A 109,126-nucleotide genomic window follows, 5' to 3' on the forward strand; every position below is an offset into this window, starting at 1 on the left:
CAACATGTTTGAATAAACCCTTTGTAAAAAAAACATGTTTGAATACCCTTTATAAAATTACATGTTAGCAAACAGAAAAAAAAAAGGATGGGTTTAGCTGTTTCACTGGTTGACAAAAAAAAAATTAAAGCAAAAACTTTCACTGTTGTCGTTGCTGATTTGCATGTGCGAGAGAGGGAGAGAGAGAGAGCATTGGGCCAGACAGAAAATACAAGTCCCCCGAGAGATGCGCGCTACAAAAGGAGAGATGGGACATTTATAGACGGACCCCATCTTTTGTCAGAACTCTATTCACATCATCATCAATTCAAAATCATTTATTATAATAAAAAGTTATTTGGAAACCATTATTTATAAAAATAGACAAATTAACGAATGGGAATCCAAGACTCTTTTGGTGGGATCGTTTTTTTCCGCACTAGTAAACTGTGCCTTGGGCTAGACTTCGATGGAAGCTCATGCTCTTGCTTGGTTTATAAATGGAGTTGACATCGTCTGTGTCTAATATATAATATGTATGTTATGTTATATGTTCATGAGGAATGTAAACAGTTCAAGAAATGATGGTCTTGGGTTTTCTCGTTTAATACATTTCCTCTTTTTTTTTTTAACTCTTGGCTCTACCCCTCCTCTTTGGTTTCTTCTTGCAATGCTCAAATGTGATGTTTTGTTCCATTCGTGCTTCATCTCAAATGCTATTTATCATAAAATATCAGCATACTGCAGGCTAAAGCATTATATTTTGAGAAATCATACGTAAACCATCTTAACTTTATAAGCTAGTTTATAGGTTACATATACCGGGTTCAAATATATGTTCAAATACAATAGTTAGGTAGCGTCCTACAGATTTTGGTGATAGAACATCTGCAGTATAAATATACTAGTTTTGTGTAAACTAGACATACTTAAAATGAAGTTGTTGAAAAAGTATCAAATATATCGAAGCAGTTTGGTAATGCAGATAGTTTAACATTTTTTTTCTTTTAAAAACTTCTCTCTTATATGGTTCAAACAAGCAAATTTTGTATTTTATAAATATTATTACAGTAGGACTAAAATAGAACTAAATAGAGGCCACAAATGACATGATATGGTAGACGAGTATTATTACTGAACGATGTAACAAAATGAAAAAAAAACAAGAGAAACTATTAATGGGTTGTTTTTTTTTATTGATGGGTCGTTACCACTAAACAATGGCATGATTGTTAATCTTGTGAAATGGCAGGTCAGAGAAATGATATTTTAAATGCGATTCCGCAAGTTTTTTAAAAGCTAGTTTATAAGTTACACAGGCTTTGAATGTTTTACTTCTCCCCGCAGCGCACTGCAGTTAACAATAACAATTTTTTTTACATCTACCATATATCTACACGTTTTTATAACTTTTGTCTCCAGCGCTCAATCCGCTGTTACCATTCGAAGCCATATATTGGGCTTACCAAATATATGTTCATATATGATAATTTGGTAGCATCCTACAGATTTTGGTGATAGAACATCTACAGTATAATTTTATTACTTTTGTGTTAACTAGACGACATACTTAGGCTTCAGATGTTTTAGTCTGTTTCGCATCGCACCGCAGTTAACAGTAACAAAAAACTTTTATATATACTATATATCTATATGTTTTTATAACTGTTAGAACCGCACCGCAATTGTACCGTCTATCCCACACCGCTTAATCCACAGTTACCATTTGGAGGTTTAAAATGAAGTTGTTAAAAAATTATCAAGAATATTGAAGCAGTTTAACATTTTTCTCTTTTAACAACTTCTCCCTTGTATGGTTCAAACAAAAAAATTTCTTATTTTATAAACATTACAGTAGGACTAAAATAGAACTGAACGATGTAACAAATGAAAAAAATAGAGAAACTATAGATGTGTTTTTTTTTTCATGCTGATAGGTTGTTACCACTGAACAATGACCATGATTGGTAACTTTGTCGAATGGCAGAATAGTGATTTAAAAATGATTCCGTAAGATTTTTGCCAATCAACAAAAGTTATGGAATGGAGAAAAAAATGCAAAAATACAAAGAAAAAAATTATTAAGTAAAAAAATGTGTTTTACTAGATTATTTACAAAATCAACACTTTCAGATTACAAAATTATATGATAATATCATTTTAAAATTGATATGTTGTAAAAAAACTATATTATGATTTGTTTTATAATATTATAAGATGTCAATCTATTATTAAAAATGTATTGAAAAATAAGCTAAATATTTATAATAAAAAGTAAAGTATTTTTAGCAAGTTTTAGTTATTTTCACATTTTGTAATAATTAGTTTAACTTTAGTGTTTTCTTTTACTTATAATAAAGTAAATATCATACAAACTATTTTAATTAATATATTATCATTCCGTAATTTTTAAAAAAATCCGCAGTTTAATTTTTTTTTTTTCATAGCCTAACTATTTTTTTCCACGATTGAACGATTAAGCAATGTTTACTAATCAAATGAAATAATCAAGGTGGACAAGCGATGCATGGCTACCACTTACGACATACTATATGAAAGACCATTAGTTTATAAAACAGAAAAGATGGATCAACTATAAACCGACATGAAAACAAAGCCATGATGCTGTTTGTCTTGTGATGCAATATTTGAATAAACAATCTCGTGGAAACATGTAATTCACATATTTTAGTTATCTTTTATTAGTCCATAATTTCGATCCATCCAGCTGCTAAGCATTTTATTTATTGATGTGAAAGAGAAGCTAAACCTACCTTTTACTTTGCATTTACTTAAAGTCCACCTTCTTTTTCTTATAGTACTAAAAACACCTATATTGCAATTAGGTTCTCGACATAAAATTTAAAGACTAAAATTTATTATTTTATATAATTTGATCATATAATTAAAATTAATACTAGAAAAGAAAGTATACCATTTCAAAAACATGTTTTTAAAACTTTTGATGAAATTTTCATAATTTCTCGTCTTTTATATTATTCCATATTTTTAATATTTGTTAGAATCTTTCAAAATGAATGTTTTAAGCATTCAAATAGAATTAGGGAGTTACCATATTCGATTCAATAGATTAAATTTATATATTATGATTCAAAACAAATGACAAAATATGCTATTATTTTTAGCGTCTTAAAATTTTAAAAACTTTGAAACACATATATGAAAGTTAAAATATGCTAAAATATGAAAGTTAAAACTTTGAAACACATATATGAAAGTTAAAACACTTTGAAAAACATATATGAAACACATATACTTTGAAACAAAATATGCTATTATTGTTCCTTGTTAGTTACATATTAGCTAAAGCAAAAACAATATGAAAGTTAAAATATAGTAAGATATGTAGATTTATATATTCACTAATAAAAATTAATATGAATAAATTTTCATAAAGGCGTATACAAGAATTTAGGTCAAATGTCTTTTCGCTTTTATTGTTATTTTCAAACAGTAAATGTTGTTTTGCCTTTCACCAACTCAATGATTTTTTCTGAGAATTTCAGATGCATATTTTGTTAATTTTGTGTTTGATACGAGAAATATATTTAAAACATAACATTTTATATACCACGCATAGTTGAAGTTGTTGTAGATATTCAAACAGTTTATGCAAAATGTATGAAAAAAATATGTATCCAAAATTCGAATGTCATTAACAAAATATATTTTCTACCAAAAATGAATAGAAGTATTTTTATGATATTTTCCCCATATCCTCGTATAACAAAATTATTACTACATCTATTTAGAAACAGTACTTCATTGTTCTAATAAAATTATTTTTGCTACAAAATGTTATTTTCTGTTGTCTAAAATTTTACATTTTCCAAAGCATAGATGTATAGAAAATTATTCTCCGATAATAACGATTTAGGGTATGAGAATAGTACGAGAACGCACGGTTATAATGATTTTTTTATTAATGCATAAGACCTATAATAATTACTACTAATTAGAGAATGTTTTGGCTTATTGATTAAACATTAATTAATATTTCCTGAAAAGCTCACCCAATCAGCTATATTTTTGAGTTTGGCCGACAGAACGGACAAGGACGTAGTCCTTTTAAGAGCAATTCATCTAACGGTCAAAAATATTGTTGTGTTTTAAGTATAGAATGGTTATAAATTAATAATGAAGATTGACGTAAAAATGGAGAAAAAGGGTAGGAACAAAAACCTCATGTTTGATTACTTCTATAAGTAGTAATCAAGACCAACGAGACAACACAAGACATGAGTGTAAATTATAGAATGGGGTTAGATTTAAGGAGACGAAAAAGAAGAAGGGTCAATTATTAAGTGACGACAGAGATACTAACAAACTGGGATTTGAAAGTTACCATACGAAGAAAAGAAAAGAGCTTTTAGAGACTGCCTCCTCTTCGCAGACCCCTCATCACTTCCACTTAGTCTAGTCCCAAGGACTGTCCTTTACTGTTGCTCTCTTATTTTATTTATTTCATTAACTATTCTTTTTATCTGTTTATATTATTACCATATAAATATTTGTGTCCATCTTCTTGTATGCAGAGACTCAGTGGCCCACTTCCTATCCTACCCTATTGAACTAGTATTAGTAAAAAATTTACTTAGAGAAAACTGCTCACGTAAAGAAAACAACAAAATGCAAAATCATTTGATATTTTATCGAGTTAATCTGGAAAATAGTCAGGTAGAATGATTTACTAAAAAACGAGAAATTCATGAGTTTTTTTTTTGAAACTAAGAAATTCATGAGTTGTTATAATGAAATAACAATAACGTACTGGCGAAGAACTGATATGAAATTATCGTCATTCAACTACATTGTTTTGGTCTAGTAATTTCCATTGGACGAAAAGGCGTCTTGTTGGTCTAGGGCGGGCATCGTTTTCTTTCTAGTACAAAATTGCTAGTGTCCGTCATATGGCCAGGTGATGTAAGTTTCTAACTCTCACGTCTGGTGAACCGAGCTAACATGTCACCGCTGGACACCCTTGGTTAATCGAAAAAAATTATCGTCATTTTATTTACTTTTAATTATATTTCCATAGTTCCATTTAATAATTTTTACAAATAATTATACCATAATCAACCGTTAACACACTATTATGACACTTTATAGTTTATATGTTCTTCACCATTTAAAAACTTGTCATTTATTAGTTGACAAATAATTTTACTAAATTTAACACGCTATCATTTTCTCCTTATGTCTTTTGTATAATATATAAATTTTTATTCTACATAAAAGATCATTAATGACTATACCAATATAATCGAAAGACTCAGTCTGCCTTCGTTTCAAGGAGATTGATTCCAGATAATATTCTTATAGTTTATGAAATGTTTTATGGACTCAGAAAAAATAATTACTGCAAAGACAAAGTTTTTAGCTATCAAAATGGATATGAACAAGGTTTACAATCGGGATAGAATAACTCTTTATACAAAAATTGTTGCTGAAGATGGGTTTCTCCTCTAAATGGGTATCTTTGATGATGGCGTGTATCTCCTCTCTTAAGTACAAAGTACTCATAAATGAAAAACCAAAATGACATATGATTAAGACAAGGTAATCCTTTAACACCCAATTTGTTTATTGTATGTAAGTAAGCACTAATTGCAAGCATCCAGAAGTAATAAGAAGAAAAACATTTAACAGGCTTGAAGATAGCCAGAGGAAGTTGAGTGCTCTCTCACTTATTATTTTCAGCGATAGTCTTATTTTTTTTGCAAAGCAAATAGTCAAGATTACGAGGTTATTTTGAGGATTCTTAAGGATTATGAAAGCATATCAAGACAACAAATTAGTTTTATGAAATCTTCCATCCAATTTGGGTATAAGGTCCCAGAAGCCATACAAGTAGAAGTTCAACAGTTACTGTGGACCACTACCATCGGGGGAATGAAAAACTATTTAGGAATACTGGAAAGTCTTGGTGGCTCTAAGACACATTTTTTTCATACGAGAGGTGGCAAAAAAATTAATTATAAAATCATTGGTGTAGATCTTAAAAATCACATTAGGTATTTGGTAGTTTATTTATAAAGATTATGGAAGAAATAATTTGGACAACGATGTCTTCAGAACACAACAATATAATCAGATTCCGGTTGACAAAAAGTGGACTTTATTAATAAAGATTGATTGAAATACAAAGGTTACAATGTAAGTAATAAAAATATAAGAGCTAAGAAAAAAATATTGAGAGTCAGAGGTTGAGGTTGAGGTCGTGTGTGTATCGTGTATCCAGGGTTTAGAATCTCTGTTCTCTCTTGATCTTCTCCTTTTTAATAGTCGCTCCTCTCTCCGCCTGTTGCCGTGATATCCAAATTGGTTTGTTATTGGTTCAAAGATCTTAGGCTTTGTTGGTTAGGATCGGAGAATATTCCCAAGAGACCGATTTATTTGTCTTTGTGCGGGCTTTCGACCTTGCAGCTTTGTTGTAAGCTCGGGGTCATGTCCCGATCGACATTGATGAAGTCAGCCTTGACTCTCTTATAAGGTTTCCCATGCTTTGTCAAGATATAAGCCCAACAATAATGATTTGTAAACACTAGTTCTAGCTGCTGTTTTCTATAATCGAAAGTGAATAGTTTGCCATCCTCCTTTACTAGGGTTTAGAAGTTTTTTTATCGATTATCATAGGATCTGGCTGGTTTTTTCGCTACCACCTACAAACGCATCTTTTGGAGTTTGTAGTTCTTGTTGGCGTTTTGAAGCAACGACAAAAACTCTATAAGCTGTTTTAAACCTTTTAAAATCAAAAATTGGTTCCCGCTAGCTTTTACGGTTGCAGATGGATAAATTAATTTAAAATATTTTAACTATTTAATTTAAATTTTAAAAATAAAATATTAAAAATAAAAAAAAATATAAAATTTTAATTTTTAATTTAAATTCACTAAAAATATCATAATTTATTTTGTAAGAACTTTAAACGAAAAATTATTCACTATAATTTTTAAACATTAATATATATACATATATAAAATATATACATACATAAACGAAAAAAAATATTTTTTTAAAAAGTTCTAATATAAATCTTCAAAATAACTTATTAACATTATAACCTTCATTTAAACTACAAGATAAATAAATAACGTAATATTGTTATTAATTATAATAATTATTGATAATTATTATAATTGTTGTATTTAATTAATTATTATTATAATTGTTATATTCAATTAATAATTGTTATACTATATCATAATAGTATGTTTTTGACATTTTTATTATGTTAGAATAGATTACTATTGGTAATTTATTATTAAACCGTTATAATATATTATAATCAATCAGTCACAAATATTTTGCAAACGCACAAATTTCTAACGGCTATACAAATCATACAAATCGCTTATTAATGTTAGAATCACAACGATCCACGTCCGTAAAATCTTGCAACCGCAACCGATGTGTGTCAACCGGTCAGACTATAGTCGAAATCTAGGTTAGATCTTTCTATATCCTAAAATCTAAAAGTTTATGCAGGAGAAGAAGACCCTTGTCCTGCTCAAAGAAAAGAGACTTGCTTCCTGGATTAATTATACACTTTCCCCTTTTTCTTCCGAATTCTTGTTTGGACTCGTGCTCTTTGCTCGACCGAAATCGTACCTTCACAGCAAATTTTCGGGTGGTGAAAGATCAGGACGTCACTTCTTAAAAGTTATCCGGAGCACCCCGGCCTGGACCATTCGGGGATCCAGCAGGAAATGCTTCATTTCGAAAGCGTAAGACGCTGGAAGAGACCAGGATCTCTTATATTGCTTGGCACGGAGCCTTGTAATCTAGAATCTTGTTAAACATGAAATAGATACATTGAAAATCCTCCTCCGTACCATATTTAGAATCCAGACTTTGTACAACCTCATAACTATTAAACGTGAAGGGCCCAAGTTTTGCGAACACTTTCCGTATAATCTTGCTCCCCTTTATTCCTGAGACTCTGAAAACCCAACATATATGTCTGGCACGCATTGTGCATATTCCTGAGACCTTTAACGTTTGTGATGGACCTGTACAAACAGAGATAGTAAGATTAAGTCAATGTGATTATGTGAAAACTGTACATGACACAATTTAAAACTTTGCATGCTTTGTCTCATAAGATTTCCTTTGTTTTTAGGATGACTCCAAACCATACGGTACCAGATAGAAGACCAGATTATAGTAACCTACTAACCTTATAAACTCTTAATAACCTTACAATCCACCAAGCCCAGTAACTAGATAGAGCTAAGTATAACATCCCTTATCGTCAACAAGATATCGGAAAACCATTTACGAGAACCCTTGTATCCGTTACTTTTGAAAGCATAAGAAAACCTGAGAAAATGCAATAACCATGTAGTAACAGGTGGTACCAAGTTGTTATGTAACCTCAAAACTACAAGATATAGATTGACCTGTTAAGTAGTAAACCCTTTCACCGTGAGGGTCAGACAACTAGCCGCATCTGATTCAGGTTAGGAGCTCTCTACTTCCCACGAAAATTAAAAATAACCTCACCTAAATAGTATATGCTATGAAACCACTTAGAAATGATTCAAGGTTAGAATATTTGTAATAGCATGTGCAACACTCCATATCCTCAATACCAATGACCAGAAAGAATATAGAGACAAATGACTGAAGATAAAACCTCAACATGAATTCATTATTCAGGGACCTTGCAAAGGAACAATGCAATTTGATAAACAAAGAAAAGCCAATGAACTTTATTCCTAACTAGGTTTTATCTTATTTATGAAATTAAAAAAAGACTATTAAGCCACTTCCACTTCTCTATTCCTGACTAGGTTTTTATCTTGGAAGTAGCCTTCTTTGGAGGTAATGGTCCTTTTTCACCATTCTTGTTTGGCTGCTTGGACATGAGTTTTTCCACCAGTCACTTTTTTCTTGTATTTGCCACCAATGAGAATAGTTCCCACCATTCAAATTTTCTTCCTAGTCACCTGGTCCTCCTATGCTTCCTGGTTTGTGTTAATACCATCCAGCTGATCATCCTCCATATCAAAACCTCTTCTGCATCCCCAATCTGATTGAGCAGGAAGCCGAAGCATTCTTTTGCCACCAAAATATAACCTTTTGAAAATCTTGGAATACTGAAAAACCAATTTTCATTACAACGGTCTCCCAAGTAAGAGAAACTCTGATCTTACTAAATTATTCTAAAGATACAAAAAAAAAATCACATAACACACATTTTACTTTCAAACGAAACTTTGATCGTGCCCGTATGGGAAAACTCCTTACACGTTAAGCTAAGTCGGACAAATCACAATAAAATCAAGGAATCTGGAAATTTTTGTCAGAAACAAAAAGAATAATTTAAATATCTAAAGACAAGAGAGGACTCCTGTTAGCATTGTTACCTCTTGCGGATATCCAGCAAGGTAGCTTTCTGCCTTTTGCGTAAGCCCAAATAAGATATACAGCATATTCCTCCATTTACAAGGATTGAACAAATTTGTATATTAATCGAACTTTTTCTTTGATTACAAAAAAATAACAATTAAAAATACTTGTAACGCAAACTTGTGAGTAAAGATAATGAGATGAAAAAGAAAGCCCATGAAAAAAAAAACTCTAAATGGAAAAAAAAAAAGATAGGAGGTTAAGATTTTGTGATTTAAGAATCGATGAGAAAAGAACTGAAGCTCATGTTATTTACTCAGTTTGTTGTTCGGAATCGATGTGACCAAAGATATCTGGACAGTCTTCCCATGATCCGCTCTCGCGGGCTTCCCAGTACCCTCCTTTGTATCGGTAAGCCTCGCTTCCTTCCTCTTTCGTGAACCACTTCGGCTTCCATCCTCTCTCCTGCATCTTCCTAGCCTGTGACACACACCCAGATGTGAGTTTTGATGTGATTATAAAAACTGAATGAAATACGGACAAAATAGTGCAACCGTATGAACATCATTTTAAAAGTTAAGACTACAAGTATATACAAAACCCAGATTTTAATTATTATCTTAAAAATATAAGATGGGCATATTTTATACGAATTAACAAAATAGTATATATTATTATAAATTAACAGATAGTCCATAACGAAACTTGACTGTAAAATATAGAACTTAAATATGAAAATGGTGTATCTTATTATTATATTTTTAAAGAACTAGCCTTTAAAAATAAACTTGAAACATTCTAGCCTTTCTTCTTAATCCTCCAAAACATACTAATTCAAATTAACGAAGAAATTAATTTTGTTTTTATTACTTTCCTTGTATTCAAAACCGAACTGAAAACCAAACCGCACTTGTTATATTTGGTATCGGTAGTGAGAGACTTGTATTACCTGACGTTGTCGCTGTTCGAGCCGCAACTTCTCTTCGTTGGCCATTTCAAACTCTCCATTCTCCAGATACCTCTGGTCCGGTCGCAGCCTTGAATCTGTTGGTGGCAGCTTCTCCTACATCCATATCTCATTCATGGTCTCAATGTCTCACTACAAGAAACAATTTATGAAAATAACAAACATAATCATCTGCGCCATTCACCTTAAGCCCAGGCGTAAGCTCATTCAGCGTCATTGCAAAACGTGTCAGATTATACTTTGTTGGGTTTCCAGGAGGCTTGCTCCGTTTCCACAGAAGTTGAGCTCCTGACATATCTTCGCTCAATTTCCCTTTCCCAGAACAATCACCAGTGACATAGTGCATGCTCTCATCCCATTTCCCAAACATCGTTGCCACTGTCTTCCCACTCTTATCTTGAACTATACCATGAACCTGTGAAAATGAACAACCGAATGCTCACTCCTAAACATACCACGTGAATTCATCCATCAAATGGTAACATGTTGAAAGTAGGTAGGTACCTGGTGAGGATTCCGGTCTATGATGGACTGTTCTTTGAATTTAAGTTTACAAGAGTATTCAGCACTGCCCTCAATACGCATTGTACCGTAGTGATCACAGTACAGTTTGCCAAGTATAAGATTGTATATTGATGTAGTTACCTAAAAGTTCAAATCGTTATATTAATGAACAAAGAACATATTAAAATGGATATTTGATTGGTACCTTACTCCACTGAAGGATTTCTCCATCATCAAATTGCAAAGTCAATACACCAACAGGATCAAGCTGAATTGACCGACCCCAAAATTTACTCTTCAGATTGCTGTCTGCCCAGAACTTCCATCCCGTGCCATCGCAATGGCATGCCACAACCATAGGGTGGTGACTGACCTGAAACCAAAACAAATAAGAGGTCTGAATAGCAGTAGCTAATGAGTAATTACAAGTTGTGAACTGAAACCTTTTCGGAGAAAAATCGAAGGCCTTTGTCTGGATAGTCTGCCTCGTATGTTTCACCTAGCAATGGGTTAAATGGTTTGCAGATTCTTCCTTCGGTTGATGCGTACCCAGATACAGCAAAAGCAGCTACGTTAAGAATCCTCATGAGGCTATTTCCCTGTGTAAAGTTTTCACGTAATGAGCAATATTCAAGAAGCTACCCATAAGGGTCTTTAAATGGTACAAAGCTTTTACCCTTTTGCCCCATTCAAATGCTCGGTCAAGAAGGTATGAATATTCCAAATCCTCAAAACACTTTTGTAGAGAAGATAGTGGCTCGTTGAAGTAAACAGGTAGACAAACTTTTGTAAGATCCTTGCCAATATTGTCTTTGATCATTGACCAAAGGCTCACACTTTTCTCCTTTTCAACCGGCTCAGGTAAGCTTTTCCTCCTTTTAACGTGTGGATAGTCGCATCCAATAGACTTGATGGAAGGATCGATATCATCTTCTGATGACCCAACGCCATCACCATCAGAAGAAAACGACGATGTACGAAAGTCAGAACCGCTACTTTTGAAAGAACTTGAAGAGAGGAAGTCACGTGTATCAAAAAAGGTGTTGTCTTCCTCATCAGTTTCTGCATCACCTCGTTCATGATCATCATCAGATTCAGTGGCAGTCCCTTCTGAGGTAAATCGAACCAAGTCAATTGCAAACTCGAATAAAAAAAATACAAAAGCTAAAAGAATAGTGAACTCGCCGACTAACCACTGCACTTCTCATGTCTTAAATCAATGGAACCTCCATTTACAGCCTGCCTTTGACTCTCATCTACAAGTGTGTTTTCCAGATCAACCTTTTCTGTCTATAGAATCATACAGGAAGAGCAATTTCTTAGCAGCGTTGAGTAGCACAAAACACAACTAAAACAATCAATCTAAACTCTGGTTGATCATACCTCTAATTGCCTAAGGGTGTCAATGAGAAGCCACTGCTTCTGCTTGAGAAGCACCAACTGGCTCTGAAGTGCAGAGAACTCAGACCTCATAATCTGCTCACAGTCCTGAATAGCTAACTCACTAACTCCTTCATCAATCAACCGTTGCCGAAGCTTCTCCGTCGACATGGCCAAATTGTTGGTAGGAGCCATCAACTCACTGTTGGACATCCTCGGAAACATATCTTTAACAGCTTGCAGCGCCTCAACCCAAGCTGCTCGGTCCTCTCGCGTATCTGCTCGCAAGTGGAGCCTCTTGGTGCCAGTGAATATGGAAAACCTCTTATCATCTGATCTACTCTCCCGCACCGACGAAACCTGCACACACATCAGACATCAAAACCTTCAATTATTCAACTCCTAGATTGTATCAATTTATTACGAGGAATCAATCGAACCTTGAGATGGACTTCTCCGAAAGGCTTGCGATGGAGATGGCTGGCACCATGCTTGTTGTGGTGGTGGTGGCTAGAGATCATACGAGCAGACTCCTCTCCGATAACTTTTGATCCCTTTTCGGATTCAGGACTGAGGAAGATCTTATCAGGTCCATGGATTTTATAATACGAAAGAACACCATCCTGCAACACGAACCACCTTGATCTCCATCCCCTCCCGTAATTCACCCACTTATGCAATATCCCCGCGATTCCATTCCCAACGATATCGTTAATCTTCACATCAACGGGGGGAGGTTGACTCTGGTGGTTGAAGGAGAGACTATGGAGGGGATGGCGGTTGGATTGATGACGGTGATGGTTATAACTCTGGGAATGGGAAGCAGATCGAGTCATGATCGGTTCGGATCGAGTCACACCGGGTTGCTCCGGTAAAGGCATCGGGAGAGAGTGATCGGAGACGGTAGAGACGCAACAGAAGGAAAGCATGTGGATTACGATCGATGCGCGGCGGACGGCGGCGGAGAGAGGGGGAGGAAATGAAGAAATAACGGTTGGTGAAGGGAGCGGATTAAAAAAGGAAGGGGGAAGAATCGAGAGGTGGTTGTTGGAAATGGGTCAGAGAATAAGCGGAAAGTTCGGTAGCACAAGGAAGAAGAAAGAAAGAGTCACCGAAGAAGAGGAGGAGGTGATGCTTTTTTTTCCTTCTTTCTTTGTTTTAATTTAATCTACTAATTTTGTTTTATTCCAGTGACTTGCGAGGAAATTCGGAGAGGGGGACTTGCATTTTCTTTTATTTTTTACTTTGATATATTTTATTGGAATTAGAATGGAGTAAGACAAAAACCAAAAAAGAAAAAAACAAATATACCAAAAAGAAAGAAAGAAAGATCTTGTTTTTCTATTTGAAAGAGAAGGAATGGTAAATGATTTCGGACCAGCTCTATCATACTCGAGAATATGCTCAAGTGAAAACATTGTAATTTAATTGATTCTTAAATATGATATAACGAAATATTACATACGATTTTACCGCCGATAATTCTATCTGTCTTATTAAGATTCACGTTTAACTGTTGAGCCGCCCTATAGTTTGTAATAGCATAATTTGGAGTTAAAATAAAAATATGATACGGTGAATGTGACGTATAAGGGTGGACACTTTATCTGATATCCGAAGCTGCAGCCGATCCAAAAAAATCAAACCGAAATCCGAACCGAAGTAGCAAAATATCCGAACAGGTGTAAAATTAGGAGAGATTGAATATCCGAACCCGAATGGATATCCGAAGATAATCGAACATATGTATAATTAACCATATATTTTTAGTTTACATCTCTTATTTTATATAAAATATTTATATTTATACTACACATACTTGAGTTTATATGATATACATAGAATTACGGAGAATATGATTTGCTACTCACTTAAATTTTTTTGCAGACATAAAAAGTATAATTTTTAGTGTATATGGTCTAGGTTTCAAGATAAAAATATAATACACGATATATTATGTTGTATGATTTTTTAGTAGTATGATTTGATATATTAATAATCACGCAAAACGTGATATTCAGTTTTGATATTGTTCCCAAAAAAATACACTTACTATATTTTTAAATCACTGAAAGTCTGAAATTCTCTCATTATTTCTATTATATCGCCTTTGTAAAAGAGAATATGCCAAATATATACCATAACTGATCATTAATTTAAATATCACCTATTATGGTAGGTAATATATTATATTTGAACTAAATACTATAAACATGGTAATACCAATATATTTAGGAATATTTTTATGATGCTTAGGTTAGCCAGTCAAATATTTACATACATATACAACTTATTCTCACCTAGAACCCAATTGTGAAACTCTCTCCTATACGCAACAATGTCGATTGTTCCAATAAATATTCCAAACTATGTTCCGGTGAACATGCTAGAACCACCCAATGAAACTAAAAAAAAATTGTGTAAATATTATTTATAGTATTTACTCTGTGAAGTGATTTCGCTTATTTATCATCTTCTCCATAATTTTATGATAAACCATTAGTACAATTAATTTATATCATAAAAATGTATTTTAGTATATATTTAATAATACTTAAGATAATTAATTAATGAACAGATCATCAACTCATTATATCTCAAAAACTCGGGATGTTCAGAGAATCAATAGTTCAACTGTCAGAAAGAAAAAAAAAAGAGATTTTTGTGACTTTGTGCCTGTGACTTTCTGAGCACCGGCGCTGAAATTTCTTTTCTAATAGTCTTTTCTTCTTTGTTCTCCAGCATTAATACTTAAGATAATTAATTAATGAGCAGATCATCAACTCATTATATCTCAAAAACTCGGAGTGTTCAAAGAATCAGTAGTTCGACCGCTAAAGAGAAAAAATGAGATTTTTGTGACCTTGCGCCGGTGGTTTTCTGAGCACCGATGCTGAGATTTCTTTTCTAATAATCTTTTCTTCTTTATTCTGCAGTATTAATACTTAAGATAATTAATTAATGAATCAACTCATTGTATCTCAAAACTTGGGGTGTTCAGCGAATCAGTAGGTCAACCGTCAGAGAAAAAAAATGGAGATTTTTGTGACCTTGTGCCGGTGGCTTTCTGAGACCAGCGCTGGGATTCCTTTTATAATAGTCTTTTCTTCTTTGTTTTCCAGTCTTATGGCTTTATTTTCGATCTTTTCCCTAAGTTTTCGGAGATATTTTCGTTTGCCGTCAGCTTTTGTAATCTGAGTTATGCTCGTTTTGCTATGTTTTATTGTTGTAATGGTTATCGCAGATTGTTCGACGAGTTCAAGAGTAAACTTTTTGGAAGGAATATCCTCCTAAACAACTTTAATCAAAGAAAAATATCTATCTTTATCTAGAGAACTTTTCTCGTGTAGGCAACACAAGTGACTGCAGCCCGTTGTGATCCGGGAAACCACTTCGATTGTCAACAAGCGTGAAACAGGATCAATTTGATATCAATGTATTGTCATCATCCAACCAATCTTTGGTCTGGTTTTCATCATTGATTTCTCTTGTAATCGTAATTGCCAGATCACATTTTCTGTCAAGTTAGATTGTTTTCTCAAAAGCTTGTTTAGACTTTCTTGATGCATGTACCATATCAGCTGTTATGTTATTCTGTTTGATAGACAATATTGAATAAAAGAAGTCTTAGACGAAAAAGTTAATTAATTAACGAACGGATATTGAAAAATTCTACCAATATATATATATATACTATTATTTAAAATATTTTTTGAGTATATATATTTATCATCGTATTTGGGGTTATTAACTAAATAAATAAATTAACAATAGATATTAATGAATTTTACTGATAATATCATAATTAGGTTTATCTTATATTTAGTTTATAATTTTAATTGTTAATATTATAGTCATGTTTTATCATTATCATAGTTGAGATTATTAATTAATAAATATATACTAACAATATATATTAACAAATTCTACTGATAATATCATAATTAGATTTATCTTATATTTAGTTTATGATTTTAGTGGTTAATATTATAGCCATGTTTTATGATTCTTATCGGAAATATTGATCCAAATTCACATTATTACAACATTAATATTAATTAGGTTTATACTATATTTAACAGGTTCTCTGATTCTTATTAGAAATATTGATTTAAAAACAGATTATTTCAATATTAAATTTAATATTAAAGTTAAAGCATCATTGAAATATGTGTCGTAGACTAGAAATTGAATACTTATGCTAAATATTATATATATATATATAATCATATTCTTAAATTAATTAATTTATATTTATACATGACGAACATCAATTAGAACATCCCAATTAGAGAATCCCAAACAAACAAATTGATTCAATTAGACCACCCCAATTAGAGAACCCTAGTCATATTTATTTACACTATTTGTAAGTTGAAAAATACATTTTTATTATATAGTTTTGAAGATATCCACCCTCTGCTACATCCTCACTTTGTAATGAAGATGTTTTATAGCAATCTTATTTGAAAAAATATTGGATTGGTGTTTTGAATTTTAAAATGCCTAACAATATATAATATATTTGATTTTATTATTTTTAGGATATTTCATGAGGACTTTAGACGAGTTTCTCTCATAGTTTAAGATATTCGTTAATTACGTATGATTAATAAAAGGGGTTTTTGCCAAAACTAACCCACAACTTGATTTTAATTCCAAACCTATACCCAAACTTGAATCAAATGCAAAACTAACCTAAAAGCCTAGTGAAATTACAGCTCAGCCCCTTGTGACCAAACAAAAAAACAGAAGCCATTTTTACGAATATAGCCCCAGTAAATCGTCTGAGTCGTCTGAGATGTTGGAAGTCGTCTGGACGACTGAAGTGTAAGTCGTCTGGACGACTGAAGTGTAAGTCGTCTGGACGACTGAAGTGTAAGTCGTCTGGTACCAGTTTATTTTAAAAATAATTTATAAATCTTGTAAAAAAATATTTAGATGCGTAAAAAATAAAAATCAAGTAATTATAAACAGTTTTAACTGATATAAATTAAGATATGATAAAATTGATTTGTTTTGAAGATATATGAGTGGAAGTAGTGAATCATGAAATACTTTGGTTTAGGAGTTTGGCAAACATATGTTGTAGTATTGTATGTATTGTTAGGGTTAGATTTTGGAAAACTAAAATGTTTTTTTCAAAAATTAGTTTTCACCTATATGTGTTTATTTCTGTGTATAGTAAACACTTTTCAAGTTTGATTTGGTTTTATGAAGTGTTTAATTAGATAATTAAGTTTAGGGGTTATGTTTAGGGTGTGGACGACTTATATTTCAGTCGTCTGTTAAATAATTTACCCGGACGACGTATATTTCAGTCGTCCAGACGACTTACAAGTAAGTCGTCTGGAAAGTCTTCTATTTTAGTTTCCCGCTAAAAATATTTAATTTCCCGCTAAAAATATTAAACTCTTCTGGACGACTTACATGTAAGTCGTCTGTTTTAATTTCTTCACCAGACGACTGAAATGTAAGTCGTCCAGGAAGTCGTCTGAGTCAAAAATATTTAATCTAATTGGATTTTTTGTCTCCCTATATAAAGAAAAATTTACACATTCTCTCTCCTCCTCTCAAATGGCTGCAACAAAAATGTAATGTTCATCATTCTAAAACTCTCCAACCTCTCTCTAATCTCTTTGACTTGAAAACACCAAACTTTATATGAATTTTTCAGTTTTGTCTCATGTATTTCTTACTAATCTATCTCTTTTGCAGGTTTTTAATCAAATGGTACTCATCTTCCACTAATTTAGAGGTAGATCTATTAATTTTAGATATGTATTTTTGTGTGTTCTATAAATGTAGATTTATCTAATCTTCCACTCATTTTCTCTATTTTTAAGTCATTTGAACGTTTTTGAATATGCAGGTTTTTCAGATCTGGATTTGATGTGCAGGTTTTTCAGATCTGGAAGACTTCTGGGACGACTTACCTGTTAGTCGTCTGGAAGTCGTCTGGAAGTCATCTGGAAGTCTTCTGACAAAGTCGTCTGGACTTCCAGGAAGTCGTCTGGACTTCCTGGAAGTCGTCTGGACTTCCAGGAAGTCGTCTGGACTTCCAGGAAGTCGTCTGGACTTCCAGGAAGTCGTCTGGACTTCTAGGAAGTCGTCTGGATTTTTCTGAGCGTTTTGGTAAGTTCTTATGTCTGATTTTTCTTCATTTGGTAACTTCTTGTTGTATAAAGTTCTTACTTTTTTCCCAAACTAAAACTCTCCAAACCCACTCTAATCTCTTTGACTTGAAAACACCAAACTTTATATGAATTTTTCAATTTTGTCTCATGTCTTTGTTACTAATCTATTTTTTTTTTGCAGGTTTTTAATTATTTGGTACTCATCTTCCACTAATTTAAAGGTAGATCTATTATTTTTAGATATGTATTTTTGTGTGTTCTGTAAAGGTAGATTTATATAATCTTCCACTCATTTTTTTCTGTTTTTAAGCCATTTGAACGTTTTTGAATATGCAGGTTTTTCAGATCTGGATTTAATATGCAGGTTTTTCAGATCTGGAAAACTTCTGGGACGACTTACTTGTTAGTCGTCTGGAAGTCATCTGGAAGTCGTCTGGAAGTCGTCTGGACTTCCTAAAAGTCGTCTGGACTTCCTGTAAAGTCGTCTGGACTTCCTGTAAAGTCGTCTGGAAGTCGTCTGAACTTCCTAAAAGTCTTCTGGCAAAGTCGTCTGAACTTCCTGGAAGTCGTCTGGACTTCTTAGAAGTCGTCTGAACTTCTTAAAAGTTGTCTGGTCTTGTCTACTCAAGTGGAATCCAAGCTTGTTTTTGTAGATGAATGATCTATAATAGTTTTGTTTGTGATCTGTTTTATGAATTGCATGTATACTCTTTTAGTTCTGAATTTTTTGTAAAATCAGTAATAATGTTTTCCAAGATGTATTAAATGTGCTAACAATGTGTTTACACATTTACAAATCAATGAAATAATAGACTTCAGTAGCCTTTTTCTTATCTTTGGATCTCTCATATGCAATAATAAACTCCAATGGCCTTTTTCTCATCTTAATAAACAAGAATGTTGGTAAGAGATGGAAACAAACAATAGTAACTAGTCAAAGCATATCATATTTTTTATAAGTTTGCATTGAAAAACTTAGTCAAATTTAGTAAAACTAAGGGAGAGAACATATTTTGTAAATATGAGTTTTACATATCTTGAAGTTACTTATCACTCTTAAAAATACAAGTTATTCATAAACTAACGTAGAAGACTTAAAAACTAGTGGAGAAGACGCGGACGACTTCAATCTAAGTTGTCTAGACGACTAAACTATATGTCGTCTGGTCAACGCAGAGGTTATTTTTGCAATTGACTTTGAAATCTGTTATTTCGGACGACTGAAAGTTAAGTCGTCTACTATTGTTTGGTTAAAAAAAAACTCCAAAAAAGCTAGACGACTTACATTTCAGTCGTCAGAGGTTAGTTTTGCATTTGACTGGATTATTTCAGAAGTTTGACTTTTTGGACGACTTACGTTTCAGTCGTCTAGTGAAAATTAAAATAATAATATTTTTTTAAAAGTAGACGACTTAAAGTTAAGTCGTCATAGGTTAGTTTTGCAATTGAAAAAAAAACTTCAAGATTTAATTATATACAGACGACTTATAATTCAGTCGTCCACGAGACGACTGAAATGTAAGTCGTCCAGGATTTACGAGGTTTGACCAGAATCTCGGAAAAAAATCCTGGACGACTTACAATTAAGTCGTCTGGTGGACGACTGAATTATAAGTCGTCTGTGTATAATTAAATCTTGAAGTTTTTTTTTTCAATTGCAAGACTAACCTATGACTACTTAATTGTAAGTCGTTTACTTTAAAAAAAATATTATTATTTTAATTTTCGCCAGACGACTGAAATGTAAGTCGTCTGGGGAAGTCAAACTTCTGAAATTATCCAGTCAAATACAAAATTAACCTATGACGACTGAAATGTAAGTCGTCTAGGTTCTTTGGAATTTTTTTTGAATCCAAACAATAGTAGACGACTTAACTTTCAGTCGTCTCAGGTTACAGATTTTAAAGTCAATTGCAAAAATAACCTCTGCGTTGACCAGACGACTTCCAGGTAAGTCGTCTACAGCCAGACGACTGAAAGGTAAGTCGTCTACAGCCAGACGACTTCCCAAGTAAGTCGTCTGACGAACAGATCTGGAAAAAAACTCGATGTCATACCTTAAATTAGTGAGATAAGTTCCTTAGCATACATAAGGCTTCTCCAAGCACACAGAATCACAAACGGAAGTCACCCACCCATAATCGTTAGCTTCTATGACTCTATGAACCATAAAAATTTTAGAATCAAAATCTTGAGTTTTTTTAGCTCATTGTGGAGAGAAAGTGAGAGATATGTTGTGTTTAGGTCACAAGAATGGAAAAAGAAGAAGGGTAAATCGATTTTAGGAGCATTAAGAGCTTCAAATTGGTTGTTCATGGTGGTTGTGGTATTGATGACAATGGCAATCTTGTAATTACTTGAAGATGATGAGGGTGAGAGAGTAAAAATGTCATTTTCGAAAAAAAAAATAAAAAAAAAATGGATGGCATTTTCGTAAATTATATGAACTTGTGGGGTGAATAGGGCAAAACCAATTTTCAAAAAAAAAGGAGGTTAGTTTTGTGTTTGACTTTAAGTTATAGGTCAATTTTGCAAAAATCCCTTTATTTTTCTCCATATTTATTTTATATAATCAAGTGATGTTTTAGCAGAAAAATGAATCAAAAGGTGATGATGTAAAATTTTGGCTTTGAAGTTACTAAGATGTGTCTTTAAAAAAAAGTTACTAAGATGTGTTCTTTTAAACCTTAAAAATATATATAATCACTTGAGTGTTTAATCAATTATTTGATTTATAAAATAGTTTTAAAATGATTAATAAATAGTTTGCTTTATTAAAAATGTGACCTAATATTTTACATTATTTGAACACAAGATTAATTATTGTTTTATTTGAAAACAGAGATATATTGTAGTATAATATTTTCCTATCTTTGAAAACAAACATGGATTTCCCTTTATTATTATTAGCTGGTTGAATATAGCCGATAAAAAACACATAGTGGTGGTTGATATAAAGCATAGATGAAGAAGCTGCATATTCCTTTATTTGGAAAAATTAATCATCTAACTCGGGAAGTACTTGGTAGTAGAAATGGCCTCCAGTTCGACTTGAACCATCAGTGTATCATCCACAAGAAAACCCTTTGATGAATCTCTGAGATCATCAAAAGAGACGAACTCACTGAAACCCCATCCAAACGATGTTATTCCGTACCAATTCTCCACTGTCAGGAAAAAAATGGAAGATCACAGGAGAGCACTCATTAACCGTTTGTAAAATGTTTTCATTGCGAAGAATATTATAGTATGTGCTTACGTTCCATCTGGATGTTGCCGAGTTTTAGTTGGTTTAGAACTTGAAACTTGGCTAGAACGTAAACCGCCTCATAGGCTCCGGTTCTCTGGTTCGCAAGAAGGTGAAAAAACAATGACACCGCTTTTCCACTTCCGCTGCCACTACCACTTGAATTTATTCCTAATTGCCTGGTCATCATGTGGAACACATTTTGGTAACTCTATAACAAGAAGCTTTTTTTTGTCACCAGTATGCATTAAGTATGCCAGGTTTGAATCCAAATGGTGACAAGAATAAAGTTACTATGTTAAATCATGAAACAAAACGTTTTATATTTTGAATTAATGTGGACCCACCATTTTCTTCCTGCGAAGGAGATGACATCTGAATAAGTATATCGGGTCAGCGTGGAGAATCCCCTAATTGTCCAGGTGAATCTGTCTGAACGCTTACTAAAAGATAAAAGTTCTGATTTCTCAAAAGGCTTAGGAACGGTTACATCTACACCAAACTCGGAGTGGTCTCCATCATAAAGGTAACCGTTTTTTAGGTCTTTGAAGGTATCAAGAGGGAGAACCTGAGAGAATCCCCACATCGTGTTGAAGGCATTGAATCGGAATACATCCGTATCTACAGTTTAACACAACATATAAAGATTAACCACATTATCAAAACTTTACACATAGCAGCATCTTTCTTGTTTTTCCCATTTTTGATTGAAAATGGGTTTGTTGGGAAGGATTATTTTAAAAAAAAGTTTAGCAAAGAAAACCTTGGATGGTGAAGTACTTCCTCTGGTTCCTGTTGAAGATGTAAAACCTGAGATCCGCATAAACCTCTTGATGTGCAGAAGCGTCGAGGCTCGACTTGTCAATGGCTACATAAAGGGAAAGGTAGCCTGAACCACCATCCTTGTTGTTCCCGTTGGGGTACACACGAAGAGTCCTATATACATAGTATGATGATACAATCAAATGAAATGTTTCGTATACATAAATATTTGATAAAGGTGAATAAATGATCAAATTATGAAAACTTACCAGTTGTATCCACCAGCCGAAAAAGGACGAGTTTCATAATATTCTGTTGAATTAAGGACTCTGTGGAAAGCCTCCATCTTCAAAGAGTAAGTCGATGGAGGACGTTCTCTCAGACCCTTCAGTGTGTTTGAAGAAGAGAGTTTATAATCACGCGATGAGATCTCTTGATGTTTTTGTAAGTAATGCATTTCTTCTTCCACGTTTGGGTTTGGTTCTGCACTTCCTCATCTGCTTAAAAAAACAGAGCATCTTGGTAAGACAAAACAAGACTGAAGATTTGCATCCAAATCTCTTATATACTAAAGTTCAAATCGTCTAGCTACTCAAATACAGACAGACAAGTGGAAAATGTTTTTCAGAAAAAAATAAAATTTAATTAATTGTTGACATAGTGGTTAAAAATCTGAGCCAATTACAAAGTTAATCAATTAAAAAAAAGTTATTCAACTGTAAAAAATAATTGCCCCTTTTTTATTGAACAACAAAATACAACTGCCCCTTACCACACAGAACTCCACGATTACTTTCACGGCACAAAAAAAGGTCTCTTCTATAGTTCTATATATAATCGATATTACTTTGTAGAAGAGATTACGTGTGTTTCACTTCATTTGGCCTTTGATCCATTTTGTTTTTATGTCATTCTTATTGTAGTGCCTACTTTTGTAAAAGATGTCCCTTTTGGGAAAAGAATGAACGAATAAAATATATATATTTTAAAAGTATTATAAAATTTTAGATATAATATCCACAATTTGTGGCTTTATGTAAAATGCAAATTAACACTCTTCAGCATTTTTTGAGAATAGTAGGAGATGGTGTTTACATTTTTAACCAAAAAATGTAGTTTTCATACATATTAATATTAAGGAATTCAAAAAAATTGTTTGCCTGTACGTAGTACTACTACGGGCCCAAACACTAGTATAGTATATAAAAGACATAGATACTTGAATATTATTGAGAGGACATATATACGCTGCGGATTTGTGTTGAAGTCATTGGTGATTTGTTGTATTACAGACTGGGAAGACGCATATGTGATGAAGAGACAAAGCAAGAGAGAGATAGTGTTTCTGTAGTGACACTTCATCTTTTTTTCCTCAGTGGAGTGAAGAGTGAAGAGTGAAGAGTGAAGAGAATAGTGAGATGCATTTATAAGCCTACATGGATGCTTTATGATTGCTGTCTATGGATGAGAACTCGGCACGATAATGTTAATATATGTTTGCAATGGAAAATCAAAATTTGTAATATTCTTTTTGGGATGATTACTAACGTGGTTTCATTTAGCACCATTGGCAAATTTGAACCCATCTAAAGGTCGAGGTTGTAGTTAGCACTGTGCTGTATCTTTGTCGTTTTACTGTTAGTTAGGTGAGCTATAAATAACAATAATAAATCGGTCAATATCGACTACTCTTGGCCAGTAGATCAATATTTTGTTTTAACTATAAATTTTTTTTTTTTTTTTTTTTTTTTAACCTCTTTTATTCCAATTATTAAAAAAAAACAAGAAAGAGCTACAACTTTACACCTATAAGGCGCCCACAAACCGGGATAAAACTTTCAAAACCTTAACTATACAAAGAAAGAAAAAGAACTGCTGAACTACCTCGACTCTTCTTCACTTTTTCACCGCTTCAACTCTCCACCAAACTTCAAAATTCAACAATACCTCACCTTCTTCTTCTTCTACTTCTTCTTTCTTCCCCTGCTAGAAAACGTTAAACCAAGTACCTAATAATGTAGTATCAGTCCTCCTAGAGTTGCTAGCTCTTGACAAGGGATCCAAACGGGCTTGTATGATTTGCTTCATCTCAAGAATCACGGCTTGGGCTGGTCGGAAAGCTTGATTATGAATTCGAACATTTCTCTCCTTCCAAATACTATACAAGGCTGCCTGGAACACAAGCTTTGCGATCAGCTTCACAAACTCATCAGGCGAAGGGTTTCTAAGCCATCTAAGTCCATCTTCAAACAAAGCAGGAGGGTAGAGATTCAATCTTGAGCAAAAAAATGTCCACACCTCGGTACTATAAGGGCAATCAAAGAAGAGGTGTTGCCTCGTCTCATCCGCCGCATTGCATAAAATGCAAGTTGCCGGCACTTGCAGGCCCCAACTCCGCATTCTATCTCTCGTTCCCAGCCTGTTGCGAGCAATCACCCAAGTAATAAAAGCATGTTTCGGAATCCTCCCTTGAAACCAAACTTGGCGGTGCCAAAAAACTGTTTCCCCCTGTGGGTGCAAAGCTTCCCAAGTAAACGCAGTAGAGAAGGTACAAGAAGCTACTCTGTTCCCTGGTTTCCAGAGATAAATGTCTTCCGCTTCTGAATTAAGTATAGGGGCAGCTTCAGGTAAACACTCCCGTAGCATAGTAATGAGTCTGTTTCTGCTACGGCTTCTTCTAACCCACCAATCACCATCTCTCAATGCTTCCGCTACAACTGCATCCACATGTAGTCCAGTAACCCCTGGTCCTCTAGGACCAGTGAGATCAATCAAAGGACCTAGAGACGTCCAGTTATCATGCCAGAAACGAGCAGTGGAACCCTTACCAACCTCGCATATTACCATAGGGCGAGCAATATGCCGCAGGTTGCAAAGGCTCTTCCAAATCCAGCTATCACGCCTCTGTGGTTGAATATCCCAAAAATTCCTATCTGCAATCAAATGCCTTCTAACCCAAGAAACCCACAAAGAGCCACCTGCTGCGAAAATCAACCATATCAATTTTAGCCCGAGCACACGGTTCCAATCCTCCAACCTCCTTAACCCTAGTCCACCCTCCTCCTTGGGAGTGCATACTGATATCCAAGACACTTTCACTCCTCTAGCAGTCGTCGGAGCTCCTCTCCAAAGAAAAGCATTACACATCTGCTCGAGTAAGTGTATGCATTCTTTAGGGATAATGAAGATCGATGCCCAAAAAGAAATGGTGGAGTAGATTACTGCTTGAATCAGTTGAAACCGACCAGCGAAAGATAGATGACGGACTGTCCAGGAGTTAAATCTGAGAAGAACCTTATCCAGCAAAGGTTGAAAATCACTCTTCTTCATTTTTTTTGCCGATAAAGGCACTCCCAAGTATCGAATGGGTAGTGCCCCTTGCTTAATCCCCAAGCGCTCTGCCATTTCCTGACATCTAGCCGAACATCCTCCATCCAACAGCAACTCAGTCTTCTCCTTATTAATTCTTAATCCCGAGACAACTTTGAACTCCTCCAGAATACTCATAATCCCGGCTAGAGACTCTTCTGACCCATCAAAAAAGATTAGGACATCATCTGCAAAACTGAGATGGGTGATAAGAGGATCTTCACAAGATGGATGAGGTGTAAAGACCTGATCCACAGCCCCTTTATCCAGCATCTTAGATAACACATCCATAGCCATTACAAATAGTAATGACGAGATTGGATCTCCCTGCCGCAAGCCTTTCTTCCCTTCAAAATGACCATTTAATTCTCCATTAACAATCACAGAGTACGTTGGCGTTGATATACATTCCTTTATCCATCCAATGAACTGCTCTGGCATGTCAAACGATGTAAGCAAATTAACCACAAACTCCCAATGCAGGTTATCATATGCTTTCGTCAAATCAATTTTCAAGCATCCTCTTCTCGTCTCTCCTTCTTTGTGGAAATCGGTTACCAACTCTGAAGCTAACAGGACGTTTTCACATAAGAGTCTCTTCTGAATAAAACCCACTTGGTTTCTTTGGACAATGCCATCAACCACTAGCTGGAGCTTTTTCTTGATTGCCCTTGCTATAACCTTATATATTGTGTAACACAAAGCAATGGGCCTAAACAAATTCAGCTTATCAGCCCCGACTACCTTTGGAATTAAGGAGATGGCTGTTTCATTAAAGCCTCTAAACATCCTTCCGCCCCTGAAAAACTCTTGTACCGCTTGCACCGAGTCACTCCCAACTACGCTCCAGGATTTCCAGAAGAACTCCGCTGGGAAACCATCTGGCCCAGGAGCCTTACTCTTCGGCATAGAGAAAAAAATCTCCTTAATCTCTTCCTCTGAAGGAATCGTGATCAAGGCCTCCTTAATCCCATCTGTGCATCTAAATACCACTAACCCACTAAGCTCCTCCACTGACATGGGAACTACATCTCCATTCACAGTTCCAAGTAGGTTCTGAAAATATGACACCACCATATCCTTTATCTGAGCTCTGTTGAAGATTTTGATTCCATGCGCATCAACAAGATATCTTATCGCATTCCTTGCTTGATGAGCTATCACCGAGTTGAAGTAGAACTTGGTGTTTGCGTCTCCGTCTTTAAGCCACCTGACTCGTGATTTTCTAATGAAGAAAATGTTCTGTGCAGCCTCAAAAAACTTCCATTTCTTCCTAGCCACAAACTCTTCCCGAAATAGCAAATAACTTCCATCTCCGTTTTAACTATAAATTTACTATATACAATTCCAATCAATCGTAAGATTTATTCAATTCATGAAAGGTAGGAAAGAGAACACTGGCACATCGTCATCTAGAAATAAGATTCGAAGTTTCTTTATAAACTATCATTCAAAAATACAATAAACGGTCACAAGATGGAAACTCAAAGTTGATCAGAGCAAATCTCACGGTTGAACAAACTTGGCTAGTATGGCCAGATCCAGAATCTTGACGTCGAGATTATCCTCAATCTTAACGATACCATCTGATCCGTCGATTCCGATCAGCTTACCTATAGAACCACGATATTGGCCGCCAACGATTTTCACACGATCATTCTTCCTCGGAGGAACTATCTCCAGTTCGCCCGGGAGAGCCATTATAGTGTCACCTTCACCGTTCGACCCGAGAGACACTTTACACGTTCCATCCTAACAAAAAAGCAGCACATCACAACAGTGTCATTCACAAGACTGAGACTGATGTGTAACAAAAATGGAGTTGGTGAAAGGGAAAAGACTAACCGAGACATCTCGGATGACGCCCACATCGCTGTCTTCTCCAGCCTTGTGTATCTCAACCAATATATCAGGCATGAACCATGCTTCAGCATCTCCACCTGTGACATTTACAATAAAAGAAATGGAAACTTTTTGAGTTTATAAACTTCTTATGGGTTTATCCTTTTAACAAAAGAAGGTTACCTATAACAGGAGACATGACATCGAGGCCAGTTCCAGGAGTCATTGGTTGTCCTCCGGGAGTTCCAGGTAAGTATGAAGCCGAGCTTGGTGTCATAGGTTGTCCAGGTGTAGATGGAAGGTAAGGACTTGGGGCATTAGCTGCATGACAAGGCATGTGAGAGAACAGTCGACGCTTTTTTGAAAATGATTGCATTGGATCTTACCATAGGCTGAACCACTATCTCTAGGTGTCCCCGCATCTGAGTAACTACCACCGGGTGTACTAGCCCATCCTGACCCAGGAGTTGGTGCTTCATATGCCCTTGAAGGAGGACTTCCCGGCTGCAAACAAGGGCAAAGCAAACAATTTTAACTCACCATTCGCCAATAATAAGGTCGAATGCAAAACATTAGATGGATAACTCTTACTTGATAGTTAGGACTCGTTCCCCAAGATCCTGGGTTCCCTTCTTCCCAGTTATCCCTGTTGCCAATCACAACCATAATATGAGAGATATCAAAGTTTTCTCTTCGAACAAGATTCACCGTTATAAAATTGAAAGATAGGCCATGTTTGTGTAACATAAGGGGCAACATTGGTGCAAAACCATTACAGCGTTAAAAAGAAACAGGAAGGAGATGGAAGCGCTTCTGACAATACAAATGCAATAAAAAAACATACCTAGGTGGACTCATAGGCGTGTAAGGATTCCACGCTCTATCACGCATGGGTGTCCTCATTCCATCATGGATCGGTGTAGCTGAAATTTAGATAAAAATTATCAAATGAACATTTACAGAGGTACACGAGCTAGAAAACAAACCTCCAGAGTCCCGCATAGGAGTCATATAAGGATGAAGTGGAGTCCGTGAAGGATGCATAGGTGTTTCACTTCCCATGCTATACCGAGATGTATCTCTGTGTAGAAGAAATTCAGATGATATAATCAAATCCCCTTTACTGAAGTCTAAATAACTAAGAAGATAAATTAGTAGATTACCGAGACGGTGTTGTCACAGCCACATTATCTGATATTGCATTTCGATCAACTGCATTATACAACTATTGTTAGGGTCCACTCAAAGAGTATATCAACCCACGAGAGGAGAAGTGAATACAAGAGCTTGCCTGTCACAATCTTCATCTCAAGTTCAACACGCACTGAATCTCCTTTCACTTCTACTACAGGTCCCCTATATCCCTTGAAAGGTCCTAGACGGATTTTAACAGTAGTGCCCAACAAAGAATCGTCTCTCCCTCCTCTTCCACCCCTGCCCCTTCCTCTTGCTGCATTTTAATGATACATATTAGATTTTGTGCAACTGTATGTAGTACGTATAGATGGTCTATCCGCATTTCACAAACGATATGCAAATCACTCTTGGTTTTAGGCAATGAATCATTGTACTTTGGAGATTTGAACATACCGTTGTATCCCATGCCTCCGCGTTGAAATCGTCTTGGAGATGGAGGCACTGGGGCAGGAGCCTTGAAATTGCTAAATCTTGATAAGGAATCACCACCCTAGAATAGACAAGGTGAGACTACATATTGATGCAACAAATTAAAAAATAAAAAAACATGGCCATATTACAAAAAGAAGGCTTACACTTCTATTAGCACCAGAACGTGATCCACCAACAACAACGCATGATGTGCATTTAGCGCAGATGAATCCGGCATGCTCAAGGTGATGGCGATCATATATAAATAAGACCCCTTTGTAAATATGCCTCACGGGACCTTGTTTACCCTATTTATGTGTAAATTTGTTAATATGAGATCAGTAACGTTGAGCACGTCGACCAATATGCAAAGATACTCACTTTGCTAGGACCTTCGACGATTCTGACATCATCACCCACAGAAATGACATTTTTGTAGCGATCTTGAACACTAATTTTCCTATCAAGCTTGCATTTGATTTCTCTGAGTTTGACAAGAGCAACCTCTGGTCTGTCAGGATTCCCTTTAAGAACCTAAGACATTAAAACAGAGTTGTTATTCCTATAGATGCATTGGTACGCGTATGACTTGATAATAGTTGTATTCTCAGAAAGTTGGCAATTTACCTGAAAAGCTTCATTCTCTAGCCGTATAGTTACTCCAAAAGTGAGGTTACTGCATCAAAACAATAAAGCTTTAAAAATGCGTGTAAGTGGGAAAGACGCATCACTTGAAGGTATTATTCCACTTACTCCAGAAGCACAAGATCATGAAGTTCATATTGCCCGATTTTGGTAACACCAGTTGTCACTTCTGAGCTCTCAACAACATGATCAGCAAACACGCGGACCTACGAGTATACCCCATTGGCATTTGGTCAGAAATAGACTTAATTCATCATGTACAAAAGATGACTTACATGTTCTTTGGTCGTGTCAGACAGAAGGATAAGCACATGTTGATCAACTTTGACCACCATGCCTGTTGCTCCTTCATGTGTCCCAGAAACAACCTTCACGTGATTTCCAGGCTCGAAGTATTTGCAGAGCTCTTTCTCATTTACAGCGAGAGGATCCTGCATCGCAAGAGTAATGATCAGCCTTTTGGATGATCTCAGAAACATGCAACAACCAGTTACGAAAAGACAAAGAGTGGATTGCTTACAGGGAGACCTTTCAATCCTGATCTGATAAGAACGTTGTCTTCATCCACTTTCTCAACCCAACCTTTCAAGTTTTTGAGATCCCCCTTAATAACGATAACTGCATCACCCTTCATGAAATGACCTTTCTTTCTGTTTGCAAATAAAGTCGACAGACCACCAAAGTCGCCGCTCTCCCCGTTTTCACTTGGTTTGTTGAATTTTTCAAGCTCGTCAAAAGTTGGTGTAACGTTCTGAGCAATGATGGACTTCAACGATACTGTTTTGTACATGAAGCCATCTTTGAAAAGCATACCACCAATGTTTTCAAAGTAGTCACCGGTCATGGGATCACGCCGACGCTCAACACGTATGTGCAATTCCCTATGTGCATGTAACAAATTTTAAAGGTCCATAACTTCGATAAAACCTTCTCCATAACAGGTATTATAATTAACGTACAAATGAACGGATTCTAAAAAGAGTACCTAGCTTCATCAATGTTCATGAAACGTGGAGGTGGAACAAAGGCTTTTTTCTTCGCAACTTCTCTTCCGTCCTGCAATTAGTCAGGTAACACTTCAAAACCTTAGTATTGTCCAAGACAAGATCCGTTGAACTATTACTCTATTAGACACAAATAAAACCATTTTCCCCCTTAAATTATGGATAAAGTCTATACCAGCTTAGAGGCTAGAGCCTGCAGATCAATTCTTGGAATTAACTTGACAGTAACCCTCTGACGCACATTATCAACATCAACCACCTGCAAAGAACTTACATTTTAGCAGTCTAAACTAAAGATAGTGTTGTTGTCAATGGAAAGACATGAAAATGGATCATACCTTAGCAAGATCACCTTTGTACGTCCCGATTTTCATTCTAACCCAGGTATCCCGAGAAAGATCAATTGCTTTGCTTTCAACAGAGAGGACATCTGTCATTTCTCTAATGGGGACAAGTAAGATCTTCTGATTAGCATATATATTCCTCATTCCCTTGATTGCCTAGCACAGGTAAAACAAATAACCCACATAATGACTTCACACCCTTTATAACATTAATGAACACAAAAAGCAGCAAAACAAATACCTCTTTGACGTGAGCTTCCTTGTCTGCTTCAACATATATATAGTTTTTAAGATGGTCGAGTGCAACAACAGATCTGATCTGCAAATCCGATCCTCGGTCTATGTATTTTTGCATAAGACACACCGCAACCTCCCTTTCACGGCCAATCTGACATTTGCAATGTGAAAAAGTCAGTGAGAATCAATTCAATGTATCGCAGACTATGCAAGAATCCTTACCGCACACTTGACCATCCAGAGCTTTGGATCACGGACAGAAGGCAAAAGAGCTTGTTGCTCCACATCTGTAGCTTCTTCATCATAATCCTCCTGAGGCCTAGAGAACCTCTCCTGAATTCTCCTCTCCAGATCGTCCACATCCTCATCGTTTTCGTCAAATCCGCGGTCGTGATACCTCCGTCTATCAACACGCTCATCCGGAAGATCCGTTCCAGTATCCACTATGAATCCTGCATCCTCATAAAAAAAAAAGCTTCAAATCATCATCAATAACAAAAAAAAAACATTTAAGGTAACAAAAAATGGAATCCAAATTCGGAAGTTATACCATCTTCTCCATCTTCTTCGTCTCCTTCTTCATCATCATCATCAACCTGGTCCGCGATGTCGTCTACGAACATAGCAGCGGATGACTTTTTTCTCTTAGCTGCTCCACCTCCACCTCCTTTTCCTCGGCGGCTGCCGTAATCTTCATCATCGTCATCGTCCTCCTCTTCCTCGGAATCCTCCTCCGCGTAATCATCGAAAAAACTCGATCTTCCTCTCTTCTGCCTCGAGCCGCCGCCACGGCTTCTTCCTTCGTCCTCTTCCTCCTCCTCCTCTAATTCCATTCCATCGTAGTCTTCGTCTACATCATCCTCTTCCCCTCTGTGACGCGGCATCTTGGGTGGTAAGAATTAGGGTTTCTGATGTGGAATCCCCAAGCCTAGAATCGCTCTCTCTCTCTGCTACGGCTTTTTGCCTTGTTCCTTCTTCGGTTGTTTAGAGAGAACCCTAGATTTGTCTCCAGGAGTGAAAGAAAAGACCGCAGAGGTTGTCTTGTTTCGGACACACCTGGACCGGGATCACGGTTTAATACCATACCAGGTAATTTAGTCAGATTTGAGATCGTTCGTATCTGGATCTACTTTATTGGGCCTATTCTCTGGTTTATTGGATCTAGTAAACCCATATATTCTAGTCACTTGACTAATTTAGAAAAAAAAATGATTCAGTGTGTGTTTACTATGATCTATATACCAATATACTTATATACGATAGAATACATATGAATAATACATATCAATAATTTCTATAAATTCTATTTGTGCTATAATTCATTTTTCTATTTATTGACCAATACTTGTTGGTGTACCTTTTCTCATAAATATATGTTATAAATTTAATTTTATGATCTATCTTATTTTAGTAATGTGTTATAAACTTATCTAACTATTCTTTTTTTTATTTGCGTACTTAAAGAATAGATATCTTACCTAATATATTATTTCTGTTATTTTGTTTTTAGATCTTGAAAATATGGAATCTTTCAAAATCTGCATGATATATATTATGAAAGCGCATATCGCCAAGAATTATTGGCTTTGATTGAAAAGTACTTTTAGAATAAATATTTGAGCAGAAAACTTAGTTACTCCTATTTACTCTCAAAAAAATTTCAATCAGGTGAAAACATTCTTTTGTTTATTTCCTCCAATTACTGTTGAAATAGGGGAAAATGTTATGCTAGTATACACATGAGCAAAACTTGTTTCACTGTTCTCTCTCTCCAGTTTACTCCTAACTTTTTCGCTCTTTTTCACCTTTTTACTTTCTCTACCATTTTTGACCAAAAAAAATTTCTCTCCCATTTACTCCAAAATTACCAATCACAATTGAGATTTGCATTAGGATCAATGATTGGACCACTTTGCTTAGTCTTAACAAATTGCAGACTAATTATTCCCCTGACCACTGTGATAGGTTTCTTTTGCCAATAATCCCATTGACTATATGCGTGCAATTCCATACAATGTTAAAAGATTGGATATTCATCGTTAAATCATTCAGGGTACATCTAGACACAAGGCAAATAACGTTCTGTAAAAGGATTAAATAAAACCCAATAGGTTGATTTGTTCTTTGGTAAAGCATTAATTGATGCTGTTGTGTTGTCCTAAGAGGGTAAACCTTTCTGGTTAACCGTAGCGTGAACTGATCTGGCAGCTGCCACTGCTGAATCTCCCTGTTTCACTATTTTCTCGAGTTCTCTCACTTTCTCTGACAAGAATCTAGCATTTGTGGTGGTGGCGTGGACCAACTTGTTTACAGTTTCTAAGGAAGTGCAAAGCTGAAAATTGAAGGGCAAGCAAACAAACGATTAGTTTAGATACAAGCCAGCCACACGGAAACATTTCATCTGTCTATTCTAAAAAACAATGTATCTAGAGAATCTCATAACCATGTATGAGACATTGGAAACACCCATAGGAAGGTAGAACCATCTTTAAAGACAATATCATCAAAAGACTGAAATAGACAATAAAACCAGAAAAAATATATATATGTTCCCATCACATCAAACAAGAGATAGTTGTAAAGGCAAGATGATTCCCATACCAAACTATTAGGAAACAAAAGGACAGCCATGGTAATCGAAATAAACCTAGACGTCAATATGTTGATTGTAAATCCTTTTAAATTACCTCCAGAGTAAGAGAGGTCCATGAGTGATCAGAACCAGCAAACACTCTGTTAAGTTTATCATAGTTGTCCTGAAACACAAAACCAGCTGTTTTAGAAAAGAGGCTTGCAAGCATTATCACCGGTAAAATTTCAAGAAATACATCATTTATAGATTAAGCTATAGTTACAGTACAGCTCTTCCACAAGAACATTTCCCTAAGAATGAAAGAACATTATAGATCGCATAACTCAATGAAGATGCAGTAATGAGATTCACAAAGACCATTAAATCGATAACCGATTAGAGGAATGACCTGAAAGAGGCCGGTTAGATCCAGCGGTTCAGAGATGGCATCAGTCTCTAATTTGGAAGAATTCTGAGGATTTGGTGGAGCTGAGACAACAGGTTCTTCAACGAGATCGGCAAGAAGATCTCCGATTGAAAGCAATGGTCCTCCCACTCCTTTCATCCCTTCCGAGATTAAATCGCAAAGCCTCTTGATTCGAATTTTGCAAATCTTCGAACTACGAATGTTACTCGCAATTTGCCTTCGAGGTTTGTGATTTAGGGCTATTTGGCAATTTAGGATTGTTCGACTCCAATGGCTGCGCCTATTGGTCGGAGTAAAAATCAAGTATTTGCGAATATAATTTTACAAGTTTATTGGACTAAGTAAAAAATATAATCTAATGTCAAGTAAATGGTATATTTTATATGAAAAAAGTCTATCACATTTGCAAGTCTATAGACTAAGTAAAATGAAGTAAAAGTATTTTATTGATGATAAAGTTATCAAATAAATTAAGCTAAGTAAATTTGGTGATTAATCAAACTTAGTGATAAAATTATGCAACTTAGTGACAAATGACAAATATTAAATCTGTTAGACAATTTAGTAACAAATGTCAAAAGCTTAAGCAAATTCAATGACTAATTTCAAGTTGTTTTATGACTAAATTTTGTGATATTTTACTTCTTCACTAAAAACAGACTCATATACTTGAAAACTCACAAATTCAAACAAAAACTTCCACATACAAAAGTTCCAGTCCAGTAATACTTGTGGTAGTTGGTTCACAGGTTCTGTTTTGGACGAAGCAAAACACTCTTATGTGATTTTATCCTAGAACTCAAAATCGTACATAAACCATTTCACATATAAAAAATTTCTTTATTAAATTTTAAACCTTATCTCACAAAATCTCTTCGTTCAAATCTAAACCCCATATATAAATTAGTTACAAGCTTCTATTTATTTAGCTTAAATGTTACAGTATTAAAGCAAGTATAAAAAATGTAGTGGTTTAAGCAAATTTTTCATAATCATATATGCAATCAACAATTCAACATGACACTAGCTTCCAATCCCAATTCGCCACGTGACACATCCACGTAGACGTCGCGAAACTTCTAGTGAACGCGTAAGGATGCAAAGTCGATATAAATCGTAGCTTATCATCCAATCGCCTCCCTGAAATTGCTCTTATATCGGTCGAGGAAGAAGAAGAAGAAGCCAGAAGATTACAGCAATGGCATACGTCGAAGGAGGTAGGAAACTTCAGATCTCTCTGATTCGTTTCCGCTTTTTTTTAGATCCCAAATCACAATTTTCAATCCTATCCCTAAGAACCGTTTCATGATTAATAATAACCTTATTGATCTTTGATTTCTTAGAGTTTTCGATATCTGTGGAAATTGTTTTATATATATATCGGAACTTGGATCGGTTATAGAATATATCTTACATGTCCTTGGGTTGATCATGAATTTTGAAAAGGGTTTCTAATTGCCTTTGTTGAATTGTGTATCCATCATCTTCATAGGTGTTGTTAAAGCTAAGCGATCAATATGGAGACTAAGGACGATCAAAGATTTCTTCTTGTCAATCATCAACCTGATACAAGTCTTCTTTATAACCATGTTCTCGGTAACACTCTGCCTTTATTTCCTCGGTTACTTGCCTTTAAACAAGCTATGACTTACCCGAGAGCAAAACTTTTGCCCAGATGGAGAAATCAGATTCCTACAGGAAAGGCTCTGGGGCTAACAAGAAATGGGATGGTGGCCGACCTGGTGGTGGTGGTGGTGGTGGAGGAGGTGGTGGTGGCGGAGGTGGACGCCCTGGACCTCCTCGTGGGGGCCTCGACAATGTGCGTGGCTTGAATGATATCCGTGGAGCTGACCACAGTAAGTAACCCGAGACAAGTTTGATATTTACTTCTTTTACTGATGGAAACACTGCACATGAATCATGGGTTGGTAGTTGATTGTTTAATCTTCATTGTGAATCTGATTTGATTTGTTGTTTTTCAGATTCTCTACCGGCGTGCGGCTCGTGCTGCGGCTGAGCATGTTTGTGGAGAGCGCCCAAGAATAAATGAAGGGATATATATAGTGTTGAAATGGTGCTCTGGAATTTGGGAAAGCCACGAACCATGATTCTAATCAAGCTGTTGTATTTAGTCACTGGGAATATTTGAAGTTGGAAATTTGCCTTAACTAGTTCATAATTTTCATGCAACATAATTATATATTTTGGATGAATGAAACCATTGAAAAGTATAGAGTTTCGTATTATTAATTTATTATATATTGTATATATAAATCATAATTATAATAAAATAATTTATAAGATTTTGCAAGTTGTAACATTACAGTGAGAGAAATTTGTCTTCCTTCCACGGCGAATAGCATGTCGTTTTTTCCCCAAACGAACAAACTACCTTCCGTTACCTCGAAGCCTGATATTGCTGCTATGTTTTGCCTCGGTCTTGCAACTTCCGACAACCAGCTGTCATCACTTCCTAAAGCTTTGTCTTAGTTTAGTTTAATACGTTTATGGAATTCGTAACAAAATGGCAATGGACTTGAAGCTTATAGCAGCAGGGTTACGCCATTGCGGGAAGTTGCAAGCTTTTAAGCGTGGGGAATCAATTCAAGCTCAGCTAATTAAACAAGGGATCTCCAATAACGTCTTCCTTGCAAACAACCTGATCTCTATGCATTTGGACTTTAGGTCGTTGGTCGATGCACAGAAAGTGTTCGACGAAATGACTGAGAGAAACATCGTCACTTGGACGACGATGGTCTCTGGGTACACAAGCGGTGGAAAGCCAAACAAGGCTATTGAACTATACAGAAGCATGTTAGATTCGGAATCAGAAGCGCCTAACGAGTTCTTGTTCTCCGCGGTTTTGAAAGCTTGTGGGTTAGTGGGTGATCTTCAGCTGGGTCGTTTGATCCACGAAAGAATTGGTGAAGAGAATATAAAAGGTGATGTTGTTTTGATGAACGCTGTTTTAGATATGTATGTTAAGAACAGGAGACTTAGTGAAGCTAATAAAGCTTTTTCTGAGATTTCACAGCCTAATTTAACTTCGTGGAACACTCTCATTTCTGGTTACTGTAAAGAAGGTTTGGTTAATGAAGCTGTTCGTTTGTTTCATCGGATTCCGCAGCCAAATGCTGTGTCTTGGAACTGTTTAATCTCCGGGTTTGTCGATAAAGGTAGTCCTCGTGCGTTGGAGTTTCTGATTATGATGCATAGAGAAGGACTCAAGCTAGATGGTTTTGCTTTACCATGTGGTCTTAAAGCTTGCAGCTTTGGTGGCTTATTAACAATGGGGAGACAGCTGCATTGTTGTGTCCTAAAGTCGGGTTTTGAGTCAAGCTCCTTCGCACTCTCTGCTCTTATCGATATGTACTCGAACTGTTGCTCTCTAAGTGATGCAGTTGATCTGTTTCGTCAGGCAAAACTTCATAGTACTGTCGCTGTTTCGAACGCTATGCTCTCTGGATTTTTTATCAACGACGAGAATGAAGCGGCGTTATGGCTGCTTTTGCAGATGTATCAATCAGGGTTGAGTTTTGATTCCTACACTCTAAGTGGTGCGTTAAAGATATGCACCAACCTAATCAACTTGAGACTCGGGCTTCAGGTACATGGTTTAGTTGTAATCAGTGGTTATGAGTTGGATTACATAGTAGGAAGCATTCTTGTTGATCTACACGCAAACGTAGGGAATGTCCAAGATGCGTATAGACTGTTTCATAGGCTTCCAAATAAAGATATCATTGCTTTCTCCGGCCTGATAAGAGGCTGTGTGAAAGCAGGTTTCCACTCTTTAGCGTTTGATCTGTTCCGAGAGTTAATCAAACTGGGACTCCACGCAGACCAGTTCGTCATCTCGAGTATTCTCAAAGCCTGTTCAAGTTTAGCGTCTCTTGGATGGGGCAAGCAGATTCATGGGCTGTGTGTAAAGAAAGGTTATGAATCAGAACCGGTGACAACGACAGGATTAATAGACATGTATGTGAAAGGTGGCGAGATAGACAATGGTGTTGTGTTGTTTGACGGTATGTTGGAAAGAGATGTCGTGTCTTGGACAGGGATAATTGTTGGTTGCGGACAAAACGGACAAGCTAAAGAAGCCATTCGGTATTTCCGCGAGATGATTGATTCTGGAGTTGAACCAAATGAGGTAACGTTTTACGGGGTTCTCTCTGCTTGTCGACATTCTGGGATGCTTGAAGAAGCGAGATTCGTACTCGAATCGATGAGATCTGAGTATGGTCTTGAACCGTGTGTAGAGCATTATTATTGCATGGTTGATCTTCTTGGTCAAGCGGGGATGTTCCAAGAGGCAGAGGAGATCATAAAGGGAATGCCGTTTGAGCCTGATAAAACGATATGGATGTCTCTGCTGACTGCTTGTGGAACTCACAAGAATGCTGAACTGGTCACTGTAATAGCTGAGAAATTGCTCAGTAGTTTTTCAGAAGATCCGTCGGTTTATACATGTATTTCGAACGTTTATGCAACTATGGGAATGTGGGATCGGTTAGGTGAAGTGAGAGAAGCTGCTAAGAAGTTAGGGACAAAAGAATCTGGCTTGAGCTGGATTGATATTGCCTGAAGCAATGTGTGAATTGATGTTTCATTTATTATCCACAGGGAGCTTCATCTTATGTACATGTATGTGTTTGGACATGATAATGACAACTGAAATAACGTTGCGGCTTACGCTTGAAATATTTTTGAAATACCTTAATTTTCATTAAAATATTAACAAAAGATATGTAGAATATATTTTAATGATTTGATCAAATTAAAATTGTAAAAATATTCAAATTTTATGACTTCAAATATCATACATATTTCTAAGACTTTTAAATTAAAATATTATATATATTTTATATGGTATATAGTTTTTTTTTTTTTTTTTTTTGATAATCCAGGTTATATATATTTTATATGGTATAGGCAGCGGTCCACTTCACCCGGGAGGGCTTTACCTGGGTTGGGGACAAGGCCCAACACCCAGTACCACATTTGGTGACAGAATGGGCAGTTCGCCTCCGCCTGGCGTCGAACCCGTGAGCATGACAATTGGCCCACAGGGTCCTTACCAAGTGAGCTACCTCATCCCGTCTATATGGTATATAGTTTAGTTTAAACAATATTAAAAAGATATATATTTTTACTACGAAGAAGACTTCTTAGAAGATCTATATTCTAAATTTATATATATTTTATATGGTATATAGTTTAGTTTAAACAATATTAAAAAGGTATATATTTTTACTATGAAGAAGACTTTTTAGAAGACCTATAGTCTAAATTTACTATTCGTGTAGAAGACTTTCGCATAAGTCTTCTAATGCATTATTTGTTAGAAGACTTAGGTCACCTAAACCCTAAACTCAAAATAACTAATTAAGTAGAAACAAACATTTCATAAAATTTAAAATAACTTTAAAAGTGTTTAATATACACAAAACTAAACACATATAAGTCTAAATTTAATTTTTCAAAAAAAAAATAAGCTTCCAAAATCTTACCCTAATAATACAAGTAATACTACAACATATGTTATCAAACCTTAAACCAAAGAATACCATGACACACTACATTTACTCATCTATGTTGAAAACAATTTAATTTTACTAGATCTTAATTTATATCATTTACAAATATTTATAATTACATGATTTCAAATTTTCCCCTATCAAAATTTTTTTATAAAATTTATAAATTATTTTTAAATCTTCTATATGAAAAAGCTTACAGAACCTCAGAAACCTTTTCGGGGTTATATTCATAAAAATAAATTTTATTTTTTGTGTCATAAGAAGATAGTTATAATTTCACAAGGCTTTTGAGTTACTTTTATATTTGACTGAAGTTTTGGTATATTTTTGGGTTTAAAATCAAGTTTTGTGTCATTTTTGGCAAATTCTCCACTAAATATAAGATAAACCTAATTATGATATTATCAGTAAAATTTGGTAATAATATCTATTTTTAATTTATTTATTTAAATAATAACCCCAAATACCATCATAAATTTATATACCTAAATAATATTTTTTTAAAATAGTATATATAGATCAGTAAAATTTGTCAATATGTCTATTAATTAATTATCTTAAATATTATGATAAATAAAATATATTAAAATAACTTTCATGATATAAATTAATTGGACTAATGATTTATCCTATAATTATGGAGAAGGTGAAAAATACGCGAAATTATTTCAAATATAGTATAGATTAATTTTCAAATAATAGTATAGATAGATTTATTTTTTTTTTGTGATGATTTAGAGTTGTTTACAAAATATATGTAGATGAATTATTTTAAAACCAAGCATTAACCGAAACAATTTACTGGTAAATACCCAATTGAATTTTCACCAAAATTAAGATTCTGTTTTAAACGAGAGAGCAAAGAGAAATCAGATAACCATATATTACATATCCATAACCATAAATAATCAACCAAAAGCAATACAAAAGAAACAGCCCAATTTTAGCCGATGGTTACTAATTAGTAACAAGAATCAAGTTCTTGTGTTTAAAAAATAGATTTATTCTAACAGTTCATGGAAACAATTAACTCTATATAAGCAAATACAGTAGATAAACACTTCTCATTGTGTCTTAAAGACATTTATTAATAACACAAAATTCTTATTTGAATATACCCTAAACATAATAAGAAGATGACTTGCATTTCTTCTGCGTTTAAGGCTTTGTGTTTGTCTCTCTTGTTCCTCAATGCCGTTGCAAGTCGTCCGACCAATAGGCCAAAGGTTTTTAATGTCCAGCGCTATGGTGCCAAAGCTGACGGAAAAGCTGATAACACCAAGGTATGTACATAACCAATATATATATAGAAACACACAAAAATAAGCATTTTATCGATTTTGTTTTATTTAACTTGTCCAAAATTAGGCGTTCACAAACATATGGAAAAGCGCATGCACAAGGAAAGGTGGTAATAGTAAAATCTACGTACCGAAAGGAACGTTTTATCTTGGTGGTGTACAGTTCGTAGGGCCATGTGCGAATCAGATTGAATTCGTTATCGATGGAACTTTATTGGCTCCTTCAAACCCTAGGGACATTAAGAATGACACATGGATCCAGTTCAGGTACATTAACAATCTTATTATCTCCGGTGCCGGTACACTCGACGGCCAAGGGAAAGAGTCTTGGCCACTAAATGACTGCCACAAAAACCCCAGTTGTCCTAAGCTAGCTATGGTATACCAATTCTTAATTCTTTTACATGTTTTATTATATGGTTTTACAATGAAAATTATACAATTCAATTATTTTCTGTTACCCCGTAAATTTATATCTTATATTCTAGTCAGCTAGTGTCTTACGAGTTACTAAACTTGATTATTCTCACAGACCATGGGATTTGCATTCGTGAACAACTCAAGAATCAATGGGATAACGTCACTCAACAGCAAAATGGGACACTTCAACTTCTTTTCTGTCCATCACTTCAACATCACTGAAGTCACTATAACAGCTCCCGGCGACAGTCCAAACACCGATGGGCTAAAGTTTGGGTTCTGTAGCAACATTAACATCTCCAAGACACACATTGGTACAGGAGACGACTGTATAGCTATCCTTTCCGGAACCACTAACATGGATATCTCTAATGTCAATTGTGGTCCTGGACATGGGATCAGTGTCGGAAGCTTAGGGAAGAACAAAGAAGAGAAGGACGTTAATGGCTTAACCGTAAGAGACATAGTCTTTAACGGCACTAGTGATGGTATTCGGATCAAGACTTGGGAATCTTCAGCTTCGAAGATATTGGTTTCTAACTTTGTGTACGAGAATATTCAAATGATTAATGTTGGAAACCCTATCAACATCGACCAGAAGTATTGTCCTCACCCACCTTGTGAAAAGAAGGTGAACTCTCTACGCAAGATATAAACTTATATATTTCTTTTCTCTTATTACAACAAAAGAAAAAATAAAATAAAAGTTGTGGTTTAATTATTCTTTTCAGGGACAATCACACGTTCAAATCCAAGATCTTAAATTAAAGAACATATATGGAACATCGACGAACAAAGTGGCGGTGAATCTACAATGTAGCAAGAGCTTTCCGTGCAAGAAGGTTGAGCTAATTGACATTAACCTAGAGCATAAGGGAGTCGAGGGTGGTCCTTCCACTGCGGTATGTGAGAATGTTGACGGTTCTGCACGTGGCACGATGGTTCCTCAGCATTGTCTGAACTGATTCAACAACCCATGGGAACAATGACCGTGTGTTGTACTATTTTATATTTTATTATGTTTTTGTATAATTTATAACTTCTGTGTATTTGCTTCTTCTTCTTTCTTTTTCTGCTAGTTTTTGAAAGTTTTTGGTTGGTGCAATAAAGAAGTGAATACACTTTTATGTTTTTTCGTCGGTGGTCTATTTTTTGTTTCATAGGAAAAATGAGTACAATCTTATTTTATTAAGGGATTTTTGCAAAATTGACCTATAACTTAAAGTCAAACACAAAACTAACCTCCTTTTTTTTTGAAAATTGGTTTTGCCCTATTCACCCCACAAGTTCATATAATTTACGAAAATGCCATCCATTTTTTTTTTATTTTTTTTTTCGAAAATGACATTTTTACTCTCTCACCCTCATCATCTTCAAGTAATTACAAGATTGCCATTGTCATCAATACCACAACCACCATGAACAACCAATTTGAAGCTCTTAATGCTCCTAAAATCGATTTACCCTTCTTCTTTTTCCATTCTTGTGACCTAAACACAACATATCTCTCACTTTCTCTCCACAATGAGCTAAAAAAACTCAAGATTTTGATTCTAAAATTTTTATGGTTCATAGAGTCATAGAAGCTAACGATTATGGGTGGGTGACTTCCGTTTGTGATTCTGTGTGCTTGGAGAAGCCTTATGTATGCTAAGGAACTTATCTCACTAATTTAAGGTATGACATCGAGTTTTTTTCCAGATCTGTTCGTCAGACGACTTACTTGGGAAGTCGTCTGGCTGTAGACGACTTACCTTTCAGTCGTCTGGCTGTAGACGACTTACCTGGAAGTCGTCTGGTCAACGCAGAGGTTATTTTTGCAATTGACTTTAAAATCTGTAACCTGAGACGACTGAAAGTTAAGTCGTCTACTATTGTTTGGATTCAAAAAAAATTCCAAAGAACCTAGACGACTTACATTTCAGTCGTCATAGGTTAATTTTGTATTTGACTGGATAATTTCAGAAGTTTGACTTCCCCAGACGACTTACATTTCAGTCGTCTGGCGAAAATTAAAATAATAATATTTTTTTTAAAGTAAACGACTTACAATTAAGTAGTCATAGGTTAGTCTTGCAATTGAAAAAAAAAACTTCAAGATTTAATTATACACAGACGACTTATAATTCAGTCGTCCACCAGACGACTTAATTGTAAGTCGTCCAGGATTTTTTTCCGAGATTCTGGTCAAACCTCGTAAATCCTGGACGACTTACATTTCAGTCGTCTCGTGGACGACTGAATTATAAGTCGTCTGTATATAATTAAATCTTGAAGTTTTTTTTTCAATTGCAAAACTAACCTATGACGACTTAACTTTAAGTCGTCTACTTTTAAAAAAATATTATTATTTTAATTTTCACTAGACGACTGAAACGTAAGTCGTCCAAAAAGTCAAACTTCTGAAATAATCCAGTCAAATGCAAAACTAACCTCTGACGACTGAAATGTAAGTCGTCTAGCTTTTTTGGAGTTTTTTTTTTAACCAAACAATAGTAGACGACTTAACTTTCAGTCGTCCGAAATAACAGATTTCAAAGTCAATTGCAAAAATAACCTCTGCGTTGACCAGACGACATATAGTTTAGTCGTCTAGACAACTTAGATTGAAGTCGTCCGCGTCTTCTCCACTAGTTTTTAAGTCTTCTACGTTAGTTTATGAATAACTTGTATTTTTAAGAGTGATAAGTAACTTCAAGATATGTAAAACTCATATTTACAAAATATGTTCTCTCCCTTAGTTTTACTAAATTTGACTAAGTTTTTCAATGCAAACTTATAAAAAATATGATATGCTTTGACTAGTTACTATTGTTTGTTTCCATCTCTTACCAACATTCTTGTTTATTAAGATGAGAAAAAGGCCATTGGAGTTTATTATTGCATATGAGAGATCCAAAGATAAGAAAAAGGCTACTGAAGTCTATTATTTCATTGATTTGTAAATGTGTAAACACATTGTTAGCACATTTAATACATCTTGGAAAACATTATTACTGATTTTACAAAAAATTCACAACTAAAAGAGTATACATGCAATTCATAAAACAGATCACAAACAAAACTATTATAGATCATTCATCTACAAAAACAAGCTTGGATTCCACTTGAGTAGACAAGACCAGACAACTTTTAAGAAGTTCAGACGACTTCTAAGAAGTCCAGACGACTTCCAGGAAGTTCAGACGACTTTGCCAGAAGACTTTTAGGAAGTTCAGACGACTTCCAGACGACTTTACAGGAAGTCCAGACGACTTTACAGGAAGTCCAGACGACTTTTAGGAAGTCCAGACGACTTCCAGACGACTTCCAGATGACTTCCAGACGACTAACAAGTAAGTCGTCCCAGAAGTTTTCCAGATCTGAAAAACCTGCATATTAAATCCAGATCTGAAAAACCTGCATATTCAAAAACGTTCAAATGGCTTAAAAACAGAAAAAAATGAGTGGAAGATTATATAAATCTACCTTTACAGAACACACAAAAATACATATCTAAAAATAATAGATCTACCTTTAAATTAGTGGAAGATGAGTACCAAATAATTAAAAACCTGCAAAAAAAAAATAGATTAGTAACAAAGACATGAGACAAAATTGAAAAATTCATATAAAGTTTGGTGTTTTCAAGTCAAAGAGATTAGAGTGGGTTTGGAGAGTTTTAGTTTGGGAAAAAAGTAAGAACTTTATACAACAAGAAGTTACCAAATGAAGAAAAATCAGACATAAGAACTTACCAAAACGCTCAGAAAAATCCAGACGACTTCCTAGAAGTCCAGACGACTTCCTGGAAGTCCAGACGACTTCCTGGAAGTCCAGACGACTTCCTGGAAGTCCAGACGACTTCCAGGAAGTCCAGACGACTTCCTGGAAGTCCAGACGACTTTGTCAGAAGACTTCCAGATGACTTCCAGACGACTTCCAGACGACTAACAGGTAAGTCGTCCCAGAAGTCTTCCAGATCTGAAAAACCTGCACATCAAATCCAGATCTGAAAAACCTGCATATTCAAAAACGTTCAAATGACTTAAAAATAGAGAAAATGAGTGGAAGATTAGATAAATCTACATTTATAGAACACACAAAAATACATATCTAAAATTAATAGATCTACCTCTAAATTAGTGGAAGATGAGTACCATTTGATTAAAAACCTGCAAAAGAGATAGATTAGTAAGAAATACATGAGACAAAACTGAAAAATTCATATAAAGTTTGGTGTTTTCAAGTCAAAGAGATTAGAGAGAGGTTGGAGAGTTTTAGAATGATGAACATTACATTTTTGTTGCAGCCATTTGAGAGGAGGAGAGAGAATGTGTAAATTTTTCTTTATATAGGGAGACAAAAAATCCAATTAGATTAAATATTTTTGACTCAGACGACTTCCTGGACGACTTACATTTCAGTCGTCTGGTGAAGAAATTAAAACAGACGACTTACATGTAAGTCGTCCAGAAGAGTTTAATATTTTTAGCGGGAAATTAAATATTTTTAGCGGGAAACTAAAATAGAAGACTTTCCAGACGACTTACAAGTAAGTCGTCTGGACGACTGAAATATACGTCGTCCGGGTAAATTATTTAACAGACGACTGAAATATAAGTCGTCCACACCCTAAACATAACCCCTAAACTTAATTATCTAATTAAACACTTCATAAAACCAAATCAAACTTGAAAAGTGTTTACTATACACAGAAATAAACACATATAGGTGAAAACTAATTTTTGAAAAAAACATTTTAGTTTTCCAAAATCTAACCCTAACAATACATACAATACTACAACATATGTTTGCCAAACTCCTAAACCAAAGTATTTCATGATTCACTACTTCCACTCATATATCTTCAAAACAAATCAATTTTATCATATCTTAATTTATATCAGTTAAAACTGTTTATAATTACTTGATTTTTATTTTTTACGCATCTAAATATTTTTTTACAAGATTTATAAATTATTTTTAAAATAAACTGGTACCAGACGACTTACACTTCAGTCGTCCAGACGACTTACACTTCAGTCGTCCAGACGACTTACACTTCAGTCGTCCAGACGACTTCCAACATCTCAGACGACTCAGACGATTTACTGGGGCTATATTCGTAAAAATGGCTTCTGTTTTTTTGTTTGGTCACAAGGGGCTGAGCTGTAATTTCACTAGGCTTTTAGGTTAGTTTTGCATTTGATTCAAGTTTGGGTATAGGTTTGGAATTAAAATCAAGTTGTGGGTTAGTTTTGGCAAAAACCCCAAAAATAAAACCTTCGATGTATATTCTGACCAAAAAGAAAGGTGCAGAGAGAGAGAACAAAACTTTTTATAAACTTTTTTTTTTTTTTAAAGTTGAACAGAATGACATTTCGATACTACAAATGATTGATTCTGTAAGTGATTTCTTTGCCAAGTTGTGATCCACCCTGGATCTGTATGAGTTTCATTGAATACTATACGAGTTCCCGCGCGCAACCAGGACAAAGTTTGAAATTCTCATTGAGGATTCCATGATTAGTTCTTTACATGATGTTTGTCGTACAATGGAAAGCCTTTAATCTGAACACTTCACTTCGTATCTGATCACCAAATGAGTTATTTTGCTTTAAATATCAAAGATTTTTTTTTTTTGTTTTTGTTACACCATAATAAAGACGATTAAAATTGAGTATTCTTCAGCGTTATAAGATATCTACAAAATAAATTACAAGGGAGGAAATATTTAGGACAATGAAGATGATGTACAGCTATAGGTTTTGACAGATTACACTAATGATTTTACGCACTGTTTCTGCTATGAAATTAATAAAATCATTTACTTGGTAAATGAAAAGTTACTGGTCTTAGATCCATAATCGCCTTGGGAAAGTGTGACCAGAGCAAGGTAAAGTGGTCCCATTAGCCTACTGGTAGGATTTGAACCCAAAAATTATATGATCAATGAGCAGACTTCTCTTTCTCACTTTATCTCCTTGAAAACAATCTCTAATGGAGCTAATGCCGTCCTTTGCTCTTCACGTTTCTCTTTTTGGTAATAAGTCTTCTAAGCGATAATCTCCCTTAAACTTTTCCATCCGATGAAAAAGAGCTTTGAATGGAATTAGTATTTAGGGAAGAAGTCGAAGACGATTTGCTGATAGAATTGGTGCCTTTGGAAGGAGAAGAAGAGGGAAGTGGAAGCTTCTTTGGGAGCATTTGTTCCCAGTGGACTTGAGGGAATCTTGACGCATCTGAGACTAGTAGAAGAACTGACACAAGAGCCAAGAACATGCACTTTTGTCTGCACAAAACAAACGATGCCATCTTAACCGTACGTGTGAATGTGAATAAAAATGATCAAGTGATTAGAAAGAGAGAAGGAAAGATGATATATGTATACGAGAAGACAGACGAGCAGTATCATGAAGAAACTGCCTAGGTGTTTGGTCTAGAAAAGATGATGTCAATTGGCCGACAAGAGAGACCATTTTTCATTTCTTTGTTCTAGTTTTAAAGTTTCGTGCATGTATGGCCTTATAAAGTATGTTTATTTTTACACTAAGAATAGTGTCTTTTGAAGGCTAAAGAGAGCTGATAATATTATTCTAGCCAAACAATCATGACAGCACGAGTGTTGTTTTTCTAATACAAAGCTAAATAAATTCTTATAGAGAGAAGAAAAAGATTTTTGAGAACTAAACGAAAGGTCTTAGAAATAGCACCTTTGACACTTTTGTACCCTCTTCCGCCAACACTGGCGCAATTGATAATTCCTTATATTCGTTATATATGGGTGATTAAAAATACATATATACCTGTGATGCGTATGCCCTACAATAAGTTTATGTGTGCCGTATGTTGTACATAGCGTAATTGTTGACAACTAACATTGCCCCCTGCCCCCTTTTTATTTATTTTTGAATGAACAACTAACATCGCCTTTGTTAATTAACTAGAAATTTAGGCAACTCCTTAGTACGATCAAAAGACATCTCATGCACCACAGTATTATACCCTAAATCACTAAAATATAATTATTAACTACACATATCCCTAAAACACACGCGCCCCCAAATTTTCTTCCAAACCTAAATTTTATCAACTCCACCGTTTTGAGATTCGCTTGCCTTTCCGGTGCCAGTCGGTGCTGCGAGAGGGCCCTTGCCTACCCCGTCACATCCAAATCCATCTCCGGCGTAAAGATCTGTTGGTGATGTGACTTTGTTTCAGGTCGTTTTCGCAGATGGCATGCTTTGACTCGTTAAAGCTGAGAGGGATTTGCAATGCAGTGCCTCTAGCGACTGTGTCATCCTCTTCATCACCGAAGAAAATGTCTCCACTCCCGACGCCGGATCTTCTCACCGGTGGAAGAAAATGTCGCTTTGGCCTCTTCCTTCAATGGCTAATCGGGTATGCGTCGCCTGAGCTAGAGGTCTCGGGTCCTCAGACTGGTTGCGGTAGGATCATCTATGTCACTCCGTGTCGAGTTAAGATTAGGCGGTTAACTACTGAGTGATGCATTAGCTCATCTCCCCTCCTTTGTTGTTGGTGTTGCTGTTGCTCGTTGTTTGGATTGGAATGCAGGTTGAAATGTGCTGGGTTGTGGAGGTTCTTGGTCTTCTACGAGCTCTGGGTTACACTTTGCGCTGTTGGAGAAGGTAGTAAGACTCGGGAGGTGGTGATGCTGCCCCTTTTTCTGTACCGATCTATAGGGCGAGTGCGGTCGAGATGGTTGAGCGCTATTAAGCACCCGTGATGTGTGTTGTCCCGTCTATTGCTGGAATCCGGGTTTAGTTCTTTTCCAGCCCGGACCGAGAGGACAATCCTTGAGCAGATCTGTTTCTGTTCTTTGGAGAAAAGCAATTTGTTCAGGCAGACGTTGAATCCACTTCCTACTAATTTTGTGTTCTTATTGCATTTATTAAATTCTTATTAGTTTAAAGTTACATTAGCCAAATCTCTTCTTTCCAGCATCATTCTATTGTTACAGCTATCAATTTTTTTAATTAAATATATTTTGGAAGGCAGAGGCTCCGAATGAGAAAAACCTATTAAGTCTGTTAAATCATTGTTGGTAAATAAATGATAAAGAGTATTTGCATCCAAGCAATCTAAAGATTTTTTTTATAAATTAAAAAGATGGTAAATAGGGAAAAGAGAGATATTTTTTTTAATGATTTAGAATATATATTTTTTAATCAAAGTTTAATGTTTATTTAATACTAAAAATATATATTTTTAAAATTTTTTGAACACACTAAAGAAAATGTAAAGAAACTCAATAAGTGGTTTTCGTTTAATTGAATGGTTTTCTAACTCAGAAAGACAGAAACAAAAATCGGAAGAGAGAGAGCAAAATCGCCGTCGTGTAAGATGAGGAGAACCCACCGATGCGTCCAATCCGAGAGCAGCGAGAGCGGATCCGAATCCGATTCGGACACGTCGATGCGCTGCATATCGTGCCGGGAAGAGTACCTCCCTCGCGACGCAGGCACCTGCAAGGAATGCTACGTAGAGGCGGGCGAGACTGAGGAAGAGCTCAAACGCGAGATCGAGGACCTTAAAGCCAAAGTTACTTTCCTCCGCTTATCATCCTCTCTCGACCACGGTAACAGCTCCTCTTCGAGGTCCTTCACTGATGTTGTTCTCATCGCCTCCGAAGACTCCGCCACTTCACCTCCTGTTCCCGCTCATAAAGCCGTTCTCGTTTGTTCTCTCAACCTTATTTTTTGGGGCAATTAGTTTCTACGATGAATATTATTGTTGTTTTGTTTTTATATCAAATGTTCAGTTTATGCATATTAGGATGAAATAGAAGAAGTTAATTGTGTTCAGTAATGTATGTTTTAACTTGTTGCTCGAGTTTTACCTAATGGTATTTCATATGAATACTAACAAAAGGTTGAATATTGATGCCAGGTGAGTCGTTCCCCAGTCTTCAGAGCAATGCTTGAGAACGAGATGGAAGAGAGCCGTAGCGGCACAATCAAGATAAGCGACATATCTTACGACACTCTTCGAACGTTCGTCTATTATCTCTACACAGCTGAAGCATGTCTTGATGAGCAAATGGCATGTGATCTTTTGGTCATGTCAGAGAAATACCAAGTCAAACATCTCAAGAGTTACTGTGAGAAGTTTTTGGTAACCAAACTCAATCCGGACAACTCTCTCATGACCTATGCCTTTGCCCACCAGCACAACGCGAAACACGTGCGTGATGCTGCGTTGTTACAGATCATTGAAAACATGGAGAATGTTACCAAAAGAGAGGAATACATGGAGCTTGTGGAAAAGGAGCCTCGTCTTGTCGTTGAAATCTATGAAGCTTATCTCTCGAAACAGGTTAACACAGCTGCTGCAGGAACTAGCACAAGCAAAACATGTTGAAAATGTCCATCTACAAGAAGAAGTTCTAGTTTCCTTTATTATGTATGTTAGGTATAGCATGAGTCACGTCAGCAGAACACCGCCCTGTGAAGCACTAGAAATTTGATGCATTAAATACTCAAAAATCAAAATTGTTGCAAGAAGCATCTTTATTTCATTTCATTTCTTGTCCCTGTTCCTGGTCTTAGTAAGGAAGATGGATCCATTGTTGGGTAGTTCATGCATGATCTTGTCAGCTTATCTTACAGCTCACTAGAGATTTTTTCCGCGCTTCGCGCGGATTATGTCTTATAAATTTATTTTAATTATAATATTATTTGTTAATTTTTTTCTTTTATATTAACTTCTTGTTTTTCCAATGTTAGTTTTTCTTAATTTAAATTTATATGTTAATAATTTTTCATTTTTTTGTTGTAGATGGAGAATTATATTTTTTATTGATGGTTTTTTGTAAGTGATAGTGACATAAACTTTTTGAAATTTTAAAATAATATTATATATAGTACGATTAACACATTAAAGAAGAGAAACATATTCAGACACATTTTACACAGGTTTTATATGCATAATTTTAAACATTATATATGTATATATTATAAGTTTGAAACATGTAAATGCTTTCTAAAGCTAAATACTTGTTCTGAGTTTACATAACTTATCGAAAGTTTTATCTCTTTTTAAATTCAAATCACAGAAAAAATATAAAAAAGTCAGTATAGATAGGATTTTTGGGCTTTTAAATCAACACTGAAAAATTACATGAATCAGATAACAACAGTTTTGTAAACAACTGGATAAAATTTGACCGAGCCAAAGATTTTCACATAATATGTTCTTTCTTCTTCAAATTGCGAAGAGCCTATAGGCACAAGAAAAAAATCATAATTTTTGTTTTCACTTATATAACATTTTTTCTCCTTTACACACGAAGTTTATTACACTGCTATAAGCAATGTAGAACTCTATTCATATAAGATTCACATCTATGCATTTTGACAAAGAAGAATTTCAGCCATCTTTAGTTTCGGAATGTACCAACTTCAGTCATATACACTATATTTTCTCTATGATTCAAACTTATAATTTTAATATATGTGCAGATTTCCATGTGAAAAGGCACGCACGCCATCTATCATTCAACCTATTACTTTTTCCAAAGTAAACACTATAATCCTCGTTTGGTTAGCTCCACAAACTAATCTCTTTGGATCAGTTTATAAAAAAATATGGATACTAATGTCAGAAAAGAATATAAACACTATCAACAATACATATTGGCACAAGAATATTTGGTTCAAGGAACATATTCCACGTAATGCGTTTATATCATGGCTGGCTTTGCGGAGAAGACTGCCAACCAAGGATCGCTTGAGGCGTTGGGGATTAAATGTCTCAGGAACGTGCGCCCTTTGTAATCTGGAAATAGAGACTCACCATCATCTCTTCTTTGAGTGCTCTTTCTCTCGCTTGATATGGGAGCCTTTTGCTGCTGAAGTTTGGATTTCTCCTCCGGCTGATCTACACTCTGTTGCAGCCTAGATCAATCAACCTCGCGTCAACGTAGATGCACATGCTACTCCAGTCATCAAGCTCTACTTTCAGTCATGTCTCCTCACCTTCATCAGTCATCCTTGCCTCTTTCGACCGTATGATGCGTGACCGTCTCCTCTCTTACCCGGTAAGTTCTTCTTTCTCATCTTCTCTACTTCTTTTTATATTTCTTGTATAAGACTTCCTTAAGGCTTTTTTTACCTTGAGTTGTTGTTGGTTGTTTTTGTTTCCTTGCTGTAATAAGTTGTTTAAAAACAACAGTGTAACCTTTTAGAAAATAATAATCTTAACATCTTACCAAAAAAAAAACAACAAATATTGACTTATTTATGTGAATATATATTTTATTTTAAATCATTATAGTGGACGAATAAAACACCATAATTTGTACAACAAATTTTCTTAGATTCACCTCATCATACTCACCATTTTACCATTTTAATTACATAATTTTACATGAGCTTCTTCATCATTCCCGGTTATTTTCTCTTTATTTATAACTACAATATAATGTTATAAATTATATATATTATAAATTAATAATTTATTTACCCTTAAAGTCTAACTATTAAAATATAACATAATTCAATATAGATATATGATTCTATTAATAAATTAGCAGTTACAAATTTGAAATTTCTAGAAATATCAAAAGTTGTATGTTAGTTAATTATTTTCTAAATGATATTTATTTTTAATTCTTTTTAGATGAGAATATTTTGGCTGAGGTGGATAGTCTCAAAAGCCTTGAATTTAGTCCCTTTTATATAGTAGGATAATATCATTACTAAGGTATAAAGTATGACATTCTTCAAACGATCTTTAGCTAATGTAACACAATGCAAAGATAGATTCTCATCAAATTAATGTACAAAGATTTCATCCACAAGAGTTGTTTGCAAAAAGGAACATTTCCTGTCCTCATCCATTTCAGATTAAGATGTGAAAATGTCTTTCTCTCAATATGTGTGGTGCGTTCCAAAGATAGATACTAATCAAAATGTTACCAGCGGTGTCAGATCAACTGCCCCAGCCCAGCAACCATTTGGACTACGTTATTATTCATTCAGCTAAAAAAATTTCTGATTCATATAACAAATCTAATCCCACACAAGAGAAGAAAGAAAAGAAAATTTAATCAACACTTGTTAATTCTAAAAGTTTATTAAATCTTTGTGCACCAATAAAAAATTTCTATATTCAGTGGATATTATTTTTTCTATGATAAATATGTTTTTGTGAAGGGAAAGGAAAAAATGGATTTTGAAGCTGTTATATATACGGGTCTGAGGAATTATAAATTATTCATTCACATAATCACTATACAAATCCTAAACGAGTATATGCCTCAACTGTTTTTGCTTTAAGTTTCTTTGATTTCTTCGAGTTGATTCGTGTTCGTTCACAACAATTGTATCGGAGCCTTAGGTTGTCAAAACCTATTGTAAGTTTTACTTTGGACCAACATGTTATTATTAAATCCATGACAATATTAATACACTTGTCTTTTCCAAGAGAATGTTAAACATATTTAGGAACCATGAGGAGTACACTGCTCGAAAGGAAGAGTCTTCGGTAGAGATGATCTTGCATGGAATATGACCGCTGGAAGTGATTTGCTTGGCCATAAAAGAAAAACTTTAGTCTTCTTGAACCTGAACTGTTTTAAGGGATATATAAGTTTCCTGGGAATCTTCTTGATGGTTTGATATATACTGATATCATGCACAATTAGTTTAGGAAGAAGCTGTTGAATATTAATATCAGTTGGCTCCATATAAGGCATCTTGAATTACAAGAGGATTCTCTTAATCCTCTAGACGCTGGCACATGTTACGACATCTAGGATGGCTTCTAGATGATATTCAGACTCTCCTCGCTTCCATAAATAAGTTTCGGTTCAATAAACTTGAAGAGTTTGAAGACTTTCGGTAAATAATGTCGGTTTGTCCCATTTTAGTAAATCAGATGGATCTTCTTGTTTGATCAGGCTCGGGGTTTGGTTCCTCGTTTTCTGGATTCTTAAGAAGCTCTCTTGGATGAGACAAGTGTCTTTTTGAAGCCACTCATGGACGGGTGCTGAGAAAATGGTTCAACTTGTAAAATCTATATTTTCTTCGTCCATGAATCCTTTTTGGCAATTCTACTTCCTATGGTTGCATTGATGAGTTTGCTGTTTCTGGCAAGTGGTTTCATGGCAAAGTTTCATCTAGTTGTTGACATATGTACTTTGTACTGAACATATGTCGCTAGACGCTAGTAGCTCATAAGTGGCTGGTGTAGCAATTTGGTGAGGCTCTGGTCGAGTTATAGTTTTGATAATCAAGTAGTAGTAACCTAAGCAGACTTAAACCAGTATGTTCAAAGTTAGATTTTTGCTGGAAACAAAGTTGTTGCTACTGTCTGAAGTTGAATTTGGATTTTAGCCCATACAATTTATCTTATAGTTCAGTAACAGACGATTTAGTTTCTGACATTAGTTGGAAAGCATTTAAAATTCGGATTTGGCAATGTGATACCCAATTTACTATATAGAGCTAAGTGCATTCCTCCCATAAATTATCAAATTAGCCAAACATATAAAATAGGGAATTCGTCATTTTCATGCAAAATATCTTTTCCTCAAATATCATAATATCTCGGTAAGAGAGTTCATAGGATGTCTTAGGCTGCAACTGGATGCACATATTTTAAAATAGAATTGTATGGAATGAGTCATTCATGAAGATTCCATAAAAATGTTACCATTTGAGATGAATTAAAAATAAAATGCAAAGAATGAAATGAAATATGTAGAATACAATGTAGTTAAAAAACATTCAGCAACAAAAAGTTTCGTGAATGTAAAGAATGAAAGGAATGAAAAATAAAATAAAAATTTTGTTGGTTTAAAATAAAATAAAATAAAATAAAAACATTCAGCAACAAAATCAAATTTGTAATCGTTCTCTTTTGTTGGTTTAAATGTGCTCTGCCCATATATATTTTTAAATCCGATAGTTAGGAAAATGAAAGTGCTAAAGACGCAAACAACTAGGGATACTTTCAAATGAAAGCAATCACATGAAAGTATGAAACGTTTCTTTAAAATCAAAGGTCGAGGAACAAACAGCACAACTCAGTCTTCAAATCTTGAACCCAGAACCTCTAAAAGCTCAAAGCTTTTATTTTTGGTCATACGTTTCAAACATCAAATCATCAATCTTGCATTTACCGCCTTCTGTTCCCACCACCTCTGCTTCGGTGTCGGGGGTTGTTCATCCAGTGATTGCGAAGTCCCCTACTCGTGATGGATGTAGCAGAACGCTGTTGAAAACGGCTTATGCCAAATGCTCCTAGCGATCCCAGATCCAAGAACCCATCTTCCAGAGAATCATCCGAGACAAGGTCATCATCATCATAATCATCGTTGTAAGGCTCAATAACATAGTCTCCAAAAACCATAGCTCCGGGTGTTGACGACATCAGTGTGCTAATTACATCACTCCTCTCCCTCTCAACTTCAAGCTTCTTCCATTTCTCCTCCATCACAGGATCAATGGCTCTTGGTTTAGCTCTCGGGTGAACCTCCTTAACATGTTTCTTGAGCTGTCTATAGCTTCCGGAAAACAAACAGCTGTCTTTCATGCATGTCCTTTTCTTCGAATTCATAAACTTTCGCGCATCTTTCACCACAGTCCAGCCTTTCACCTGGCCCCGACAAAGCGGGCACAGCAGCTCTGCAGGTTTACCGCTCTTCTCATCCTTGGCATAGGCTTTTTTGTACTGCTCCAGACAGTTTGAGAACCGGTTTCCAGTGGCACACATGTAAGGACGGCAACCTTTGTGGTAAGAGGAGCAGAGGAGGACAACCGAGTGGTGAGGGATCTCAAGACAGACGGGGCATGTTACACCCTTCCAAGCTTTCCCTTTCAGTGCCTTCTTCTTATGTGGCTTTTCCTGGTTTTCTTTGCTTATAGCCTTTTTAATATTCTTGAGAGCGTGTGGTCTTTCCCCAGATCGATAGTGGAGACCATCTGCATTAACTCTCCCCATCTGCCGAACAAATCAACAACATAAAATATTATTAATACACTTCACAAAACTCTTCCAAAGCAAAGCAATCAACAATACAAAGTTAGAATAGTACTGTTTGTTTCAAAGATACCAACAATACTAAAAGGAAAGAACACAATCTAAGAGTATATGATGATCAAATACCAAAACAAGGCAAGTATTGTTATGTTTCAAGAATGCTTTTACTCCAAAGATCAAAGGAGAGACTATCCTACAACCTCATAGTTCTATATGAATATTTTGATAAGGTGAAGTATCCTTACCTTTTCCTACAAACCATCCTACCAAAAAACCCACCCCATCTGATACTGCCAGCAGAGCTTTATCGGCGGGAGAAAAAAACCACAACTTTCGAGGTTCTCACCGACAGCATTGGGCTCAGAATGCAAAACAATTATCAGAGTTTATATGAAACACAGAGCGAATGCAGAAAGTCAAAAGGACGAATAAAGAGAATACCCTAAAACTCAGAGCAACGATCGAGCGAAAGAGCTAACCGTTTCGGATTCAAAAGAAATCATAAGAGATCAAATAGCTTAGAGATCGAGATCTTACCTCAGACGATCGGGAACGACGGATTCCGGTGGAAGAAGGGTTGCTTGGTTTACTGGGGATTGCGGAGGAGACGCCCTAAGCGGCGGTCTCAACGTTGGATATAGTTTTTAATCTCACGCCCAGAGATTTCAGTTGTTTGTTTATAAGGCCAAACTCTTTTTGGATTTGTTCTTTGTAGGCCCATTCCTAATTCCTCAGGTCCGGTAGGCCCAATACTTATGGCGGTACACTATTTTATTGAGAAGTATAATAGTAGGATACAACTCGTATTTAACGCAGGTTATATTTTATTTTTTTTAATACAAAATAACGAAAACAATTCATGTCTACCAAACAATATCGTGTTATCGGAATAAATGGAAGAATATTTGATTACAAAAAGATGAGAGATATATTGGGTGCTATGCTGAATTCATGGAACTTCTAGTGATTTTGATTTGAATCGCTCCTTATCCGTAACTCTACGAAGCAAACTAAAAATTAATATGTGTAAAAAACAAAGCAATCACAATACTTTTAGAAACGAATATTCTACACAATCTGTTATATATATATATTCAAAAAATTATACATAATATTTAAATACTATATTTTATGTAAAATTTATAGTTTTTTATTTATTAAATTTATTATATAAGTTATTAGAATTTTAGAAAGTAAATATTTTTTTGTAATAAAATATATTTGTATTTTTTAAATAATTTTATTTGTACGGATCGAATCGATTCTGATAATTAACAGATCGGATTATGAATATTTGATCGGTGCCCTTCTTTGAACCAATTCAGAATAAGAAGGGATATAAAGGGCGGCGGGTAGGAAACGGTGGTTTGAAGAAAAATAGTTAGTCCAATGGGATTGAAGATATAATCGACATGTAAAAATCTGTTTTGGTCTCCGAAAATGTATGGAGTCAGAATTTCATTGATAAAAAAGTCTATTGACCGCATTCATTCAACAGGCCAAAAATGTAGGATCTAAGTTGAATAATAGACTTCAATAAAATACGTTTTTGACCAAAAATCTACAAAAAAACAAAAAAAGACCATACGTGAAGGGGTCATACGATAGTTAGAGAAAAGAACCCAACGGTAAAAGAAATGTGCAGAGATACAAACAGAAGAAAGAACTAGCAAACCCAGATTATACATTACATCACATTACATATGGGATACATACACTATAACTTAACAAAACCTATACACTCAAAACCCCAAAGTTACACTCTAATTTATCCTTTTCCTAGAAGAATATGGCTCTTCAGTTTTAGAATCAAGCCCAACACAACTTAAACAACAAATAACCAATGAATGAGCCAGAATATGTTTCCAAGCAGTTTAGCTCTTGCTGCCCAACTGAACCACAGACTTGTGTTGAAGAATCATACTCCGAGTTTCCCCAATTTTTTTAAGTTTCTATAAGGTCTTATCCATCTCTCACAAATCTCTGCTTACTCCTGCTCACATACATTAGGACATCAACGTTAGAATCTACAACTCTCGACTCATATATTCTCGTGCAAAAGAAACCAAGAGTTTCACCAATGTAGACATTCTACTAAGTTAGCCTCGTCTATGGAGAAGTGAAGATCTTGATTCCCGAGCCTGAGGTTGATAAGGGCCGTTTTACAAATGGGTGGTTCAGTAGCTCAGCCGCAGTTGGCCTCTCCTCTGGGTTCACTCGGAGACACTTAATTATAAAATCTCGGGCGTCTAGTGATAATGTATCAGGTATGTCCGGAAGCTCACCCTTTCCGATCCTAAACAGGGCTTGATACTGCATGTTTGCACAAAATCTGACATCAACTCTTTTTTTCAACGACATCAACTCTTATTTTACTGGGAAAGGAAAACCCATAAATAAATAAACAATAACCTAAAAATTAAAGGTCAAATAAACAACTAGACTGAATATTAAACAAAGCTGGACGACTTACGGGGTTTTCTAGATCGCAGTAGGGGATCTTCCGAGTCAGCAATTCCAGCACAGTGCACCCAAGGCTCCATATATCAGCTGAACTTCCATACCCGTCACTACGCTTGAGGTTAATAACCTGAACAGAATCAACCATAAAAGCATAGCCTTAAATACTGTGAATGTGAAATGAATCCAAAGTTACACATTAGTAACGAGTTATACCAATAGTTCGAGATCCGATAATTATGTTGGAGAGCAATATGTTTGTCTATTATTGTATTCATATAATCAAAAGAGTAGAAATGAAATGTGTAATAATCTCCAAAAACAATACCTCTGGAGCCATCCAGAATGGAGTCCCCTTGCTCGACTTAATGTCGTTTAGTTTTGAAACCTAAATGACAAAATGACACAATACAAAATAAATAAATAAACAAACGACAGAAGCAACTACTTTAGAGCAAAAACTACAGATATCTACAAATGGAAAAGAACCTTTGCCAATCCAAAGTCTGCAAGCTTAACAGCTCCACTTGCGTCCACCAATATATTTGCACATTTGATGTCCCTTTTGTCGAATCAGATGAAAAAAAGTAAGGGAAAGAGTAAATACAGGGACAAATATGACAAGAAAGGTTTCTACTAGTCTTTACCGGTGGATGAAACCTTCTCCGTGGAGATATTTCAAGCCGTCAAGGATCTGTCTGGTGTAGGTGGACACTACAGAGTCCCGAAGCGGGTATTTTTGGTAAAGTTTTAGAAGAGAGCCTTGGGACACAAGCTCAAGAAAGATGTACAAATTCGACCCATCCTGCAACACACCAAATAGGCGTTACTGATTGAGCTGCAAGTGTTAAGAGGAAAGCCAGAACGGGAACATACCTTGGCTGTGCCACGATATCTCACTATATTCTGATGCTGAAGCTGACTAAGTAATGCAATCTCCTATATAAATGATTCAAAAGTAAAGAGGGTAAGCAGCCAACCTTTGACAGGAAAAATGTGACAAATGATATAAGCTATATATATCTCACCCTTTCTAGTTGTTGAATGCACTCTTGTGCCTGACTTCCCTGATCAATAAGTGAAACTTCCTTGACAGCAAAGAAGTCCCCATCACTATCCATCAAAAAAGATTCATTCATCAGCCAAATGCATAAAGTAAAAGCTCTCTTTGTACCTTAATTCAAGTTGAAATGCACTAGGACTTACCCAGAAATGCCTTCATAGACGGAGCCAAATGAACCTCGTCCCAGAAGGTCACCCTTCAGCCAAGACGTGATGATAGTTCCAGAAGAATAAACCGGCGAGGTGTTGGATACTGTGCTGGAGGAGTCACCACCCTCGTTTGTAGTGAATGAGCATGACTCATCAGCAGTAACCGCGAGAAGCCTCCCCTGCGCTTCCACTTCATCTGCCTTGTCGGAAGAAGAAGAAGAAGAAGACGAACTTGGCCGCTTAACAATTTCATCTTCCGGCCCCAAATGCATAAGGAAGTCCCAAGATGATCCTTGGTGATCAATAGGAGGTCGCTTCGCCGGAGGAGGCTTAAGCACAGATGGCCTTACTCCTTTTATACCACCACCACCACCACCACCAACAGGCACAACATCAGTGGAACTAGGAACGAGATAACCTCTGGACATTACCCGCTGAAGACCACGCTTTGTACCACCACCATCAACCACAACCCTATCGGCTAAACTCCCAATCTCGGAATTAGCATCACCACTAGGACCGGGCCCACTCCAATCGTGGTCGAAAGAGTTAGACCTGTTGATAACCTCGGAAGAGGAACGCATCATGGAAGCTTCCCAGGCGTCGAAAGAAATAGCCAAATCGTCAGGGCCAGAGACGCCAATGGACTTAAAGATCCGATCCAACTCGCCATCGCCTCCTCCGAAGATGCGGAAGCTGGTTCGATCTACCTCAAGAGAGCGCGTCATCAGAGAAGAAGTGGAAACGGAGAGATCGTCAGCTGAGGAGCTGGAAGAAGAAGCAGCGTCATAGTTGACGTTCTTCAAGGCGCCAATACGCTCTAACTTCCGCTCCCCTCCTCTTCTACCCGAAGCTTTCTTCATACGAGCTATAAACCTATCCATAAATAGCTAAATCCATACACAAGGTGTTTTTTTGAGTACCGCACCTTTATTGATTTGTGTGATTGATTGCTTTCAAATGGTAATTTTCCGAGAAAATCTACAAGTGCGGGAGTGAGGACCGAAGATTGTGCAAACCCTGGCGGCCGAAGAAGAAAATAAAAAGGAAAAGGAAAAGGAAAAGTAAACGAAAACACGGTTTTTCCCTGAAATAATTGGTCTCATTTCTCTGTGTTTCATTCCTCATCTTTTTAGTTTGTTTTTTTTTTTGTTGGTGGGTCCTATACAGCGTCTTTTGTTTCCTTTTTTTTTTCTTTAACATGTCGAGGCTTATCTTTTTTTTTTGTCAACATGTCGAGGCTTATCTAATTGGGCTTTTCAGGCCTTCCAGTTTCAATGGGTAAGATCTATAATGTTACAAGTTATAAGAAATCCATGGTTAGTGTTCAATAAAAAAACTAAGCAAAGGTTATTGGTTGTTGTATTTTAATAGATTTGAAAATCTGAACTAAATCTAATATTATCAGTTCTATGATTTTCAAATATGTATTAAAATTATGTGTTATTGATTTAATGATTCATAAATTCTATATCAAATCAAGTGTTATTCAATCGTACGGATTTACTAATATATTTGATTTTATAATGGATTTTTTGGTGAAAAATACAAAGACTCAAATCCGAGGGAAAACCTCCGAATTTACATATTTTACTTAGATTTCCAAATCAATCAAAATATATAAACCAATAACACCTTGAATTTTGAAGGAGATTACAAAACAAATTTATATTTTATTTTTATTTTCCGAGTTATAAAACAAAAATAACAAGAAGACATGAATTTTGCACCACTAGTTTAATTTTCAAAACCATATATATATATGTGTGTGTGTTGCTGACAAAATAAATTGTGTAATTTTTTTTTAATAGTTAATAAATGTAACATTAGTGTGACTCGGCGTTGGTCGGGGAATGATGTTCTACTTATGAATATTAAATTTTGGGCAAATAGTTTAGATTTTCTTAAAAATGATATATATGTAAAGTATATGAAATTATGGTGATAAAATTTATTAAAACGTGTAATAGTAAAAATAGTGATTTAATTAAATGACATTTGTCACTATATATTGGCATAAATAAGGAAATAATCTTATGGTATTAAATTTCTGTAATACCTATAAATTGAGAAGAAATATTTCAACAGTTTCTCAAAACAATTTCTTTAAGAAAAAAAAAAAAAAACCTAAGTATTACAAAAGAAAAAAAGAAGATATAAAAACAAAAACTTAAGTACAACTTCTGCCAAGCGAGAGAAAGAGGCTGCTGTTTGTTCATGAGTTTTCTTCTTCTTCCAAGTATTCCCAAAACACAGAGAGAGAGCAAATAAAAAGAACATTCGGCCTCTCGTCTCCTCTTCCCATCGCAAAACCCTAATTTGGCGTCTACAAACCCTAATTGCATCATCATCCTCTATTCTAATCGCTCCCCGTTTTATCCCTCGAATTCGTTTTTTTTTTTTGGTTTCTTCCAAAATTTTCGTTGGTTTCTCCCTCCTTGCCATTGAGCTATTTCATCCAAACAAATCCAAATAATCTCGGTCTGGGTTTGGTCGTGGTGCGTTTGCACTCATCGTGCTGTGTTGAATCTTAGGGATTAGGGAGATTAACATTGGGAGTGATAGTCGTGAGATAATTGCCTTGCCCCCTAGTTGTTAGGGTGCCATTTCATGCTAGTCTTTTATTGATAGTGATGATGATCGTCTAGCAATCTGTGTTTGGAACGAATCAATTGTTCGTTGTGGTGTTAGAGATAGGAAGAGGGAGGAGCGAGGAATTGCAAAATTGGTTGATGGAGAAACGTGAACCCTCTTTGGTACCTGAATGGCTGAGAAGTGCAGGGAATGGTTCTAGTGTTGGGAGTAAAAATCACATTCTATCATCTTCTGCTCGCTCAGGTATGCTCCATCCAATCCTGTTTCTTCTTAACATTTTAGTTTCCTTTCCACACCATTGTAACTGACTCTCCTTTTTGTTTGTTTGTTTTGGTTTTAGATTCTTCTTTGTTACTTAATAACAGCAAGACTAGGAACCCTAGGACCAAAGCCACCGATGTTGATTCTCCTCCTTTTCTTGACCGGTCTTGTTCCACCAATGCCCGGAGGGGCTCTACAAAAAATGCATATAGCAACTTCAATGTTCAAAGGAGCAATAGAGATAAAGATCGGAGCAGCAGGGAGAGCTACATAGACTACCCATGGGACCATGATACTTGTTTCCCTTTCGGTACCATCTTAAATGAAGTGCAGTTAAGGCGTTCTAATTCTATGACAACTAGGAAACAGGACGACCACCCACGGTTTTCTATGGGTTTCAAAGACGGTAGAAGCATTTACAACAGAAATGGTATGCTTCCTCCTGCAAAGAGCTCTGAGAGGAATGAAGACGCTGTAAGAATTTCATCTCCTTGTCTAAGTCCTGCTGTTGCTGGTAACTCAGGCTTGACTCCTGGGGAACATTGGACATCGGCTCTGGCAGAGGTTCCCATTGTTATTGACAAGAGTGCTTCTGACCCCGTTGCTGCTAATGTTGCTACCTTAACGGGACAGACTCGTAACATGGCTGAAGCATTGTTGCAGCCTCCTAGAACTAGTACACCTCCCCAGGTATATGATTTGTATCTTTCTGTTGCTTTATACTACACTTGCCTCTCTTTTTTTTTTTTTTTTTTTTTATCTGAGATGTTAACTTTTATTAGGAATCTTCAAAGATACAGAGACTTGAGGACCGAGCTCTTAAGCTAATACCGGTTCTGCCTTCTACACCAAAGGGCTCAGTAAGTTTTTTTTTCCCCGCAGCTATTATTAATTTCCTCCTGTTACCTTAGGCGATACTCAGTTTATTTTGGTTTAATTCGTTAGGTTCTGAGTTCTTCTGATAAATCCAAGACCAAACCAATGGCTCGAAGTGGTGAAACTGGTCTTGCTTCGTTTAGAAACACCCACCAGCAATCCTCTATTCGGCTAGGTAATCTCCCTTCTAATTCTGGTAGTCAGATCAAGCCTGATACTACTAAGAAGATGGTGGTTCTCAAACCTGCCGTCAAAGAATCTGCAAGTCCACGTCCTACAAACAACAGCCTGGCTGCTGCTGCTGCTAGCCAGATGATCGCTGCTCCATCTGCACCATCCACTTCTTCTGCGCAAAGTACAAACAATCCAAGGGAGCTCAAGGGAGCCTCGGTAAACATGCCAGCAGAAAAGAAGCTTTCCCTGGCTCAAACTCAGAGCAGGAATGCATTTTTCAGTACTTTGAAGAAGAAGAAGACATCTACAAACATCTCAACTAGCTCTTGCACCATCTCTAAGGAGCTTGTAGCTAGTGACCCTTCAAGTGTAGAAAGAGATGACATGGTCATGGAAAGGGTCGAGAAAGTTTCTGAGAGGGTTAGCGTTTTTGAATCGACAGACCTTCCAGATGAAAAAGAGGCCGAGTTCCTTAAATCCCTTGGGTGGGACGAAAACAATACTGAGGTAGAAGCCCTTACAGACGAGGAGATCAGAGCCTTCTATGAACAGGTATATATGAACATAACAACACTCTTACTTCGGTTGCTTTGATTCTCTCTCATTGTTTTTTTTTCTAACTCATCTGACTTTACATACAGCACAAGGAGGTGAAGCCATCACTGTTGCAAACGCTGCCTACCATTAAAGAGGCAACTGAGGACGCAACTCCCAACTCGTGATCCGGTTTTGAAGATAGTTTTCTCATTTCTCTTTCCTTTTCTTTTCTTTTTAGTTTTATTACTTGGTGGCGTGGACAAGAAGGTGGGGGAGGCTTCAGTTGCACTTTTGAGTGTTGTTCTACTTCAGATAAGCTACAAAATGAGTCTTTGTACATCTATTGGTCTGAAGATAGAGAGAGCTTTTGTTTTGCTATAGCTTCCTTAGGTTTCTAATGTTTGATATGATGAGGAAAAGGTCATAAAACTTTGTTGGTGGTATAAAGAAAATTTAAAGGCTTTCGGTTTCTTTCTTAAAAAATATTAATTTCATCCAGTACTGTACATCCCTCTTAATGTATTTTATACTAAAATCTTGTGAAAGATTGGTGAACTGATGATGTGATAATTCAACCATAAAGAATATAAAAGGATAGAAAACTTAACCCTAAATAGAAGATAACGTTACCATAATTTAAAAACCTGTTTTAGTACAACTAAGTGTTTTGTCCGCATTGCGAAAATAATTTTCTTACAAATACTTATTAGTTTATGTTTTCATGATTCAAATTAATTTTATGTATGTTATCAAAAGTTTTAAATCAAACATCAAATTATTTGTATATATGACAAAAAAATTTCATCAATATATATATTTATTATTGTGTTGAAATTTTATGAACTCACATAATTGAAATATTTTAAAAATATCTTGATACAACTGTTTTTAATTATAAATTGTTTACTACCTTAATTTTTTTAACTTTTATAATATAAAATATTATTTCCAGATAGCAAACAATATATAAGAATTATCTTTTAATTTGTGAGAAATTACATGTTTACCACTTTTATGGTACCACTTTTCATTTTTACCACTACTAATAAGACATTTTCAAAAATACATTCTTCATAAAGTGGTAAAAGACTCTTATGCCCTTGTTATTTATATATATAATAAATCATTATTTAAATAAAAAAATTAAAAAATAAAAATAAAAATAAAAAAATGATTTTTTTTATATTTTCGAATTATAATTTTTCAAATTCGAACTTTTTTTAAAAAAAAAATTTTGAATTTTTTTTTTTGAATTCTTTATTTTTTGTTTTTAAATTTCTGTTTGAAAAACGAAAATTATGTTTGAAACTATTTTTTAAAAATTTTTAAGTATTTATATATTTATTAGAATCATAAATTTCACATTCCAAAAACCCTACCTACCCCTCAACTCTAAACCCTAAGTCTAGATTAGTTAACCTTAAGGATATAATTGTATTTTACCCTTCATTAAAAGTGAGGGTAAAAGTGGTTATTGTAAACATGAAAAGTTATACTATGAATGTGGTATTTGTGGCAATTTCCCTTTAATTTGTTCTTTTTTATAATTGTTTATATTAATTTATAATAAATTATCTAATATAATATATCAATCTAATATTATTAATATAATTTTTTTAATTATATCATAAAACTAAATAAATAAGAATTATCATGTTTTCACAATATTTTTTCAGATAATAACACAATGTATATAAGAATTATATTATTATTTTAAATAAATTTTTAGTATAACATGTAAATCAAATATTATTAGTATAAAATTAAAATTTTAATATTTTTTCAATCGTCAAAGAAAAGATTAAAAGTTCATGATAACTCACAAGAATGTTTTTAAAAAAAGAATTGAGATCATGATAAAAAAAAATATTAACTAAACCAAATGGCTTATTTACAAACTAGCCATATTTTCAATACAAATTAGGTAAATGTCATTGATTTTGACGTAACGTAGTTTTTAATATTTATGCCACAATGTATCCGATTCTATCCCTTCTCTTTACATGTATCAGGTAAGTGTGTGGGGAAAATAACATGACCAATATAATATAGAGAAAAAGACTAGGATATCATCAAACCAAGTTTTTGTTCCCAAAGTAGCACTCAATGCACAAAGTCACAAAAATAGGTTTCATTAAAGAGGTAAATATACATTTATACCCCTTGGATTAATTAATTCAAACTTTAGGGTTTAGAGTTAAGGGGTGGGGTTTTGAAATTAGGGTTTAAAATTTTATAAAAAATAAATACTAAAATAAAAAATAAAAATTTTAAAAACAGTTTCAAAAAGTATTTTTAAATTATAAAAAGAAAATTTGAAAAATAAAATAAAAAAAATTCGAGAAAAAAAAATTCAAAAAAAAAATTATAAAAGTTTCGAATCTGAAAACATATAATCTGAAACTATAAAAAAAAAAATTCTTTTTTTCATTTTTTTATTTTTATTTTATTTATTTATTTTTGTTTGTTTATTTAATTTTAATTTTACCCTTTAATGAATGTCATTTTTGCGACTTTCTCCGTCTAGTGTTATTTTTGAGACATAAACTTCAAAATGTGCTATTATTGACAATTGCCCTATAATATAAAGTGAAGAGCACTTGATGACTATTCCAAATGAAAGAAAGAAGAGTCATCCACGTTGACATTTATTGACCAAATGCATATACACCGAGTGTTCTATTTCATTTCACAGATGTAGTATTGGATTATAACCCGCCTGCAACCTCTAAATACTAAACATAACTCAACTCCAATCTTTAGATACTAAACTTTATCCCAATCCCACCTCAACCTCTAAATATTAAACCCTAAACCCAAATATAAAATTCTAAACCTAAATAGAATGGAACAAAAGAAATAATATAGTACATATTGGTGTGAAATTATGAAATTTCTATGATTGCATGAAAGAAATTAATGTTGACCTCAATCATACCTCCCCACTTTCTAAATACTAAACCCTAAACCCAAATCACTAAACCCTAACTCAAATATAAACCCTAAGCCTAAATATCAAAATCTAAAAAGTACATAATATTATGTAATATTAAATTATATTATGTAATATTCAACTATACAATATAAAATATAGTACAATTTTTACAGATTCAAAAACATGTAACCATAATTAAAACTTAAAAAAATTACAAACTATATTTCTAAACAAAATATAGCACTTTTAATAATCGTCAAATGGAATGAAACATGACAAAATAATATAGTAACAAAATATATCTCATTACATAATATGTCCATGTAGAATAGAACAAGAATCCGTCGATGGAATAGTAACGCCACTTAATTCCACTTCATGTGTATGTGACTTCCTTGTTTGTTGCAGCACTGTTAGTGGGATCTCATGGTGCATGCATGTCATTCATATTTTAATTTGTCACCATCAGCTGAATCACCTACGCTATTAGGAGAATCAGTTCTAAACCTGGTTTTCAAATATTTAATTTTTTATACTATTTGTCTATCAACTAGTTATCATTTCCATATTATAGTATTCTAATACCATTGTATCATCAATACCACAAAATTATAAATTGAGCAGAGCACCTGAACATACAGAATTTAAGAAGGATCTTCGTCGAATAGGTGATGTGGAGGCGAATCGGTCCGGGTGATGCTCCTCGCTGCATCAGTTGTAATTGCGGTTGATAAATTAAGCAGAGCACCTGAACAAACAGAATTTAAGAAGGATCTTCGTCGAATCGGTGATGTGGAGGCGAATCGGTCCGGGGGATGCTCCTCGCCCCATCAGTTGTAATTGCGGCGGCGCTTTGGCGGTTTCAGATGTAGAGAAGGTTAGGACTTTTAGAGAAGTTTCTCGATCACAAAATACTCTCGGATTTTAAGTGGTGGTGACGATATTGATATACTCTCTGAGTGAGATCATGATAATCGTAGAAAGTTTCCGAGAAAAATTACAAAAAAGAAAGGATGTGAATATCAAGTGGCCATGAATTACTTTTGACAGGTAATAGTTACTAATTTTTTTTTTGTCTGTAGATTTCACCGGTTGCTGAAAGGACAAAATATAATTATTATAGAAAAACCACAGTGTGTATAGGTATTAGGGAAATTGGACATTTAGCTAAGAGCATCTCCAAAAAGGAACTCTATTTTGAAGTTTCCAAAACTCTATATTTAAAGTTTAAAAGTGTTTTTCTCCAAAAGCAAAACTTTAAATTTAACTTCAAAACTATTTGCATTTTATAATATGGTTCTTATATTTGTCATAACTAATTTGAATTCATAAAACTTTTATAAATAACTAGCACATGTATAAACATATTACAAAAATATTAATTAATAAAATATTACATTAAAATATAAAATTTTAAACAATATAACTAAATTAATATTAAACTTCAAGCAAAATAATAAACTAATAAACGTTTTTTTAATTCTTCATGTAATTTTTTAAAAGTTTTTTTGTTAAGTTTCTTTTGTATATTTTTGTTATCTAAATCTAGTTTTAAAGTTTAATATTCATAAGTTAACTTATGAGATATAATTTTTATAAGAATTAAAATAATAAACAAGAAAATATTTATGAATTATAAATGTGATGAGTAATTGTATGAACCAAAATACAAATAAAAATATGAAACTCTTTTTTGGAGAGCAAAAACTTCATATTTGAAGTTATAAAACGTGTTTTGGAAATGCTCTAATTAGTGATTTTTGTAGCGTTATACAGCAAAATTTCCCTAAACCAAATCAACAAAAATGACAAAAGATGAAATTAATATTTTTTAAGAAAGAAACCGAAAGCCTTTAAATTTTCTTTATACCACCAACAAAGTTTTATGACCTTTTCCTCATCATATCAAACATTAGAAACCTAAGGAAGCTATAGCAAAACAAAAGCTCTCTCTATCTTCAGACCAATAGATGTACAAAGACTCATTTTGTAGCTTATCTGAAGTAGAACAACACTCAAAAGTGCAACTGAAGCCTCCCCCACCTTCTTGTCCACGCCACCAAGTAATAAAACTAAAAAGAAAAGAAAAGGAAAGAGAAATGAGAAAACTATCTTCAAAACCGGATCACGAGTTGGGAGTTGCGTCCTCAGTTGCCTCTTTAATGGTAGGCAGCGTTTGCAACAGTGATGGCTTCACCTCCTTGTGCTGTATGTAAAGTCAGATGAGTTAGAAAAAAAAACAATGAGAGAGAATCAAAGCAACCGAAGTAAGAGTGTTGTTATGTTCATATATACCTGTTCATAGAAGGCTCTGATCTCCTCGTCTGTAAGGGCTTCTACCTCAGTATTGTTTTCGTCCCACCCAAGGGATTTAAGGAACTCGGCCTCTTTTTCATCTGGAAGGTCTGTCGATTCAAAAACGCTAACCCTCTCAGAAACTTTCTCGACCCTTTCCATGACCATGTCATCTCTTTCTACACTTGAAGGGTCACTAGCTACAAGCTCCTTAGAGATGGTGCAAGAGCTAGTTGAGATGTTTGTAGATGTCTTCTTCTTCTTCAAAGTACTGAAAAATGCATTCCTGCTCTGAGTTTGAGCCAGGGAAAGCTTCTTTTCTGCTGGCATGTTTACCGAGGCTCCCTTGAGCTCCCTTGGATTGTTTGTACTTTGCGCAGAAGAAGTGGATGGTGCAGATGGAGCAGCGATCATCTGGCTAGCAGCAGCAGCAGCCAGGCTGTTGTTTGTAGGACGTGGACTTGCAGATTCTTTGACGGCAGGTTTGAGAACCACCATCTTCTTAGTAGTATCAGGCTTGATCTGACTACCAGAATTAGAAGGGAGATTACCTAGCCGAATAGAGGATTGCTGGTGGGTGTTTCTAAACGAAGCAAGACCAGTTTCACCACTTCGAGCCATTGGTTTGGTCTTGGATTTATCAGAAGAACTCAGAACCTAACGAATTAAACCAAAATAAACTGAGTATCGCCTAAGGTAACAGGAGGAAATTAATAATAGCTGCGGGGAAAAAAAAACTTACTGAGCCCTTTGGTGTAGAAGGCAGAACCGGTATTAGCTTAAGAGCTCGGTCCTCAAGTCTCTGTATCTTTGAAGATTCCTAATAAAAGTTAACATCTCAGATAAAAAAAAAAAAAAAAAAAAGAGAGGCAAGTGTAGTATAAAGCAACAGAAAGATACAAATCATATACCTGGGGAGGTGTACTAGTTCTAGGAGGCTGCAACAATGCTTCAGCCATGTTACGAGTCTGTCCCGTTAAGGTAGCAACATTAGCAGCAACGGGGTCAGAAGCACTCTTGTCAATAACAATGGGAACCTCTGCCAGAGCCGATGTCCAATGTTCCCCAGGAGTCAAGCCTGAGTTACCAGCAACAGCAGGACTTAGACAAGGAGATGAAATTCTTACAGCGTCTTCATTCCTCTCAGAGCTCTTTGCAGGAGGAAGCATACCATTTCTGTTGTAAATGCTTCTACCGTCTTTGAAACCCATAGAAAACCGTGGGTGGTCGTCCTGTTTCCTAGTTGTCATAGAATTAGAACGCCTTAACTGCACTTCATTTAAGATGGTACCGAAAGGGAAACAAGTATCATGGTCCCATGGGTAGTCTATGTAGCTCTCCCTGCTGCTCCGATCTTTATCTCTATTGCTCCTTTGAACATTGAAGTTGCTATATGCATTTTTTGTAGAGCCCCTCCGGGCATTGGTGGAACAAGACCGGTCAAGAAAAGGAGGAGAATCAACATCGGTGGCTTTGGTCCTAGGGTTCCTAGTCTTGCTGTTATTAAGTAACAAAGAAGAATCTAAAACCAAAACAAACAAACAAAAAGGAGAGTCAGTTACAATGGTGTGGAAAGGAAACTAAAATGTTAAGAAGAAACAGGATTGGATGGAGCATACCTGAGCGAGCAGAAGATGATAGAATGTGATTTTTACTCCCAACACTAGAACCATTCCCTGCACTTCTCAGCCATTCAGGTACCAAAGAGGGTTCACGTTTCTCCATCAACCAATTTTGCAATTCCTCGCTCCTCCCTCTTCCTATCTCTAACACCACAACGAACAATTGATTCGTTCCAAACACAGATTGCTAGACGATCATCATCACTATCAATAAAAGACTAGCATGAAATGGCACCCTAACAACTAGGGGGCAAGGCAATTATCTCACGACTATCACTCCCAATGTTAATCTCCCTAATCCCTAAGATTCAACACAGCACGATGAGTGCAAACGCACCACGACCAAACCCAGACCGAGATTATTTGGATTTGTTTGGATGAAATAGCTCAATGGCAAGGAGGGAGAAACCAACGAAAATTTTGGAAGAAACCAAAAAAAAAAAACGAATTCGAGGGATAAAACGGGGAGCGATTAGAATAGAGGATGATGATGCAATTAGGGTTTGTAGACGCCAAATTAGGGTTTTGCGATGGGAAGAGGAGACGAGAGGCCGAATGTTCTTTTTATTTGCTCTCTCTCTGTGTTTTGGGAATACTTGGAAGAAGAAGAAAACTCATGAACAAACAGCAGCCTCTTTCTCTCGCTTGGCAGAAGTTGTACTTAAGTTTTTGTTTTTATATCTTCTTTTTTTCTTTTGTAATACTTAGGTTTTTTTTTTTTTTTTAAAGAAATTGTTTTGAGAAACTGTTGAAATATTTCTTCTCAATTTATAGGTATTACAGAAATTTAATACCATAAGATTATTTCCTTATTTATGCCAATATATAGTGACAAATGTCATTTAATTAAATCACTATTTTTACTATTACACGTTTTAATAAATTTTATCACCATAATTTCATATACTTTACATATATATCATTTTTAAGAAAATCTAAACTATTTGCCCAAAATTTAATATTCATAAGTAGAACATCATTCCCCGACCAACGCCGAGTCACACTAATGTTACATTTATTAACTATTAAAAAAAAATTACGCAATTTATTTTGTCAGCAACACACACACACATATATATATATATATATATGGTTTTGAAAATTAAACTAGTGGTGCAAAATTCATGTCTTCTTGTTATTTTTTTTTATAACTCGGAAAATAAAAATAAAATATAAATTTGTTTTGTAATCTCCTTCAAAGATCACCGTTTACTCCAACAATATAATGTTGCATTGCAATAGTATGTAGTTCACTCTTATTTAGAGCATTATTTAAGTTTTTTTTTCAATTACAAAACCCATGATTATATAGAACTCTAGTGAACAAAAAATCTTAGTAATTCATTGGACATGATGGCGGAATAAACCAAAAACTTTATTATCTATTCTGATTTCTGATGATGTGCCATGCACCCCTATAATTGCCATTTAAATCTCGCAATACCCATCTCTAAGGGAGAAGTTGTACTTAGTTTTTATTTTTTTATATCTTATTCTTTTTTACATATACATTTACATCTTTGTTCCATTAGACTTTGTCTTCTCGTTGTTCCATTTAGAAAAGAGCATTGATGTAACATTTTATGTGCCTTTCATTTTTTAGCATCATTTTGAGCTTGTTGCAGTATAATCTTCCAATGACCAAGCCCAGTCCGGTTCATTTCATTTCCTAAATCAGAAAAGCAGCTCATATGCAAAAAAAACAGTAAAGTAAGTGTGTGGCGCCACAGGCGTCGAACTTGGCAACTATACGGGTTTTACATCATCCACTAACCACTAGACCATGGATATATATTTCTTAAATTCATGTCTTTTAGATGTTTCTGTATTTTTACGCCTAAAGCTAGTGATTCACCAGCATTAGCCCAGAGTTGACTCTCCCAATGGTTTTGTTTTTATTAAAAGATGAGCATGTTACGAATTTTCCATAGTCTCTGGAGGATCCAAATTGGTAGCTCCTGAAAATGAGTTAATATTATACATGTTGTAAACTAAACAAATTATAAATTTTCTTATCGAGTTTTGCAGTAGGACTGTTGATGATATTATTAGAATTACCCAGTGCTCTCCAAATGTTTTTAACATATGGACATTCGAAAAATATATAATTCTTTGTTTCTTCTGCCAAACAGCATCTCCTACATTGCCCATAAAGAACTATATGAACAACAACAGCCTCCCACTTTCTCTCTTGCTCTTCTCAAAGAGTTTGAGACCTACTCAATTTTTATTTTTATATTATTTTTGTAATACTTAGGTTTCTCTACTTTTTTTAAGAAATCGTTTTGAGAAACCGTTGAAACATTTTTTCTCGATTTAATGAATTTGTAGTAATAAAAAAATATTATAATAAAAGACTTATTTTGTTTATGTCTAATCAATTAATATATAGTGTCAAATACTGTAATATAATTAAATAATTATTTTTACTATTTCATTTTAATTAGTTTATCTTTGACACATTTTAGTAAATTTATCACCATAATTTCATAGACTTTACATGTATATCATTTATATAAAAAAATAGAATGTAACATCTAATAACTATAAAAAGAAATTCAGGCAGTTTGTTATGCTAGCAACACACACACGCGCGCGCACACACACATATATATATAGCTTCATTCCGACATAAAGTTCTTAATAGAGTCTTGATTAGTAAGCATTTGCAAAATACTATGTTATTTATTATCCAATCAACTATTATTTTATATTAAAATAAATGTGTTTTATATAATATCTATATATATATATTATTTTATCAATATTTTTATTATTTATCTGGTTTTGTAAAAAAAAAAAAACTAAAGTCAATTAATATTTTATTAAGAAAAAGAAAAAATAATTTTTATTAATAATAGTTATGTATAATTTTTTGTTAATTAATGTTATCATATTAATAGTTGATCACAAAAAAAAATGTTATCATATTAATCTACTTCTAAAAGTTAAAAACAGACATTTGACTTTTCGAATACAAAAAAGGCCAAGCGAATAGCATAAAGTACATTTGACCAATTAAAATAGAGAAACTAACTAAAACTAAATAAAAAAACTGCAAAAGACGAAATACTTATTTTCAAGACAGAAACCGAAAGCCTTTAAATTTTTTATTCATACCGCCAACAAGTTTTCTCTTTCCCCAGTCATCATCATTATCATCAAACATTAGAAACCTAAGGAAGATTTCAAAAAAAAACCACTCACTATCTTCAGACCAAAAGATGTACAAATACTCAATTTTGTTGCTTTTATGAAGAAGTAGAACAACACTCATAGTGCAACTGAAGCCTCCCCCCCCCCCAACCAAAATAAGGAAAGAGAAATGAGAAAACTATCTTCAAAATTGGATCACGAGCTGGGATTTGCGTCCTCAGTTGCCTCAGTAATGATTGGCAGCTTTTTCATCAGTGATGGCTTCAACTTCTTGTGCTGTATGTAAAGTCAAATGAGTTATAAAAAAAACAATGAGAGATACTCAAAGCAACCGGAGTAAGAGTGTTGTTATGTTCATATACCTGTTCATAGAAAGCTCTGATCTCCTCGTCTGTGAGGGCTTCTACCTCAGTATTGTTTTCGTCCCACCCAAGGGATTTAAGGAACTCCGCCTCTTCTTCATCTGGAAGGTCTGCCGGTTCAAAACCATCATCTCTTTCTGCAGCATGCACGCATGAAGGGTTACTAGCTACAAGCTCCTTAGAGATGTCTGCTTTTTCCTCGACAGAAGGGAAGATGCAAGAGCTAGTTGAGATGTTTGTAGATGTTTTCTTCTTCAAAGCACTGTAAAACGCATTCCTGCTCTGAGTTTGAGCCACAGAAGTAATGAATGGCGCAGGTGGAGCAGCGATCATCTGGAAACCAGCTGCTACGCTGTTGGTTATACGACTTGGACCTCCAGATTCTTTGACCGCAGGTTTGAGAATTACCAGCTTCTTAGTACTATCAGGCTTACCATAATTAGAATGAAGATTACCTAGCCGAATAGAGGATTGCTGGTGGGTATTTCTAAAAGAAGCAAGACCAATTGCACCACTTCGAACCATTGGTTTGGTCTTGGAAACCTGATAAATTAAACCAATGCACAAAAAAAAAAAAAAAAATCAAACCAAAATATATACAGTATAGCCCAAGGAAAGAGAGAAGGAAATTAATAATAGCTAGGGAAAAAAGCTTACTGAGCCCTTTGGTGCAGAAGGGACAACCGGTATTAGCTTAAGAGCTTGGTCCTCAAGTCTTTTTATCATTGAATATCCCTAATAAAAATAACATCTTAGACAAACAGTAAAAAGGCAAGTGTACTATAAAGCAACACAAATATAAAAAAAACATACCTGAGGAAATGTACCAGTTCTAGGAGGCTGCAGCAATGCTTCGGCCATGTTACGAGTCTGTCCCATTAAGGTATTTGAAGTAATATCAGAATCAGAACCACTCTTCTTAATAACATTGGGAACCTCCGCTGGAGCCGATGTCCTACCTTCCCCAGCAGTCATGCCTGAGTCATCATCAACAGACAAGCTCTCTACAGCAAGACTTAGACCAGGAGATGAGATTCTTACAGCGTCTGAGCCTCCTTCATTCCTCTCTTCGGTTTTAAGCCTAGGAAAATCCTTGGAGCTCGTTGGATTTTTGAATCCCATAGAAAACCCTTGAGCCAAGTGGTAGTCATGTTTCCTTGTTGTCATTGAATTTGATCGTCTTAACTGCTCTTGATTCCTTCCATCTAAGAAGGTACTGAAAGGGAAACGAGAATCTCGGTGCCACGGGTCTTTGTAGGTCGGCCTATCTTTTTCCATTCTCCGATCTTTACCTCTCCTTTGAACATTGAAATTCCTATATGCATTTTTGGTAGACCCATTACTAAACCTCCTCCGTGCATCGGTGGAAGAAGACCGATCGAGAAAAGGAGACCGAACTGAATCAACATCGGTTTCTGTCCTAGGGTTCCTACTCTTGTTATTATCTAAATCAAAGTGAAAAAGGAAATGATATGAAGTTACAATGCTATTTAAACAATGGTTTTAGAAGGAATATAGAGGCATACAAAACTGGAGCATACCTGAGCGAGCAGAAGATGACTGAATATGATTTTTACTCCCAACACCAGAACCATTCCCTGAACTTCTCAACCATTCAGGTACGAAAGAGGGTTCACGTTTCTCCATCAGTAAAGCTATATTATGTTAAGCAAAGGAACCAATATGCAATTCGCTACCCTCTTTCACTCTCTCACTATACACCACAAAGGGCACGGAAGAAATCACAATCTAAATTAAAAAAAAAATTGATTCGTCCCAAACCTACACGAAATCAGTTATGAGAAACCATCTCTCTCCCACAGATAGTTTCAAAGATACTTGAAGATCATCATCGGCTCATCGCTGTCAATAAACCCACAAAGAACGAACACATGAACAAACAAATGCCTCTTTATCTCTCTTCCCCAAAGGAGAACTACTCAATTTTTATTTTTATATTATATATTGTAATACTAATTAAGGTTTTCTGCTTTTATTTAAGAAATTGGTTTGAGAAACTGTTGAAATGTTTCTTGGTAGTCCAATGAATTTATAGTAGTATAAAAAATTTAATACCATAAAAGTATTTCCTTATTTATGCACAACCAACTAATGTATATTTGACAAGTAAAATATCATTAAATAAATATGTTTTTACTATTATAATTTAATTAATATATCTTTGAACAGATTTTAATAGATTTATTACCATAATTTCTTACACTCATCCTATCTGTCATTCAAATAAACAGTTTCTACCATTTTTGAGGGAAAAAATAATATATTTTGACAAATGAAAAACCATTAACTGAAAAAACTGTTTGGCACAATATAAATATATTTGATAAAGATACTATTAATTAGAACTTAACAAAAAAAGAATACTATCATAATTTCATTTAATTCACACACACACACACACACATATATATATATATATATATATTGCAATGTGTATACTTACAAAAAGGATTTGACATATAATATATAAGAAAAGGACATATAATGCTGTCAAAAGAAAATATAAAAGAAAAATATTTCATTTTGTCAACAACAAACACACACAACAAATATATATGTAGTCCAAGTGTACAACATTCATTCTTTCCGAGTGGAATGAACGAGAAAGAGACAAAATACTTCTCTTTAATTTCATTAAATTCCTCCAAATTTATTGAGAGCGAAGATTCTTTTCGGGTGAAAACATCATCTTTCCACTTCGAAACTTTCCATTGCAAAGGCGACCACTTACGGTTACAGTAAAAAATTGCATTATCCCTAGAAGTAGAAGTTATTTAAATTCTGCATGCAAAAAGAAAAACTTCATTTTAGACATCTACCTTTTTCCCTTTATGAGTGATGCGTTCTTAAAATACTGCCAACGAAACTCAAATTCACGTATGTATGACTCCATAGACCATCTATAAAACACCAACATCCTTTTTAATCCGTTATTGTTAAAACGGAAATGTCATGTGTTATAAGATTATTTTGTGTTGATTCCCCATTTGCCTTTGATTCCCGATCTCAAAAACCTTGAAAGGGTCTCTCTATCTAGGTGGTATAATTATTCATTCTAACACATCAACAAAAACGATTTCTATGAAAAGCTTGTGCAGTCTTAAGCACATGAATAAGCAAATCTGGTTTTGCTTGGGGATGGTAGGCAATCTTGAAATCTTGAAGTCTTTCCTTTAAAATAGATAACTCTTTCAATTTCGTTTAAAAAGTTTGGTCATACTTTGGTTCTTGAATCACTGAGATCAGATCCTTGCAATCTATTCTGAAATGTAGGCAAGATAAGTATTGAAGTAGACTTTCAATAGCCCATGTAACTGCTTCCAGCTCCATATGTAGAGATGAGACGCACCTCTTTTGATTCATTAACTCCAGAAGTTGCTCATGTCCTGGGAAATCTTACCACACCCATCCACATCCACTGTATTGTGCCTCAGCAGATCATAGACCATCCACTAAACATATGTTGCATCTCCTCAAATTCTTTTGTGTTCACTTCAAACCAAATTTGATATTCACCCTCCCCATGCCTTGCTAGCTCTAGAGAATCCCTTGTGATTCCCCTAAATAATTTATCATCGGAGATTTTTAGAAATATTAGATTATCCGTATATAAGGGTCTCTATCCAACTCCGGGTCATCAATATTGTTTTCCTCTAGAACAGATAATCCAAGATGGTATAAACGTTGGAAATGGGAAAAACTGATGGGCATGAAAGCGTAGAAGATAATGCGCAGGTTTGTAAAGCTGGATGACATTCAAAAATAGCAGGATAGATAGATTCATCTTGTTCTCCACATTGAGAGCAATGATTATCACGTCCCATATGACGACGTGTATGGTTCCTCATTACCGTTAAATATTTTGATACAATCTGCTAAATAATATGACGTATCTTTTGAGGAACAATGATTTTTTCAAGAAAATACTTGATGCTAAGCTTAGTTACCATTGTCTTAGGTTTCATGGTTTAGAATATTTGTCGCTACCCAATAATATGATTTTACTGCACATACTTACCATTCTTTGCTTAGCTCCAACAAAAATCATCACCTTGGGTGGATTGGCTAATGGCTAAACTCCGAATTGACGGTATATCCTCCAGTACAACTAGATTCTCCAACATCTCCAAATTCCACTCTTTAAGCTGCGCATAAATAAAATCACTAACTGTCATCGTTAGGTGAAAAGCCGGACCATTAGGCCTAGCTGGCCTTACTAGAATCGTTAGAATCTATGGATCCTCCCATGCTCTTATCTCAAATCCAAAATGCATTTTCTGTCAGATCCCTAAAGCCAGTAATGGTCTAGCATCCGATAGAATCGTCCAAACATAAGAATGACTATCTATAGCAACCGGATACAAAGGTGAACTATATCTTAAAATTTAGGGATGTTAATATGGGCTGTCCGGGCCCATTTAGACCCTGCCTTTTTAGTCCTTGCCCATTAAAATTAAAACCTTGTAACTTCAAACCCATTTATACACATACCCATAGAGCCTGTTTAATTTCAAACCCGTTAAATTTAGAAAAATCCCATTTATGCGCATTAAACCTGTTTAGTTTTTTTCTTCTGGACATCTTGTTTAGTTATTCTTTTCTTCTGAATACAGTTTTAGTTATTTTTTAAGTACAAATTTATTAAATTCTTGTCTCTGATATATATATATATATATATATATATATTATTAAAAGAAAAGTACAAATATAAATTAACCCTAAAATTTCCATTTATTTACACATCTATGCCACTGAAGTAATTAGTAAACTTACTTTTAAGTATTCTTTGTCTTTTCCTGTTTAATTAATTCATTTTCCTAATTCAATTTTTAACGAAAAACAAGCATTTTCCTAATTTGATTTTTAACTAGAAACATTCATTTTCCTAACTATTATTTAAATTTGATAAATTTTTTAAATATTATAAATATAAATAACAAATTATGTATAATAGTTATATTAGATTATAAAAATTTAAATTTCCTTTTTGATAATATATTAAAATATCAATATTAAACAATAAATTAAATAATAAATTTTATAAACTAATGGTTATAGTATGGAAAGATAAGTATACATTTTTGGACGCATATTAATCTTCGTAGTTCAATAATTCATTATCCAAAATAGATTAGAGCAACCAACATAATTAACAAACAATTTAAAATTTTATCAATAATAAATTGGATACATAAAAAGAACATCCGCGCGGGTATTTATATATATAAGTCCAGTTATTTATATATGTTTGATTTTTTTTAATGATATTCAATATCGGTGGGATAAACTACACAACTCAATGTAATTTTTATTTGGACTTATTAAAAATTATGTAATACATCTAAGTTTACATATTTATATTATAACATTTAGTACAAAGAAAAATTTAAAACTGAAAAATAGTTGTGCGGTTGTGCGGATCAAAGTCTAGTATATATACAAAGGTGGAGTCTCGTTTCTCTCTTTACCATCTTAATCTGAAGAAGAAACCTTATGAATCAAAAGAAAAATCTCTCATTTATAAATCAAAATCTCTACAAAACTACACAACTGCAAAAAAAAAGTCACTTGAAATATTTAAGAGTTAGGCGCTCACAGCAAAATCGTATGCTTGGAACCAATGAAGCTGCAACCCAGACTCAAAATCAGAAAGAAAATCTGTCTTTGAAATTATTTTTTAAGAAGCTGAGATGAGGAAACAATGTCAAATCAGATGCTTACTCTCTCTTAGTGGAAACGAAGAGACCCACAATATTGTTTATCAAGTTTGATTCATATTATGTTTCAGAGTTTCATTGACAAGAGCTTTAGAGGAGAATTGACCTCACTGAGAATCTAAGATCAAAAGAATACGATAAAATGATTCAGTTTTCATATATTTTTAAAGGAAAAAAAAAACTAAACAGACACCCTTTTATTTCGTGGGTACTCCCGCTTAATAAGCGGGTTTTAAGGGGCCAACCCGTATGAAAAGACCCACAATATTGTTTATCAAGTTCGATTCATATTATATTTTGGAGTTTCATTGACAAGAGCTTTAGAGGAGAAGAATTGACGGCATTGAGAATCTAAGATCAAAAGAATACGATAAAATGATGCAGCTTTCATATATTTTTAAAGGAAAAAAAAACTAAACGGACACCCTTTTATTCCGTGGGTACACCCGCTTAATAAGCGGGTTTTAAGGGGCGAAGGGGCCAACCCGTATGAATCCGTTAAGCCTTTACCTATATATAAACGGGTCACTCGCCAAAACATTTATAACAAGTCCGCTAAAGCCTGTGGGAAGTAGGACCGTTTTAATATCCCTATCTGTAATATTTCCCACTCATTACTCTTGCGAGATGAGAATCTAGGAATTGTACTAGACGCTAAAATTGTTTTTCCAGCAATGCCATGTTAAAATCATGGATCATACGGAAACCAAGACCACCTTCCTCTTTTCGGTAACACATGTTTTCCTATTTTGCCAATGCATCTCTTGTTTAGGTGGATTTGAGCTACACTATAATCGTGCAATGGTACTCGCATGATTTTCACAGATATCCAATGGTAACATGAAACTAGACATAACATAGGTTGGAAGAGCTAGGGCAATGGATTTTATCTCTCTCTTTTCTCCCTGTTCACACATACAAATCTTTCACAGGGAGAAAAAGTTATGTCTTTGTTTTGATGTAATACAATGTCTCTGATCTAAAAATTCACCTTTTGTTGTATAAAAGTTCTGATTTTTAGATTGATTTTTTTCTGTTTCGCGAATGCAATTTTTTTGGGCTTTCAAAATAGATCGGGATGCTTTTCAAATCTTATTTCTTTCTCCGATCTGTTTTGAACAATAAAATTCCAATTTTAAATCGGATTTGTTGATGAGAGTGGCTCTTTGAGTTCCAAATCAACTCTGACCGAATCTCTAAACAACCGGACCCATCTTTTCTGATTGGGCAATATCGCGTCTTTTTGATGCGGCAGTCCTTAGTGGGCGGCTTAAAAGTTTCAGACTCAAAGTGATTGGAAAGGGTGGATGTGCTAAGATGATGAAGATTGTGGAAGAGTGGGGAAGGCGATTGTAGAGACAACTCTAAAAGATGGTGTTGGAAGATGAAGCTTCGAAGCTTGCGACATCTCAATTCTTAGTGGATGTGGGTGATGCGATTTTAGGCGGAGGAGACGAAAGGGTTTCAAACCGCGGCGTAGAAGCTTTCCGACGCCCGAAAGAGAAGCTTCGGGAAGGAGAAGATCGGGCTTGGGCATGATGGACGCGTGTCAAGGGACCTCCGAATAGCGTATGCGAGTATAATCAAGTCGGTGATTATTACAGATTTCTTTTATTTTCTTTGTAAACCCTAAATGGGCTTTAAATTTTATAAACCCAACCCATCTTGTAATTGCCCAATGGGCTTCATTTCAATGAAATGAAATGTTCACAAAGGAAAATAAATATAAAAAAAAACGAGAAAGAGAAAGAGAGAGGCTGCTATGTGTTCATGAGTTTTCTTCTTCTTCTTCCCAAAACACACAGAGAGAGCAAATAAAAGGAACATTCGGCCTCTTGTCCCCTCTTCCCATCGCAAAACCCTAATTTGGCTTCTACAAACCCTAATTGCGTCATCATCCTCTATTCTAATCGCTCCCCGTTTTATCCCTCGAATTCGTTTTTTTTTTTGGTTTCTTCCAAAATTTTCGTTCGCACCCATCGTGCTGTGTTGAATCTTAGGGATTAGGGTGATTAACATCGGGAGTGATGGTCAGAGATAATTGCCTTGCCCCCTAGTTGTTAGGGTGCCATCACTGTAAATTCCTGCTAGTCCCATCGTGCTGTGTTGAATCTTAGGGATTAGGGTGATTAACATCGGGAGTGATAGTCGTCATATACAGAGACAATTTCCCCCTAGTTGTTAGGGTGCCATTTCATTTCATGCTAGTCTCTTATTGATAGTGATGATGATCTTCTAGCAATCTGTGGGAGAGGAATCAATTGTTCGTTGCGAAGAGCAAAATTGGTTGATGGAGAAACGTGAACCCTCTTTGGTACCTGAATGGCTAAGAAGTACAGGGAATGGTTCTAGTGTTGGGAGTAAAAATCACATTCTATCATCCTCTGCTCGCTCTGGTATGCTCCATCCATCCAATCCTGTTTCTTCTTAACATTTTAGTTTCCTTTCCATACCATTGTACCTGACTCTCCTTTTTGTTTGTTTTGGTTTTAGATTCTTCTTTGTTACTTAATAACAGCAAGACTAGGAACCCTAGGACCAAAGCCACTGATGTTGATTCTCCTCCTTTTCTTGATCGGTCTTGTTCCACCAATTCCCGGAGGGGCTCTACCAAAAATGCATATAGTAACTTCAATGTTCAAAGGAGCAATAGAGATAAAGATCGGAGCAGCAGGGAGAGCTACATAGACCACCCATGGGACCATGATACTTCTTTCCCTTTCGGTTCCTTCTTAAATGAAGTGCAGTTAAGGCGATCTAATTCTATGACATCAAGGAAACAGGACGACCACCCAGGGTTTTCTATGGGTTTCAAAGATGGTAGAAGCATTTTCAACAGGAATGGTATACTTCCTCCTGCACAGAGCTCTGAGAGGAATCAAGACGTTGTAAGAATCTCATCTCCTTGTCTAAGTCCTGCTGTTGTTGGTGGTAACTCAAGCTTGACTCCTGGGGAACATTGGACATCGGCTCTGGCAGAGGTTCCCATTGTTATTGACAAGAGTGCTTCTGACCCCGTTGCTGCTAATGTTGCTACCTTAACGGGACAGACTCGTAACATGGCTGAAGCATTGTTGCAGCCTCCTAGAACTGGTACACCTCCCCAGGTATATGATTTGTATCTTTGTGCTTCTTTTATAGTACATTTGCCTTCTTTTTTTTTTAATCTAAGATGTTAACTTTTATTAGGAATCTTCAAAGATACAAAGACTCGAGGACCGAGCTCTTAAGCTAATACCGGTTCTGCCTTCTACACCAAAGGGCTCAGTAAGTTTTTTTTTTTTTTTTTCCGCAGCGCTATTATTAATTTCCTCCTGTTACCTTAGGCTATACTCAGTTTATCTTTTGTTTAATTTGTCAGGTTCTGAGCTCTTCTGATAAATCCAAGAACAAACCAATGCCTCGAAGTGGTGAAATTGGTCCTGCTTCTTTTAGAAATACCCATCAGCATTCCTCTATTCGGCTAGGTAATCTTCCTTCTAATGCTGGTGGTCAAATCAAGCCTGATACTACTAAGAAGATGGTGGTTCTCAAACCTGCTGTCAAAGAATCTGCAAGTCCACGTTCTACAAACAACAGCCTCGCTGCTGCTGCTGCTAGCCAGATGATCGCTGCTCCATCTGCACCATCCACTTCTTCTGCGCAAAGTACAAACAATCCAAGGGAGCTCAAGGGAGCCTCGGTAAACATGCCAGCAGAAAAGAAGCTTTCCCTGGCTCAAACTCAGAGCAGGAATGCATTTTTCAGTACTTTGAAGAAGAAGGAGACATCCACAAACATCTCAACTAGCTCTTGCACCATCTCTAAGGAGCTTGTAGCTAGTGACCCTTCAAGTGTAGAAAGAGATGACATGGTCATGGAAAGGGTCGAGAAAGTTTCTGAGAGGGTTAGCGTTTTTGAATCGACAGACCTTCCAGATGAAGAAGAGGCGGAGTTCCTTAAATCCCTTGGGTGGGACGAAAACAATACTGAGGTAGAAGCCCTCACAGACGAGGAGATCAGAGCCTTCTATGAACAGGTATATGAGCATAACAACACTCTTACTTCGGTTGCTTTGATTCTCTCTCGTTGTTTTTTTTCTAATTCATCTGACTTTACATACAGCACAAGGAGGTGAAGCCATCACTGATGCAAACGCTGCCTATCATTAAAGAGGCAACTGAGGACGCAACTCTCAACTCGTGATCCGATTTTGAAGATAGTTTTCTCACTTCTCTTTCCTTTTTCTTTTTAGTTTTATTACTTGGTGGAGTGGACAAGAAGGTGGGGGAGGCTTCAGTTGCACTTTTGAGTGTTGTTCTACTTCAGATAAGCTACAAAATGAGTTTTTGTACATCTGTTGTTCTGAAGATAGAAAGAGCTTTTGTTTTGCTATAGCTTCCTTACGTTTCTAATGTTTGATATGATGAGGGGAAGGTCAGGTCATAAAACTTTGTTGGTGGTATAAAGAAAATTTAAAGGCTTTCGGTTTCTTTCTTAAAAAATATAAATTTCATCTTTTGCCATTTTTGTTAATTTGGTTTAGTTAATTTCTCTGCTTTCCTCCTAGCTCTGTAGTCTAGAACCAATCTTCTTAAAACTGGCCTGAACCGGTGGTTGAACCGGATTCAACCTTGACTTAGAGACATAGCCGGGTTGTGTTGGTAGTAAAATCTAAAGTAAATCAAACTGACTATAAACCACAAAAATCAAAAACCGCGAACTATTGAACTAGCTTTGAACCAAATACAACTATTTTGTGTAAAATTTTGAATTTTACATTGACAATTATTTTTATTTAATGAACTATTTTTCTTTTTTTATCTAACAATGTATTTTAGATATATAGATTTTCAAAAAAAATATTACAGAGGTTTTTAAATTTCCACCAATATACTTATACACGGTTTTAACTATTTTACGAAGTTTTTACAAGTTACACAAACCAATAATCTAAACTTTAACCTAAAACCAAAATCTAAAGTATAACTTACTGATTTTTTTCCACTTTATTTTGGATTCATATTGATTTCTAACAAAGACAATTTGGCTTTCACCCCACCTCAATAGTCTAGAACAGTAAACACCAAAGTCGGTTTGCTTATGTATTAATAAGTTTTATATTTTCTCAACATTGAGAAAAATACATGTCAATGTACTATATGTTGTTACCTTTGCAATTTTTGGTATTTGTTTACCAACACTGACTATCCTCTTAAAATATTTGCATCCAATCTCCGATTCTCTAGATAGAACTACAAAATTTTTTCATAAGTAATTTTTGTATGTTTATCGTTCTATTTGCGTATAGCTTTCCAGACCACATTTTATTTGAGTAACAAAAATGATTTTTTATGTTCAAAAAACATTTTCATTAAATAGTAGAGTCACAAAAAGTGCCTCCACCGATATGCCTCCCCATGAGAGAAGCTACAATCTTCCAACTATCAGGAACAAGTGCTCTCATTGGCACTAGGTAGTAGGCCAAGGATGTACCCACATTTGTTACAACTGTTTATGAAACAGCAAATGATTCAAGTTTATGATACTTACGAGTTTAAAAGAAAAAAAAAACAAGCTTTTCGTTAATTATGAGGCTTTTGCTACCACAAGTTACATGAAGTGGTTCTTACTTGATCCAATCAAGAAAGCCAAGAGAAGCTTTCCAGTGGACTTAACCACACGGCGCATATCAGCTCTAAAGAGGAACAGCTAAAGGGAGCATGGAGTTCAACACAACAGCAAAAGCAGGAGCTTCTGAAGAAATGATCCCAAGATTACTAGCTGCAAGACCAATCAGTGTGCTCACCAACGCACCACTCACCGCACTTCCCACCTTCGTCTTCTCCGACCTGTACTTTCAGAGTAGGAAATTAAAATTAAAATCATTATATCAAAACCAACAATACAATGAAAGGTGTGAAGAATGTGTACCATAGACCAATAGAACCTGTGGCGAAGAGAGCAGTCCAAGTCACCCACTCTTTGTTACATGAAATGAGAGGCGTACTCAATTGCAATCTCATGATGAGTGGGGTTTAAGGTTTTTGCACACTGATTAAAAAATTACAAAATTTTATTCAATCTTTCTCATTTATATAAAAACAACAATAAATGCAAATAATTCAACCAATAAAGAATCATACTGCAAAATACAAATAGTCAAAAACATAAAATTGCATTTACTTCTTACATGGAAACTTTAAAACATCACTTAAAACGAAACAAATTTTTTCTTATAAAACCCCACTTAAAGTGATACAGAGGGAGTATAACAATATGAAAATATGAAATTAAAATAGTAGGTATTAAATTTTATTAAAGAAACCATTGTAGAGTATAAAAAATGAATGAGTATTGAATCCCCTATATATTATTTAAGAAGCATTACAACATTTTTTTTGTAGCCACATGTCATCACTAGAATGATTCTTAGAATCCTTAGAGAATATGTTGGTCAATTAAAATATATAATAAGCTTTTTATTAAACCACAATAAAAACATTATTAATGTGATTCATTATTTCCTTAAAAAAGATTACGGAATTGCCTAATGTGGCTAAAGTATATATGACAATTAATAATTTTGAATAATAAAGATTTGATAAAAATAAGTGTGTATTATAGTTATATTTGTTTAATTTTAAGCTATTAAAATAAATTAAACAATCATAGTAACCATATAATAAAAATTAAAAAAATTATTTATATATTATAATTTGAATTTTAAAAAACGAGTATAAATTACTAAAACTGTTAAAAGTTTCACATTCAAATTTTGTAATCTATGATTTAAAACTTTTGTTATGACATGATACAAATAATTGAAAAATAATATAAATTGAAAGTCTCATTTAATAAGTATCAAATATGAAAGATATATAAATATATGTATCATTTTAAATTAAATTATATGTCATATAAAAATACATAAATATCGTAATTTTGAAATTTACTTTGGACATTTTTTTGATAAAAATTTGAAAAAATATTGACAACTTAATTTTTTAAAATGTTATAAATTACTTAAACCATTATTGCCACAGTGAAAATTTTGTTATCACTAATTTAGACTTTTTGCCTTAACAGATACAAATGATAAAAAAAATATGAACAAAAAGCATCATCTAATAAATATAAATATTAACATATACCATATATATGTTACTATCATTTAAATTTAATTATATATCATATCAAATAGAAAAAATATTTTTTCGATTTATTAAATTTATTTATATGTTCGCACCAATTTAATTATATAAGTAGTAGATAATGACTTTTTATTTATTCAATATATATTTATTATTTCATAATATGCTATTCAATATATATTTATTATTTCATAATATGCTATAAACATATAATATATAAAATAATTTATATATATAATGTTCATCCTGCGCAAGGCGCGGGTCTTAATCTAGTTATTATGTGAAAGAGAGAGAAAATGATTTGGAAGAAATAGAAGATGATGTGAAGGGTGTTGTGTGTTGAATTTTATTAAACAATTCATTTCAACCAACACCCTGTCCAATATAGTTAAAAAATGCTTAGAGTAAGTTATGCGTAGAATGGGAATCTAAATCCCTAATTTCAAACCTAAATCCTTAACTCTCAACTCCTCTCATCGTCGAATCGCTTTCTCTCTTCAATCTCTCAACTAATCCCACAGAATCCCACACATCTCCATCTCAATCTCTCTCTCAATGGCGAAGACAAGAAATCAGTCCAAAGACAACCCTAGTCCCGCCGTAGAGCTCCCAGCGGCGAAGAGGAGAAAAAAGGATCCTCACTAGGCGCCTGGTTCAACGGGGATGGCGGTGGAGCAGAAAAAGAAAACGAAGGAGGCGAAGAAGAAGGGGAAAAAGGGAGAAGATAAGAAGAAGAGGAAGAAGAGGGAGACGGAGGCGAAGACGAAGGAGGTGGAGAAGAAGAAGGCGAAAGAGAGAGAAGAAAAGAAGAAGAGGAAGGTGGGGGAGACGTAGGCAGATCCATCGTCTCCTAGTTGTGAGAAGGCGCCGGAGTCGAGACAAAACGACGTCGAGTGAGAGAAGCGGAGACGGAAATGGGGGAGAAAAATCTCCGGCGAGACCATCGGATACGACGGAGACGACGGCGGAAGAGGAGCAGGAGACGGAGGAAACGAGGCGATGAGCGACGAGGAGAGAGAAGAGGAGGCGGATCCGTTGTCTCCTAGTCGTGAGAAGGCGCCGGAGTCGAGTCGAGATGAAACAGCATCGAGTGAAGATGCAAACTCTGAGTCCCGTTGTTATTACTGCTAATATATTTTCTTAGAGCATCTCCAAAAGAAACTCTATAACTTTAAATATAGAGTTTTTTGCTCTCTAGAAAGAAACTTCAAAACTTCAAATTTAAAATTTTGAAGAGTGAAACTTCAAGTATAGAGTTTCACTTTTCAAAACTTCAAATTTGAAGTTTCATATTTTTATTTGCATTTTGGTCCTTACAATTATAGATCATATTTATAATTCTTAAATATTTTTTTGTTTATTGTTTTAATCCTTAAAACTTTTATATCTCATAAATATTTAAAATTTGTTTTATAAATTTAAGTTTTACACATGAAATTAAATAAAAATTTTAAAACAAGATTTATAATATTTTAAAACTAGAATTAAAGAACAAGAATAATACAAAAAAACCATAATAAAAACTTATTAAAAAGACACATGAAAACATAATTATTACTCAAATTTAAATATTATAACAACACTAATAGTCTGATAAATTTTCTCCAAAACATGTAAGTGATGTCAATGTGTATCAATTGTGAACAAATGATATTAACATTTAAATCATTCTTTTGAATGATATAAACACTGACATCAATTAAAGTAATTGATTTTAATTATTTCTATCATTTATTAATAACTGATATTAAATTAATATCACGTTTTTAAAATAAATAATTTTTATAATTTATAATATTTTCTAAAATAATATTGTTATTTGTATGTAAGTGATGTTAAATAAAATCAGTAGATGAATTTATGTCAATAAATAAATTAAACAGAATCTTCGTATTAACTATTTTCTGTTAAGATACAATATGACGATTAAAAAGATATAGATCCAAGCTTCTAACAACAGCAAGAAGAAAAGGATGAATTCATATAAAAATAGTAGAACAAATAAATAGACTTGACTATGAAGTTTCTTGAGTTGTTATTCTTCTTCCTTTTCTTCTCCTTCTCTTCATGTTTATTTCAATCATTAATCTCTGTTGGTGGCATGACGAGATCAATTGATAAATTCTCTCCTTCGGCTGCTTTTCCTTAAGACTTTACTTTCGAAATATTAGTAGACATTGTCTCTTTTACTTCAGGATGTTCCTGATCCTAACAATGAAAGATTATTTAGTCATTCTAAATATCGTAAGTTACAAAAATGAGAACAAGAAGAAGAGAAGCAAATAATACCTTTTCAGAAAAATTCTATCAGATTTGTCGGTTTAGTAAATCATAGTTTCCTCTCAATCCTGCATAAGAAGAAACATAATCCATAGGTTTCACATAAGAAAAAACATGTTTAATCGTTAATGAAAATTTACTTTGAATCAAATAGCTTTTAAACTGATAAAAAGACACTGTAAGAAATTAAGTAGAGGGAGAGCCAAGAATGAAGACCACGATAGAAAAGAAGATGGATTTATTGAGGTGAAACAGTTATAGCTATAGGAAGAAGATCTAGTTAAATTAAAGTCACATTAAAAAGAAAAGAAATCAAAGCCATAAAAATCGCAACTTCTTGTAACTCTATTTTTTTTAAGCTTGGAATATTCTGTGTAACTGACTAGTTTAAATGCGTTGTTTCATTTATCATCAATTTAACCGATTAAGGGTCTGACTGGTTCAAACGCAGCGGTTGCGGTTGCGGCTGCGGGCGTTTGCGGATGCGGGTGGTTGAGGTTTCTAGCGGTTTTAAGAGATTTGTACGACTGGTTCTGCGGTTAGAAATTGGTGCGTTTGCGGGATACTTATGACTGGTTAACTACCAAATACAGCAGCGGTTAAATAATAAATTAACAATATTTATATTTTATATAATTATAAAAATATCAAAAATCATAATATTATAATAAATATGTAAATTATATTTTCAAAGTTATAGTTTTAAATTTTTTAAATTATAGAAAATATTTTTATTTTAAAATTTTATAATATTAATTAAAATATAATAGATATATTTTAGTATTTTTATAATTCTATTTTAAAAATTTTATTTTTATTTTTATTTTTGTATTTATATGGTTTTTAAAAAAAAGAAAAAAAAATTATCCTCCCGCAACCGCCCGCAACCGCAAACGCTAGCTGGAACCAGCTTTTGATTTTAAGAGGTTCGGAGCGGTTTGAAGCGATTTGTAGCGGTTTGTATGATTGTTTCGAAACGCTGTCAACCGCTACCAATCGCAAAAGCTGCGTTTGCGGGTGGTAGCGGGAAAACCAATCAAGCTCTAAGTATATATTTGCATCAATTTTTATTGATGGTAAATTTTGTATCATTCTAATAATTGATGTCAGCAAGAAAATTTATACATCATTTGTTTATATGATATAACTTTTTGTAATAGTATCATTTTTGTTAGAAGTGATTCAAATTACCAAAAAAATATATCACTTAATTAAACTGATGTCAAATAAATTAATAAAAACATCACTTATCATAATTGATGTTAAACTATGTATATTTGCTTCATTTATAAATAAGTAATGTAAAATAGAATCGCTTAATTTTATGATACAATTTAAGTGATACAATTCAACACTTTTTTTGTAGTGAACCTCCCAAATCTCCAAAATATTGCCCAAACAAATTTTGTGTAACCGAAGATGATTGTTGTTATTGCTCTTGACGCCTTTTTCGTACGATTCTTTCTTGTTCAGATCGAATGTATTCACGAATATTAACATCATCGATAGAAGCTAAGTTTTTTAGAAATAATTTATTTTCCTCTTTTACTTCTTTAAAAGCTAATTTTTTTGCTTCATTTGACAGTCGTAATTCAATAATCTCATGACTTTTTTTTCTGCTTGTTGTACTTTCGTTTAAAAGATCAAGGATTTTTTTGTTTGATGATATCAAACTATCAGCGGGTATAAGAAATGCACTAGTTGATCATATATGGGAGCATTACGAAAATAATTTTATGGAATAATGTAGTATTTACTTGCAGTTTAATATTTAATTATGTACTTTTATTTATAATTTTATATTTTAGTGTAAGATTTTTTTAATTAATATTTCTGTAATATTTATATATATGTAATAGTTATTTATAGAAGTTTTATGAATTTACATCAACTATGACAAATATAAGGACTATAGTGTAAAATATAAATAATTTTAAAGTTAGGTTTGAAGTTTTACTTTTGGAGAAGAAAACATTAAAACTTCAAATATAGAGTTTTGGAAACTTCAAAATAGAGTTCCTTTTTGGAGATGCTCTTAGGCCAGTTATTGCTGCTATTAATCTTCTGAATCCGGTTATTGCTGCCAATTTATCTTCTGAGTTGTTTACTCTTGAAATTTGCTTACCATTAAACAATTGTTCAAACATCTTCCAACCATCGAAACAATAAAAAAGTTATAACAAATATTAAACATTTAATAGAAACATGAACCGTGAAACAAATCAAAGGTTCCCTTTGAGACCCACCACATCCTCCTCCACCCGCTTCAACCTACCATCCATTTTATCTATTTGTTACATGACCAAACTGAGCTGCGGCAGATGTGGCGGAACGGGCGGCTGCAGGTGTGGGCAAGGTACGCGGAACCAAGAAAACTGTGGGCAATGTACCCAGAGCCAAGAAACCGACACTTGACGACGTGATATCCGCCATGGAGACGATGACGGAACTATATGTCAGGGATTTTTTGACAGTGCCGCATCAAAAAGACGCGATATTGCCCAATCAGAAAAGATGGGTCCGGTTGTTTAGAGATTCGGTCAGAGTTGGTTTGGAACTCTGACTATTGAGGTGGGGTGAAAGCCAAATTGTCTTTGTTAGAAATCAATATGAATCCAAAATAAAGTGGAAAAAAATCAGTAAGTTATACTTTAGATTTTGGTTTTAGGTTAAAGTTTAGATTATAGGTTTGTGTAACTTGTAAAAACTTCGTAAAATAGTTAAAACCGTGTATAAGTATATTGGTGGAAATTTAAAAACCTTTGTAATATTTTTTTTTGAAAATCTATATATCTAAAATACATTGTTAGATAAAAAAAGAAAAATAGTTCATTAAATAAAAATAATTGTCAATGTAAAATTCAAAATTTTACACAAAATAGTTGTATTTGGTTCAAAGCTAGTTCAATAGTTTGCGGTTTTTGATTTTTGTGGTTTATAGTCAGTTTGATTTACTTTAGATTTTACTACCAACACAACCCGGCTATGTCTCTAGGTCAAGGTTGAATCCGGTTCAACCACCGGTTCACGCCAGTTTTAAGAAGATTGGTTCTAGACTACAGAGCTAGGAGGAAAGCAGAGAAATTAACTAAACCAAATTAACAAAAATGGCAAAAGATGAAATTTATATTTTTTAAGAAAGAAACCGAAAGCCTTTAAATTTTCTTTATACCACCAACAAAGTTTTATGACCTGACCTTCCCCTCATCATATCAAACATTAGAAACCTAAGGAAGCTATAGCAAAACAAAAGCTCTTTCTATCTTCAGAACAACAGATGTACAAAAACTCATTTTGTAGCTTATCTGAAGTAGAACAACACTCAAAAGTGCAACTGAAGCCTCCCCCACCTTCTTGTCCACTCCACCAAGTAATAAAACTAAAAAGAAAAAGGAAAGAGAAGTGAGAAAACTATCTTCAAAATCGGATCACGAGTTGAGAGTTGCGTCCTCAGTTGCCTCTTTAATGATAGGCAGCGTTTGCATCAGTGATGGCTTCACCTCCTTGTGCTGTATGTAAAGTCAGATGAATTAGAAAAAAAACAACGAGAGAGAATCAAAGCAACCGAAGTAAGAGTGTTGTTATGCTCATATACCTGTTCATAGAAGGCTCTGATCTCCTCGTCTGTGAGGGCTTCTACCTCAGTATTGTTTTCGTCCCACCCAAGGGATTTAAGGAACTCCGCCTCTTCTTCATCTGGAAGGTCTGTCGATTCAAAAACGCTAACCCTCTCAGAAACTTTCTCGACCCTTTCCATGACCATGTCATCTCTTTCTACACTTGAAGGGTCACTAGCTACAAGCTCCTTAGAGATGGTGCAAGAGCTAGTTGAGATGTTTGTGGATGTCTCCTTCTTCTTCAAAGTACTGAAAAATGCATTCCTGCTCTGAGTTTGAGCCAGGGAAAGCTTCTTTTCTGCTGGCATGTTTACCGAGGCTCCCTTGAGCTCCCTTGGATTGTTTGTACTTTGCGCAGAAGAAGTGGATGGTGCAGATGGAGCAGCGATCATCTGGCTAGCAGCAGCAGCAGCGAGGCTGTTGTTTGTAGAACGTGGACTTGCAGATTCTTTGACAGCAGGTTTGAGAACCACCATCTTCTTAGTAGTATCAGGCTTGATTTGACCACCAGCATTAGAAGGAAGATTACCTAGCCGAATAGAGGAATGCTGATGGGTATTTCTAAAAGAAGCAGGACCAATTTCACCACTTCGAGGCATTGGTTTGTTCTTGGATTTATCAGAAGAGCTCAGAACCTGACAAATTAAACAAAAGATAAACTGAGTATAGCCTAAGGTAACAGGAGGAAATTAATAATAGCGCTGCGGAAAAAAAAAAAAAAAAACTTACTGAGCCCTTTGGTGTAGAAGGCAGAACCGGTATTAGCTTAAGAGCTCGGTCCTCGAGTCTTTGTATCTTTGAAGATTCCTAATAAAAGTTAACATCTTAGATTAAAAAAAAAAGAAGGCAAATGTACTATAAAAGAAGCACAAAGATACAAATCATATACCTGGGGAGGTGTACCAGTTCTAGGAGGCTGCAACAATGCTTCAGCCATGTTACGAGTCTGTCCCGTTAAGGTAGCAACATTAGCAGCAACGGGGTCAGAAGCACTCTTGTCAATAACAATGGGAACCTCTGCCAGAGCCGATGTCCAATGTTCCCCAGGAGTCAAGCTTGAGTTACCACCAACAACAGCAGGACTTAGACAAGGAGATGAGATTCTTACAACGTCTTGATTCCTCTCAGAGCTCTGTGCAGGAGGAAGTATACCATTCCTGTTGAAAATGCTTCTACCATCTTTGAAACCCATAGAAAACCCTGGGTGGTCGTCCTGTTTCCTTGATGTCATAGAATTAGATCGCCTTAACTGCACTTCATTTAAGAAGGAACCGAAAGGGAAAGAAGTATCATGGTCCCATGGGTGGTCTATGTAGCTCTCCCTGCTGCTCCGATCTTTATCTCTATTGCTCCTTTGAACATTGAAGTTACTATATGCATTTTTGGTAGAGCCCCTCCGGGAATTGGTGGAACAAGACCGATCAAGAAAAGGAGGAGAATCAACATCGGTGGCTTTGGTCCTAGGGTTCCTAGTCTTGCTGTTATTAAGTAACAAAGAAGAATCTAAAACCAAAACAAACAAAAAGGAGAGTCAGGTACAATGGTATGGAAAGGAAACTAAAATGTTAAGAAGAAACAGGATTGGATGGATGGAGCATACCAGAGCGAGCAGAGGATGATAGAATGTGATTTTTACTCCCAACACTAGAACCATTCCCTGTACTTCTTAGCCATTCAGGTACCAAAGAGGGTTCACGTTTCTCCATCAACCAATTTTGCTCTTCGCAACGAACAATTGATTCCTCTCTCCCACAGATTGCTAGAAGATCATCATCACTATCAATAAGAGACTAGCATGAAATGAAATGGCACCCTAACAACTAGGGGGAAATTGTCTCTGTATATGACGACTATCACTCCCGATGTTAATCACCCTAATCCCTAAGATTCAACACAGCACGATGGGACTAGCAGGAATTTACAGTGATGGCACCCTAACAACTAGGGGGCAAGGCAATTATCTCTGACCATCACTCCCGATGTTAATCACCCTAATCCCTAAGATTCAACACAGCACGATGGGTGCGAACGAAAATTTTGGAAGAAACCAAAAAAAAAACGAATTCGAGGGATAAAACGGGGAGCGATTAGAATAGAGGATGATGACGCAATTAGGGTTTGTAGAAGCCAAATTAGGGTTTTGCGATGGGAAGAGGGGACAAGAGGCCGAATGTTCCTTTTATTTGCTCTCTCTGTGTGTTTTGGGAAGAAGAAGAAGAAAACTCATGAACACATAGCAGCCTCTCTCTTTCTCTTTCTCGTTTTTTTTTATATTTATTTTCCTTTGTGAACATTTCATTTCATTGAAATGAAGCCCATTGGGCAATTACAAGATGGGTTGGGTTTATAAAATTTAAAGCCCATTTAGGGTTTACAAAGAAAATAAAAGAAATCTGTAATAATCACCGACTTGATTATACTCGCATACGCTATTCGGAGGTCCCTTGACACGCGTCCATCATGCCCAAGCCCGATCTTCTCCTTCCCGAAGCTTCTCTTTCGGGCGTCGGAAAGCTTCTACGCCGCGGTTTGAAACCCTTTCGTCTCCTCCGCCTAAAATCGCATCACCCACATCCACTAAGAATTGAGATGTCGCAAGCTTCGAAGCTTCATCTTCCAACACCATCTTTTAGAGTTGTCTCTACAATCGCCTTCCCCACTCTTCCACAATCTTCATCATCTTAGCACATCCACCCTTTCCAATCACTTTGAGTCTGAAACTTTTAAGCCGCCCACTAAGGACTGCCGCATCAAAAAGACGCGATATTGCCCAATCAGAAAAGAGCTGGGAGAAGCGTCTTAGACTCTCATCAACAAATCCGATTTAATATCTATAAACATACTACAATATTTTGATTCGATTGATTAAAGATATAATTAGAGCTGTCAAATGGTCCGTCCATGGCCCAATTGGGCATGACCACTTGGACCATTTCAGTTTTGTGCAGTAATGGGTAGTCCATATTGGACAATGGTCCAAACAAATGTCCAAAACCAATAGAAACCATGTCTAAATGGGCATGCCCATGGACACCCAATAATATTTATAATTATTTTTTAATTATTAGTTTAGATTTTATTTCTAAGATTTTAAAATTATGTTTACTTTCCAAAATTATAAAAGTATTTTTTTTGTCAAAACTGTAAAACTATGTTTTCCTCTCAAAATCGAGAAATTTCTTTTTCGCAAAAATCGAGAAATTTCATTTTTCGCAAAAATCGAGAAATTGCGCTTTCCCGCCAAAACTGAGAAATTGTGTTTTCCCGCCAAAACCGTAAAATTGCGTTTTTCCGCCAAAACCGAAAAATTGTGTTTTCCCGCCAAACCGAGAAATTGTGTTTTCCCGCCAAAACCGAGAAATTGCGTTTTCCCGCCAAAATCGAGAAATTGTGTTTTTCCGCCAAAATCGAGAAATTGCGTTTTCCCGCCAAAATCGAGAAATTGTGTGTTTTCCGCCAAAATCCGAGAAATTGCATTTTTCCGTCAAAACCGAGAAATTGTGTTTTTCCGCCAAAACCGAAAATTGTGTTTTCCGCCAAAATTGAGAAATTTCGTTTTCCCGCCAAAATCCGAGAAATTACGCTTTCTTACCAAAACTGAGAAATTTCGTTTTCCCGCTAAAACTGAGAAATTGTGTGTTTTCCGCCAAATTCCGAGAAATTGCAATTTTCCGCCAAATTTTTTTAATACATTTTTCCGTCAAATTGTGAAATTATGTTTTCCCTCAAAATCGATAATTTTTGTTTTTAACGATAAAACCGTTTTTTGGGTTAAACTCATGAAAATATGTTTTAGGAAGTCCCTGGACACCTATTGTCCATTTGGTCTTCGCCCAATTGGACCATGTATCAATTGGTCTTTTGTCCAGTTGAACTATTTATTAATTGGGTACGTCCATAGCCCGCCCAAAATGAATTGGACTGGACTAGCCCATGGTCAGCCCGCCAGTTGACACCTCTAGATATAATCATCGCAACGAAAAATCAAAATATTAAAACTGTAAAGATCGCTTTAATCCTCTTTTCTCCTTACGAAATTCATGTAATGCTGATTTCTCTCGAAAGATGTTCTTCACTCTCCCAATCCATACTCCGTCTCAAATCCAAAGCTGTAGATTAGAGAATAACAATTATAAGAAGAACGTAAAATCCAATGAAGCATGATGAAGGATTCATGTATAAATTATTGTTTACCGGGTGAGTGGAAGTGGAGAACATGGAATGACGCATGAGATCACAATAAACTGATGAATTTCATGGGATATAACATACATTTTTAAAGTCTAAGATCTAAAGTGAGGAAGTCATTGGAGATGCATTCAATGATAAATCATGGGGAGCTATTGTTAATAAGAGCGCCTTAAAGATAACGCTTCGATCCAGACTGATTTCGTAACATTTTTAGTTTTTGTTCTCCGGTGATATGAAGAGATAAAGAACTTAGACGACGATTAGGACTGTTTGATGCGGCAGAGTTTATAAAAATAATAAATGGGCTTCATTTGATTTGAACAAATGCCTAGTACAAATAACACTTGGAGAAAATGTCGAGCCCAAATAGAAAATTATCAGAAAGGAAGCTCGTTAAGCCCAGATTTTTGGTTTCGTAGGATTGATTCGAGGAAAGATGGAAATCCCACGTGGCGTAAAACGCCTCATCCTCTGTGATGACTTGGACAAAGGAAAAAGGAGAAAAGAGAAAAGCTTCCTTTATTGTTATAGAAGTTTGTCTTCTCAATTGTTTGGTATTCAGTGTTGTCAAGATTCATCTTCATTAGATATGAATGTTAGTACATGAATTAACAACATAAAATATAAAGAGTAGTTAGGAAAGGATCTCGATTCATTATAGAAAAGATCACTATACAAATGCATATATAGAAGGCAATTGAAAAATGAAAAATGTACTCTGTTTGTTAGGAAAGGATTTCATTCATTACATAGGAAATATTTGTGTCTTACATTATTTACTTGTGTATTATGTTTTTAAATAAGATTTACTCTGGTGATTTAATTTAATATATATCGAAACATATACCATATTTCACACTAACAAACACCTAAAATAAACCATAAACTTTTGAACTTCAACCCTGACCCCTAATCCAAAAAGCACATTACATGTAACTTTAACATTAGAATAACATATTATCATTTTTTGTGTAACAAATGACATATGTGTAACAAACCGAAATTAGAGGGTAACGGCCCATCGAATTTTGATTATAATAACCAAAAAATATTAATACAAACTGAGATAATCGAAAGTTAAAAATAGTTTAGAAAAGCTCATCCCGCATTAACCATGTCAGAAAGCGTATAGAAGTTTAATGATGAGTCACCATCAAATTTAGCTGAGTTACAAAAGTGAGATAATGATCATATCAATTATAATATCAAATTATAACGTTTCAATTAAGTGCGTTTTCAATTAATAGCATGATATATTATTAATATTGATAGTTAAGTTTTTATTAATTTTAAACTCCGTTTTTTTTTTATTAACTCAATCAGAGTGTACAAATAAGTTACAACTCCAAACGAATTTCTGTACAAGTCTTATCCCAAGGCCGGTCTTCTTAACGTCATGGATGATGCAAGCAGATGGGCTGACTAGTTTTCGTATTTAATTAAATTATTTAATAAAATTATATAATTCGAATCTCCTAAGATTGACGTGTAGGTCAAGTCGTCATGCATGACAACTACAGTGAAATAGTCAACGTGGATGACAAAGTTGATTTTTATCTGAAATCCACTCACAATTAAATCATCACATGGACTTGAACATTGAATTACTAGGTCGACTTTACTTTTATTTTCTTAACCAAAAGGTCAACTTTATTTAAGATGGATAATTTACACTTAAGACGTACTCCCTCCGTTTTTTAATACAAATCGTTTTACAGCTATACACGTAGATTAAGAAAACCATTAATTTCTTATATTTTCTAAGCAAAAATATTATTAATTATTTACCTAACCACAGTTCAACCAATAGAAAAATAAAAGATATATTACCATTGGTCATACAACATTAATTATTAATAAATTTTACATAGAAAATCGAAAACGACATATAATTTGGAACAAAAAAGTTTCTCTAAAACGACTTATATTAAAAAAACGGAGGGAGTATTACTTTTAAATGGCCGAATATAAACATGACTGAAATGATTATGTATTTTAATTTACTCTTTGTGAAGGGAGCGTAATCAACGGAAGCATGGAGAACCTCCTACACCTTCATCAATTTGATCAAAAAAATAGATAAACTGGTGCGCAACCGCTTATCATCAATACGGAGTATGAATGGCCATTCTTACGACAGAGGGCTGCAGGAATGGTTTGCTACTAGACAATATCTACTGCTAGATAATTAGTCTTTTGTTCTAAACTCTCATAAAACAAAGTTACATAGATTGTAAAAACATATTTTTGTTTGAATTAATTTAACATTCTTTAAAAAAAAATTATAGATCAAAGATTCTTATGCTTTTACCTCTTCATCAAATTAATAGACTTTTGAATATTGGCAAAGTAACTATATATACAGTGGGAAATGGCCGGGATAGAAGTGACTAAAATCTAAAGTGATTACAGAAAAATATACTAGTTTTCATAATATGATATTATATAATAAGGGTGGCATTAGAACCTAATGTTTGTCAATGATTTTGGTTGCATGTCTCGTGTATGGTAGATTGGTAGGTAGATAATCTATCATCCATTTCTTGGTCCCGAAGCAAAAATGGCTTTTACATTTCCATTTTATTTTATCAATAAATTTCCCATTTTCTACATTATTATTTCCAAATTGGAAACCAAAAAAAAAAGAACGAAGAATCAAAATTGGCCGACGAAGATAGGATAGTTCCATGTAAGTTCCCTATAAAGTCATCCCTAAACCTCCTTAGACTCGCATTCTCATTATCCTCAGTAAAAAATAAATTCAATTAAATTTCAGACCATTTTTATTTCTCAAATTGATTGGCAGTCTTGTTTGCGGGAGATGTACGGTGTTGGTGGATCGGGGACAGCGGGGTTGGCAGAGATATACGCGATGAGAAAAAATTATAAGGAAAACATGAAGAAAAAAATTGAGGCAGCAGCAGCAGCAGCAGCAGCAAAAGAAGATAAATACAATGTTGTAGAGAAGAAGAAAATCGGGGAAATGAAGAAACCAAAGAAAAGTCTCCAGACTAATTCGAGGGTTTCCTCCGTAGATATTTAACAATCTCTGTAGCTTTGCATTTAACTCTTTACTGTTTTATGATGGGTTCAGTTTGTTCTTTCCTGTAATTTATTTTTCGTTATCAATAATATTTTTTTGGTTTTAAGATTAAATCATCCGATAAATATATTATACAGTCAGTTAAACAAATATATGTACTCGTATTCACCTGAAAGTTAGCAAGCTTTAGTTCATCAGTCATACAGATTTTGTGAAGAGAGATGTTTACCAGCTTGAAAAGAAGGAGATTTTCCCATTTTGATTTGGAGATTAATAATCGTAATTTAGAGATAAGAGTCTTCTTTCAAGATCTTCTCAATATCGTGTTTTCCTTTCACTGACTTGTCCATCTCTACTATCTTCTACACGTTCCTCTCAGTGATGTTCGCGCATGGGATCAAGCTCTGATAAGATAGAGATTACAATCCGGTTAATATACTATTCAAGAGAGAGACGCTAGAGTAAAAGGTTTTACCTTGAGATGATCAGAGGCGTTGCAGGGAGTTGAAAGAATTAGCTGAACCACGGAACAGATTTATTTCATTGTCGGTGGAGCTATCATTGTTTAAACTGAAGCAATTCAGACTAATAGTGAGTTATCATTATTGAAGAACGGAGGACTAATAATGGAAATCCGGAGCATCTTTGGAACTGAGTCTACGATTCTTTTTATATATTCACCAAACAAGAGTGGAAGGATCCAACCAAAAGACTACGCTCAAGAACCTTAGCTCTCTGTATCTGCACGTTTCTTTTCTTTTCCAGAGTTCTATTTCAAAACCATTGTTGCACGTTAGCTCTCTGTCTCTTTCCTGAATTAATGTTTGTCATGAGACATTAAAGTATATGCATCGATTGAGTTTGACAGTACTCTGCCAAGTATTGGCAATGTCTCTGAAGTGGATAAACTAGCGAATTTGAAAACTGTAGGAGATGGATTACATCAATCCACAAGGCCCATCGAATAAGAGATTCAGCCCATCAAATCGGCTTAATGATCCCTTTACTTGGCGCCACAGGCTTGGCGCTTCAGCTCGGCTCGAGAGCTCGATTGATTGGTCCAGTAGCTCGGCCCGAGACACAAGTTGCAGCCCATTATGTCAAGACGACCTAGGGCAGACGGGAGAAAGATTTTATCTATAAAAGGAAGGCAAGAACGACCGGGAGGGGATCCACACATGAACAAACACACACACACCTGGCAGCTAGAAATTAGGGTTTATCCGTTTATATTTATCGCCAACTTGTACTTTACCGGCTAGCTTAACGAGAACACGTTACTTTTCTTGCCCTACCTACTCTTTGTAAGCCGTTATTCTTTTCCGATCTAATAAACTTATTTGAAATAACTCACCATCGAATTTTGTCGGTCTGTACCAAATCCGACCAAACTCAGATTCAACAGTTGGCATTACGAAATAGCGTTAACACGATCACCTTGACTCATGCGGAGTAACCCTCCAGTGAAGAGCCGTAACCTACTCCAGCTGCCATCACACCGACCATGACATGGTGATATATGGTGTTTTATACATTTTGTATATATGCTTTTAAATTGGTTTTCATGTCTTTATCGAGTCTTCCTAGTCCTTTTGGAGTCATTACAGGTCTGGAGTTGCATTGGATGGGAGATGGACCAGCTGGAACAAAAGAGGCAGAAAACAATGCAATTTGGTGGTTTTCACGCAGAACAGTCTTGATGACTGTTCCGGATAGCGGAGCAACCCGAGTGACTGTTCCGAGTGAGTGTTCCAGCGGCAGAGATTTTTAAGGAAACTACAAGTCATTACGGGATTTGCCCTAATTATCCATCTTTTTCTCCCAGCCGCCTGTGGCTTTGATATATCATATTTTTCTCTTTCTTTTTACATTCTACGCTATTCTAGACAGAAGAAAACCATTGGAGACTTTTGTGCTTTTGGATTGTAAAGGGAGAAGGCTCCATCTCTCTCACCATAGAGAAGATTATCCTGAACCCTCTTTCTATCTCTTTTATTTACATGAAGTCTTATTCAGAATTGATCTCTGTGTTTTCTCTGTTCATGGCTGAGTAGTCAACTTGCTTAGTCTAGGGTGTTCGGGTGTTAGATCCGTGAGTTAAACATAGATAAGTGAAACCATTGATTGTCTTCATTCATAACTGTTCTTAATGCTTGCATTAATCTGGCCGCTTAATGTTAGATCCTAGGTTTAACCTGTTCATTAACCGTGTAATAGGTTGCTAGATCTGTTATGAATGAGCCTAGCATCCCTAATCAGCGAAAGTAGATATTAGGGTGTTTGGTGAACCTATCGGACTTGATCTCTATTGCCTGCTGTCGCATCTTGATCCAAACGAGAGTTTAGGTATCAAGATCGATCAGCATAGGGGGCAGTTCCACGACAGTGGGCTGTTCTATTTGAGTGATCCGAGTTCTAGACTTGCTCTTAATTAAACTTGAATAATTGTTTGGCTCACACTTGCTTAACACCCGACCAAACCACCCTATGCTAGCATTTTAATCATCTGAAATCTTTAATTAATCTTTTTACTTGCTTGTTACGAAATCAACTTTAAAACCCCCATATTGTTTTAGCTTGATATTGATCCCATAAAGATAAAGTGTAATAGTTGGTCTCTGTGGATTCGATCCTAAAGTGCTACATCGACATACTATTCGATTGTGGTAGTGTGCACATTAGGTTATTTGGTGTGCGTATACACGTAATATCAAATTGGCGCCGTTGCCGGGGACCATCTTTTTACCCTTATTTTTCGGTTATTTATTTAGTCTAAGACCTCTAACTTGCCTTATCCTTTTTGTTTCAGCTAATGTTCCAGGTGCATGACCAGTAGACATACTCGGAGAAACGCACAAGGAGAGTTAGCTACATTTACCAACCAGGAGCTAGCAAGGTTAGAAAGAACAAATCGTCAACAGCCAAGGCAAACCGACACCACTATGGGTGATCACGCCAATCAAGAGCAACTCACTGCTCAGTTGCAACAGATGCAACAACAGATGCTTCAAATGCAGCAGACCATCCAAGCTCAGCAGGATGCTGCTGAACAGGCTGCTCTCGCGCAGCAGGAACAACAGGCACAGACTGTTCCAATCGGGCAGAGAAACCTTCCGCGTAACATTCCTACTATGCGCTCTGCCATTGTTCCTCCACCTTGTACTAGGCAGGACTTTGAGATCAAGCCTGCTTTGATCGGTCTAGTACAGAGAAAGGTGTTCTCTGGTCTCTCTACAGAAATTCCAATGGAGCATATTGAGAGCTTCGAAAACGTCTGCAGTTTCACTCGCGTGAATGGTGTTCCACCAGACTACATCACGTGCATGTTATTCCCATTCTCTCTTGATGGAAAAGCTGCACGGTGGTTGAACTCTCTCCCTACCGGCTCTCTCACTTCATGGGAACAGGTCCGATCAGCGTTCCTCAGCCATTTCTACTCTAAGGCGAGAACAACTGCATTGAGGAACAAGATCACCTCCTTCAGACAGCTCACTGATGAGCCTTTCTGCGACGCATGGGAGCGCTTCAATGACTATCGCAGAGAATGTCCCCACCATGGATTTGATGATGATTATCTCCTGGACATTTTCTATGATGGAGTGGACTGGAAATACCAAGGTGCTCTAAACTCTGCGAGCAATGGAGATTTCATGACTCAAACCACTGCTGGAGCGTTTAAGCTGATTGAGAACATGGCTGCTAGCTCAGCTAATAAGAAAGAGGAGAGTGATTGCTCCAAGAAAGGAAACAGTTCTGACGCCCAGAAAATAGATGAGCTGACTGCCAAGGTTGATCAACTACTGAAAAACAACCAAGGACACGTCTTCAGCATGGAGCAAGCTACGGCTGAGCATATTCAGAACCAGAACAAGCGACAATCGCAGAGCAATCCGCATGCTGTTCCAGCTACCGGGAACAGTCAACCAGATGAGCTGAAGGGTCTGGGTATGATGATGCAACAATTGTTGCAGGGTCAGCAGGTTCAGGCCAAGGCGTTGAATCAGGTAACCACATAAATGGATACCAGGATGGGCAACATGTTCACTGAGCTGAATAACAAGTATGACAATCTTGCGATCCATATAAGAAAGATCGATGTTCAGCTTGCTCAAACAGTTGAGAGTTTCAAGAGGCAACAAGAGACGCTTCCTGGAAGAACTGATAAAAATCCTAGGACTGAGCACTGTAATGCAATAGAGCAACCGTTTGCTGAGACTGCTCCAGGCGCAGAAGAGAGAGCAGAGCAGTCTGTTAGCTCTGGAGTGACTGCTCCTAGCGAACCTGCTGAGACTCCACCATCTCGAGTCTATGTTCCCAAGGTTCCTTATCCAATTCCACCTAGACATCTGATGGATCCCATTAGTGAAGAGCAGCTGATAGGTTTTAACAAGATGGTGAGAAGGCTTCCTAAAGAACTTGCATTCGAAGATGCTCTGCAGATTCGTCCATTGCTCCAGTTCTTTAAACACTGTAGAGAGACTCAAGAGGAGATCAAGGTCCTCTATATCAAAGCACTGTCTACACCAGCATTGAAGGTATTGCCTAAGGTTGATGATCCTGGAAAGTTTGTTTTCCCATGCTCCATCGCAGGAACAACCTTCAAGGATGCTCTGTGTGACTCTGGTTCTTGTGTGAATCTCGTCTCAAAGGCTATTGTAGACGATTTGGGTATTGCTAATGTTGAGCGTTCTCAGCTGACCCTGACTTTTGAAAACTCTTCCAGAGCAGTCCCATATGGAACCATCCGCAGCCTTAATATTCAAGTAGGGGAATGCGTTGTTCCTGCTGAGTTTCAAGTTGTTGAGATGAGCAAAGATCATGAGATGCCTTTGATATTTGGAAGGACATTCATAGCTACTGTTGGAGCAACCATCGATATGCCCAACAAGAGAGTCTGCTTCTCCAACATCAACAAGAAAGTTTTCTACAAGGCTGTACCCACCAGATCTTCCTCATCACACGCCTCTCGCATCTCAGTGTTTGATGTAGAAAAGCTGAAGGTTGTTCCAGAGAAGGAGCATGGTGATAAGGGTGAGAGCAGGCTGTTCTCTGATGAAGATCCTAGCACTGATCCTACTAAATTCAGAGGGAATTCAAGGGTGAAACAGAAAGTCCAGAAGAAAAGGGTCAAGAGAGATCCAACAATGACTTTGATACCTCTCAAGTGTGATGAGAACTCCATTGAGTATGAGGTAAAGTGCAAGGGTACCTCCAAACCGTTCTCTAAAGTCAGAGCCATTCTCACACATGAGCTGAAGGAGAAAGGAGACGCTGCTGTGAAAGGGTTGCTGAGCAGAGTTCTGAAGCTGAACATGTCTGATTGTGGAGCTTGTTTTGGAACAGGCCCTCCTGCTCAATCCGACTGATCCCAGTCACCAAGTCAAGCTAGAGACTTAAACCAAGCGCTTGGTGGGAGGCAACCCACTGGTAAGTGTCATTAACATTAGGATTTTCTTTTTACTTATTTTTGTTTTTAGTTTGTTGAGTCTCAGGACATAAATCAGAAAATCCGAGACCCTTGACTGGAGCAAGCAGCTGGCTGCTCTTATTCCAGAGCATCCTTTACCGGAGCAACCGCGTCTTGCTCTGTCAGGCTGCTCCGCGCCAGGTAAGTATCTCGACCCAAAAAAAAAAAAAAATTCTGGGGGAGGGTTTTCGTCGTTTACTAACTCGTTTCTTTCTTTTGTTTTTCTTTTGGGTCAATTTGAGTCAGTTTTTATTGAGTCAGTTAAAAATTTGTGGGAATTAGGACCTTATTCCGTGTTGATCACTAACCACCTCGTGCTTTAGTTATCTTATTCAGTGACCTTAGCAGTGGCGAAAGACACACATGTGGACCTGGAACAACCTGACATATTTCACTTGATTCTCCAGAAGTTCTCAGCCGATCAGGTTACACTGGGTAGACTTAACTCCACCTTACTTGAACCTAATCTTGACTGAAATTCTTCTTGTTATGGGCATTAGATCAGGGAAACGAGAACACACTCAGGACTTCTTATCCTTTTTATCCATCTTGCTGATCCTGAGTGGCTAGCTCATCTTTAGCTAGTTCCCACCTTACACCTTAGCCTTTATTCCACCTTCATGCATTTGTTTTTCAGTGTCATATGTGCAGATATGTGCAAAAAGGTCGGAGAGGAAAGGATCAACGCAGCCTCCTACTCGTTACTGCTGCAGAAATTATGTCAGAAAGGAGAACAAACAGATTAAGGGAGCAACCGCTCCATAACCAATGAACTGCGCAAGAGCAGGGGTGGAGAACCAGAATGGTCGTGGAATCAGAACCACCAGTGGCACTCAAAACGATCATGTAGTACCTCCTTCTTCGTCACATCATCATATTAGTCTTAAAAAAAAAAAAAAAAAAAAAAAAAAAAAAAAAAACGAGATTAATGTGATGGAGAAGGGGAAGAAAGAAAAGAAACATGGAGCCACTGGAAAGATCGAGCAAGAAGTTGGTACCAAGTATTGAAGAATGTGTAGAGGAAGTGGAAAGCAGAACAATCAGTTGCCTGTTCCGTCATCAGAACAGTCACACTAGATAGAGCAAAAACGAGTAGAGGCTGTGGACATCAATGGATCTATCCTCTCTTGCCATTTTGTGTGATATCCTGCATCCTCTTCAATGAAATGGTAGCCCCTAAACACTTTTAACTCCACCATTAAATAGCCTGTTCCACACCTAGACCGTCTACCCTGAATGATGCCTGTGATGAGAAGCTCACGCTACTCTTAAATGAATGTAGGGAGTTCTGTCTCGATAGTGTTGCTTTTTCAGGTTTGAGATGAAGAGTATGGAGCCGATTTTTGAACAGCAGTCAGTGGGGTTCCAGTAAGGGTGTGTTGTCCTAGTTTTACTGCTTGTATGGTTCAGAGATTCGTGGTTAAAGTATGGTTGCTGAGAATAGGAGAGTTCCCACACTTTCAAACCTTTCTCCCTGTTCTTGATACTTGACATTGTTTGAGGACAAACTAGGATCTAAGTCTGGGAGAATTGATATATGGTGTTTTATACATTTTGTATATATGCTTTTAAATTGGTTTTCATGTCTTTATCGAGTCTTCCTAGTCCTTTTGGAGTCATTACAGGTCTGGAGTTTCATTGGATGGGAGATGGACCAGCTGGAACAAAAGAGGCAGAAAACAATACAATTTGGTGGTTTTCACGCAGAACAGTCTTGATGACTGTTCCGGATAGCGGAGCAACCCGAGTGACTGTTCCGAGTGAGTGTTCCAGCGGCAGAGATTTTTAAGGAAACTACAAGTCATTACGGGATTTGCCCTGATTATCCATCTTTTTCTCCCAGCCGCCTGTGGCTTTGATATATCATATTTTTCTCTTTCTTTTTACATTCTACGCTATTCTAGACAGAAGAAAACCATTGGAGACTTTTGTGCTTTTGGATTGTAAAGGGAGAAGGCTCCATCTCTCTCACCATAGAGAAGATTATCCTGAACCCTCTTTCTATCTCTTTTATTTACATGAAGTCTTATTCAGAATTGATCTCTGTGTTTTCTCTGTTCATGGCTGAGTAGTCAACTTGCTTAGTCTAGGGTGTTCGGGTGTTAGATCCGTGAGTTAAACATAGATAAGTGAAACCATTGATTGTCTTCATTCATAATTGTTCTTAATGCTTGCATTAATCTGGCCGCTTAATGTTAGATCCTAGGTTTAACCTGTTCATTAACCGTGTAATAGGTTGCTAGATCTGTTATGAATGAGCCTAGCATCCCTAATCAGCGAAAGTAGATATTAGGGTGTTTGGTGAACCTATCGGACTTGATCTCTATTGCCTGCTGTCGCATCTTGATCCAAACGAGAGTTTAGGTATCAAGATCGATCAGCATAGGGGGCAGTTCCACGACAGTGGGCTGTTCTATTTGAGTGATCCGAGTTCTAGACTTGCTCTTAATTAAACTTGAATAATTGTTTGGCTCACACTTGCTTAACACCCGACCAAACCACCCTAGGCTAGCATTTTAATCAT

At 35.4% G+C, this 109,126-nt stretch overlaps 16 protein-coding genes, 2 long non-coding RNA genes and 1 other non-coding gene across 26 annotated transcripts; 7 read left to right on the forward strand and 12 right to left on the reverse strand.

The window, feature by feature from the left end:
* Positions 1 to 9,454: 9,454 nt before the first annotated feature.
* LOC106388435 (oxysterol-binding protein-related protein 1C) lies at positions 9,455 to 13,369 on the reverse strand. 2 transcript variants are annotated; one of them, XM_013828511.3, is made up of 10 exons: positions 12,646 to 13,369; positions 12,209 to 12,565; positions 12,019 to 12,115; positions 11,502 to 11,932; positions 11,269 to 11,424; positions 11,031 to 11,198; positions 10,826 to 10,966; positions 10,506 to 10,736; positions 10,304 to 10,417; positions 9,455 to 9,834 (listed from the first exon to the last, which is right to left on the reverse strand). In XM_013828511.3, the coding sequence occupies exons 1-10, from the start codon at positions 13,132 to 13,134 to the stop codon at positions 9,667 to 9,669; spliced, it is 2,352 nt and encodes a 783-aa protein (XP_013683965.2). In that variant the 5' UTR covers positions 13,135 to 13,369; the 3' UTR covers positions 9,455 to 9,666. The 2 variants fall into 2 exon arrangements, with proteins under 2 accessions (XP_013683965.2, XP_013683964.2); XM_013828510.3 differs by having other exon boundaries at positions 11,502 to 11,935; positions 12,646 to 13,368.
* A 7,463-nt stretch (positions 13,370 to 20,832) lies between these two features.
* LOC111213495 lies at positions 20,833 to 23,994 on the reverse strand. Its single transcript, XM_022715256.2, has 5 exons — positions 22,621 to 23,994; positions 22,353 to 22,525; positions 21,937 to 22,210; positions 21,602 to 21,768; positions 20,833 to 21,509 (listed from the first exon to the last, which is right to left on the reverse strand). The coding sequence occupies exons 1-5, from the start codon at positions 22,806 to 22,808 to the stop codon at positions 21,349 to 21,351; spliced, it is 963 nt and encodes a 320-aa protein (XP_022570977.2). The 5' UTR covers positions 22,809 to 23,994; the 3' UTR covers positions 20,833 to 21,348.
* A 3,139-nt stretch (positions 23,995 to 27,133) lies between these two features.
* LOC106388439 (putative transcription elongation factor SPT5 homolog 1) lies at positions 27,134 to 32,458 on the reverse strand. Its single transcript, XM_048775968.1, has 22 exons — positions 31,951 to 32,458; positions 31,623 to 31,852; positions 31,405 to 31,551; positions 31,158 to 31,319; positions 30,995 to 31,078; positions 30,801 to 30,871; positions 30,336 to 30,696; positions 30,091 to 30,246; positions 29,924 to 30,021; positions 29,798 to 29,846; positions 29,552 to 29,704; positions 29,335 to 29,478; positions 29,153 to 29,249; positions 28,854 to 29,012; positions 28,726 to 28,774; positions 28,549 to 28,643; positions 28,407 to 28,485; positions 28,154 to 28,208; positions 27,949 to 28,066; positions 27,746 to 27,883; positions 27,566 to 27,660; positions 27,134 to 27,472 (listed from the first exon to the last, which is right to left on the reverse strand). The coding sequence occupies exons 1-22, from the start codon at positions 32,282 to 32,284 to the stop codon at positions 27,227 to 27,229; spliced, it is 3,120 nt and encodes a 1,039-aa protein (XP_048631925.1). The 5' UTR covers positions 32,285 to 32,458; the 3' UTR covers positions 27,134 to 27,226.
* Positions 32,459 to 33,415: 957 nt separating this feature from the next.
* LOC106385538 lies at positions 33,416 to 34,705 on the reverse strand. Its single transcript, XM_013825449.3, has 3 exons — positions 34,382 to 34,705; positions 34,088 to 34,156; positions 33,416 to 33,732 (listed from the first exon to the last, which is right to left on the reverse strand). Exons 1-3 carry the CDS (start codon positions 34,535 to 34,537, stop codon positions 33,559 to 33,561), a joined length of 399 nt encoding a protein of 132 aa, XP_013680903.3. The 5' UTR covers positions 34,538 to 34,705; the 3' UTR covers positions 33,416 to 33,558.
* A 681-nt stretch (positions 34,706 to 35,386) lies between these two features.
* LOC106388438 (glycine-rich selenoprotein) lies at positions 35,387 to 36,630 on the forward strand. The gene is made up of 4 exons (XM_013828513.3): positions 35,387 to 35,616; positions 35,892 to 35,995; positions 36,075 to 36,255; positions 36,382 to 36,630. The coding sequence occupies exons 1-4, from the start codon at positions 35,598 to 35,600 to the stop codon at positions 36,414 to 36,416; spliced, it is 339 nt and encodes a 112-aa protein (XP_013683967.1). The 5' UTR covers positions 35,387 to 35,597; the 3' UTR covers positions 36,417 to 36,630.
* Positions 36,631 to 36,877: 247 nt separating this feature from the next.
* Positions 36,878 to 39,100, forward strand: LOC106388437 (pentatricopeptide repeat-containing protein At4g08210). The gene has a single exon (XM_013828512.3). It carries the CDS (start codon positions 36,924 to 36,926, stop codon positions 38,982 to 38,984), a length of 2,061 nt encoding a protein of 686 aa, XP_013683966.2. The 5' UTR covers positions 36,878 to 36,923; the 3' UTR covers positions 38,985 to 39,100.
* A 185-nt stretch (positions 39,101 to 39,285) lies between these two features.
* On the forward strand, positions 39,286 to 42,933 carry LOC125606901 (exopolygalacturonase-like). Its single transcript, XM_048775970.1, has 4 exons — positions 39,286 to 41,222; positions 41,308 to 41,619; positions 41,773 to 42,291; positions 42,392 to 42,933. The coding sequence occupies exons 1-4, from the start codon at positions 41,076 to 41,078 to the stop codon at positions 42,623 to 42,625; spliced, it is 1,212 nt and encodes a 403-aa protein (XP_048631927.1). The 5' UTR covers positions 39,286 to 41,075; the 3' UTR covers positions 42,626 to 42,933.
* A 6,992-nt stretch (positions 42,934 to 49,925) lies between these two features.
* On the forward strand, positions 49,926 to 51,185 carry LOC106388440 (BTB/POZ domain-containing protein At4g08455). The gene is made up of 2 exons (XM_013828516.2): positions 49,926 to 50,339; positions 50,553 to 51,185. Exons 1-2 carry the CDS (start codon positions 50,007 to 50,009, stop codon positions 51,021 to 51,023), a joined length of 804 nt encoding a protein of 267 aa, XP_013683970.2. The 5' UTR covers positions 49,926 to 50,006; the 3' UTR covers positions 51,024 to 51,185.
* A 4,411-nt stretch (positions 51,186 to 55,596) lies between these two features.
* Positions 55,597 to 57,330, reverse strand: LOC111213497. 2 transcript variants are annotated; one of them, XM_048775974.1, is made up of 3 exons: positions 57,186 to 57,295; positions 56,894 to 57,007; positions 55,597 to 56,609 (listed from the first exon to the last, which is right to left on the reverse strand). In XM_048775974.1, exon 3 carries the CDS (start codon positions 56,607 to 56,609, stop codon positions 55,785 to 55,787), a length of 825 nt encoding a protein of 274 aa, XP_048631931.1. In that variant the 5' UTR covers positions 56,894 to 57,007; positions 57,186 to 57,295; the 3' UTR covers positions 55,597 to 55,784. The 2 variants fall into 2 exon arrangements, with proteins under 2 accessions (XP_048631931.1, XP_048631930.1); XM_048775973.1 differs by lacking the exon at positions 56,894 to 57,007 and having other exon boundaries at positions 57,186 to 57,330.
* A 964-nt stretch (positions 57,331 to 58,294) lies between these two features.
* On the reverse strand, positions 58,295 to 61,426 carry LOC111213496 (mitogen-activated protein kinase kinase kinase 1). 2 transcript variants are annotated; one of them, XM_022715257.2, is made up of 9 exons: positions 60,315 to 61,426; positions 60,137 to 60,221; positions 59,985 to 60,047; positions 59,756 to 59,913; positions 59,598 to 59,670; positions 59,437 to 59,496; positions 59,122 to 59,238; positions 58,727 to 58,961; positions 58,295 to 58,641 (listed from the first exon to the last, which is right to left on the reverse strand). In XM_022715257.2, exons 1-8 carry the CDS (start codon positions 61,202 to 61,204, stop codon positions 58,758 to 58,760), a joined length of 1,650 nt encoding a protein of 549 aa, XP_022570978.2. In that variant the 5' UTR covers positions 61,205 to 61,426; the 3' UTR covers positions 58,295 to 58,641; positions 58,727 to 58,757. The 2 variants fall into 2 exon arrangements, with proteins under 2 accessions (XP_022570978.2, XP_048631929.1); XM_048775972.1 differs by having other exon boundaries at positions 58,295 to 58,961; positions 60,315 to 61,425.
* Positions 61,427 to 62,487: 1,061 nt separating this feature from the next.
* Positions 62,488 to 65,225, forward strand: LOC111214086. Of its 2 annotated transcripts, none has more exons than XM_048775979.1 (5): positions 62,488 to 63,158; positions 63,256 to 63,866; positions 63,971 to 64,036; positions 64,122 to 64,778; positions 64,868 to 65,225. In XM_048775979.1, exons 1-5 carry the CDS (start codon positions 63,053 to 63,055, stop codon positions 64,946 to 64,948), a joined length of 1,521 nt encoding a protein of 506 aa, XP_048631936.1. In that variant the 5' UTR covers positions 62,488 to 63,052; the 3' UTR covers positions 64,949 to 65,225. The 2 variants fall into 2 exon arrangements, with proteins under 2 accessions (XP_048631936.1, XP_048631934.1); XM_048775977.1 differs by having other exon boundaries at positions 62,490 to 63,158; positions 63,959 to 64,036.
* Positions 65,226 to 67,802: 2,577 nt separating this feature from the next.
* Positions 67,803 to 69,003, reverse strand: LOC111214605. 3 transcript variants are annotated; one of them, XR_002663970.2, is made up of 2 exons: positions 68,338 to 69,003; positions 67,803 to 68,176 (listed from the first exon to the last, which is right to left on the reverse strand). It is a non-coding gene; the product is annotated as an uncharacterized LOC111214605 (long non-coding RNA). The 3 variants fall into 3 exon arrangements; XR_002663969.2 differs by having other exon boundaries at positions 67,803 to 68,181; XR_002663971.2 differs by having other exon boundaries at positions 68,328 to 69,003.
* Positions 69,004 to 69,546: 543 nt separating this feature from the next.
* LOC125606903 lies at positions 69,547 to 72,279 on the reverse strand. Of its 2 annotated transcripts, none has more exons than XM_048775981.1 (5): positions 71,613 to 72,279; positions 70,905 to 71,515; positions 70,736 to 70,801; positions 69,994 to 70,650; positions 69,547 to 69,904 (listed from the first exon to the last, which is right to left on the reverse strand). In XM_048775981.1, exons 1-5 carry the CDS (start codon positions 71,716 to 71,718, stop codon positions 69,824 to 69,826), a joined length of 1,521 nt encoding a protein of 506 aa, XP_048631938.1. In that variant the 5' UTR covers positions 71,719 to 72,279; the 3' UTR covers positions 69,547 to 69,823. The 2 variants fall into 2 exon arrangements, with proteins under 2 accessions (XP_048631938.1, XP_048631937.1); XM_048775980.1 differs by having other exon boundaries at positions 70,736 to 70,813; positions 71,613 to 72,277.
* Positions 72,280 to 74,700: 2,421 nt separating this feature from the next.
* On the reverse strand, positions 74,701 to 76,780 carry LOC106388445. The gene is made up of 4 exons (XM_048776984.1): positions 76,665 to 76,780; positions 75,947 to 76,619; positions 75,791 to 75,868; positions 74,701 to 75,676 (listed from the first exon to the last, which is right to left on the reverse strand). Exons 1-4 carry the CDS (start codon positions 76,778 to 76,780, stop codon positions 75,035 to 75,037), a joined length of 1,509 nt encoding a protein of 502 aa, XP_048632941.1. The 3' UTR covers positions 74,701 to 75,034.
* A 5,833-nt stretch (positions 76,781 to 82,613) lies between these two features.
* On the forward strand, positions 82,614 to 85,334 carry LOC125606902. The gene is made up of 5 exons (XM_048775976.1): positions 82,614 to 83,267; positions 83,365 to 83,978; positions 84,061 to 84,138; positions 84,233 to 84,889; positions 84,976 to 85,334. Exons 1-5 carry the CDS (start codon positions 83,162 to 83,164, stop codon positions 85,054 to 85,056), a joined length of 1,536 nt encoding a protein of 511 aa, XP_048631933.1. The 5' UTR covers positions 82,614 to 83,161; the 3' UTR covers positions 85,057 to 85,334.
* Positions 85,335 to 89,875: 4,541 nt separating this feature from the next.
* Positions 89,876 to 90,704, reverse strand: LOC111200629. The gene is made up of 2 exons (XR_002654286.2): positions 90,294 to 90,704; positions 89,876 to 90,212 (listed from the first exon to the last, which is right to left on the reverse strand). It is a non-coding gene; the product is annotated as an uncharacterized LOC111200629 (long non-coding RNA).
* Positions 90,705 to 93,400: 2,696 nt separating this feature from the next.
* Positions 93,401 to 96,154, reverse strand: LOC106388443. Its single transcript, XM_048775975.1, has 5 exons — positions 95,502 to 96,154; positions 94,791 to 95,404; positions 94,631 to 94,708; positions 93,880 to 94,536; positions 93,401 to 93,793 (listed from the first exon to the last, which is right to left on the reverse strand). The coding sequence occupies exons 1-5, from the start codon at positions 95,605 to 95,607 to the stop codon at positions 93,713 to 93,715; spliced, it is 1,536 nt and encodes a 511-aa protein (XP_048631932.1). The 5' UTR covers positions 95,608 to 96,154; the 3' UTR covers positions 93,401 to 93,712.
* A 3,902-nt stretch (positions 96,155 to 100,056) lies between these two features.
* Positions 100,057 to 101,248, forward strand: BNAA03G57110D. Its single transcript, XM_048775982.1, has 2 exons — positions 100,057 to 100,781; positions 100,899 to 101,248. The coding sequence occupies exon 2, from the start codon at positions 100,914 to 100,916 to the stop codon at positions 101,133 to 101,135; it is 222 nt and encodes a 73-aa protein (XP_048631939.1). The 5' UTR covers positions 100,057 to 100,781; positions 100,899 to 100,913; the 3' UTR covers positions 101,136 to 101,248.
* Positions 101,249 to 104,590: 3,342 nt separating this feature from the next.
* Positions 104,591 to 104,697, reverse strand: LOC125607737. The gene has a single exon (XR_007338807.1). It is a non-coding gene; the product is annotated as a small nucleolar RNA R71 (small nucleolar RNA).
* Between the last annotated feature and the right edge of the window lie 4,429 nt (positions 104,698 to 109,126).

This window comes from Brassica napus, chromosome A3, assembly GCF_020379485.1.
Source record: "Brassica napus cultivar Da-Ae chromosome A3, Da-Ae, whole genome shotgun sequence".
Lineage (NCBI taxonomy): Eukaryota > Viridiplantae > Streptophyta > Magnoliopsida > Brassicales > Brassicaceae > Brassica > Brassica napus.

What these genes read in the sequence shown, in the direction of transcription:
- BNAA03G57110D (XM_048775982.1), top strand. Translation starts at nt 100,914, where the DNA reads ATGTACGGTGTTGGTGGATCGGGGACAGCGGGGTTGGCAGAGATATAC.
- LOC106388437 (XM_013828512.3), top strand. Translation starts at nt 36,924, where the DNA reads ATGGCAATGGACTTGAAGCTTATAGCAGCAGGGTTACGCCATTGCGGG.
- LOC106388445 (XM_048776984.1), bottom strand. Translation starts at nt 76,780, where the DNA reads ATGGAGAAACGTGAACCCTCTTTCGTACCTGAATGGTTGAGAAGTTCA. An exon ending in GCTCGCTCAGGTATGCTCCA is followed by an intron (nt 76,620 to 76,664) that starts GTTTTGTATGCC and finishes TTGTTTAAATAG; the next exon opens with CATTGTAACTTCATATCATT. An exon ending in GAACTGGTACATTTCCTCAG is followed by an intron (nt 75,869 to 75,946) that starts GTATGTTTTTTT and finishes TATTTTTATTAG; the next exon opens with GGATATTCAATGATAAAAAG.
- LOC106388438 (XM_013828513.3), top strand. An exon ending in TCTTTATAACCATGTTCTCG is followed by an intron (nt 35,996 to 36,074) that starts GTAACACTCTGC and finishes ACTTTTGCCCAG; the next exon opens with ATGGAGAAATCAGATTCCTA. An exon ending in TATCCGTGGAGCTGACCACA is followed by an intron (nt 36,256 to 36,381) that starts GTAAGTAACCCG and finishes GTTGTTTTTCAG; the next exon opens with ATTCTCTACCGGCGTGCGGC.
- LOC125606902 (XM_048775976.1), top strand. Translation starts at nt 83,162, where the DNA reads ATGGAGAAACGTGAACCCTCTTTGGTACCTGAATGGCTAAGAAGTACA. An exon ending in GAACTGGTACACCTCCCCAG is followed by an intron (nt 83,979 to 84,060) that starts GTATATGATTTG and finishes AACTTTTATTAG; the next exon opens with GAATCTTCAAAGATACAAAG. An exon ending in CTTCTACACCAAAGGGCTCA is followed by an intron (nt 84,139 to 84,232) that starts GTAAGTTTTTTT and finishes TTAATTTGTCAG; the next exon opens with GTTCTGAGCTCTTCTGATAA.
- LOC106385538 (XM_013825449.3), bottom strand. Translation starts at nt 34,537, where the DNA reads ATGAAAGGAGTGGGAGGACCATTGCTTTCAATCGGAGATCTTCTTGCC. An exon ending in ATCTAACCGGCCTCTTTCAG is followed by an intron (nt 34,157 to 34,381) that starts GTCATTCCTCTA and finishes TTTGTGTTTCAG; the next exon opens with GACAACTATGATAAACTTAA. An exon ending in GGACCTCTCTTACTCTGGAG is followed by an intron (nt 33,733 to 34,087) that starts GTAATTTAAAAG and finishes TTCAATTTTCAG; the next exon opens with CTTTGCACTTCCTTAGAAAC.
- LOC111213496 (XM_022715257.2), bottom strand. Translation starts at nt 61,204, where the DNA reads ATGGATAGGTTTATAGCTCGTATGAAGAAAGCTTCGGGTAGAAGAGGA. An exon ending in GTCTATGAAGGCATTTCTGG is followed by an intron (nt 60,222 to 60,314) that starts GTAAGTCCTAGT and finishes TTTGATGGATAG; the next exon opens with TGATGGGGACTTCTTTGCTG. An exon ending in CATTCTGGATGGCTCCAGAG is followed by an intron (nt 59,239 to 59,436) that starts GTATTGTTTTTG and finishes GATTCTGTTCAG; the next exon opens with GTTATTAACCTCAAGCGTAG.
- LOC106388440 (XM_013828516.2), top strand. Translation starts at nt 50,007, where the DNA reads ATGAGGAGAACCCACCGATGCGTCCAATCCGAGAGCAGCGAGAGCGGA. An exon ending in CCGCTCATAAAGCCGTTCTC is followed by an intron (nt 50,340 to 50,552) that starts GTTTGTTCTCTC and finishes TATTGATGCCAG; the next exon opens with GTGAGTCGTTCCCCAGTCTT.
- LOC125606903 (XM_048775980.1), bottom strand. Translation starts at nt 71,718, where the DNA reads ATGGAGAAACGTGAACCCTCTTTGGTACCTGAATGGCTGAGAAGTGCA. An exon ending in GAACTAGTACACCTCCCCAG is followed by an intron (nt 70,814 to 70,904) that starts GTATATGATTTG and finishes AACTTTTATTAG; the next exon opens with GAATCTTCAAAGATACAGAG. An exon ending in TCAGAGCCTTCTATGAACAG is followed by an intron (nt 69,905 to 69,993) that starts GTATATATGAAC and finishes CTTTACATACAG; the next exon opens with CACAAGGAGGTGAAGCCATC.
- LOC106388439 (XM_048775968.1), bottom strand. Translation starts at nt 32,284, where the DNA reads ATGCCGCGTCACAGAGGGGAAGAGGATGATGTAGACGAAGACTACGAT. An exon ending in ACAAAGGTGATCTTGCTAAG is followed by an intron (nt 31,079 to 31,157) that starts GTATGATCCATT and finishes AGTTCTTTGCAG; the next exon opens with GTGGTTGATGTTGATAATGT. An exon ending in CTGACACGACCAAAGAACAT is followed by an intron (nt 30,022 to 30,090) that starts GTAAGTCATCTT and finishes GTATACTCGTAG; the next exon opens with GTCCGCGTGTTTGCTGATCA.
- LOC106388443 (XM_048775975.1), bottom strand. Translation starts at nt 95,607, where the DNA reads ATGGAGAAACGTGAACCCTCTTTGGTACCTGAATGGCTAAGAAGTACA. An exon ending in ATCATCCTCTGCTCGCTCTG is followed by an intron (nt 95,405 to 95,501) that starts GTATGCTCCATC and finishes TTTTGGTTTTAG; the next exon opens with ATTCTTCTTTGTTACTTAAT. An exon ending in TCAGAGCCTTCTATGAACAG is followed by an intron (nt 93,794 to 93,879) that starts GTATATGAGCAT and finishes CTTTACATACAG; the next exon opens with CACAAGGAGGTGAAGCCATC.
- LOC125606901 (XM_048775970.1), top strand. Translation starts at nt 41,076, where the DNA reads ATGACTTGCATTTCTTCTGCGTTTAAGGCTTTGTGTTTGTCTCTCTTG. An exon ending in GAAAAGCTGATAACACCAAG is followed by an intron (nt 41,223 to 41,307) that starts GTATGTACATAA and finishes GTCCAAAATTAG; the next exon opens with GCGTTCACAAACATATGGAA. An exon ending in ACCCACCTTGTGAAAAGAAG is followed by an intron (nt 42,292 to 42,391) that starts GTGAACTCTCTA and finishes TATTCTTTTCAG; the next exon opens with GGACAATCACACGTTCAAAT.
- LOC106388435 (XM_013828510.3), bottom strand. Translation starts at nt 13,134, where the DNA reads ATGCTTTCCTTCTGTTGCGTCTCTACCGTCTCCGATCACTCTCTCCCG. An exon ending in CATTTGAATGGGGCAAAAGG is followed by an intron (nt 11,425 to 11,501) that starts GTAAAAGCTTTG and finishes AACTTTACACAG; the next exon opens with GGAAATAGCCTCATGAGGAT. An exon ending in AAATCCTTCAGTGGAGTAAG is followed by an intron (nt 10,967 to 11,030) that starts GTACCAATCAAA and finishes TTGAACTTTTAG; the next exon opens with GTAACTACATCAATATACAA.
- LOC111213495 (XM_022715256.2), bottom strand. Translation starts at nt 22,808, where the DNA reads ATGCATTACTTACAAAAACATCAAGAGATCTCATCGCGTGATTATAAA. An exon ending in TCGGCTGGTGGATACAACTG is followed by an intron (nt 22,526 to 22,620) that starts GTAAGTTTTCAT and finishes CTATGTATATAG; the next exon opens with GACTCTTCGTGTGTACCCCA. An exon ending in CGGCAACATCCAGATGGAAC is followed by an intron (nt 21,510 to 21,601) that starts GTAAGCACATAC and finishes TTTTCCTGACAG; the next exon opens with TGGAGAATTGGTACGGAATA.
- LOC111214086 (XM_048775977.1), top strand. Translation starts at nt 63,053, where the DNA reads ATGGAGAAACGTGAACCCTCTTTGGTACCTGAATGGCTGAGAAGTGCA. An exon ending in CTTCTACACCAAAGGGCTCA is followed by an intron (nt 64,037 to 64,121) that starts GTAAGTTTTTTT and finishes TTAATTCGTTAG; the next exon opens with GTTCTGAGTTCTTCTGATAA. An exon ending in TCAGAGCCTTCTATGAACAG is followed by an intron (nt 64,779 to 64,867) that starts GTATATATGAAC and finishes CTTTACATACAG; the next exon opens with CACAAGGAGGTGAAGCCATC.
- LOC111213497 (XM_048775973.1), bottom strand. Translation starts at nt 56,609, where the DNA reads ATGGGGAGAGTTAATGCAGATGGTCTCCACTATCGATCTGGGGAAAGA.